This window comes from Polypterus senegalus, chromosome 2, assembly GCF_016835505.1.
Source record: "Polypterus senegalus isolate Bchr_013 chromosome 2, ASM1683550v1, whole genome shotgun sequence".
NCBI lineage: Eukaryota > Metazoa > Chordata > Cladistia > Polypteriformes > Polypteridae > Polypterus > Polypterus senegalus.
Genome location: NC_053155.1, coordinates 281,834,419 through 281,978,597, shown reverse-complemented (window position 1 = coordinate 281,978,597; position 144,179 = coordinate 281,834,419). Strand labels below are relative to the sequence as shown.

The following is a 144,179-nucleotide window of genomic DNA, read 5'->3' as shown; positions in this document are numbered from 1 at the left end:
AGGAGTTGCCAGCAAATACAACCCAAGGTAAACAAAGTCCCAGTACAAGAATCCAAATAGTGGTCAAAAGAGAGAGCAAACAGGTCAGAATTTTAATAAATCACAGTAAGCACAATAGCAATCCAATATCTCACCAGAAACTCCCAAATACATTTGAAATGAACCACCAGGAACTGTGAGAGACCCTCTGGATTTTTAGGATGGATGGCAGTTCTTGGCAGTGACTGGCAGGTGGACCACCCACAAAACACATGGAATAAAACATAGGCTTAGCTACAGATCCATAAAGCATACAGAATACCGCAAATCATGAACAAATAGATACAAAATGTACAGTACAACAAAGACACAAACCAAGCATCTGAACCTCAGATCATGGCACAGGACGGTGCTCCTGCGTGAGCAGCAGAGCTCCAAGAATAAGAAACCTGAAGTGCGATTTGGCTACTTTTGTTTGCATTAACTTTCACTGCCTTCACGCCTTTGAGTGCTTGTAGTTTTGCATTTAATTTTGACTGAAGTAAACAGGGACGACTAGGTTTGCGCCCCAACATTTACCGATTGGAACTTGTGATTCCACACTCAACCACACTTGATATGCAATTTACCTGTTTGCAAGGAATTTTCAGCTCCCTGCCATAGCCCAAAGACATGCTGTATATATGACTAGCTTCCATGGCAACTCCATTTTGACGTTACAGGTCTGAGTATGTCTGCTGGTTTCCTTTCATCGTTTACTAGTTGCTGCCTTGATGCCTTTACCACTGAAGCTGTAACTTGCCATAACTCCGGCAGCAAAATACAAATGGCTGTCCTCTCACTGGGACAACTGAGCCTGGTGATGACAGTGTCACAGTAAAAGGGCTCACAGTGAGGGACAAGAGAGACGCAGACAGCCTTGACATATAACTCCTGACCCCAGTGACCGGGATAAGACCTGAGGGACAGCCAGACTTCTGTGCAATGTCAAGTGTCATTGTGAAGATATTTTGTAAAATAAAAATATATAGCATTTAAATAATTAATTTTTGGCAGTGTTTCCAATCATATAAATTCAATAACAAATTTCCAAGCACATACGAAGGAGACACTATTTATTATTTACAGTTCTTGGCTACATTAAAAGAGACTTTGAAATGCTACTGGCAATAAAGCAAATTAGCCGTTGTGAGTAATTTACTTGGTGAGCCATCTGCAGAAACATAATTTGTTGTTCAAATGTCAGTTTTTACATAGTTGCTAAAGTCACAATAGCAAAGCAGCTTTAAATGTGACATCTTGTCTATGACCCATATTGCACCTTGGGAAGGTCCCCATGTGTTTAACTCCCATGACCTACATAGAGGCCGTCTGTTACACTCCATGCAAAACAAGTGGGACATTTCCACCATAAGGGCGCTGATTTCTTTGAATAAAACTCCCAAATAACACATAGTGAAAAATCATAAAAAAAAAATCTCAATTATGTTTTGACAGAACCTTTTACAGGAAAATGGTAATTAAAAAGGCACCTTTACCCAGTACAATGGTCAAGACCAGGACTCATTTTCTCCAAAAGGTTTTTACAGTTCAGCCACAGGTGGGTTGAAGAAATTGCAGGTTCTGAGCTGACATCTTTTTAATTTAAAGTCAATTGTCTTAACTTATACATTATGCTGCCTTCCAGGATTTTAAAAATAAACTTACTTTTTTCATTATTATTAACATAAAAATAATAAATGGGGGGACCTTGCAGAAAAAGTGTGGTTATTTCTACATGGTGTGATCAAAATGTATGCAAACACCCATAAATGAAAGTCTGCAAAGTGCACCTTAATCGTGTATTAATTGTTTGATTTGTATAAGTGGGATGCACGGTATTGCAGTGATAGTGCTGCTGCCTCGCCGTAAGGAGACCTGAGTCTGTGTCCCGGGTCCTCCCTGTGTGGTGTCTGCATGGGTTTCCTCCCACTGTCCAAAGTCATGAAGGTTAGGTAGACTGGCGATGTTATACTGGCCCTTGTGTGTTTTTTGTGTGTGTGTGTTTGTGTTTGCCCTGTGATAGATTGCTGCCAAGTCCAGGGTCTGTTCCTGCCTCATGCCATATGCTGGCTGGGATAGGCTTTGGCATCCCCCATAATACTGGTATGAGGGTTACAAAATGACAGTATGGTTTTTCCATTTACTGTATGTTTCAACATTTTGTTTTGTGTTTATGTTCATTTTTTGCTATTCATGGCATAATTGTTTTACTGTAAAGCATACTAGATTTAAGTATAAATAGAATGCTTAGTATTTCCTTTTCTTTCAAGTTCCACATATTTTATAGATGTCTTTTTAAATTGAACCATGCTGAGTTTCGGCATGGGTAGGCTTTGGGTCTCTGTCATCCTTAGTAATGTATGTAATGAAACACATAACTAGAAAAACAAATCCAAGGACCTTTTTCGTTTTCCTTCCTTTCTGCCTCTCTGTCTTCTACTCCACACTTCCCGTCCCCTCTAGCACCTTCCCATCTTTAACACAAACAAAACACTTGGCTAGATAAACAGGTCAAAAATGGATGAAAGGATCTATATTCTTGTTTTTTCCTATTGTTTAAAATTGCAATTTTATTCTTAAATGCTGTAGTAATTTCAGCAGAATATACTTTATATATTTAAATAATTTAAATAAGCTAACTAATTTATCTTAGAATGACTACTAAGATATTGCATCCTAAATAACAGTTGCCTTTAGTTCAGTTTCTTAGTGGGTTTCCTGCTAGACGTATTAACCAGTGCTTCAATCACCAGGTGGAGCGAGCCTATCCTAGAGGCATTGGGTATAAAGCAGGGACCAACCACACCCTGGTTGCAGTGCCAGTCCATCGTGGCACAGTCATATACATCATCACTCACTCACTGGGACAACTCAGAATCTCCATTAGAACATTAGACAAGAACAGACCATTCAGCCCAACAAAGCTCGCCAGTCCTATCAAATTAATTCCTCCAGAATAACATCAAGTCTAGCTTTCAAGGTGCCTAAAGTCCAATGGTTGATTACACTACGTGATGACTTATTCCATGAGTTTATGGTTCTCTGGATGTAGAAAAACTTCCTAATGTTTCTGCAAAATTTACCCTTAACAAGTTTCCAACTGTGTCCCCGTGTTCTTGATGAACTCATTTTAAAGTAACTGTCTCAATCCTCTGTACTAATTTCCTGCCCTATGAATGGGATTAGTACAGTGTAGCACATCTCCTACCAACCTAAGACATATTCTTTAGTATGGTAGAGTGAAACGACAATACATATACAGACATTTTTTTGAGAAATTGTGTACTCCACATAGCACTGCCCAGGACAACATGCATCATGCAGTCTCCTGGAGTGGCAAGGCAGCGCTATCTACAACACATCTGTACAGCACAGTCCAAAATAAAACACTCAATTGTATAACTGGATAGATACTGCAACCATATCTAACCTACGATCAGATAGCTATATAAATTGTTAAGATAACTAAAATGTCATGCTGGCAGTACCGGCAATATTTTAAACTCCTCTCAGCACTTTCATATGCTTCCCATTTTTTGTAAGTGAACCAGAACCCCAGTGTCAGACTATCATGTGATTCATCTTTGGCCCTTAGGCCACTGCAGAATGCCTACAGAGGGAGTGGGCAACTAAGTCTGCCTGACTTTGACCACAACGTTTCCCAAAGGTTTTTTTTTTTTCAGTGTTGAAATCTAAAAGACTTTTGTGTTTTCTTTTCCTTCATTACCAGCTGGCTTTATGAGTCTGAATAATTTAAATCACTTTGAAATGTATAAATATTTGTGATATAGTTATGGCACAGTGGGTAGTGCTGCTGCCTCTCAAGTTAGGGGACCCGGGTTTACTTCCGGGGTCCTCCCTGCCTGGAGTTTGTATGTTCTCCCCGTGTCTGCGTGGTTTTCCTCTGGGTACTCTGGTTTCCTCCCACAGTCCAAACACATGCAGGTTAGGTACATTGGCGATTTGAAATTGTCCCTAGTGTGTGCTTGGTGTGTGGGTGTGTGTGTGTGCGCCCTGCGGTGGGCTGGCACACTACCCGGGGTTTGTTTCCTGCCTTGTGCCCTGTGTTGACTGGTATTGGCCCCAGCCCCCATGACCCTGTAGTTAGTATATAGCAGGTTGGATAATGGATGGATGGATAGTTATGCTGTATATGTGTATACATACTGTATATGTACTGTAACGTTCTGGGAAGGGGGGATAGGAGACAAGCACTGGCAGACAAAAGGTTGGGGTACCCGCTGAGTCACACCATTTAATTACAACAAAACATACAGCTAACTTCACAACCCTGGACATGGTGGCAGTCTGTTTTAGGTTTAGGTTTCCAACTCACCCACACGTAAGGTCATCAGGCCAATTTGAAGTTCCCAATTAAGCCAACCCATACACTTCTGCTTCCCATGGGCTCACCACCTATGGGAGGGGCCAAGGAGGTCAGGTGCAGTGCGAGTTGGGTGGTGGCCGGAGGCGGGGACCTTGGCGGTCTGATCCTCGGCTACAGAAACTGGCTCTTGGGACGTGGAATGTCACCTCTCTGAAGGGGAAGGAGCCTGAGCTAGTGCGCGAGGTGAGAGGTTCGGCTAGATATAGTCGGACTCACCTCGACGCACAGCTTGGACTCTGGAACCAATCTCCTTGAGAGGGGCTGGACTCTCTACCACTCTGGAGTTGCCCCCGGTGAGAGGCCGAGCAGGTGTGGGCATACTTATTGCCCCCCGACTTGGAGCATGTGCATTGGGGTTTACCCCGGTGGACAAGAGGGTGACCTCCCTCCCTTCGGGTGGGGAAGGGTCCTGACTGTTGTTTGTGCGTATCGCCAACAGCAGTTTGGAGTATCCACCCTTTTGGAGTCTCTGGAGGGGTGCTAGAGGGCATACCTTCTGGGATTCCCTCGTTTTGCTGGGAGACTTCAATGCTCACGTGGGCAATGACAGTGAGACCTGGAAGGGCGTGATTGGGAGGAATGGCCCCGATCTGAACCCGAGCGGTGTTTTGTTCTTGAACTTCTGTGCTCGCCACGGATTGTCCATAACGAACACCATGTTCAAGCATAAGGGTGTTCATATGTGCACTTGGCACCAGGACACCCTAGGCCTCAGGTCGATGATCGACTTTGTGGTGTGTCGCCGGACTTGCGCCATATGTCTTGGACACTTGGGTGAAGAGAGGGGCGGAGCTGGCAACTGATCACCACCTGGTGGTGAGTTGGCTTCGATGGTGGGGAAGATGCGGTCAGACCTGGTAGGCCCAAACGTGTTGTGAGGGTCTGCTGGGAACGGCTGGCAGAGTCCCCTGTCAGAAGTAGCTTCAACTCCCACCTCCGCAGAACTTCAACCACGCCCCGAGGGAGGTGGGGACATTGAGTCCGAATGGGCCATGTTCCGTGCCTCTATTGTTGAGGCGGCTGACCGGAGCTGTGGCCGCAAGGTGGTCGGTGCCTGTCGGCGGCAATCCCCAACCCGTTGGTGGACACCGGCGGTGAGGGATGCCGTCAAGCTGAAGAAGGAGTCCTATAGGACTTTTTGTCCTGTGGGTCTCTGGAGGCAGCTGATAGGTACCGCAGGCCAAGCGGAATGCGGCTTGTTGCTGAGGCAAAAACTCGGGCATGGGAGGAGTTTGGAGAGGCCATGGAGAACGACTTCGGACGGCTTGAGGAGATTCTGGTCCACCGTCCGCGCCTCAGGAGGGGAAGCAGTGCAGTGTCAACACCGTATATGGTGGGGATGGTGCGCTGCTGACCTCGACTCAGGACGTTGTGGGTCGGTGGGGGGAGTACTTCGAAGACCTCCTCAATCCCACTAACATGCCTTCCAATGAGGAAGCAGAGCCTGGGGACTCTGAGGTGGGCTCTCCCATCTCTGGGACTGAAGTCACCGAGGTGGTCAAAAAACTCCTTGGTGGCAGGGCCCCGGGGTGGATGAGATACCGAGTTCCTTAAGGCTCTGGATGTTGTAGGACTGTCTTGGTTGACACGCCTCTGCAACATCGCATGGACATCGGGACAGTGCCTCTGGATTGGCAGACGGGGTGGTGGTCCCCTCTTTAAAAGGGGACCGGAGGGTGTGTTCCAACTATAGAGGGATCACACTCCTCAGCCTCCCTGGAAAAGTCTATTCGGGGGTTCTGGAGAGGAGGGTCCCGGATAGTCGAACCTCGGATTCAGGAGGAACAGTGTGGTTTTCGCCCTGGTCGGAACAGTGGACCAGCTCTTCACCCTTAGCAGATCCTGGAGGGTGCATGGGAGTTTGCCCAACCGGTCTACATGTGTTTTGTGGACTTGGAAAAGGCATTCGACCGTGTCCCTCGGGAATCCTGTGGGGTGCTCGGGAGTATGGGGTACCGGACCCCTGATAAGAGCTGTTCGGTCCTGTACAACCGTGTCAGAGCTTGGTCCGCATTGCCGCAGTAAGTCGAGCCCGCTTCCAGTGAGAGTTGGACTCCGCCAGGGCTGCCCTTTGTCACCGATTCTGTTCATAACTTATATGGACAGAATTTCTAGGCGCAGCCAGGGTGTTGAAGGGGTCCGGTTTGGTGGACTCAGGATTGGGTCACTGCTTTTGCAGATGATGTTGTCCTGTTTGCTTCATCAGGCCCTGATCTTCAGCTCTCTCTGGAGCGGTTCGCAGCTGAGTGTGAAGCGGCTGGGATGAGAATCAGCACCTCCAAATCCGAGACCATGGTCCTCAGCCGAAAAGGGTGGAGTGCCCTCTCAGGGTTGGGGAGAGATCCTGCCCCAAGTGGAGGAGTTCAAGTATCTCGGGTCTTGTTCACGAGTGAGGGAAGAATGGAGCGTGAGATGACAGGCGGATCGGTGCGGCATCCGCAGTGATGCGGCTCTGCATCGGTCTGTCGTGGTGAAAAGGAGCTGAGCCGTAAGGCAAAGCTCTCAATTTACCAGTCGATCTACGCTCCTACCCTCACCTAGGGTCATGAGCTATGGGTAGTGACTGAAAGAACGAGATCGCGAATACAAGTGGCAGAAATGAGTTTCCTCCACTTGGGTGTCTGGGCTTTCCCTTAAAGATAGGGTGAGAAGCTCAGTCATCCGGGAGGGGCTCAGAGTAGAGCCGCTGCTCCTCCGCATCGAGAGGAGTCAGATGAGGTGGCTTGGGCATCTGATCAGGATGCCTCCTGGACGCCTCCCTGGTGAGGTGTTCCGGGCACGTCCAACAGGGAGGAGGCCCCGGGGAAGACCCAGGACACGCTGGTGGGACTATGTCTCCCGGAAGAGATGGAAGAAGTGGCCGGGAAGAGGGAAGTCTGGGCTTCTCTGCTTAAGCTGCTACCCCCGCGACCCGACCTCGGATAAGCGGAAGAGGATGGATGGATGGCATACATTTCTGTATATATATATATATATATATATATACTGTATACTAATAAAAGGCAAAGCCCTCACTGACTCACTCACTCACTCATCACTAATTCTCCAACGTCCCGTGTAGGTAGAAGGCTGAAATTTGGCAGGCTCATTCCTTACAGCTTACTTACAAAAGTTGAATGAAAGCAGGTTTCATTTCGAAATTCTACACGTAACGGTCATAACGGTCAACAACGTCCGCCACGTTAAACTTTCTTATTAATGGCCCCATCTTCACGAAATTTGGTAGGCAGCTTCCCTGCGCTAACCGAAACCGATGTACGTACTTATTTCGGTGGTAAGACGCCACTGTTGGCCGCCATATTGAACTTTCCAACGTCACTAATTCTCCAACTTCCCGTGTGGGTAGAAGGCTGACCCCATCTTCACGAAATTTGGTAGGTAGCTTCCCTGCGCTAACCGAAACCGATGTACGTACTTATTTCGGTGGTAAGATGCCACTGTCGGCTGCCATATTGAACTTTCCAAAGTCACTAATTCGCCACCTTCCCGTGTAGGTAGAAGGCTGAAATTTGGCAGGTTCATTCCTTACAGCTTACTTACAACAGTTAAGCATGGTTTCATTTCGAAATTCTACTCGTAACGGTCGACAACGTCCGCCATGTTGAACTTTCTTATTTATGGCCTCATCTTCACGAAATTTGGTAGGCGGGTTCCCTGCACTAACCGAAACCAATGTACATACTTATTTCGGTGGTATGATGCCACTGTCGGCCACCATATTGAACTTTCCAACGTCACTAATTCTCCAACTTCCCGTGTAGGTAGAAGGCTCATTCCTTACAGCATTCCTTTTGGCAGGCTCATTCCTTACAGCTTACTTACAAAAGTTAAGCAGGTTTCATTTCGAAATTCTACGCGTAATGGTCATAATGGTTGACAACGTCCACCATGTTGAACTTTCTTATTTATGGCCCCATCTTCACGAAATTTGGTAGGCGGCTTCCCTGCGCTAACCAAAACCAATTTACGTACTTATTTCGGTGGTAAGATGCCACTGTCGGCCGCCATATTGAACATTTCAACGGTCTTTGTTACTTATGGGCCCATCTTCAAGAAATTGGGTACGCGGGTTCCCAACGCTAACTGAATCCTACTTACCTACATATATATGTCCATAGCCTGCAGCTCGGTCACCATGTGAGGCGGCGTTGGATCCCCCATCCCAATGCCTCCCACGTTGTTGGCTGTCTGCCTATATAAGGCCGTCAATCGCTCTGGTCTCTACATTGCCTTCCTTGCTTCGCCACGGGATTCACATCTCCCTGCTGATAACCACAGCCTATTTATTTAATCCACGGCTTCTCCGCTGTTTTATTGTTCGTTTATTATGATTATAGTTATTGTGTAGGTATTTTAGACTTACTTTACATTGTTCAGGTACCCATTTCCTTTATCATTCCAACCGTACCCAACATTAACATGTCTATCGAGGTGATCACCATCGATCAAAGAACTGTCACTTACCGAGTGGTTTCCATGCCCGGAGATGGCACCTGCCTTTTCCATTCTCTTTGTTACATATGGCACAGCCATATCAGGCTCACTATTGATATCCTGAGGAACATTGTGTCTTATGTATTGAATGACTGGGACAGGTTCAAGGTGTGGACTGATGACAGTACAGGAGATAATTATACTACACAGGAGCACTAGAAGAGTGAAATGCTTCAGCCCTTCACCTATGGTTCTGCATGTGAGTCGATGGCTGTTGCTGAATTGTTCGGTTGTCGCTTTCAAGTGTAATGAAATGGCCAAATATTTTACACCTTTCGACAACCGCCAATGCCTCTTAAAACATCTTAGATTGACAGGTGATGATTTCAGTAGTGGACACTTTGATGTTTCTGAATGTTTAAATTCTCAAAAGCGGGATGTGAAGTTATCGATGAAACCGGTTGTATGCTTACAACGCTTGACAGATGCCGAATGTCACTTCAACACAAGTCCTGCAAATACTGTCGTAACTGAAACAAACCATGAAACTCAAACTGATTATGACAGCAGCAATCCAAGCTGTGAGATTTGAAACAAGATTACTTTTCACATGGCCAACTGTACGTTGCATGCTCAAGAGTAAGCTCAGCGCACAGCTTGGTCATATTACAACCGGATGGCCGAACTGACAATGTGGTATACAAAGAGATCCTTAACAAATAATTATTGGTATATTTTCCCTCAGTTTAAAACGGTTTAATTTTCTTCTTAATAAAAATTTTAAGGCAGTACTTCGCCGCTGCGAAGCGCGGGTATTTTGCTAGCGTATGTATATATGTATGTATATGTGTGTGTGTGTATATATATATATATATATATATGTATATATATATATATATATATATATATATATATATATATATATATATATATATATATATATATATATATATGACAACAACACTCATAACAGTGAAAATCATTTTACGTTATTTTTAAAATGTTTCCTTTTCTTTTTCATAACTTCTTTAACACACTACTTCTCTGCTGCAAAGTGCGGGTGTTTTGCTAGTATATGTATATATATATACTAGCAAAATACCTGCTCATGAGAGAAGTAGTTTTAAAGAAGTTATGATAAAGAAAAGGAAACATTTTAAAAATAACGTAACATGATTGTCAATGTAATTGTTTTGTCACTGTTATGAGTGTTGCTGTCATCAAGGATTTGATTATCCTTATTTCTTTCAATGAGGTTCGTATTTGGAGGATGTGTTGTGTTCAAGTTATATTCCGTGTTTGTCAACTGTTGTAAAGATAACAGGTTTCATTCATCGAAGTGTTCACTACCCAAATCGGTACTCGTGAATCTTAGATGTTTAACAGGCATTCCCGGTATTAAGTTGTGGATTTGCCTGTGAATATTTAGCGGCAGCATGTCTATGAACTTAATTTAAACTTAAGCTTTACACCTTGCTTTCCTATTGATATGTCTACAAAGGCTTGGTCATATTCAGTGGGTTGTTCCTTTCTTACTGCATCAATAAACAGCTCGTCTCCCTCTTTATGGGAGACATCACACACTGCATGCATGGGTTTACCTTTCCCAGTCCTGCACAGCGAATATCGTATTCGTTGTAGGCATGACAAACGCCAGCGGCATCATGTCTATGAACTTAATTTAAACTTGAGGTTTACACTGTGCTTTGTTTCCGCAGTAGCTGCACTTATGAATATGCTTGTATGCGTCACTTGCTTCATATTCTTTTGCTGCCTTCTCAATTGCGTAATGCTGACGGACAGCCTTATATGGACAGGCACTCAATTACGTGGGAGGTGTGACGATGAGGGATGCAATTCTGCCTCACACAGCGACCGAGCTGCAGGCATGCATGGCGTAACGCTTTATTTAATGTTAGCTCAGACCAGGCGCTTAAAAGTTTCTCTCGCACTTTTGCTGAGTTTGAGCCAAACACTATTCTATCCTTGACCATCTCATCTTCATTTGCATAAGCACAGCCCTTCACCATCAATTTAACTCCGTTACAAAGTGATCAAAAGTCTTGTTTATACCCTGCGTCCTCTTATTAAACTTGTATCTCGCGAATATCATATTCGTCTTAGGCATGTCAAACGCCAGCGGCAGCGTGTCTATGAACTTAATTTAAACTTAAGCTTTACACCTTGCTTTCCTACTCGTTTGCATAAGCACAGTCCTTCACCAGCAATTTTAACTACGATACAGCAATTTTAACTCTGTTACAAAGTTATCAAAAGTCTCGTTTATGCCCTGCGTCTTCTCATTAAACTTGTATCTCGCAAATATCGTATTCGTCGTAAGCATGACAAACGCCAACCTAAGGTTTACACCGTGCTTTGTTTCCGCAGTAGCTGCACTTATGAATATGCTTGTATGCGTCACTCGCTTCATATTCTTTTGCTGCCTTCTCAGTTGTGTAATGCTGACATATGGCCTTATATGGGCAGGCACTCAATTAAGTGGGAGGCGTGACGATGAGGGACGTAACTCCGCCTCACACGGCGACCGAGCTGCAGGCTATGGCCGTATATATGTATGTAAGTAGGTTCCAGTTATGACCGTTACACGTAGAATTTCGAAATGAAACCTGCCTAACTTTTGTAAGTAAGAAGTAAGGAATGAGCCTGCCAAATTTCTGCCTTCTGCCTACACGGGAAGTTGGAGAATTAGTGATGAGTCAGTGAAGACTTTGCCTTTTATTAGTATAGATATAGATATATATATATATATATATATATATATATATATATATATATATATATATATATATATATATATATAGATATATATATATTTATTTTGTGACGTATGAGTCGCTGTCTTGCACCCCAAAAATGAGGCTGGATCTCAGTCCTTTAGCAAAACCAGCTTTATTCAACTTGAAACATGAACAGCATGGTTATTTATTGCAGCAGGATGTACCACTCTGCTATACACTGACACAGCAAACAGGCAGGGTCGTGGCAAGGTCAGTGGCTAAGAGTTACTGTTCCCTGCATTTATAATGTTCCTTGCATCACCCATTGACAACAGGCCCTTATAACGTGATCTCGATCAGCTTGAAGCCGTTTCCGCGGCGTTATGGTGTGGCCCTGCAAACCTGCAGTTGCCTTGGCGATGGACAAGCAGCCCTCCACAATGGGGCAATAGAGTTCAGAAATCTCACAATATGTATAGTATATATGAAGCCATATCCGAATGAATTACTAAACATAAGAAAAAGGACTGAATGTAACTCAAGAGATAACTAATTGTAACTTAACACTCGAATTACCAGAGCCTACGAAAAAAACTTGTAGATCTGGCCCACCTTAAATCCCATTGCACCTCTCTGCCAGCGTCTTTTGCCCTGTAAATGTGCCGATTAAGACAAGCAGCAAGCAGCCTGCTATTCCATCCCCCAACACATGTACTTACACATTATTATTATTGTAGAAACAGAACACACATGAAATGCATGTGTTCCAAATAACGATCTATTATTTCTACTCTAAAACTCTAGCACTTCACTCCCAGATAATCAAGGCATGAGCTCGGAGAACTTCGTGCATGTTCTGTGGCAATGGGGGGGACGGAATAGTAGGCTGCTTGCTGCTTACCTTTATTGGCACATTTACAGGACAAAAGACGCGGGTGGAGAGGTGCAAACGGATTTAAGGTAGGCTTCGGTAATTCTAGTGTTAAAGCTGAACATGAGGTCTCTACCTCATCTTAGAGGAGCTACCAACGTAATTTTCAAAGATTAGAATGAAGTAAATGAAAAAAAACGTAAAAATGTAAAAGAAAACCCTGCAGAAAGCTGGGATAAACTCGCAGCAAAGTTCAAACACCCCTCACATAACACGGTGCTATGATCAATAAGACAATGGACAAAATTCCCCTCTTAATAAAGCAGTTTTCAGAATAATGGGAGGAGCGACATGAGTCAGAAATTACTAGTGGAGTTGTTGATTAGAGGAGGTAATAAAGTTCTGTATATTATGAGTTGGATGATGTGATGCATTAGATAAGGTGATGCTTTAGAAAAAGTATAAAAACGGATTAATTTTTTGAATTGTTTGCTCACTCCATGAACTGAAACATTTGTGCATTCTCATCTGGGCTCTGTGACTGACTTCTATGAAAATTGAGGAAAGTTTTTTTCCATGACAAATGGAACCCTCGAGAACATGAATTTCTGCGGCTCATTCAAAGTTGGACAATTGCATGCGCATTGCTTGATTCTTGTCATGTCATAGAATAGTAGCACTTACTAGTAAATGACCAACAAATGACAGCACGCTGCAAGACACAGATTACACCATGATAAAGTTGGACAAAACGCCTCACTTAATTTTGGCAAATTGTGACATAGTCTTCTTCTTTGTCGCACCACCTGAAATGCTATCTAGTATGGGCAGGCCTGCTTGGGAACCCCTGATATAAAGAATAGACCACTGGCATACCAGGGAGAACATGGCAATTCCACACACATAGCGCATGAGCTAGGATTCAAACCAAGGAGTCTAATACCGTGATGTAAAAGCAACCACCACTGCAACAACATACCACCCACCTTCTGTAACCACTACCCCTTAATTTGGGACACTCCAATCATTCTCTGACACTAACTTTACAATTATGTGTTGTTCATTGCCTTGCACTGTGTGATACAAGCTGTGTTGATGTTATTTGCTTTATAAAAATTTTCAGATGCTGATCATTAAGAAAGGCATTACATAAAATAATGACAGGTTCACTTTGAATGTCTGAGACTTCTGATAGAGATCATCATGGAAATTGTATTTGTCTCCTAATGCCCAGTGTGGGCACATATTAGGAATCTCTGAATCATTTGCCCAGTACCTACAATCTTTACACTGCCATTCAATAGACACAAGCAAATAGGTATCTCATTAGTATTTGAAAAAGGTTGATTTTAGTAGAGAACCACAATAAAGCATTTATTATACAAAGCTTCCATTGTGATGTCTGCGTGCAGTATGGTGAATGACGTAAAACGGCTTCTGTTGAACAATAGGATTCAAAGTACTGAATCATAACTCATCTCTGTTAAACAGGATGAATAAAAGAAGTGGATGTACTGGCTGGTTTGAAGGGGGTTCAGCCTGAAGATTGATAGTTTGAGGACGTTTCATAAATCTGAAGCAGGTGAACGAGCTCTCTATGTATTTTCTACATGTGTTATCAGAGGATGGAATAACAAAAAAGGAATATTCATAAGACTGGTTAGCATTCTTTTTTCAGACTTATTATAAAACAAGAATGTGATGCCTGTAATTAATATTCTAAAAGGGTAATTTTTGCCAGCACATCTTCACTCAGGAGTAAGGACATAGAAAAAAAAAACAGCCTTTCTATTCTCTGAGAAAACACAAGGGAGGAATGGATGAAGGGAGAACACAAAGTAAATCCCTGCTTTGCTTGTTCCGCTGTCTTTCCAGTATGGTGGCCACCATACTTTTACGTCTCCTAAAAAAGAGTGTACCTGCCTTCATAGCCAGTAAGCTATCACCCAAAGCACTCTCTAGTCATCGACTCACTTTAACACTACCAGAGAGAGACTATTAATCCTGATGTTACCTTCAGGCATCAATTCTTCATGCAGGAGCAGCTTTGGCATCTTTGTATTGCTGAGGTCTAAGCAGCTTTTAATTGGGAAGGCCAGAAGGACAACTTCCAAGGTCTGCTCCTTTTCAACTGAGCAGCAGGATGACTGATTTCAGATGAGAGCTGTCTGAAACCATCTGTCAGGATGGAGGAATTTTATTTGCTTTCTATAATCTCTGTTTGACGTCGCTCTCTCCATGAGAATGCCAAACACCTTGATTTCCTAACCCATTACAGTAACATGCTTCCCATTAAAACCAAGAATATCTCTCTCTCTCATTCTGGTGCCATTGGAGGATTCATCTTCAGGTCACTATCCTTAGTGGCAGAGCATTGGTTGCCCATGCTAAACGCATTGCCTACCTGTGTAGATTTCTCATTTTCTCTGACATCTGTAAGACCTCAGTTCTGTTTTGTGCTCTTACTGCTCAGGCAATGTAACACTAAAATCATTAGATAACTTCAATCACGTTTTACTACATACAGTATAAAATCAGCTAATCTACACACATCATTACGAAGTATTTTACAGAAGAAGCAAAATTACAAAATGAGCAGTACAGGAATAAGTACCAGATCAGTTTTAAACATCAAGTAAGATAGGAAACACAGAACATACAGTGTCCTCCATAATGTTTGATAAAAAGACATTTTTTTCTTGATGTGCCCCTCTATCCACAATTTAAAATTACAAAGTCAAACAATGCAAATGTGATTAAAGTGCACATTGCAGACGTTCAGTTAAAGGTACATGCATACACTACATGGTTTCCACATTTCAGGGCACTGTAATGTTTGGGACACAGCAATGGCAGGTTGATTAAAGCACTCATATTTAAGACTTTGTCACATATCCCTTGGATGCAGTGACTGCTTGAAGTCTGTGATTCATGATCATCACCAGCTGCTGAGCATTTTCTCTGGTGATGCTCTGTCAAGCCCCTAATGCAGCCCTCTTTAGCTTCTCCTTGTTTTATGAGCTTGTACCCTTGAGTTTTCTATTCAGCATATGAAAGGCAAGTTAAATTGGATTTAAATTGGGTGACTTGCTTGGCCATTCAAGAATTTTCCACTTTGCATGCAAGAGATATGTGATAAAGTCCTAAATATGGCTGTTTTAACACTAGAATTACCAAAGCCTACAAAAAAACTCGTAACCCAGCCCACCTTAAATCCGTTTGCACCTCTCCATCAATCTCTTTTGTCTTGTAAATGTGTTGATAAGTACAAACAGCAAGCAGCCTGCTATCCCATCATCCCACCACCACAGAAATGTTAAAAACCTCTCTTAGCTCAAGCCATGTTTACCAGGGAGTCAGGTACCTAGAGCTGTTGCTTTGGTAGTACAGCAGTAAGAGCTGCTGACTCCTATGCAAAAGGTCACGGGTTCGAGCCTTCCTGTGTCCCAAAAAAAAACATTTAGAGTAGTGAGCAGCTCTTATTGTTACTATTACACAATAAAAACATACATTTGATTTAAGTCTGTAATAGCCGGGGTAAACATAGATAGATAGATAGATAGATAGATAGATAGATAGATAGATAGATAGATAGATAGATAGATAGATAGATAGATAGATAGATAGATAGATAGATAGATAGATAGATAGATAGATAGATAGATAGATAGATAGATAGATAGATAAAAATGCATGTAAAAAATGACAATAAATTTGAATAATGTTAGCATTTACTCCCCCGGGTGGAATTGAAGAGTCGCATAGTGTGGGGGAGGAGCGATCTCCTCAGTCTGTCAGTAGAGCAAGACAGTGACAAAAGTCTGTCACTGAAGCTACTCCTCTGCCTGGAGATGACACTGTTCAGTGGATGCAGTGGATTCTTCATGATTGACAGGAGTTTGCTTAGTGCCCATCGCTCTGCTACAGATGTTAAACTGTCCAGCTTTATTCCTACAATAGAGCCTGCCTTCTTAACAAGTTTTTCCAGGCATGAGACGTCTTTCTTCTTTATGCTGCCTCCCCAGCACATCACCGCGTAGAAGAGGGCACTCGCCACAACCGTCTGGTAGAACATCTGCAGCATCTTATTGCAGATGTTGAAGGACGCCAACCTGCTAAGAAAGTATAGTCGGCTCTGACCTTTCTTACACAGAGCATCAGTATTGGAAGTACAGTCCAATCTGTCATCCAGCTGCACTCCCAGGTATTTATAGGTCTGTACCCTATATGTATAGGTATAGTATGTACCCTGTATGGTACTTGTAAAGGTTAGCGTTTTTATTTTTTATTCAGTTTTATTCTCTTAGTCGTGTTCACACCCCGATCTGACACTGCTGTTTTCTAATAAAGATGTGCTATAACAGAGGTAAACTCAGATGAGGGTTCTACATCGGAGAAACAGAACAGAAGCCCTCCCTGCAAGAAATGTCCATTCACACATAAAAACAATGTTGCTTACAAGGCATAAAGGAGAAAGATGGCATTGTTTGGATGCAGGACGAGGTCCAGCATCATCCTGCCAGTCAGTCTGCCCCACACCTTTCCTTCAACGAAACAGCATGGCTTACAGAGCTCGCCAAGATATCAGGCAAAGTCCTGTTTGTGATTATGTTTTGTGATGGTCTTTACATAAGAGTCATTTATATGTTACTTATGTAAAAGTCAGATAGAATTGTATTTACCTTGATTTATTTACTTATCTTCCTACAGCATAAAGTCACAAGTAGACTGCAGAGCTTCTTGTGTTTGATCGACAAGGGCATACTCATAAATTACACGTGTAATGCCACACAAAGTGCCTGCTAACACTTCAGTATGCGAGCAGCTGTATGAGAATGCAGTTAGACTTCTTTTTTGGGCACATACATCGTCCAGACCTAAACAGTAGCACAGAGAGTCACTCGCGTACTGAAGAGTCTACAGCTGCAGGTGGAAGCTCCACACAACTGTTGTTATGGTTCTGCCTTTATTTAGAAATGGTTTCATAAACTTTGTGACCTTAGTCTTGGAAAGTTTTTCTCCTGAGGGGTGACTGGAATCTTTTCCTGGATAAGATCAAACACAATAGCGTAGGGTGCGACAGGAGCTTCCACCTGCAGCTAAAGTTACTTCAGTACGCATGTACTTTGTCAGCGTGCCCGTGTCGATTAAACACAGGAAGCTCTGCAGTCTACTTGTGACTTTACGCTGTAGGGAGATAAATGAATACATCAAGGTAAATAACATTTGATCTGACTTTTATATACAAAGTACAGTGACGGCAGCTTCTACCTGCAGCTATAGACTCTTCAGTACGTGAGCGACTCTTCATGCTAGTGTTTTGATCTGGACGTTGTATGTGCCCAAAAAAGGAATCTAACTGCATTCTCGTACCATTGTTCGCATACTGATGTGTCAGCAGGCATTTTCCATGGCATTACACATGTAATTTGTGAGCATGCCCTTGTCGATCAAACACAGGAAGCTTTGCAGTTTACTTGTGACTCTGCACTGTAGGAAGATACATAAATAAATCAAAGTAAATAACATTGGATCTGGCTTTTATACAAGTAACATATAAATGTTTCTTATGTAAAGATCATCACAAAACATAATCACAAACAGGACTTTGCACAATACCTTGGCGAGCTCTATAAACTGTGGTGTTTCGTTGAAGGACAGGTGTGGGGCAGACTGACTGGCAGGATGACACTGGACCTCATACTGCATCCAAACAGTGCCATCTTTCACCTTTACATCTGGTGCAGCAGCAATCTTCTTATATGTGAGTGGATGTTTCTTGTGGGGAGGGCTTCTGTTCTCTTTCTCCGATGTAGAACCCTCGTCCCCACCTCTGTTATAGCCCATCTTTATTTGAAAACAGCAGTGCCACATTGGGGCGAGTATGAACGCGACTGACAGAATAAAACTGAAAAAAAACGCTAACCTTTACAAGCACCATACATTTACACCCGCTGTTACAGACTCAAATCAAATGTATGTTTTTATTGTATAATAGTAACAATAAGAGCAGCTCAGTACCCAAAACGTTTATTTTGGTACATGGGAAGGCTCAAACCCACGAAGTTTTGAATAGGAGTCAGCAGTTCTTACCGTTGTACTACCAAAGCAGTCGCTAAAATAACTTACACTAACCCGATTTCTTTTTCTCTGGTTATAGTCATGAATAAAAGTGCAGTTGCTCTGTTATATTTGTACCTTTTGTGAAAATGCTTATTTGATATTTAGACTTCAGTCTTCAACCATTGTACATTTCATGTCAAAATTTTGTCTTTAGTACTAAAACGGGAAAAAAAGTTTGTCTTTCAGGTATGTGTTCAACATTTCTTGCATTTCCAGTCATCCTACACTTACATAGATCTTTGTAGATACAGAACACACATGAAATGCACGTGTTCCAAATAACGATATATTTTTTAGCCTATACAGCTCTAGGTACTACCTCACTCCCTGATAAACAAGGCTTGAGCTGGGAGAGGTTTTTGCCGTTTCTGTGGCGGTGGGAGGATGGGATACCAGGGTGCTTACTGCTTTTGCATATCGACACATTTATAAGACAAAAGAGTCTGGCGGAGAGGTGCAAACGGATTTAAGGTGGGCCGGGTTTATGAGTTTTTTTGTAGGCTTTGGTAATTCTAATGTTAATATACCAGCCATTGCGATGTCCCAAACATTATGGTCCCCAGAAAAGGGGAATGGTAGGCATGTAGAAAAAGTGTTATAATTTCTACATGGTGAGATAGAAGTGTATGTAGATTAAATGGTAGGTTTTGACTGCAGTGAGGATGTAGAATGCAAAGTGCAGGCTACTGTCAATTATGACTCTAAGGCTAGTCAGAGAGAAAGCTGGAATCTTTTTTGTGAGAACTGAGGTTTAGACAGAAGGAGACAAGCTTGTTGAGTCATTGGGATGATTACACAAGACAAATGTCTGCGTTGCGTGTTGTTCTTTTTGTCTAATTTGTTTTCTTTTTACACCTGGTCCACTGTACTTTTATTGTATTTCTCCTATTATTTATGTGCAGCTCCATGACGTCTGGATACATACTGCTATGCACAATTGTAAATAATCTGTGTCTTTCAACATACTGTAAATAAGGTTTCAACTTTCAGATTTACGTATACTGTGACCAGGTAATGGAATAAGTGGGTGTGTGGAAAACAGGTGTATAATTAGAGTTTTATCATTTAAATTTCATTTGCTACTAGAAGATGTACGACCTGTTCTCCTTACTGATGTGTATATAGTGTGAACTGTTTACCCTTCTCATATATTACGGTTTTAGTATATTTTAAATATACTTATTAGGTTAATCATCTATGCACCTGTTATCCAAACCAGGTTGTCCACATCATGGTTGTGGGCAAACTGAAGCCTATCTAAGCAAGAAAAGGGCACAAGGCTAGAACAGTCCCTGGGTAGGGAGTCAGCCATTCATACACACACACACACACACACACACACACACACATCGGGGCCAACATTGCATCACAAATACACCTAATCTCTTTGAATTTGCAAAAGAAAACTGGCGCACTCAGAGAAAACACATATGGACACAAGGAGAACGTGCACCCTGAACTTGAACACCAGTCTCTTTGTTGCATGACCACAACACTATTGTTGCACCACCATGCTGATCTTAGGTTAATAAAAGAATCTAAAAGGACTCAGCATGAATAAAATGTGGGTGAGTGCCTACATTCAATGACGGGTTGGTCCTGACTCTTTGGGACTGTGCTAAGTGGATTATGTGAGTTCAGGAAGTCAGTGAATGAATAAATAATAACTACAGTATAATTTCCCTTGCTTGCTTTGAAGACAAAAAAAGAATATTGGGACAAGTGACAGTCTAACATGAGTCAGGATGCATATTGCATTCGTGATTTTTAAACTATACTAATAAAAGGCAAAGCCCTCACTGACTGACTGACTGACTCATCACTAATTCTCCAACTTCCCGTGTAGGTAGAAGGCTGAAATTTGGCAGACTCATTCCTACAGCCTACTTACAAAAGTTAAGCAGGTTTCATTTTGAAATTCTACGCATAACGGTCATAACTGAATTCTACTTACGTACATATATATGGCCATAGCCTGCAGCTCGGTGAGGCGAAGTTGCGTCACCCATCACCACGCCTCCCACGTAGTTGGCTGCCTGCCTATATTGTGTCCCCCTTACCCACGCCTCCCACGTAATTGAGTGCCTGCCCATATAAGGCCGTCCGTCACCAGCAATCCAATAGACACGCTGCCGCTACGAGCCGTTTGTCATGCCTAAGACGAATACGATTTTTGCGAGATACAAGTTTAGTGAGAAGATGCAAGGTATAAACAAGACTTTTGATCACTTTGTAACAGAGTTAAAATTGCTGGTGAAGGACTGTGCTTATGCAAACGAAGATGAGATGGTCAGGGATAGAATAGTGTTTGTCACAAACTCAGTAAAAGTGCGAGAGAAACTTTTAAGTGCTGGGTCTGAGCTAACATTAAATAAAGCCGTGGACATCGCAAGATCGTACAAGATAGCAAACTTTCGATGCATGTACTCTGAGAGGCTCATGTGAACTGACTGTGAATGCAGTATGCAGACAACAAGCAAAAGCTCCAAAGAGCGCTGAACAAAAAAACGCATTACACAATTGAGAAGGCAGCAAAAGAATATGAAGTGAGTGACGCATACAAGCATATTCATAAATGCAGCTACTGCGGAAACAAAGCACACGGTGGAAAAAGTCAATGTCCAGCTAAAGGAAGACAGTGCAAACGAAGATGAGGTTGTCAGGGATAGAATAGTGTTTGGCACAAACTCAGCAAAAGTGCGAGAGAAACTTTTAAATGCTGGGTCTCAGCTAACATTAAATAAAGCCGTGGACATCGCAAGATCGCACAAGATATTCATGAGATACAAGTTTAATGAAAAGACGCAGGGCATAAATGAGACTTTTGATCACTTTGTAACGGAGGTAAAATTGCTGGTGAAGGACTGTGCTTATACAAACAAAGATGAGATGGTCAGGGATAGAATAGTGTTTGGCACAAACTCACCGAAAGTGCGAAAGAAACTTTTAAGTGCCGGGTCTGAGCTAACATTAAATAATGCCGTGGACATTGCAAGATCGCACGAGACAGCTGAGAACCTTCAATGCATGTACTCAGAGCGGCTCACATGAACTGACTGTGAATGCAGTACGCACACAAAAAGCAAGAGCTCCAAAGAGCGCTGAGCAAAAAACGCATTACACAATTCAGAAGGCAGCAAAAGAATATGAAGCGTGTGACACATACAAGCATATTCATAAGTGCAGGTACTGTGGAAAAAAAACGCACACGGTGGAAAAAGTCAATGTCCAGCTAAAGGAAGACAGTGTAAAAAAATGTGGTAAATTGAACCACTTCGCTAAAGTTTGCAGGACAGGGAAAGGTAAACCCGTGCATGCAGTGTGTGACGTCTCAGATAAAGAGGAAGATGAGCTGTTTATTGATGCAGTAAGAAAGGAACAACCCTCTGAATCTGAACAAGCCTTTGTAGACATATCAATAGGAAAGCAAGGTGTAAAGCTTAAGTTTAAATTAAGTTCATAGACACGCTGCTGCTAAATATTCGCAAGCAAATCCACAACTTAATCCTGGGAATGCCTGTTAAACATCTTAGATTCACCAGTACCAATTTGGGTCGTGAACTTGAACACAACACATCATCCAAATACGAACCTGATTGAAAGAATTAATGATAATCAAATCCTTGATGACAGCAACACTCATAACAGTCACAAAACAATTACATTGACAATCATGTTACGTTATTTTTAAAATGTTTCCTTTTCTTTTTTATAACTTCTTTAACACACTACTTCTCCGCTGCGAAACGTGGGTATTTTGCTAGTATATTATATTTTTGAGGTTAATCTGACATAGGTTTAAGGTAATTGATCATTAAGCTATTTGAAATTCCACGTCTTGTTGGTACATGTTGCTCAGTTTATTTTAAATATTTACTAGGGGGCTTTGCTCAACATACACCCCCCCACCCAGCCTGCGATACACATCAGCCACTTCACATCTCTGCCACTCATGTTGTGAAGACAGGGGGTTGAACGCACCCCAAGGAGATGCGGTCACTCCTCCGTAACCCCCTCTTAAATGGTGATACAATGGGAAACAAATACAGTTTTTTTTACCTCCTCTTTGCTCACATTTAAAAGCCTGTACAGCAGCTGTCCTTTTGTCTCACTACCCTGTCTCTTTTCTCCCCCAGCAATCCTCAGCTCCTGTTGGGGGTCCCGCTCCCGAGGCATGCCCCTATGAAGATTTTCTATTCTTTTAATTGAGAGACAAACTGTCCCCTCCGACTACACACAGGGCTCGGTTCAACCCTGAAAGAGAATTATGTTTGTTTGAAGTGTATGAATAACATTTCTGTCTCTAAAATCACCTGTGTATCTGTGCAACTCTGTAACCCAAGCGTGACAGCGTATGTGGATTTCACTTTCACCAAACAAAAAATCTTTTAATTCTCGCGGATACGCCTCTTCATTGGGAAGAAACACTACTTTTCCTTGATAGCAACATGAATTAGACCATATACAAGTCTCCGACTTAAAGTTAAAATCCGAACAATATATTCGATCTCTTTTCGTTATTCCGTTATTTCACTGAGTAATAATTTCCATTTGTTTTCGCTAATGCAATCTTTACTATAATTTTTTGGAAACTTTAGAATTTTCGTACTTCCATTGTATCTAATCTGCTCTGCATGTGTATCGCGGCAACGTTTTTGAATTCTTTACGACATTCTACTTTGTCATCTACTCTTTGTCTCACAAGACGTGAAAGTGTCTCTCTGAGAAAGTCACGTCTCCACTTTCTGAAAAAGTCTTGTCTTGTCCCAAGGTTTTTTATATAATAAGATATATGTATATACTAGCCAACCCGCGGCGTACCATACGCCGCATAATCAGGCTGGTTTTAAATAATTTTTAAGCACAGGGAGAAAATTAACATTTGAAAAATCAGCAATGTAATAAATCAGCAAGAAAAGCAACATTGTAACAATGCACGGAACGAACCAACACACAATCGTCCGTGCGGCGCTCAGGGTGGAACGGGAGGAGAGGAGAAGGACGTCCACTCGCTCCCTCCGTCATGCTAGTCTGCTGATTTCTCATCTAGTATGCACTGCCTGCTCATGTGCCCAGCTCCAACTCGTTACTTGAGTCGTTGTCGTCTTTGCACAGTCCAGATGCACCTGTGACTCACGTAGACTTTTCATTGCTCTGTGCGGTTTTGGCTGTCTTTCTATATATAATACACCAAGACACACGACCACAATGGTAGCAAGGAGGGGGGTGTGTACAAAGTGCAGGAGCATCTAAGAAGACGCATGTTTGTCGCGGATGCGAATTGCTGTATGTAGCGTGTAAAGCAGTTTGCTATGGTGCACGCGGTCGTGCGTCGTAACCGAAAACTCGTTTTTTAAAGACTGCTCACTTCATTGTGTTTTAACCTCAGTTGTAAAGGAATGTTTTAAGGATCCCATGGGATACCCCTCGCAAACAGTTTTACACGCTGCATATGGTGATTCACCTCCGCGAGAAACATGCCTCTATGAACAGTCAACGTGGGTCGGAGCTGCATGTGACCTCTACGACAGACGAATATAAATGACGCCGGTTTTTCTGTGTCGTCGCGTCCGAGTTGGTGGGGTTGGCTTTGTGAGTTGTCATCGTATCCAATGGTCTTGGAGTTGGTGGGCGTGGCTCCTTCCTACGTGGGCCATAGGTGTCTCACTTGTCGGTGGCTTAGTGAATCCACGCCCCTTCCGGCGTGCTTTCCATGGTTGTCTTGCCTTAGTGAATTATATATATACTAGCAGAATACCCGCGCTTCGCAGCGGAGAAGTAGTGTGTTAAAGAAGTTATGAAAAAGAAAAGCAAACATTTTAAAAATAACGTAAGATGATTGTTAATGTAATTGTTTTGTTATTGATATGAGTGTTGTTGTCATATCTATCTATTTATATATATTTATATATATCTATATATATATATATATATATATATATAGCAAAATACCTGCGATTGGCAGCAGAGAAGTAAAAAGAAAAGGAAACATTTTAATAATAACGTAACATGATTGACAATGTAATTGTTTTGTCATTGTCATTAGTGTTGCTGGCATATATATACACACATCTATACACATATATATACAGTTATATATATATACATATATACACATACTGTATATACACACACACACACACATATATATATACATACTGTATATACACATATACATATCTACATATATACTGTATATACATATATATATATAAATCTACATATATATATCCACATATATATATATTAGGGGTGGGACTCGATTAAAAAAATTAATCCAATTAATTAGAGGCTGTGTAAGAATTAATCTTGATTAATCGTATGTAATCGACACGTAAATTTGCCCCAAATCGCAAATGTTTTTTTTTTTTTATTTAAAAGTGTTTTAGTGGGCGACAGAATCAAATAATAGACATGGACATGAATATTGTAAACTGAAGCTGTTTTAATTTCTGAAAAAAAAGCCTTTAAACTGCATTTGAATTCAAAACAGAAACAAAAATATCATCCCTGGTTAAAATTGGGCAGACTTAAAAATAAAGTGGTAGTTTAAGTACTTTAAGTAGATTTTCAGAATAGTATTGTCTTTAAATAATAATAACCAAAATTTCAACATAAAGTGCAGTTTTTCTTCTTAAAAAAAAAGTCAGAAACATAAAAGGTAATTTGACCAACTTAATCTTTAAACTCTGAGTAACATTAGCCAAAATTATTTTGTACATTAGGCTAAAACAGTGTGATCATTGAACATTTTGTAATTAGATGTAATTAGAATTACTAACGGTCACGGAAGTCCAATGATCCCCAGTAAGAGCCACAAAGTCCGCTTTCTGTAATGCATCTAATTTTGCTTGCTTTTCAGTGTGCACAAAACCATGCTTTTATCAAGGCTTCGCTCGGGAAGTCGAAATGATCAGTCGTAGAACGCGCTTTATTCCGACTCTAACATTTTTGTAGCTGTGATGTGTGCATCAGTGTAATGGATGTACCAGGAAATCATGCATTGACAAAAGTTCCCGTTTGCTTGGAATTGAAAGTGTGATTAAATGCGTTATTTTTTTAACGCGTTATGGAGTACATGCATCGAAGCTTCTCAGCTGTGCTTGTGCTAATAAAGGGAAACATTTTAAAAATAACGTAACATGATTCTGCGTTAACCTAATATTTTTTCATACGTCCCAAACCAAGGAGATGCGAAGGTAAAATGAATCGGTAGCGTACATACTCAGTGACATCCCTCTCGGGAATCAACCTCGAATGTCGGCATTAGAGGCTTAAGACTCTATAATTGCGCCACAGCGTGTGGCTTGTCTATGCTAAGAGTATGTATTGTAGATCGGGTATATATATACATTTATATATATACCGCGTATCGCAGTGGAGAAGTAGAAGTTATGAAAAAGGGAACATTTTAAAAATAACGTAACATGATTGTCAATATACAGTAATTGTTTTGTGAGTGTTATTGAATGTTGCTGTCATCAAGGATTTGATTATCATTATTTGTTTCAATCAGGTCGTATTTGTATGATGTGTTGTGTTCAAGTTACATTCCGTGTTTGTCAATCGTTGTAAAGATAAGAGGTTTCATTCATCGATTAGTTTCTTACTGCATCAATAAACAGCTCGTCTTCCTCTTTATCTGAGATGTGACAAACTGCATGCACGGGTTTTTTTACACTGTCTTCCTTTAGCGGGACATTCACTTTTTCCACCGTGTGCTTTGTTTCCGCAGTAGCTGCACTTATGAATATGATTCTATGTATCAGACGCTTCATATTTTTTTGCTGCCTTCTCAATTGTGTAATTCGGTTTTTGTTCAGCACTCTTTGGAACTGTTGCTTTTTGTCTGTGCACTGCGTCAGTTCACGTGAGCCGCTTGGTGTTCTTGCATCGAAGGTTCCCAGCTGTGCTGGTGCCATCTCGTGTAATGTCAGCTAAGACCCGCACTTAAAAGTTTCTCTCGCAGTTTCAATGAGTTTGTGCCAAACACCACCCTGACCATCTCATCTTCCTCTGCATAAGCACAGTCCTTCACACGTGAATATTTACCGGCAGTGTTTGTATTGGATTGCCGCTGATGGACGGCCTTATATGGGCAGGCACTAAATTACAAACGCTAGTGGCAGCCTGTCTATGAACTTAATTTAATATAAACTTACGGTTCACGCGTGCTTTGTTTCCGCAGTAGCTGTACTTATGAATATGCTTGTATGCATCATTTGCTTCATAATGTTTTTCTGCCTTCTCAATTGTGAAATGGCGTTTTGTGCTCATCGCTGTTTGGAGTTCTTCCTTGTTGTCTACGTACTTACGTAGGAGGCGTGATTGTCACACGAAACTCCCCCCACGCCATCTCCAACTCAACTCCATTACATTATATGGAGAAAAATAGGTTCCAGTTATGACCCTTACGCGTAGAATTTCGAAATGAAACCTGCCCAACTTTTGTAAGTAAGCTGTAAGGAATAAGCCTGCCAAATTTCAGCCTTCTACCTACACGGGAAGTTGGAGAATTAGTGATGAGTCAGTGAGTGAGTGAGTGAGTGAGGGCTTTGCCTTTTATTAGTATAGATAGATATTATATATATATATATATATATATATATATATATATATATATATATATATATATTTCTCTTCTGGTTCATCCTTCTTCCACTTCAAAACCAGTCCCGCCCACACGCAGCGAACACGGTATTTCTCAATTCATATTCGTCGTCTTCCATGTCATGCACTATACTGGCCCGCTGAGCGCAATACATCCAACAAGTATTCGAGGTGCTGCCATGACGGTAAAGTAGCTTTACCACCTTTGCGGGAGCCACCTGTGTCTTTACAACAGCTTCTTACACAGCAAATATCAGAAGCTAAAAATTATTGTGTACACATTCGAGAATACAGCCCTTCTTTAGCGTTTGCTTCCATGGGTTCACAGATAACTCAACCTCCTGGCCATGGACCATACTATTTTAAAATACACAGGTAAATTTTTCACCAAATCTCTCCACTATACGCTAACACTTCTACCTCTCCAGGAAATGGACAGTTGTGTGTTTTTGACACAGCGCAAGCTACTAAAGTACGCTTATAAAATAAAGCAAATTCTGCATGCAGCGAAAATGTACTTCTCCAGCTAGATTCCATGCTCAGAACCATCAACTCCTTCGCTAAATCATACAAACACATGCATGAAATCACTCAGTCCAATCCAACAGCATCTGTACGAATGGTTTTCAAGGAAACCCCTAGGCAGGATTTACGACGATACAATGCTCCGACATGTCACACCAATGTTGCAGCAATTTTCGTCGGAGAAGATGGCGAAACGCCTGCTGAAAGGGACATTTGCATCTATCTCAGTGGCAACTCCTGTAAACAGATTTCCACGCTCAATATGAATTGCGATCCTATGGTTTACCCACTTTTATTCCCTTATGGAGACATTAGCTTGCACAAAGATTTACAACATGTTCCCGATCAAAGAACCGCCAAGTGAATAAGGCTTACTCAATGCCAATTTTACACGTACGGATTAACAATGAGGAATACATTTAGTATTTTGCACTCCAGCGGCAAACTATTCCAACAGTACGTCGTAGATGCGTATGTTAAAACAGAGGGCACGCATCTCATCTATCTCAGATTACATCAACAAGATCTGTGCGTGGAACAATACAAAGGACTTTCAGATGCACTGCAAGCAAACACTGAAAATAACAATGTTCATGTAGGCAAAATGATCATATTACCATCCACATTTCCAGGAAGTCCAAGATACATGCAACAAAACTATCAGGATGCCATGGCCATAGTACATAAATTCAGAAAGCCTGATTTATTTATCACTTTCACATGTAATCGTGCTTGGCCGGAAATTCTATATGCACACTCCGTCTTTCAAAAAGTATTTATTTCTTCTTGATTTCTGAATTCCGTTCTCACCGTTTTCCGTTCCAATTCTTACACAGCCGTATGCTATATATATATATATATATACAGTGAGTGCCATGGAAGATGGGCATCTTGGCTGCACAACGGCATAAACCTTTTCCAAGATGGAAGATGCCAGGGAATGAATGATCAAAAGCTGGAGGCCAGGAGGAGTTTGAGGTTGTATGAGCACCATGGCAATCCTCCTCCGACAGTGCCCATTTGTGGCACACAGGGCCAATGAAACCATTAACTTTTGTACAACGAGCACATTTCCAGGGTGTAGGTGCCCCTGGGTACAGCAGGTATCACTGAGTCAGGGGAACAGTCTCTGCTTTTGTCTGTATGACAATCAGGTTCTGAGTTTCTGAGCTTTTTTACTCTTAGTGTTTTAAAGGAATTACCATGAGGAATAAACACAATATACTAAGGTGATTGTCCAATGCATGGCATGACTAGACAGAGATCTTTAATAAACTTGAAATACTTCTCTGCCCAGGGCATGTTGTTAGCTGTTTGTAATGTATAATCTGTTGAAAATCTGAAAAAATTCTAACCACTTTATGGATAAAATGCAGTAGCAATGCAAACTTCGCTTTCAAGCTAATTTTGTCTTTCTGTGAAGGCATAGTGAATATGAAGTTCTAACTGTAACATTATCTGAAACAAGGAGACTCAAATGAATTTTTGCAAAGGCAAGGGTAGTAGATCAAGTGTATCACTATAAAAACTGTGAGGCTTCTAATCTTCCAAAGCTCTTGTGATTTTTTTCACTTCCTGTCCATGGTGAGATCAATGGTCTCTAATGTATTCTCTCTCTCTGTTTTCTGTGTTTCTAACTTCTTGCTTGTATTTTTTTTTATATAGCAAACTGGCTCAAAGTAAATTATCAGCAATCTAGAGCAATACCCACCCCTCACATCAGGTCTTAACTGCATTACTGTTAATCCCTTCATCAGGTCATTATACACACTCTATATCTGTCTCTATGGCCTGGCATGGTTCCAATTGCCCTCCAGCTTGTGACTGCTGTCTCTCAAGACCCATCTGTTTTGTCTCATTCCCACTTTAGCATTCATCAATGTTCTTGTCTAAATCACTTGAGAGCTAACCTGTCATGTGAATGTAAGTTATCTGTTTAAGCCTGTTTTTCAGCCTCATCATAGGGCTGGGAAGGCCCTCTATTTAAAGGGGCCAAAAAGCATCGAGTGTAAAAAGAAGTCACATCAGGCTATACAAAACTCGTCACCAAATTAGAATTGACATACTTCTGTTTTACTTCTGCTTGTCAACCATGCCCATTTTCTGATGACACTTCAAAAACTAAACTGACTTGCTGTAGTTACCACACTATCGCTGTTGCTAAGCACCACTCCTTTTCTGACATCATTTCCATTGCAGTACAACCAGTGGTAATTGGCAACTGAAATGGAATGTTGAACTTAACATGAGGATTATTCTGAATGATAAAGAATACCAGTGTTGTGACGATCCATCTCTTCACACCTAAGTCCATAAAAAAGAATTAATTGTGCTGGATGAAGTGGATTCTGAAAGTAGACGAGATAGATGCATGATTATAACAAATAACTGACTGATTAGGCACACCTTTAACCTTAATTAAAAAACAGTAGTGAGAGTGAGCATAGAAGATATTGAGCTGTCTTCAGTCAAACTACTGAAAATCCGCACAGTAATATGGGGATACAGAAACCGTACACCAAAAACAATTTCATATTGTTGCTTCTGTTAAACTGAGTACTACACAAGAAGTTATTTAGGGTCTACTCCTGCACTGCATATAAACATGAGGTAAGATGTAATTTTTGTATGAGCATGATCACTCTTCTGATTAGTATCACTACTGTTTAAGTATATGAGGCATGTGATAGGTGAAAGGTTTTGTTTACAGGACATAGATGTGTGATGCATTGACTTTGAAATGTTTAAACAGTACATCCTGACATTTATCCTAATGCTTAACAAGTTCCGGCTCCTCAGCTTCTAAAGATAACTTGTTAAACATTTTCGTAATTCCTGGTACCTCCCTCAAAGCTGTAGACTTAAACCACCAGATAAAAGGTCCCTGAGTAGTATGTCTTCCCAAGAATATTTCAATGAATGGAGTTCTACCATGGTGAGAGTGAAATCACAGCCTATCAGAGGACACAAATGTTGCTCTACTAGAGTTTAAAGTCACCTCCTGAACCTAACCTGCATGTCTTTGAGCAGAGAAAGAAAATCAAGTCCTTGAAGAAAAGCCAAAAGAAAGCCTGGTAGAAAATGCAAATGGAACATAGACAGAGACTGGGCAGGGGATTGAACACGCTTTTCTGAATATATGAGGACACAGCATCAGCCACTATGAAGCTATGCCACCTATACAGAAATCAGAACTCCCCCTCAAAAAAAATCCATAAAAAGGTTATAGCCTGTTGTGCTTTAGTATCATTCCTGGTGTTACCATGTTAAAACTTTAATACATGATCAATTTCTCAAAGATCTTTGTTAGAAAAATGCATGATGCAGTATGTTGGTTAACAGGTATAACATAGGATTACATCCTGAATGGAATACCCTAGTGAAATTGGCTTTCCCTTACTAAATTAAACATTTAAATTGCTTAACTTAAAATTACATGAGGAAACAAAATGGAAACTGACATTGTACATAAGCAAAGTATAAACCAACACGAAAGAGATTAGTTGTCTTAAAATCAAATTCAAGACTACAAAGTTAAGAAAGAGAAGAACTGCACCATTTCACTAAATATGATGTCAATTTGAGGATGGGATTTATATTTTTTAGGGATAGTAAGTTATTTTAAAGATTCAATACATTAACAAAAAGAGCATTACAAATAAACAATCTATATATCCAGTCATGTTTCTAATACAAAATCATATTTAAACATATTAGCATATTGCTTATGAACAGCCCTATTTAGTTGAACTTTAAAATTTATAAAGAACTCAGCTGCAAAAATTAACATTCACTGTATACAGAGTCTCTCGGCTGAGTATGGACACTTAAATGGAGCTTTGCTGCTTAGCTGCTGGACACTTGCAAAGCAGCTCTCTCTTCAGCAAGAAATCATTCTTTTCATTCTTCAATTAAGGATGCAAAATCTGTAATTATGGAAAAGGACCATCTGGACTGAATAAATACTACAGGTTGTATAATTCTTTGATTACTTATATTTGCTTATATCAGTTATTATGCAAATAAATATTTTAAATAAAAGCTTAAATCAGTGTCTCTGTCAGATTATTAGCAGCAAGCTGATTGCTGCATTGCCATTTCTTGTCTAGCCACAGCCCCCTAAGGGCTCAAAAGGAAGCTTTTGGGAAGCCCTTTATTGGTGGTAAACATTCTTAAAGGACTGAAAGTAAAGACAATGCTAGTCAGCGAAGCAGCCTGTGAATGGAGGCCCCAAGGGTTGAATATGCAGGGTACAATATAGACAGTGACATTAGTAAGAGGTTACAGGTAACAGTTTTATAGCTGGTTTTGACATTTCTTCCTACCCTCCCATTAGGTAAAGCACCTAAGAAGTTGTTGATACTTTCTGTGTTAGGAGAATATCACCAGTGATCTCATAAACATCTAGACAATGCCTAATATATGAACACTGAGCTCTGGAATTGATTTTGTTGCTCTTAGAAATTAAAATTAAATCTTCCTTGCAGGAATGAATTTAAATTTTCTTAAAAAGATAATGTAAGAGTGGCTATTAAGAGTCCGCTACTCTCCTTACCAGAATTCGGCGTTGGTTCTTCTTGTCTTGCGGGCGACCTCGGTAGCGTAGCCGACTGAGTCTTCGATGTGTGGGAAGGCACAAAGAGATGATCACCCCAGTTTTGTGGACTATTTGCCAGTTATATTTATTTCTTTAAGAACACAACTGTGGAGATACCGCACTGAGCTACACAAAACGCTTCTCTTTTTATTTCTCTCTATCTCCCAACTCCACCCACCAAACTTCTCCTCCCTTAAACAATCTCTCAATTAACTTTATTGGAATTTCCTGATATGAACTCCTGCTTACAATAATATATGTAGTTATCCAAGACCTCAAACGGATAGCTCCATTTAGAATTTCACATTAGTTATTGAAGCAGCCTATACGATTATTATGACTAATGTTATTAGGACAAATCAGTTCAGTCTAATACAGAGCAAGGGAAGATAGTGTAAACAGAACTAACGTGTCACATTTAGCTCTCTTTAACTTACTTTTAAAGAAAGGTGCTGCTACTGATAATATGATAAAGTCCAAGTCCCCTCAGTGCCATCTTAACTTTTTACATATTTTTTATTGCTTCTTCTTCAATTCCCCATACCTTGAAAAAATATCACTATGGTACACATGGGTGGCCATATTTTCTTTTATTATGTCTGTCCGTTTTCTGTCTATGTCCATTTCCTCTGAGCAATCGGATTGGTCTGTTTGGCTTTGGTAACGCAATGAAAAAGGAAGTGTGAACATGAGATGCATGAGGAGGAGAAATGTCATGGGAGGCATACAGAGAGTCACTTTCAGAGATGGCAAGTATAAAAGCAGACAGGAATACAAGAAAGCTTCATTGGAAATAATAACAGAGTATGAGAAGCAAGCTTTGTGAGAAAGTATTTGAGAGAGGGTGCCCCAGTAAGGAAACATTCACACACAAACAGATACCCTCGGGGATTAATACAGAATACCAGGTAGTGTGACTAGTTGAGTTAAAAGTGCTTACTCGCAAGGTTTATCATTGCTGCATACGTTTTATTCTATAAACAGTGAATGTGGATATTATAACTCTATATTTAATACAAATGGCCTTGGTTGATTCTGATACTTCATTATAAAAAGCATACCACCACCTGAAAGTTAATTTGGCCTGCTTTTTTAACAGAAAGGAAACAGACATCAAATTATATAGCACCTCTCTATACTGATCACAATCTTAAGTCACTATACAAGCAAAGAGCTAAAAAACAGTTCTAAGCATAGACCTTAGGTTTAGGAAATATGCTACAGTATGCAAATAAGGCATTGTTTTTATTATTATTTGGTTATTACTAAATCTTGTTAATCCAGTTTATGGTTGCATGGGGCTAGTTTGCTACTGGGAGGTACGGTCATTGTTTGGTCTGCAGAGAGACAAAGGAGAGAGTATTAGAAGGCAGCACCAACACCAGGTCTAGCTGAGAAATTACACGATTTGGGCATATAAACCATCTCCCATGCACACATGTGTGACTGTATACACATATATAACTTTTTAAATATAAATGAAAGTCATTATGTTAAATTAGTGCAATGGTATGCATTATAATAAAATTATACAATTTATGATAAATAATAACTAAATAACTAAGATAACTAAATGTGCAAGACTTAAAATTAGGACATCTTGTATTCATAGACACCTCATTCAAGGTGTGGGTGGATGGACTATGGACAGGCGCTCCTCTGTACTGGTCTTCTATTAGTGGTAAAAGTTTCTTGAATGCAGCACAGAGATGTCTGGTATCAATGATAAATTTTCTTTACTCCAGTCTGACATTGCTTGCTGTAGATGTCCAGGAGGTTAGCGCATGCACACCCAATACTGTGTTCAGCTGACCGCACCACTTTCTGCAGGGTTTTGTGGTCCTGATGTGTGCTGCTCCCAAACCAGGCAGTAATTCTTCGTTTCAGGACATTTTCAATGGTGAATATGTAGATGTTTTTATAGTAATTGGGGTGATAGCCTGAAATCCCGAAAGGGCATCTGAGCTGGTAAAAATGTTGGCCTGCTTTCTTCACCAAAGATGTGCCTGGATCAGGTCAGGACCTCTCTGATTTGGTCGCTGTGGTATCTGAAACTGTATACCCCATGTTGTTAATACTGGGAAGATGGTAGTGCCTCTGCTGTTTTCCCCAAAGTCCACAATATCTCCTTTGTCTTGATGACACTCAGTTGAAGAATGCGGTAATGACACCTGTGTGATAGACGCTATACTTCATCCTGGTATGCCTGCTCAGTGTTGTTAGGTGTCAGGACAACCACAGATGTGTCATCAGCAGTCTTGACAATGATGTTAGAGTCATGTGCAGCCATGCAGTCATATTTGCAGATGACTTAGAACACAGCCCTGTGGACAGCCAGTGTTGAAAGTGAGAGGTGATGAACTGTGGTCATCCACTAGAACAAACTGGGGTCTGGCATCCACACATAATTCCCTGTCTTTTTGTCCAGGTGGGATAGTTTTATTTTGCTATAATATGGAATATAAATGACTTTAATACTTTTTAACTAATTTCACATTCAAACAGCTTTACATAAACTTTCTTGTCTTGTTACCATCCTAAGGAATCAGGGACAAGTCATTAAAAGCTTTATGTATTTGGACAATGTAGTCTTGGCATTTTTTTCACAAAAGTGCTTAAGTTCCATTACCTAAAATGAACACCATTGCTTACCAATAAGTTAACACCTGACACATATGCTCACTTGAGTTAAGTTTGACCAAACCTACACACAAAAGTCTAATTTTTCACTCTACAAATGTTTTATCTTCACATCTTTCCCAAACACTGACTCATAAAAGCATTTCCATGGCCTTATGCTTTCACTAACATACTTAATGGTAGGAATACGCTATTTCTTACACCAAATACAGTTCTAAGCACTGAGTCTAATACTTAACCTTTGTCCCACAAAATCACTGGACATTCTATTTTATTTCAGAATCTTTACATTGCTTTTTGTAAAGATAAGTTGATGTTTGATTGTTGTTTTTTCAACAATGGCTTTACTGTAGCCTTCTCTTAAAAGCTCAGATTTGTTAAGCACTTGTGCAATTGTTTACCCAGACACAGTGTCTCCCATCTCAGACATGTAATTCCTGAGTTTTATTTAGAATATCCATTGAATGGAAGTACAAGTTTTTAAAATAAGGTTCTTAAACTGGTTTGCTGAGCTTACTCCCCATGACAGGGTGAAGAGCTCAACAATACAGGAGGACCTTGGAATAGAGTTGAAGCTTCATCACATTGTGATGATACCATTGATGTGTTTTGGGCATGTAGTTTGAATGCTCCCCTAGCCCCAGTCTTGGAAGATACACAACAACACATTGGCCACCGAGAGGTGATGAAGTGACAAATCCTGAACTGCTTGAGGGATTATATCTCTAAATTGAATGGAGAGCATCTAGCAATTTCTCAGAAGGTGTTGGAAGATACTGCTGATGGTAGGGTGATCTGCTCAGCCCAGTTCCTGTGTGTTGTTACCACAGCCGGTATAAAATAATGGACGGACCAGTGGAAGCTGGAAGTCAGGAGATGTTCCATCCCCCATACACCAGGTGGCAGTGGTCCTTGTACGGTAGCCCAGTTGGGACACTTGCAGGGGTGCTTTATAACTGGAGTCCAGAAGTGCTGTCATGTCTGGGCCCCTGGGTGCTGATACAGTGCACTGTTGGTGGAGGACCTCCCTACTTTCGTTATGGCCTGGAAGTGCTTCCAGGGAGACACAGCATAGCACCGGAAGCATTCATGGGTCCAGCATGAAAGGGTGCCTGTTGCCTTACATCAATGAGTCAGAGTAGGGAGGCAGTGGGCAACACTCAACAGGAGGAAGAATTGCTTATTCTGTATATTTGGGAAACTGATCTTTGGAAGAGTGCTATAGATTTGTGCTGAGGTTTAATAAACACTCTTTATTGAGACCTACGAGTGTGTCAGGTATTACTGTGTCTTGAGTTTGGGGCTCGGTGGTGCCTGCACAGGATAAGCAGTATGAAAATGATGTTGCTCCTTTACATTCCCTGCAGTGGATTGGCATTCCATCCAGGGTTGCTTCCTTGATTCAGTTCAGTCCAGCCAGGACAGGCTCTGCCAAATGTATTCCTCCACTCCAAAACCTCAATGGGAGTAACCGGTTCTAAAAAGGCAAATGACTTAATGTATTTATCTTTTCCTCTTCTTGGTGTTGTTTTTGTTAAAGGCTTTACCAATTAGTGGACATCCTAGATACTAACAGATTTTAGCATAACTCACATAAATGAGGCAGACACTGTAATTAATCATGTGATTTTGATATATTTTAGGTGCCAAATTTTCACAGAACTCCTTTTTTAGCTGTCAATTATAGTTTTTTTGCTTCTGTGCTATAAATAATTAAATATCAGTATTTTAATCTAATGATAATTTGTTTGAATGTAATATTTTCTAATATTAAAATCTATGTTTAAAGCTTAAAAAATCGTTTTGAGAAAATTAAGTACAATGAGCACTGTTGGTTCTAATGAGGAGACCTGAAAATTCTGTGTATCCTACAGGGTGAGCAGTCAGAACACACACCATTCCCATGTTTTCTTTGTGAGTGGGAGGGCAAAGCCAAGAATTGACTTTGGGTTCAGAAGGAATAGTCAGTTAGAAAAAACCATTACAGCTTGGTGCCAAAAACATCATCAGACCTAGTTTGGTGGATCTAGATAAAGGGCTGCTGCCACTGCTTCATATTAGATTTGGTTTAAATTAACAGTTTACCAAAGTCCTATTGAAAGTGAAAAGTTTTATGTATTTGTGCCAAAAGTCTGCTAAATGCAAAGAGGCATTAGTTATTAGAAAGCTAATTTCTGATGATGAATTTGATGGTGCATTAAATGACCTGGAATGAAAGGCTTAGGTGTCATTCAAAACGTTAATTTCTATGTTTTTAGGTAACAATAAAGATCCAAATTATAAAGAAACTGGAAAAATGTGTTATTTAAGTTTAACAAGGGATGAAACATGAGTTTAAGAGTTCACTTTTTGGATTCACATTTGTGTGGTAAAAGATTCCATCAAAATATCAAGGACATGGAAAGAAGGTACTATGTACATTGGGGTGTCACTGTGATGGTGACTGCTGCTGGATGATTCACTTGGTGACCCACACCCTAAGAAGTTTTGGATCAAAAAACTAAAAAGTGACAAAAACTAGAGAGATTATATGCAAGTTAAAGAATACGTTTGTGGCTTTCTTTACATACTGTATACAATATGCTTAAAAATATTAAGATTGACAAAATATTCTTATGTTAAATTGATTTAGAACAACATTGTATACATGCATAAACTGTGCAATTTGTTAGATTTTAATTAAAATGTATTTTTAATATGGTAATTAAAAGTGGTGTGATGGCATTCTAATTACATTTTATTGTGTTCATCAATGCAAATAAAAATAACTTCACAATTAAGGTTTTCATGAGTTTAATTTTAATTACCTGTATAATGTGATCTCAGATTCTGTTATTTTCTAAATAACTTAGAATTGAAACGTCTCTTTATCACCAACAGAGTCTTTAAAGATTACATATGGGAACAAACTCAAATATCAAAGTCGGTGTGTACTGTACTTTATATATTCACTGCCATGCAATACAGAAAACTATTGGCAATGAAAGGGTCGATTTACTTGAAGTTTATATTAAGTCATATTTTATCGAAAATGCCATTTAAAAGCGAATATCCCACACTTATTTGTTAATAGTCAAACTGACTTAAACTAATCGGAGCAGTAAGGCGATTCAAGCTACTTTCATGCACACGTCTCCCGTTTAGACTCGGGCACAGCACGCGTGTGCGCGCACGCGCGCGCCATCCCAGTAGGTGTTTCCAGCTGCCAGCCTCCTTCCTTCAATCCCAGCCGTTTCGCTCTGCCTCCCAGCTACAACCTCAGCTTGCTCGCATCAGACGCTCGCTGCAACGGTCGAAGACGGCCGCACCAACAACGATCGCGAGGGTCTCATCACCACCGGGAGAGGAACTCGGAGCGAGAAGTGCTTTTCTGACTTTATTAGGCTTGATGAACATCCCGGAACCTGCATTTCTGCTTGCTTAAATACAACTCCCGGTTATCTGCTTATCATCCTCAAGGCACTTGGTGGAAGACGAAGAGGGTACTGAAAAGACCTAGTGACGCAAGCGTCTAAATAAGCGGATACGGACCACTATCTTCCGTTCGTTGCCTCGTGCGCTGAGCAGGGCGCGCGCTCGCGTCCTGTTGGCGACCCCGTCCCGTTTAACAGGTGCGCTGGCTGAGGTGGGCCGCCTTTGGTAAACGAGACGCATTCGCTCTGCTGCTTCTGGAAGCTTTACACCTGGAAGTTTTTTTTTCTCTCCCACTCTAGACAAGTTAATCATAACGTAAACAAAAGAAGCAGACGTTTTATAGTTCATTTCAAATATGTCTAGAGACAGCGTTCAAATCCCGGACGACCTGGCATTCGCTAATTTTAGAAATGAATGCAATTCGGAAGAAGGCTGGAGTTTGACTTACAACAAATCCGGAATAACCGTGTGGATCCAGATTCTGGAGGTAGAGAGGTCGCTGCATAAAATTAAGGTAATACTGAGAGTTTTTTTTTTTTCTTGCAATACACAAAAGGCTTATAAACATTATGCATACAGACCAAGAAGCTTTCTTCCGCGGCGAGGAACAGCTGCCTTGTGCAACCGAGTCGTGACGTGGTCATTGCACTCATTTGTTTCTTTAAGACCGGTTAGACGTGACTTCGTGTCGGGCAAACAGGTGTTGGAAGAGAACGCGTCTGAATTGCAGAGCCCGCCTCGCACATCGCACTCGTGTGCGCGCATATCCGCGCCCCCGAGCGCGAGCGAACGGGGATATGCGCACTGTGCTTAGCTAACACAAGGGACTTGAGGCTGCTGTCGTCAGGTTTGTGAGCAAACATTTGCACGTCTCCGGCCCGACCCGGATATCGGAGGCCACCTGGAATTTAGGGGCCAAAAAAATCACTCGACTTGTGCGATCACTTTAGGAGACGAGTGTTTGCTCACACAATGCCATTTAGAGTATTCAGGTTGTCTTCATTATTACCGTAATCACATATTTAATAGGCATCTGATTTCTTGGATAGTTTAAACCACAATTGTTTTTGCTCCTTTATCATTGTAGTGTAGTGCACAGGGCCTTCATCAGATTACACATTGTCGACAGAGTTAATCGATGCCGTCCAATAGTATTTGAAGACGCGTGCAGTTTGTTATAGCAATGAAGTTGGAGGAACATTTAAGTCTGTAGGCACCGGACTTGAGAGCTTGGTCTGCTAGTTGCTTAGTTTTCAATTGTCACTTTTGATTAATGGTGAAAACATTTCTTTTCTTAAATCAAATAGTTACTCTAAACAGGTTTACTGCTTACGCTTAAAAAAAAAAAAAAGTTCTTTAGTCGCACTTTATTCTACCGGTAGTTCTTTGCTAAGTTATGCCACTGCTTGACAAAACCCCATTTCATTCTGAGAAGGGTTCTTTGCATATGAAGTTGATTCTCTGTGCTTTGATAGGCTTCCTGATATGTAAAACAAACCTGTAGGGTAGGCTGCCTAGCACCTAGCAAGACACTAACAGATTAAGAAAACCTGGACGTAGCAAGAGTCCTTTTAAAATCAGGAGCCACTGATATTTCACAAATCGTTTGCCTACTATTCATGGTAATTTACTGTATGGAGCCTGTTATGGATGTAAATACATAAAGGTTCTTTCTGGAACCTTCATGTGGATGGAATCTTTTTGGAAACAAAAAGTGTCCCCCTGTGCCATCACTCTGAAGTAGCACTCTGGCACCTTTTTATTTTTAAGAGTGTATGGATTTCTTTTGATACAGTACATTGATCTTGTTCAGCTGCAGCTAGCTCAGAACTTCTCCACACACAACGCTTGTTCTGCCTTCATGGACTCACTCTGTCTTGTATGATTAAATATACAATTCTGTTACCTCCTGCAGCACTACTGTCCTTTCTGCCCATTAAGGTCCACTGATGCTGGCAATCTTGTTGTGTCCCAAAATGACCCGTGTGCTCTGTGGGTGGCAGAGTCTGGAATGCATGCTTGAGATAATTGGATTGGCTGACTCAATTCATTCTTTTAAAAGGCAACTCAAGAAGCTGTTTGTTCAGGAAGGCATTTAACTAACAGACATTCTTATACCTTTTCTCTCAGGTCACCCTCTCTGTCCAGGTTACTATGTAGATGCTATATGTTATGTTATAGTCGGCAGCCGTACCACCTGCACTTATGAACAGATCACCTACTTGATGCTAAGTTAAGCGTGTTTGAGCCCAGCCAGTACTTGGAGGGGAGTCTATCTAGAAGAAGTATGGTTTGCTATGGGAAGCAATGTTGGTGATGCCATTGGGGATGAATACCCTGTAGTCAGTGTGTGAGTCCCAGTGCCACAATGCCGGATTGGGGACACTGCTGTAAAAATTGCCACTCCTCTCTGAATGAGATGTAACACCAAGGTCCTGACCATCTGTGGTCATAAAAAATCCTGGGCATCTTTTGAAAAGAGTAGGGTGTTTCCTGATGTCCTGGCTAATTTGCCCACCATTGCCTTGTCCATTCTGACTGCTCATCATCCCATGTCACTTAATTGCAAACTATTTCTCTCGCCCCTTCTTTGCCTAATAGCTAATGTGTGGTAAGCATACTGGTGCAAAAATGTCTGCCGTTGCATCATCTATGCGCCTGCCACACATTAGTGGTGTTTGAAGTGGCTCCCCAACTATTTATGTAAAGTGCTTTGAGTAGGCTAGAAAAGTGCTATATAAATGCAATTAATTATTATGTGTTAATGACATTCTTTTAGTGTATTGTGTTTTGCTTATTTTGTTTTAGAACTTTGTGTTTTCTGTGTTTATCTTTTAATTAATGTTTAATAATGACATTAATTTGTATCCAATACTGTTTCTTTGAACTTTCCTACTTTGCCCTTTTGAAAATTTGTGAAATGGTATGAGCACACTAGGCAAAAACTAAACATGGGAAAAGGTGCTGTATAAATAAGCAATTATTATTCATAGCTACTGTTTGCAGTCCAAAAGCAATAAAAGGTTAAAACTGCAGGTTATCATCCATTTATCCATCCATACTTTTAGTATCAGTGGGACACACTGTGCCTTTTTTCAACTTTAAAGTGATAGATTGATAAGAATTTACAGTTATGAGACTACTGTTATAATAATAATCTGATCACAGCACAGTAAATTTTCCATCTGGTGTTATAGAAACAAGTACTATTAGAGGACTAGAGTTTACGACAATCACTGTAAGTGTGTTTGTCGAGGGTTTCCAAGTAGTTCAAATGCAACTTCCAAAAAGGTCTTTCAGCACTAGTACTGTATGACTCCCAAGTGTCTTCATCTAAAAGATTTTATTGAAATTCAAAGCAAATAGCTCACACAAAGTTAGGAAAAATGTTGATAAGACATGTAAAGTAAAGAAAAAAGGGAAATTTCTTGTCTACGGTATTCTGCTTGAAGCATGTAGGTTACATTTCTTAAGGTTCCTTTATGTTATCCCATTAACCACACATATGTACATACAGTCAGAAAGCTTAAATGCTCTTATTGTCTATCTGACTAGTAGTTTATTTCTCTTCAGCTGTCTAACTTCAAACTACGAGCAAAACCATTGTCTTGCCACGCTGACATTAAGAACATTCCATTAGCTTGAACTTTAATGATTTTTGAATCGAAATCTTCCATTATCAGTGTTAAAGAACCACATTATATCTTAAGTTCAAGCAAGACAGAAACTATGGTAAATTTACCATTAATATTAACTTAAAGTGTTTGGCTGTCACAGAGGCCATTCAATTAAGTATTAGTGCTTAGAGTTTACTTTTTTTGTTGAGAGTATTGTTAAGAAAGGTTTGTCCATTCCTTTACACATAGTAGGCATGTAAAGTGTTATTGTGATTTGATACTACAAAACATTATTATTGCACTTATTATAGGAAGAGTCGCTTTAAAATTAGAATCCTAATGAACAGCTATTGCTATTTTTTCACGTCAGATTTTAATATATTCTAATTTAACACTAAAATTATTCCCTGTGTTCTTTTTTTCCCCCCAAGGCACCCCTAGCATTTATCTAAAATGTATTTTAAAGATATAAAAAAGCAGTTCTGTTGTTCAGTCTACCAGCAGAGAATGGCAGCAAAGCTGTATATTATAATTTGTTCAACCATGATATATACAGTATGCTTGTTCCGACACCCTGTGGCTTTATTGTCTAATATGTTAAAACAATGGCTGTCTAGTGAGTTTCATTTTCTGTCAAATTTGGAACTGCTTTAGGGATCTTGATGTAGTGGTCATCTGTGAAAACTGGAAACCTCTGCATTCTGTTCTTATTTGGCAATATTAAACTTTCTCATCTTCTTTTTTCGGCTGGTCCCGTTAGGGGTTGCCACAGTGAATCATCTTTTTTCCGTATCTTCCCGTCTCTGCATCTTGTTCTGTTACACCCATCACCTGCATGTCATCTCCTTTGTGCATATCCAAACCAATGCAATCTCACTTTTCTGACTTTGTCTCCAAACCATCCAACCTGAGCTGACCCTCTAATGTACTCATTTGCAATCCTGTCCATCCTCGTTACACCCAATGCAAATCTTAGCATCTTTAACTCTGTTACCTCCAGCTCTGTCTCCTGGTCAGTGCCTGCGTCGCACTACCAGTCTATAGACCTTCCTTTTCACTCTTCCTGGCTGTCATAAATCACTCCTGACACTCCATCCTGTCTGCACTCTCTTTTTCACCTCTCTTCCACAATCCCCATTACTCTGTACTGTTGGTCCCAAGTATTTAAACTCGTCTACCTTCTCCAGCACTACTCCCTGCTTCCTCAACCGTTCCACTGACCTCCCTCTCATTTACACACGTGGTTTCCAATTAAACATGTTTAATTTTAATTATACATTACAGCAGTCCAGGACACTGCTTTCTTAATTGTTACTTATGGCAGATAAAGTCATAACCCTTATATCTGCAAACCCATTGGCTCACTCTCAAATGGAATTCAGCTTGCCAAAAACTAAGCTGTTCAGTATTGTATAATATAGAATGAAGGAGAGGTTGGGAGCATGCGCTAAGTAGGCTCTACCTGTATATTCTGACAAAAGAGAACAATAAACTGGTGATGTGGGTTTAATATTAAGTTTTGATTAAATTATACTTTAATAAATTCTGCATACAGTAATGGTATAAAGGAATGTTTGGCTTGAGTAATAATTTTTAAGTAAATATGTAAAGCACTATGTAATAGATAGATAGATGTATAAGGTACATTTTGTAAAATTCATCAGTGGGTGGTTATTGTATACTTTGTGAATAAAAATGCAGTAAAAGAAACCCAAGATGAAGTTGTACGCAGATGATTAGGTAACATTTGTATTGTGCTCATGTCTGGCACTGGAGGATTGTATGGCGGCCGCTCCAATTCACAAGATTGAATCATGGGCACCTCAAGACTAGATGTTATAAACTTATTTCTCCTTTTATGTTTTATATCAAGCTTCTCTTGCTTTTATACATTAGTGACACAAAAGTGTTGACATTTTAACACTGAAAAATAAGTCAGTCTTAACTGTAGTCAGTAATATTAAGGTGTTTATCATTGCTGATAAGTATGATGGCAAAACTGTGGTGGTTGTGTTATTTAAGTTTATTTGTGAAATCAGATCTTGGAGAACTGGCAGAAAGTTCTTCATAATAGAAAGCTCTTCAAAGTTGAAATGCCAGTGCATACCACCCCCAAAGAATGAGCTTAAAGCAAGAAAGCAAAACAAGTTTCAGTGTTAACATCTGATAAGAGTTACGCCATTGTGACAAAGATATGCCTACTTAATAGCAAGCTGGTCTAATGTGACAAAGCTTTGGGTCAGATTTAAGGTTTATAAAACGCCATAAATTACCATAATACACTATTTGGTCACTGACGCACATTTCTATAATTGAACCTTATTTTATAATCCTGTTAAACTACTTTTATGTTTCTTCGCAATTATACCTTCATAACTATTCTGTGCATTTATTAATAATGTATTTTTTTTTTTTTAATTTCTTCAGAGTACTTTATAGTGGGTTAATTTTAAAAGGTCCCTCATCATAAACTGAATGATTTTCCTAGGTAAGTGATGTCTGTGATGCATAAAATAAAAATAAACCAAGTATATCTGAATGACACAGTGGCTAGTGTTGTTGTTCAAATTTCATGCCAGGCTGTCCATGTGGAGTTTTCATGTTCTGTTGAGGTCTGCATGGTGGTTTCCTCTGATGTACACAAACCTTTTAGTAGGCAGCAGATCATAAGGGACAAAAGGGGCATTTAACCCGACAGGATTTGTTACATTTTAATCAGGGAGACAAATTAGCGTCCACTTTTATTTCTCTGTTTTAATTTTCACTGGGTATTTGGGTAACACTTCATGAGCATCATAATTTGCTCAGCCTTTGGGAGCACCTGATAACCGTAAGAAACAAACACTGACATTATAATATTATATAAAATAATACAATCAGGACACAAATATTTACTAAGCCATTTTTTGGTGAAATTAATGACAATAATTATCATAAACCATATTTTATTTCCACATGGGATAGTAAAAAAGTAGCCTACCTAGCTTTAACAAGGCACAGTTCTTATCGCTGTTTTCTCCTCTGTTTCTTACAATGAAAAGAAGGTGTGCACATGAACCAATAAGGGGAAGGGGCCGGTGGCGTGAGCCGCTGTAGCTACCTACCCCTTTGTGCATGTCCCCGCTGGGTACTGTCGTTTTCTGCCTAATAGTCACATGATGTGCTTGTAGGTGTGAGAGAGGCCTACAATGGACCAGAACCCAGTCCAGGGTTGTTTCCTGTATTTTTCCCAATGTTCCTGAAATAGGCAGCAGCCCCTGTGTCCATGAAATGGATTAAACAGGATTGAGTATGAAAATGAAAATTTCATTGGCCCTGCACAACCAGATTTTAGTTGAAGTATTAACCAGTTGCATGTCTTTTCAGGCCTTCTTGAAGTAATTATAATGTTTAGTTATACTGAAACAAGGATAAGGTTGTTAGTATAACCAACGATTAAAGAAATAATATGAGCCATGTTGATTGGTCTGACTTGTCTGTTGTTCAGGTGGAGGTTTTTACATTTTGCTCCTTGTGGAAGGGAGCAGTGTTTACATAAGGCAGTTTGACTTTGTTTTTTATAAATGCATATGGACACACAGAACAAGTTAAAAGATATTTTCTGTACCGCCTGTGTAGCAGCACACCTGCAGAAGCTGCATAAGTGTATGAAGGCTTTTTAAATGCAGATTCTTTTTTCTAAAAGAATGTAACTGCAGACTGTAAAATCCTTGAATTCTGTCTACTGCCTAGGAAACTGAAGCATACAGCTGTGTGCAGTTTAGCCTCTCTTGCACTTTGAAAGGCCACTCATTTTTGTGGACTGAATTTGTTGCTGCCTCTTTATCAGCTACCTAAACCTTATTTTGCAGAATCTATTCAGTGGTGGGGTTGAACATGATGTAACATATTAATCCAAGACAATTAAGGTTGCTGTTATCATTGTGTGAGTGTTTGCCATTGTTGCTCGTTATGGTGCACTGAGTGGCATCTGCATTAGGTTCACCTACATATTAACAAATTGACCTTCTGTTTCCTAAGAACAACCTGAAATCACGAGGAATAGGTCTAAAATGCAATCTAGAAGGTGCTGTCCCAAATTGACTCTAGTGCAGTGTTTTTCAAATCAATGTGCTGCAGCATAGTACTGTGCTGTGAGAGCTACCCAGGTGCACCATGGAAATAATGGTGGGTCTGAACCTGAGAGGGACAAGCTTCACAGGTGGTTGAGACCTGTCTGATAGAAGATAGGACTACTGGGACAAGTTGGCGTAAAAGCATCTCCGCGATTGCTATGTTGCAGACACACCAGCACTTTGGATGCGTCTCCTTGCTGCTAGAGTCCATTTGCCTGGGTGAGTGGTCACCAGTGTGCCTTATAGAGCTGGTAGAAGGTGGGCATATGAGTTGCCCGTGAGAGGGCCAGGAAAAGGAGCAAAGCAGCTGAGAGATGCCACCAAAATGCTCACTAAGTGCCATGTCTGCGAATGCTGATCTCGGATCTGCTTTTTTACCTGCTTCCAATTTATCCCACCCCTTCAGACAGTAAGATTATAAGATAATGGTGTCCCTTGGGTTGTGTTTTAGGTTACAAAAAGTGTGTCACCACAGAAAAAAGGTTTGGAAACACTGCTCTATTGTTACAAGTTAGCTGGTGAGAAATCTCAGCTTTCATTTTCTACTTTTGACAACGTTGTTCCTTCTTACCCCACGTATATTTGATTACACTAAAATCAGGTGACAGGGAAGGCTAGTGCTTTGGTTGAATTGATATCCATTGATATTCTTAGAATCATTCCAAGAGTTTTCTAGACTTGTGGCATTTTTCCATGCTGAAAAGGATCATTGGAAAATGGGCTGCCCAAACTAGTAAAGGTGTTTTTTTTTTTTTTTTCGTGGAAAATTCCTTATATTTCTTAACTTTCAAATTTGCTTTGCCTCTCAGTTTTGGTGCCTTAATTTCTGAAAATTTTCAGGTTTATGATCTTGTGCCAGTCTACTGGTAATGATTTTACCTTTCCCTTAGATGCCTACTATTGTGTGGTATCACTATTATTTCCAGTTTGTATTTATTTTCTTTTACTAATCATATTGCCTCTGGGCAATCCTGACAGCACAATGACATCACAAAGTACAATGATAAAAATAAAAAGCAACCAAAATAAAGTTCAAAAATTGAAACAAGAAGAATCTGATCTACATGACTTGTTTACTGATTTATGCATGTTGTGCTGAAGTTTATTTAATAATAATAATAATAATAATACATTTTATTTATATAGCACCTTTCCCATGCTCAAGGCACGTATTTGACAATTTCCTTGTATTGTTTTACATCAGCAGGAGCTTTGACACTTGATGGTTCCTCTAATTCTCTGCTGTTTTCTTAGCCCACTGTCATGTCACCGTTATCTGTTCCTTAATTGAAGTAGAACTTTGTGGAGTCATTGGCTGCTGAACCCAGCTGTCTTTTGCTGAATGTTCTGTAGGTGTTGGTCCATTCTCCACACATTTAATGACTCCATCCTGCTTGAAAACTCCAACAGGGTTGCTGCTCCTGATACACTAATGCCTGTGGGTCTGGTGGGTCTAATTTGGCACATTTAAAGCTTCTCACACTTTTAGCCCTGGGCATTCTTCAGTGGCATCTAAATAATGCACAATATGCAATCATAATCACTTTTTACTTTATATATTTTAATTTTTAATTTTTTTTTTATTTTTTATTTTTTAAGTGCCCCGATAGAGCAGTCACCTCTGGACAAAGGGAAGATGCCCTTAATATAGTGTCTTTGCTGGTGTTGGAATATATTATTATGTTAATTGTAAGCTACTAAGCTTCATTGTGTCGGCATGTGCTGTTTACCTCAGTTGATGCCCATTGTGTGAAATAACAAAAATTTAGCCTGTGATCTGTAAATATTTTTGTATATAGACTGGTTTCTGTGTAACTGAGTATCCGTAATGTAGTGCGTGTGAAATGTATCAGTTTATCAAAATTGATCTCTTTTTATTCTTTGAGTAATTGCTTATATTATGATAGATTTAAGTTTTTAAATCTTTGTGTTCATTCTCTGCCCATCTTTTTAGTAAAGTGGTTCTTAACCTGGGTCCTGCCATACTTTTGTCCTAATGAGTTTCTTAATCGGAAGGCAATTCCAGCAAGTCATGTTTAGTTGTTTTGTCGTCATCATCATCATCATTCATCATCACCAGTTTAGCTTTATTTTTTGGTTCTGCTCTGGTTGACAATCAACCCCCAACCCATATTTATTTTCCCTGCACTCTCCATGGTCCTAGTCATCCTTTGAGGTGAAACCCATTCTACTGTTGTTATCTGTTACCACCTCTTAATGTCTGCTTTGGCTTCCATCTGGGCTTCATTCCCGCCACCTGCAACTTGATAACTTTTCACCCAATCACCCTTCACCTTTGGCTCCACATGCGTGAACCACCTTGGTGTATTTTTGATCAGCACAACATCTATCACCTTCACATCAAATGTTTTTCTCAGTTCATTTGTTCTCCTCTTTCTCAGTGAACACTTCATGTATCCACCTAAGTATTCTTATTTCTGTTCTTTACAACTTTGTTTCATGTTCTGCTTTCATTGGTCACATCTGTCTCACACGCAATACGCAACTCAACTTTTTGGACAGCTTTCATAATCACTTATCTTCAGAGGGTTGTTTAGAAGTCAGAATGGGGTACAACTCCTGGAATATCTTACATGTACCTCTTAGCCTGGCTATCACTGTTGTGCCGGCACCTCCCTCTGCAACATGTTACCTAAGCAGAAGAACTTACCTACTTTGTCCAAAATAACTTCACTTCTGCTATCTGAATTTAACATTACTACAGTCAGCATTGTTCACCCCCTCGCATTCGTTCTGCCAACTTAGGTCACACTTGCTTCTATCAAACAACCCTTCACACAGCAGCATCTTTTATGCACTCACTTCTGACAACCCATACACTGAATTGAGTTTCAGCGAACACCTCTACTGCATTTATCTGGAGGCCTTTTCCTTCAAACTAGCTTTCTATTTCAGTATGCAATCAAAAAAAGTTCTTTGCGCTACAAGATCGTGCCATCACAATCCTTCAGAATGGATCCATAGTGCCATAATGTTGAATGTTGAAATATTATTCTGTCATTACTCGCCCTATAATAAGCAGGTTTTGAAAATGGATTGGTTAGGGGTGGGGATCGATCTGTCCTTAACTCAATTTTTCTTTTTGTAAAAACTTGATTGATGTGTATGGATTGAAATAAAATTAATAAAGAAAGAAAAAAAAACAAAGAAAATGGATTGATTAAATCGGTGCATTTTTAGTACAGAGAGGGACTATCTTTATGCTCTCCACACTTACAAAGTTCACATTCTTTTTAATTGTTTTAAACTGATGGGGTGCCCACCTGCTTTGCCCCATGTACTCTGATACCTGAACTGGGTTAAGCCGTTTTGATGATGGATGGATAAGGGCATTTTTGCTGTCATGTTTTTCAAATTAATTGCTTGTTAATAGCTAACTATAACACAACAATTAACAAACAGCAAGATCCAGGGCAAAAGGAAAGTAGAATAAGGTCTGATAGTGAGTTTCTTTTACAACAGATTAATTGTAGAAACCATCAAATTGTATTCATATACTGTGTAATAGAAGGATATGACAATGATAAAGAGTTGGGGTACCAGCCTATTGACCCCATATAATAGAATGTTTCCACAAAAAAAAAGGCATGAAATAAGTTGCAGAAACATCTTTTCAGACTCGAGTTCAAAACAGAATAACAAAAAAGGCAGAGCTTCTCATTTTAAGGTCTTCCAGCAGGAAGAGGCAGGTCCGGGTGAATGGACAACGGAAGTGGCATCAGAGCTGTAATAGCTGTCATTCATTCGGTCTGCAGCGGGAGGAAGGCATTAGGGTACAGCACCAACCCCTGGAGTGGCAGTAGAATTACAGTCACTAGAACCCTTCAGCTGGTCCCCTATGCACACTCACATGACATCTGTCAGAAATGAAAACCTTTGGCCACAGTGCAACTCCAAGAACTGGGAACTCTGTCATAGTTTAAAGACCAACCACATCACTAAGTTTATTACAAGTACATCAGTATATCACTGATATTTATAATTTAGTGATGTAGAACACCTCCTTGTGTGTGCTTACCTGGAATTAAACATCAGGACAATGTTCTTTATCCAAAATAAAAGGTTTTATTACATAAATGATTGCAGTTGAGGGTTAAAAAGTAGGAGAATTCAGAATAACATATTACTAACTAGAAATGAAAGTATATTTGCTATGCTAGCCCCAATGACAAAGGACTAGACCCTGAATGGCAGGTGGTATGTTACTTGCCCTCAGTCACACTGTCCAAAACACGTTACATCATATCATAACGAAAGGTTCTCACCCATTCAACTCAAAATTCAACTATTTGTCTACACTACCTTTTTCCCCAGTTTGAGCCCTTACCCTATCCTGTACCTGGATCTAAAGCCCTTTGGCTAATGGGCAGTTACTGTATATGCTTCAGCTTGGAACTCCTTCTGGGTCAATCCCTGAAGTCCTCTGGCACAATCCCACTCTTAGAAAAAGTCAATGTTGCTCCTAATTGCAAGAAATGTTCCCATAGGCCTAAGGAAATTACATGTTCTGTTACCTTTCATATTCAAAAAGCCTGGATGCCAAAACACAGTTGTCAAAGAAGCCTTCAGGATTATATTATACGTAAGCCAGAAAAAAGATTAAAAAAACATTTTATACATGAATAGCAAGAGCAATTTGATTCAGAATTTTAACAGGTTGAATGTAGCCTCTATAGACCTACAGTCAGACAGCACAGCTCAGCTCATCCACATATACTGTATGATAGTTTTAACAGTGTGTTTGACAATTACTTTGAAACAAAAGTAATGCATGCCACTGAATGCATAAATGTCCCCAAGGTCACACAAGAGAAAATATTACTCATGGGCTGAAAGAGGTTTTAGCAAATGTGGAAGCCGCAAGTGTATGGAAATAATAACCTACCTAACATGGCAAAAGCAGTCGGTCTGAATGATTTGACCGCTCTCCAGTGCTTTATGACACTTGTTATTTTAGGTGGACAGTATACCAGTGATCCCTCGCTATATCGCGCTTCGACTTTCGCTGCTTCACTCCATTGCGGATTTTAAATGTAAGCATATCTAAATATATATCACGGATTTTTCGCTGGTTCGCGGATTTCTGTGGTCTTTTAATTTATGGTACATGCTTCCTCAGTTTGTTTGCCCAGTTGATTTCATACAAGGGACGCTATTGGCGGATGGCTTAGAAGCTACCCAATCAGAGCATGTATTACATATTAAATAAAACTCCTCAATGATATACGATATGCTTCCCGCGCGGTGCTTGATTGTTTGCTTTTCTCTGTCTCTCTCACTCTCTCAGCCTGACGGAGGGGGTGTGAGCAGAGGGGCTGTTTGCACAGAGGCTGTTTGCCTAGAGGATACGGAGGCTCCTGTACAAAATGCCGTTTTATCGCGGTGCTTCGGCATACTTTAAAGCCTAAAAGCACATATTGATTTTTTGATTGTTTGCTTTTCTCTCGCTCTCTCTATCTGACATTCTCTGCTCCTGACACGCATTCTTTGAAGAGGAAGATATGTTTGCATTTTTTTAATTGTGAGAAAGAACTGTCATCTCTGTCTTGTCGTGGAGCACAGTTTAAACCTTTGACTAAAGGGTGTTATTTTCATGTCTAGAGGGCTCTAATAATGTTAACAGTGTGGGAGAGTTTATAAGGGCTTAAAATATATTAAAATAGCCATACAAACATATGGTTTCTACTTCGCGGATTTTCATATATGGTATGTTCTGGAACACATCCCCCGCGATCGAGGAGGGATTACTGTATGTTCAATCCAGTAATTCAACAATTCTTTAAGCTGATGGTAGATATGTGTATCATTAAGAATTTTTTTTGTTGTTTGTACTGTATGTATTAATGTTGGTAATGTTTTTAGAAGCAGGCCTACCACATTTGCTGTAACAGTTTTCTTCAAACAGGTTCAAGATCTATGATATTATATGACTTTTTTTTTTTAGCTATAGCCTTTATTTACACCATCATAGCCAGACAGAGGCAGTCGACCGCATCCTCTTGTAAAACCAATTCCCTAATGTGACATACCCAACAAATGAGAGTAACTAGTTAGCGATTGGCTTGGATATAGTCAACAGATCTGATTCTCTCTTTGATCGGAGGGGCAGGTCCTTTGTGTGCGAGAGTTGAGAACCAGTGAGAACTCCGCTGTAAGCGATGAGGAGTAAGGAACTCTTGTGATTTAAAAACTTAACAAGTAGAAGAGATGCTCATCTGTCTGATGTCTTGCATTTTATGTACTGAAACAGTACAGAAAAAAAATCCTTTCTGCGGTGCCTTTATACTGCTGTTAGAAACTGTCAAATGGCACACTATTGGCCATCAGAAAAAGGAGAGAGCACAAATGTGCCGACGCTTGGTGGTGTAATCTGACATATTGCAGAGACAAGATTGGCTACAGTGATAAGCAAATCTAACCTACTACATGATATAAAGTCCTGTAATGTGACGTCAGCTTTACGTGGACATATTGAATGGTCACAGTTGCTTTGTGCTTTATCTTTTATCCCCAACCCACCTCAACCCACCCCCTCCCCTTATAATATAGTAACGTGCTAACTCGTATGATTTTGTCTGACTCATTTGCCAAATATTAAAATTAGGCCTGGGAAAGTTAACGTGTTAATTTTTGCAATTAATCAGGCCAGTTTAACGTGTTCAAAAATATTTTTGCAAATGCCTCAGGCAGTGCTTTAGTCAGCGTGTCATTTTCATGTACTTTTTTTAACGCACTAGTGCCAAGTTTAAATACTCCCTTTAAATGTATTATGAAATAAAATTTTCAAGTAAAGGTTTAAAATTTCATATTATGTAGTTCACAGTGATGCACTACATTTCGATACGTAGCAGTGGTGTTCATTTTCTTGATTTGTACATTTTAATATGCAGTGGTGTGAAAAACTATTTGCCCCCTTCCTGATTTCTTATTCTTTTGCATGCACAAAATGTTTCTGATCATCAAACATATTTAACCATTAGTCAAATATAACACAAGTAAACACAAAATGCAGTTTTTAAATGATGGTTTTTATTATTTAGGGAGAAAAAATCCAAACCTACATGGCCCTGTGTGAAAAAGTAATTGCCCCCTGAACCTAATAACTGGTTGGGCCACCCTTAGCAGCAATAACTGCAATCAAGCGTTTGCGATAACTTGCAATGAGTCTTTTACAGCGCTCTGGAGGAATTTTGGCCCACTCATCTTTGCAGAATTGTTGTAATTCAGCTTTATTTGAGGGTTTTCTAGCATGAACCGCCTTTTTAAGGTCATGCCATAGCATCTCAATTGGATTCAGGTCAGGACTTTGACTAGGCCACTCCAAAGTCTTCATTTTGTTTTTCTTCAGCCATTCAGAGGTGAATTTGCTGGTGTGTTTTGGGTCATTGTCCTGTTGCAGCACCCAAGATCGCTTCAGCTTGAGTTGACGAACAGATGGCCGGACATTCTCCTTCAGGATTTTTTGGTAGACAGTAGAATTCATGGTTCCATCTATCACAGCAAGCCTTCCAGGTCCTGAAGCAGCAAAACAACCCCAGACCATCACACTACCACCACCATATTTTACTGTTGGTATGATGTTCTTTTTCTGAAATGCTGTGTTCCTTTTACGCCAGATGTAACGGGACATTTGCCTTCCAAAAAGTTCAACTTTTGTCTCATCAGTCCACAAGGTATTTTCCCAAAAGTCTTGGCAATCATTGAGATGTTTCTTAGCAAAATTGAGACGAGCCCTAATGTTCTTTTTGCTTAACAGTGGTTTGCGTCTTGGAAATCTGCCATGCAGGCCGTTTTTGCCCAGTCTCTTTCTTATGGTGGAGTCGTGAACACTGACCTTAATTGAGGCAAGTGAGGCCTGCAGTCCTTTAGACGTTGTCCTGGGGTCTCTTGTGACCTCTTGGATGAGTCGTCTCTGCGCTCTTGGGGTAATTTTGGTCGGCCGGCCACTCCTGGGAAGGTTCACCACTGTTCCATGTTTTGCCATTTGTGGATAATGGCTCTCACTGTGGTTCGCTGGAGTCCCAAAGCTTTAGAAATGGATTTATAACCTTTACCAGACTGATAGATCTCAATTACTTCTGTTCTCATTTGTTCCTGAATTTCTTTGGATCTTGGCATGATGTCTAGCTTTTGAGGTGCTTTTGGTCTACTTCTCTGTGTCAGGCAGCTCCTATTTAAGTGATTTGTTGATTGAAACAGGTGTGGCAGTAATCAGGCCTGGGGGTGGCTACGGAAATTGAACTCAGGTGTGATACACCACAGTTAGGTTATTTTTTAACAAGGGGGCAATTACTTTTTCACACAAGGCCATGTAGGTTTGGATTTTTTTTCCCCTAAATAATAAAAACCATCATTTAAAAACTGCATTTTATGTTTACTTGTGTTATATTTGACTAATGGTTAAATGTGTTTGATGATCAGAAACATTTTGTGTGACAAACATGCAAAAGAATAAGAAATCAGGAAGGGGGCAAATAGTTTTTCACACCACTGTAGATGCAGAGGAGCAAGGTCTATGACAGTTCTGGTGCAATGCTAGAGAAAAGTTGTTAAGGTAAAAACTATGCTCTCTTTTTTGTCCCTATTTCATGTTCCTGTAAGAAGATCAAATTAATCTCATATCAAATAAGTGCTAAATAAGTCATCTTTGAGGGGCACTAAAACCAAATGCAGTCTCTGGTACCTGTGTATTTAACTCGCCGGTCTGCCAGGTAGCTTACAGTGCTGACTGCCCTAACATAATGCCAAAATTCTACAAAACAGAAGTGTAAAGATTCTCCGTACCCATTATTCAAGTTTGCAGTATCTTCGCTAATTTAAGCAAAAAACACAACATAACCACCCAAGTAATGCATAATGTCAGTTTTTTAGTAAGACAGCGGCTTGGCTTATATGCCAAGAGCAAAGTGTAGGTAGAGCAGTGTTTTCCAACCATTCTTCTGTGGTAGAATGTTTTTTGTAACCCAAAAATGCCAAGGCACACCACGATTCTACCAACCACAAAAGCATTAAATCTCCTAAACGTGCTAAACTGCCTGTAGGAGAAGGACGGGGGTAGCAAAAAAGCAGCTTGCAGATTGCTGTTCGCAGACACAGCACTTGTGTAGAATATAATCAGTTTTAATGTATGCCCATTTAAGAGATGAGTATTATTTCAATTAAATCAGTCTTTAGCATTGGCCTTCTTTTCTTATTGCCTTCTTTTTAACTTACCTTTTAAAAAGGCATTCAAATTCAGGTTGTACTTGCTCAAGAACTATTTTGTTAAAAATACACAACTGTTTTAAGTTTAAACTATGCCATTAATGTTTTTTTAAATTACTTTGTACTGAAGGTTGGGCATGCAGTGGGTGTCAAAAAGAAGGGGATCAATACAATACAATACACAGAACAGAATAAATCCTCAATACAGTATAAAAATAAAAATTTTTGAAGTACGGAGTAGAATTTAACAGTAGATGATATCACATGATATGATTTGGATTTGTTTAGAGTCCTGGAGACCTCATCCATCAAGCTGGCTCCCCCATCTGGCCATTCCACAGCTGAATTAGCGCTAATCCGATGAAAGCACCCCTCTTTCCCACGATCCTCCATCAGGGATGACTTTACCGTAGGCAGGCAAAACAACTTGGCAGGTGGGCCGTGGCACCAAGTGCCAAATTTGAGTACCGAGAAGAGAAACAGAATAGGTGAGGGTTAGTATTACTAATGTTTTAGTGCTAATGACTAACAACAGAGATGCAGTCTGTACAGTTAATCAGCAGCTCTATTCAGGATATGCTAAACTGAAGTAGTGAGTCTTCATCCGAGATTTAAAAGCTGAGACCGAAAGGGCATCTCTTATAGTAGCAGGCAGTTCATTCCACAGTTTAGGGGGCCTGTAACTAAAAGCTCATCCTCCCACTGTTATTTTATTAATCCTTGGAATCCTAAGCAGACCGGCATCTTGAGATCTTAATGTTTGCTCTGATTTGTAACTCATGATAAGTTCAGACAAGTAAGCTGGACCTTGGCCATTTAATGCTTTATATGTTAAAAGGATGATTTTGAAATCTGCCTTAAACTTAACCGGGAGCCAGTGTAAGGATTTAAGAACTGGAGTGATGTGTTTGTATTTTCATTTTCTTATAATAATTAGATAAAAATAATAAAAAAAACAAAAAAAACTGCTTTAACATCCAGTGAACACCGCATTGCAGTAGTCAATCCTAGTAGAAATAAATGCATGAATTAATTTCTCAGAATCCTGTTTTTTAGAAAGAGTCTTAATTTCCCAACATTTTTAAGATGGAAGAAACATGATTTGGACAACTTTGTAATATGCGCTTTAAATGACATGCTAGAGTCAAAGATAACTCCTAGATTGTGGGCTGATTCAGTAAAATTAATTGGGATTCCAACTGAGTTAAATGATGACAAAATATTGTTGTGATCAGCGTCATTCCCTCAACAATTAACATTTCTGGTTCATCTGTGTTTAAAGACAAGTAGTTCTCATCCATTCAGTCCTTTTAATTCACTAACACATCTAATTAAAGACAACATTGAAGAAACTTCATTTGATCTAAATGAAAGGTATAACTGGGTGTCATCTACATATAAGTGAAAATTAACATTATGTTTCCTAATGAGAGATCCCAGTGGAAGCATGTAAAGTGAGAATAGTAAAGGTCCCAGTACTGAGCCCTGCGGGACACCATATCTCACTTCTGTGTATAATGATGGAGTGCTGTCAGCATATTTCTGTACATATTGGAATTGATTTGATAAATAAGAACTAAACCAAGCGAGCACGGGGCCTGTAAACCCAACATCATTTTCTAGCCTGTGCAGTAAAATAGAATGGTCAGTGGTGTCAAATGCTGCACGTAAGTCTAACAACATAATTACAGTGGAGTTTCCTTCATCAGAGGATATCAGAATGTCATTTACAACCCACGTTAGTGCCGTTTCTGTACTATGACCAGTGCGGAAACCAGACTGGAATTTTTCAAATAAATTGTAATGCGTAAGGTGTGACTGAAGCTGATTGGCGACTACTTTTTCTAGTATTTTAGAGAGAAAGGGTAAATTTGAAATAGGCCTATAATTATTTAGTATGTGTGGGTCTAGGTCTGACTTTTTAAGTAATGGTTTAATGACTGACACTTTTAGTGCATCAGGTACTGTGCCATGCAGTAATGAACTATTGATAACGGTTAGAATAGACGCTGCAAGAACATCCATTGCACTTTTTACTAGTTTTGTTGGCACTGGATCTAGGGAACAAGTAGTGGGCTTCATTTTAGAAATTAGGTGGTCTGATGACGGTACAGGAGATAATTATACTACACAGGTGCAATGCTTAAGCCCTTCTCCTATAGTTCTGCATGTCAGTTGATGGCTGCCGCTGAATTGTTCGGTTGTCGCTTTCAAGTGTACCGAAGTGGCCAAATATTTTACACCTTTGGAGAACCGCCAATGCCTCTTAAACATCTTAGATTTACAGGTGACGATTTCAGTAGTGGACACTTTGATGTTTATGAATGTTTAAACTCTCAAAAGCTGGATGCAAAGTTATCGATGAAACCGGTTGTGTGCTTACAACGCTTGACAGATGCCGAATGTCACTTCAACACAAGTCCTACAAATACTGTCGTAATTGAAACAAACCATGAAACTCAAACCGATTATGACAGCAGCAATCCAAGCTGTGAGATTTCAGACAAGATTACTGTTCACATGGCCAGCTGTACGTTGCATGCTCAAGAGTAAGCTCAGTGCACAGCTTGGTCATATTACAACCGGAGGGCCGAACTGACAATGTGGTATACAAAGAGATCCTTAACCAATAATTATTGGTATATTTTCCCTCACTTTAAAAAGGTTTAATTTTCTTCTTAATAAAAATTTTAAGGCAGTACTTCGCCGCTGCGAAGCGTGGGTATTTTGCTAGTTTTATCTAATAGGAAGGAAGAAAAAAATAATTTCCTTGTATCTTTGAAAAGAAAATCAGATCAACAAATAATCTTTTGATTATGAAAGATTCATATTCAGTAGTGGCCCCTGACTAAATGCATTATAAACCCTGTTGCAAATGTTACTATCCATGACTGAATCTGCCCTGATGTTGTAGTGGTAGCGCTGCTGCTTTGCTGTAAGGAGATTGTGGGTTCGCTTCCTGGGTCCTTCTTGTGTGGAGAGCAATTTGAGTAGTGAGAAAAGTGCTGTATAAATGTAAAGAATTATTATTTTTAAGAGAATATCTTTCTAATGTTCACTGGCTAATTAATAAAATTTTGACTAATTTACATTTAGTAATACTAAAAAGTGTGATTTATGACAGTTTTATCCTTTAGAGTTCTGTTTCAGTTTAAAAGGCAATTAAACAACAGTAGGAACTGTGTGGTAATTTATGAATTGCATCAAGAGGGATATATAAAGTAATCCATTTTTATTTGTATTTATTATACATGGATCATTATCAGGGGTTTAATACAGTGAAGGGGGGCATAGTGGCGCAGAGCAGCACTGCTCTCTTGCAGTGAGGAGATCAGGTTTCACATTCTGGGTCATCACCACGTTGAGTTTGCATGTTCTCTCCATGTCTGCATGGGTTCCCACGGGTGCTGCAGTTTCCTCCCACAGTCCAGTGACAAGTGGATTAGGTGCATTGGCAACTCTCAACTGTACCTAGTGTGTGTGAGTGGGTTCACCCTGCGATTTAACTGGTGCTCTGTCCAGGGAGTGTTCCTGCCTTGCCCCATAAGTTTGCTGAGATAGGCTCCAGACTTCCCATGACCTTGCTCTGGATTCACTGGGTTAGAAAATGTCATGTCATAGATCATTTTCAGGGTTTTATCACAGTGAAATGTGGCATGGCACCATCACTGCCTTGCAGTAAGAAGTCCACAATTTGCATGTTCTCCTCATGTCTGTGGGGGTTTCCTCCCTTTATCCAAATGCGTGCAGGTTAGTTGGACTGGGGATGTGTCCGTATGTGTGACTTTGTTCACCTTGTGATGGACAGGCACCCCATCCAGGGGATTGTTTCTAGCTTGCCACTGGGGCTTGCAGGGTTAGGCTCCAGCCTTCTGTGACCCTTCTTGGGATTAAGCAGGTTTAGAAGATGGTGTGGTACTACAGTGAAACATTACTGCCTGCTATTGATTTATAGTTCAATCTGCCAACCATCTTTAACTCTCTGCCTTCCTCAGGCCTTCAACTATTATAATGCTATTTGTCTCCCCTGCCTGCTATGTTTGACCATTGAAGGCTTTTTGGATGTGTTCATTGTTACTTAAATTCTACTTTGTTACTTTTTTGCCTGGTGCTTTAATGTGAGATACAATTTGTCTTATTTAGAACCAAAGATTAAATATAACTATCAAGCTTTGTAAATTTTCATTTGTTATAAATTAAGGACTTTTTAATGAGTTTGATCATATGAACATTCTGTACCCATATGACACTAATGTATTGTTCATATAAGGGCTTTCTTCCTCTACACACACCTGTTCACAGAAAAACTGAAGTAAGAAATTTACATTCTGTTTATTTTTTTACAAAATATCAAACTAAAGCTGTGTTGCATTTTTACATTTTAAAACCAAGTACAACATTTAATAGATATTTAAATTTTACAATATCTCGCTGTGTATTTTGTGTTCTCAAGGTTGTGCCATGTGATGCTCCATCTACCTTTTCAGTTCCAAGGTAGCAGGGAGCTGCGTCATATCACAGCAGAATGAGACATGCAGTGTACTTTATTTCAGACTTGATACTTGTTCAGTAGCAGGTCACAAACTTATATACACACACTGTCTGCCATCTGGAAGCATTTTTGATTCCCCAATGAGTCTGATTTCTTTGTTCTTGAGATGTGAGATGAAAGCACTCATTAACCTTGTGGGAAAAAGTTCAGAATCTGCTGTGACTATGGGGGAAGAACTTGTGGTTAAGTCATTTCATAGAATTTTTTGTGTTAATTCATAAAGGAAGAACAAAAGCAAAAAAAATATAAAAACTATTAATAAGGGCTTTAGTAGTCCCTCTATAAACTTTACAACTCCTCACAGTTCATTGGTAAGGCTCTTGAGCTGTACAGAGCCTAGACCAAGTCAGTCAGCCAGTTTGCAGGCTTATGTAGCCATATACTGTACAGTAGTGGCCAAAAGTTTTGGCAGTGACACAAATGTTTTGCAACATTTGCGGCTTCAGATTTTGTGGCAATTCATTTTTTTTTATTGATTTTATTGTAATCACACAACATTCCATACAAATAGATCAATTTTTACAAAAATAGGATTGAAAACAAATCAATCCCCACCCCTGTCACTGAGTTTATATTATTGTGCATAGTGATCAGATGCATATTAATTCGTTGCAAAGAGCTTTATTAGCATAAAAGTTAACTTTATCACAAAAACCCATTTTCACTTATTTTGCAAGCAAGCGCCAGGACCATCTCCTCATGAGGATTCAGCTACAGAATCGTGTTGGCACCAGTGCAGAGCTTGCTCAGTATTGGCAATACATGGTTATGAGTTCATCTGCATGCACAATGAGGCAAAGACTTTTGGACAACGGCCTTATGTCCAGAAGGGCAGCAAGATGCCACTTCTTTCCAAGAAGAGCATTAAGGACAGACTGAAATTCTACATGAAGTACAAGTATTGGACAGCAGAAGACTGGTGGAAAGTTATTTTTTTCAGATGAATCCTCCTCCTTCCAACTGTTTGGGACATCTGGAAAATCGATTGTCTGGAGAAGTAAAAGGTGAACGCTACCATGAATCCTGTGTCATGCCAACGTGGCAACATCTTGAGACAATCCATGTGTGGGGCTGCTTCTCATCCAGGGCAGCAGACCCACTCAAAATTTTGCATAAGAACACTGCCATAAATAAAGAATGGTATCAAAACGTCCTTCAAAAGCAACTTCTCCCAACAAAGAGTGCACTTTGGTGATGATCTGTGTATTTTCCAGCATGATGGAGCACCATGTTGCAAGGCAAAAGTGATAACAAAATGGCTTGAATTAATCCCATTAAGAACCTGTGCTCAATTCACATAAAGCAGTTGGACAAGTAGAAGCCCACAAATTGATCAACTCCAGGCACTAAAAAGGCAAGAATGGATCACGATCAGTCAGGATTTGTCCCTGAAGCTGATATCCAGCATGCCAGAGTTTATTGCAAAAGTTATGAAGGAGAGGGTCAACACTGTAAATATTTACTCTTTACATATTTGATGTATTTGCCAGTAAAAGCTATTGAAACTTATGACATGTTTATAATTGTTCTTTAGTTTACCATGGAAACATAAAAAAAAAAAATCTGAAAATACTGAAGTAGCAAAGTTTGCAAAACATATTTGTGTCACTGCCAAAATTTTTGGCCACTACATGATGTCCTCCTCTTCCTTGAAGTGAATTAGGTGAGGAGCTTCCACTCGCCCTATTTCTAAGATGGTTTTGGATCACCTGATAGGAGGCCAGGCTGTCCTCCCATGTTGTCCTCACTAAATGGTCTAATGCTGCATTTCATTTACCTTGGAAGTTGGATGTCGGAGCTGGGAATGATGTCATACCTGAGTTCTAGTAAAACATTCAGCAAACAAATATGGACATGTCCAGGAAAACCTTTGCAGTTGATAATATCAAAACTATGTAGGATTTTGCATATCCAAACAACGTAGCAACATGTCTACAGATAGAATTTGGACCGTGCTGTGTGTACGACTGATGTAATGATGCACAAATAGAAGTGCTAACAAACAATTTAGCAGCGTATGCTGCCATTTTGGATTGACGACATGATCAGAAGCTTGAAAGATCAGCCCCCAGAGTCTCCGATTTGGATATCTGATTTAAAGGGTTCTTCATATTGATGCCGGTAAGGAACTTGTATATTCTGACTTCCTACTTCAAATGGAATGTAGCAGCAATATCCTGGGCTTCTGATGTGTGTTTCTGGAGTCAGTTCAGGTTCTTCCTGGGATAAGAAAACTCTGAGTTAACAGATCTCCCAGTTTTTTTCCTGAGCTCACAGCTCAGACATCACGACAGAAATGAGCAAAGTGTGACACCGCATAGATGGTGAGCTAGTCTGAAGGTGGATTTAGGTCTATAAACAACTCCCTTTATATGTATGTGATAGTGGATATTGTTTGTTATAGATTACACTGCACAAAAGAAAAAAAAATTAAACATATTTCAAAATGAAGAATCCTCATCCAGATACCAAATTATGCTCCAATTGAAGCCAACTTGACTGACACTTCGTAGCAACATGCAGCCTGTAAATCAGAATAGTTTTGTATGAAGGTCTTTTTAATTCTTTGGGAGCAGAAAGGTGATGATAACCCACTCTCTGTTCATGTGCGTTGACCCCAGATGTAGATCCTGCCCGGGAATTCATTCATAAGAGACTGTACATAATAAACACAGATACTGGATGACCCTTACAAACAAAGGTAACTGTATCAATTTCTTGAGTTCCTGTTGGAAAAGTGTGGGTTTAATAATCATGTATTTAATTATGTAGGTTCTTTTTTGGGTATTTTATGTAGCTATTGGCAGTTTAATAGTGATTTATAATTAAACATTGTTAAAGGCTACTGCTTTTACTAATGTGACACAAGCAAAGCCCATTAAAGCAGCTGTGCAGGAATTGGTGTGTTGCTGTGTGTTTATCTACGATGCTTAGCTCTTTTGAAGCCGTCATTTAATCATTATGTATCACAGTAGATTGTGAGGACCGTCTTAAATCATTTAAGGGGATATTTTCTTTAATGTTACATCTTTCATGTCCATTGCTTGCAAGATGACTCTTACTAAACGCATATAAGCTTTTCAATCTTATTAACAGTCAAAAGTAGTATTTGCCTCCTAATAGAAGTGTAGTAGTAAAAGATAAAATTAGGTCAGTATGATGTCAGTTTTGCAATTTATTTGACAAAAAGGAAAACTTGTGATCATTTTTCTATATAATAACCATTTTAGATGGTTAAAATACCTATGCAAACATTTCAGCTTAAACAATAAATTAACTGATCTGAAAACATTTTAAACCAGGCGACACTATAGCCTTGTCAGATACAATTGAATGTGACAAGCCATAGCACTCATTCCCAGACCCCTAAGGGGATGTAACCCTTAATGGGCTAAGGATCTCTCATTGTGTACCATAAAGCCCACGGTTCATGTCATAAAGCATGCTGAAAAGCGATGAAAATGTTGATCTTTATTTACAGTAGTGACAGCATGTGTAGATACAAACATTGGACCAATTAGGCAGAATTCAATTATTTATAAAGTTTGCAGCATAAAGTGATGAGTCAGGTTTGGAATAGTACAATGCTTTCTGTTGTGGTTTCATATGTGTATTACTTTGTGTTTATCTTAATTATATTAATTTGAATATGACTATTTTTATGTTAATCTAAATTCCCATATAACATAACAGTACAGTGACTGTAAGATTTAAATAAGTTTTTTTTTCTTTGTGTATAGAAAACATAACTTCTGGATAAGTGAATGCCCAAAAGGTCCACAGAAAAACCCTGAACTATACACATGCTGCTAATGTGGTTGTTTTGGTTTACACTCCCAAAGTGTGATACACTGTGGCAGTAGAACAAATACATAGGATATCAAGCACTGGACCACTGTAAGCATCATCAAATGCACATCACCAGATCTTTTAAAAAGTTGCATTTTATAGTGAAAAGAACATTAAATATGATATTGTTATTAAAGCATGTATCTGTACTATAATCAGATGGAATATGGTGGCCACATTTATTTTGCCCCATTTTTGTATTTTTTTCTTAATTTTGGCTTTGTTCTAAGCAAACAAAGGTTCTAGTCATTAGATCTTATTAGTATGTGTCTTTTCAAATTAAACTCCACTTCATTCTGAAATGATGCATGATTATTAAAGAGAACATCATCTATTGTAACCTATGGTAAGGCGACACATAAATCTTTCATACAATCGCACCAATAAATCAAAAATATCAATAAATTGAAAAAGGCATTTCTCACTTAATCTACATTCTTAAAAATGCCCCTTTCTATTTACCCAATGACATAATTAATTTAAATCATCTATAGAAACTATGGAGCTTAAAACCACTTTACAGACAAGTCTGCCTGACTGAATTTTTATAAATGGCAGTGTTTGATTCCTGCTGTCCTGACAGTAATTGGCCCACGTAGTTTCACTGACAGTTGTAAAGCTTTGTGCTTTTTTTTTCCTTCCAGTAGATGTCGACTGCTATTTTATTATGTAACTAAATGCACATGATTTTCACATTCTCGTGACTTTCTGTTTTGCAAATAACATGGTACTAGATTGGTCATCCATCCATCCATTTTCTAACCCGCTGAATCCGAACACAGGGTCACGGGGGTCTGCTGGAGCCAATCCCAGCCAACACAGGGCACAAGGCAGGAACCAATCCTGGGCAGGGTGCCAACCCACCGCAGGACACACACAAACACACCCACACCAAGCACACACTAGGGCCAATTTAGAATCACCAATCCACCTAACCTGCATGTCTTTGGATTGTGGGAGGAAACCGAGCCGGAGGAAACCCACGCAGACACGGGGAGAACATGCAAACTCCACGCAGGGAGGACCCAGGAAGCGAACCCAGGTCTCCTAACTGCGAGGCAGCTAGATTGGTCATAGTCAAGAATTTTATATATGCAATTATTAATAAATACATTGTAGAGCTAGGAACATTGCCGAATTATGTATAATTAAAATACATAATTAATGAACTACTGTAAGCCAGTATTCAAATTAAAATTGTTAGCACCAGAAAAAGCAAACACAGAGGGTATCTTATAGCAGGGGTCCCCAACCCCCGATCCGTGGCCTACTAGCGGGCCGAGAGAATTGCCGACAACAGAGACTCACTCAGTGAAGGGCTACAGCAAAAAGGCTGCCCCCTTCACTGAGGACACTGTTCAGAACGCTAGGCGGGCAGGGCTTTGCAGCAGCGCAGAGAGAGAAGAGAGACAGAGGTGAGAGAGTATTACAACAAAGTATTTTTATGGTCCCGACAGTTTCCCCATATGACACGAGTCTATAGAAATCTCGTTACTATGAAGTACATTCAGCAGATGTTTTCATTACAATGAAGTGACCTTGAAATGCTTGAATGAATCATCCACAGAGCAGTTAGTTCTGTTGTCACAGCTCAGTTGTGTGTGTGTGTGTATGTATATATATATATATATTAATTAATATATATATTAATTATATAGTGGAAAGCATACCCCTGAACACCAGAATGTCCAAAACACACTTTTTATTTTTCTTTCTGCACCACAATGTCTTGAATGTGTGACCTACTCTCCCTCCTCACAAACTCGTCTGCTTTATGAGCCAGATGAGCCCCAGGTGCTCTCCCTGATGTCACTTCCTGGTGTGGTGGAAGTGTCAGAAGAACACCTGGAAGCACTCCGGGTGCCCTTAAGATTACTTCCGGCAGCTCTTCCTGGTGTGGCGGAAGTGCTGCCAACCAGGATTCCCTAACTGTCTGGGCGCCCCCTGGCGGGGTCACATCCTGTCATGATGAGGGTCCCAGCTCCGTTCCTGTGGCCCCCAAATAGACTCGGGCGGCTGCCCTCTTGTGGCCGAGAAGAAGTATCGTCCAACTCGGGGACTATCCAGGCGTCCCGGCCGGGCAGTGTCCCTACTCATCTGTGACTATGTATATGTTCTATGCAAAAAATAGAAAATCTCTCTTAATGCGGCACTCATTCAAGAAAATGTGAGCTTTTTAAATTCTCTTGGGACTTCGGTCAATGGGACAGCACGCTGTTGAGCCTGCTGTTGCCCTGCCCCGGAAACGGACAAACAATCTTACACAGACGTGGCAATCACGCTTCAGGACGCACTTCAGTGTGACGTTACTGTTGGGTGGGGGGATCCCAAAAGAGTTCAGAAACCTCACAATATGAAGAAGAAAAGGATGATTCGGCTTCTGATTGATAACTGTGTTGCCCACAATGTGCTTCCACATTTAGATTCTTTCCTCCCACCCGACCTACTCTCGCACCCTGAAATTGTATTATTGCCCTCCTCACAAACTCTGGCTCGTCTGCTGGAGATTACAGAGTAGATTGAACACAAACAACACACTTTGCATGTCACTGTCTTCCATCGTCCCAGATGGGATCATCTGGTTGCAGGAAAACAAGTTCAGGGATCCCACTGAATGGTAAGCCCCAGGTGCTCTCCATGGAAAAATTGGCCTAGTGCCATGATTTGGGACCATTGTCCTATAGTGCAGGTGCTATAATATCAGTTAATGTATATATATCCATATACCTTTTCTAATGTGTTTTATTATATATATATCTATATATATATATATCACATATATATGAACAAAGAATATATATATATATATATATATATATCTATATATATATATCTATATATATGTTCAAGTGGAAAATGTTTAATGAGTAATATATCATTGAGAGCAAAATTATATCTATCACCAACCCATTATATCTATATATCACAGGCCTATCTTATATCTATATATCAGTTGTGTGTATCTTATATATATCTGAAGAGACAGCAGAGGGTGTATATATCATATTCTATATCTATACAGTGGTGTGAAAAACTATTTGCCCCTTCCTGATTTCTTATTCTTTTGCATGTTTGTCACACAAAATGTTTCTGATCATCAAACACATTTAACCATTAGTCAAATATAACACAAGTAAACACAAAATGCAGTTTTTAAATGATGGTTTTATTATTTAGGAAAAAAAATCCAAACCTACATGGCCCTGTGTGAAAAAGTAATTGCCCCCTGAACCTAATAACTGGTTGGGCCACCCTTATCAGCAATAACTGCAATCAAGCGTTTGCGATAACTTGCAATGAGTCTTTCACAGCGATCTGGAGGAATTTTGACCCACTCATCTTTGCAGAATTATTGTAATTCAGCTTTATTTGAGGGTTTTCTAGCATGAACCGCCTTTTTAAGGTCATGCCATAGCATCTCAATTGGATTCAGGTCAGGACTTTGACTAGGCCACTCCAAAGTCTTCATTTTGTTTTTCTTCAGCCATTCAGAGGTGGATTTGCTGGTGTGTTTTGGGTCATTGTCCTGTTGCAGCACCCAAGATCGCTTCAGCTTGAGTTGATGAACAGATGGCCGGACATTCTCCTTCAGGATTTTTTGGTAGACAGTAGAATTCATGGTTCCATCTATCACAGCAAGTCTTCCAGGTCCTGAAGCAGCAAAACAACCCCAGACCATCACACTACCACCACCATATTTTACTGTTGGTATGATGTTCTTTTTCTGAAATGCTGTGTCCCTTTAACGCCAGATGTAACGGGACATTTACCTTCCAAAAAGTTCAACTTTTGTCTCATCAGTCCACAAGGTATTTTCCCAAAAGTCTTGGCAATCATTGAGATGTTTCTTAGCAAAATTGAGACGAGCCTTAATGTTCTTTTTGTTTAACAGTGGTTTGCGTCTGGGAAATCTGCCATGCAGGCCATTTTTGCCCAGTCTCTTTCTTATGGTGGAGTCATGAACACTGACCTTAATTGAGGCAAGTGAGGCCTGCAGTTCTTTAGACGTTGTCCTGGGGTCTTTTGTGACCTCTCGGATGAGTCGTCTCTGCGCTCTTGGGGTAATTTTGGTCGGCCGGCCACTCCTGGGAAGGTTCACGACTGTTCCATGTTTTTGCCATTTGTGGATAATGGCTCTCACTGTGGTTCGCTGGAGTCCCAAAGCTTTAGAAATGGCTTTATAACCTTTACCAGACTGATAGATCTCAATTACTTCTGTTCTCATTTGTTCCTGAATTTCTTTGGATCTTGGCATGATGTCTAGCTTTTGAGGTGCTTTTGGTCTACTTCTCTGTGTCAGGCAGCTCCTATTTAAGTGATTTCTTGATTGAAACAGATGTGGCAGTAATCAGGCCTGGGGGTGGCTACGGAAATTGAACTCAGGTGTGATACACCACAGTTAGGTTATTTTTAACAAGGGGCAATTACTTTTTCACACAGGGCCATGTAGGTTTGGATTTTTTCTTCCTAAATAATAAAACCATCATTTAAAAACTGCATTTTGTGTTTACTTGTGTTATATTTGACTAATGGTTAAATGTGTTTGATGATCAGAAACATTTTGTGTGACAAACATGCAAAAGAATAAGAAATCAAGAAGGGGGCAAATAGTTTTTCACACCACTGTATATATATATCTATATATCTATATATATATATATATCTATATATCTATATATATATATCTATATATATATATATATATATCTATATCTATATATATATATATATATATATATAGATATAGATATATATATATATATATAGATATATATATATATATATATATATATATATATCATCTTGTATAATATGCTACCATGGCTTTACATTTGTCTGTCCAGGATTTTAAATCACCTGTAGCTTGCAAACTGTTTGAACTATTTACGTGAAAATTTGTACACATATACTACATGACGTCTGCTATCCACTTTTGGCCATCTGTGATAACCCCCCAAGGGGAAAACAAGAAAATGATACAGTTCGTCTGGTGTCAGGTCAGACTATGGAACACGGCGAGCTGAAAAGTGTAGCAAGGATACTTAAAGAACAGTGTAAAGACTTTGTGCAGGGGATTTTTTGTTTTAATCCTACACTGGAGTAAATACATCCATCCATCCATCCATCCAGTAAATACAATAAAAAATAATATATCAATTTCTGACCGTTTTATGTGATACTTTTGGTACAGAGACTGAAAGGAAAGTACTTCTATCGGTCTTAGTACTGTTCTTTTTTTTTTTCCCCTAGAAAATGTGTTGTTACAGTAACACGCTTGGTTCTACCTTCATTTGCTGACATTATCTATCACTACAAGGTAACCGCTCCCATGTAAACTGAATTCACTAATTGTCTTATCCATAAAAATCAAATATTGCCCTGGCAGCAGAGCCTAGCCTAACTCTTTTGTTGGATAACCTTCTGCTCTTCCCTCTGTTTTTCTCACCTTTAATTTGCCTCGATGAAATCAGGCTTTTGTTCTGCCCTCCACACTTGTTTTCTCACTTGATTGTGCATGAGCTGTTGCACGTCTTGACTATGTTTGTAGTCTTTGCTAGGCTGCCCACTGGCCCCTCTACAGATATTTAGTAGTCTGTTCCTTTCATTTCTCTTTTTATATCCTCATATAGCCTACGAGTCAATTGACGATGGAGTCAGAGGCAGTGTTATTTGCTGTTAGTGTGGCAATGTTGAAGCATTTCAAAATAAAAAAAAAATCTTTATTAAGGGCTTTGTGTCCTGTAGCTTACATTTAAGTAATATTTAAATGCAATTAGCATTGCCAATAATTCACAGACTGAAATTAATGCAACTTTGGTAATGCAACATTCAACCCAGAAGCCACCCAGTAGTCCCCAATGACCCATTCATACACTGATGCTTCTTGTAAACAAGCAACATTTAAATCTTGCTACACTGTGGTTACAATTCATTAGTTTTTTTGTTTTTGCAAAAACACAAATGGCTATCATACATACTAATAAAACAGAAAATGCAATAATGTGAATTTAAACTTTCTTATTGTATTCCACATTTTACAGCAAGCTATTGTATAACAAAAGATATTGGAGAACATTTTTTCTCATTTCTCGTTTAGTCATTTTACTCAAAATATTATATTTTAAGAGAATATGTTAAGAAAAAACTTGCTTATGATTTGTTAGAATATCCTTGAAAGCATAATTAAATTATTGCACATTACTTTTAATAAATTATCCTGTAAGTGAACCGTAAATGCGAGGTAGTCCAGTCCATTGTTATTGCCAAAGTTTCTGCATAAATCATTTAACATACGCCATCCTCTGGCAGCATCGTTCTGTTTTTTTTTTTGTGTTTTTTGTTTGTTGCCCTTTGCTGAAGGTTCAATTGACTGTACTGGCATAGACATGTACTGTATATATTAATATTCTTGCAAACTCCTGTATTTGAATTTGCTATTTACTCTATTGGGAGCTTATTTGGTTTCATTGGTCTAATTTTTTTCTGGGTCCTACCTCTGCTTATATGTAGTGTCTAATTTCTTTAACAATCCAATTATATTCTTTTCTTCCTTCTTTAGCTGTAAAAGAGCTAAGAGTAAGAGGATAGATAATATTGCAGCAAAGACATATGAAGCACAGTGAAATGTGTAGTATGTCGCCTTGTTTTAGCCAAGAGTTGTCTCATCTTCTAGGCATGGTGTTTTGCTGGAGTCCGGTAGCTGTGCATTAGCTACCAACAGAATTCATCCCCTAACACATTTTTTTATATTTTGCTATCTCATATTTTGAGTTTTGAAATAGCGGAAATGAGATTCTTTGTGTAAGGTCAATAAAAAAAATTTTTAATTGTTAGAAGCCTGTGACAAATTACACAAAATGAAAACTGAAATGATCAGTTTAGCAAAGTGTTTCTGTAATTTCAAATTTAAATTTGGTCAAATACAATATATTATCTGAATGAGCTGGGTTTTTTTTTTTTTAATTCTGCATTGACCGTGATGGAAGTTAATAGCAGGTGCTCAACTAACCCTTTGAAGGTAAATACATTTCCTTGTCTTTCTTGGCTGAAACTTTCAAAAGAAACCTTTGAAATAAAAGTCTGCTAAGTCTGAGCTCCAAGTCTATGCAGGAATGGGACATCATTTTAAAACCGCAAACAACCATCAGAGAAGTGAAGAAACAAGTACAAAACTTCCACCACAGTGCTTACATACTTCTTAGGGAAACTGCTATAATGGCAGTTTGTGTCCGTCATTGAGTTACACAAGTTATAGTGACTGTGTTTTAAACTATAATTCTACCGTGACCCTGCTTAAGGTAAGTGGGATTGGAAATGAATGGATGTATCTCCTCAACAAATCATGGCCTTATTGTACTTCAACTTGAAGTTAACTACCATATGTACATAGTTCATGGTGTCCGTAGTTCAATGAAGTTCTTGCTTACATGTATTCTCAGAAGAGTGAAAGTATATTCGAAATAAGGTAATTCTTTATAATTATGACACTGGAGAGTGGTGACGTGTCACACCATCCCCTCCATAAAATGTGGCATCATGATATGGAAATGACTTTTAGCAGAAGTGTTCAATTTGGGGAAAATGCTGGTTTTAAATCTGTTTCAGTAGGACAGTGGTCCAAAGCACAATACCAGAGCAATGCTGCCATGTTTGAAAATTTTAAAAAGATTAATTTAGGATTTAGGATAATTTAGGATATAATTCATTGATCCAATCAGAGTCCCTGCTCATTGGAAATCCATAGCAAGACCTCACAACTCTGTTCCCCAACTAATCTAACAGCTCCACAGCGAGGAATAGACAGGTGTTGGTCCATTTCTTTGTGTGAAGTTAATAAAGATTTGCCAGAAAGATTACTGACTGTTACAGGTAGTAGTTTTAAGTAGTTTGCTCTTTTGACCAAGAGCAGTTTTAACTTAACTACCTGCCCAGGGGAGAAATGCTTAAAAAAATAAAAACATTTCAGTTAGTTAAATTGCTTTATTTTATTTTTTTTACATTATTTTAGCCACCTTCAGATTATTTTATTACAAATACATATACAGATTACCATAATTAGAATAATTTTGTGCAGCTCTGACATTGAACATATATTATTACATTCCACCTTGACAGAAAACAATGATACTAGAGCTGAGATGCACAAGCAGTAATGAGGAGAATTTTTGATGCATTTTGTTGGACAATATGTGATTGGTTAATTGGTTTTCTCTCATGCAAGGTGTTTTCATTTGTAAAAGTATCTGGAAGTGCACACTGGACTCTCTGAATGTTTTGAATTGATCTCTGTATAGGTTATCCCTTGGAAAATGTCATCAGCAAATCTATAGAGTATTGAGTCACCAGGTGTCACTTTTATTATTTTAAATCAAAGGAGTATTGAATTTAAATGTAATGATTTTCAGTAAAGTTTCACAAAAAGAAAAATCCTTAGATGTGGTATAAATACATTTTCAATCTATAAAATGCCTCCAGTTTTTCATGTTAGAAGGCTCTTAACCTGATAAGCTGCACTGACCCTTTGAAAACATTTTTCTTTAATAAGATGCACAAATCTATATAAAGTTTTCCAAGTACAGTATAAATATACTCCAAACTCTGCATTTTCCAGTGCTGCTGCATCACATTTGTATGCTGTGAATACCACAGTTCTGTGTGCCCGCTCTGGTAGTTTTAAGAATGTGCAGAGGAAAGATGCCAGCCTAGTTACTGTCGCTGAAGTAACTCTGTCACGTTACTTTACTGATGCCATTTGAAAGCTTGCACAACCTTTCAGGAAGCAGTTCTGAAGTGAAAAGATCTCCGAGAACCTTTGCGCTATGCAGTTCCTGCATTCAATGCCATTAGAATATTCCTATTAAATTTCTTAGACTTTTTTCTGGAGGCTTATATACATGAAAAAGCAAGTGTGGCCTAAAATACAAGTGTTATTATGTGATTAAGCCTGATTCTTACCAACAAACCATATTTTCAGAATTATGTAACTTTCAAGTTGCAAAAGCAATACTAAAATCAGAGCAATATATGTCTATTCAAGTGTTTCTATACATTGTACAGTATTTGTTAAATATACTACTTGCACACACCTAGATCAAACTTTATTTTCCCCAGGTAGAATTTGACTTTTTACAAAAGCTAATTAAAATACATTAATGAATAAAGAGATCCATAAATTATATACACATTCCCACACACACCAGAATGTCTCAAAAAAAAAACTTCCGACTTTCATATATTAGAGAGAGAGAGAGAGAACCCTATTGAAATTGGAAACTAACTCATGTGAAATGTTATTCTCAGTAGAAAGATTCTAATTTCAACTGCTGAACTCTTTTTCCTGAGTACATCTGCCCTAACAAATGTACTCATTTATATCCAATAAGCTCCCCTGAGTCCTGGAATTACACTAATTTGATTTTTAAATTTTTTTTCCCCTGCTGGCGTAGTGTGAGAATCCTCGGTTAAAACCATTCAGTGCATAATTACATAGCAAAGATCTCTATAGAGGTGAATAGTAGAGGTGTGCTTTGATATCCATTTTGTTTCTGATGGTATATACTGTATATTCCAAATTTATACCCACAAAAAATTCTAATTGTGTTGTGAATTTACTGAAAGACTTGCACTTAGTTCTGTAATTTTTTAATCTGATTTTACTTTTTAAAGGTACTGATGCTTCTGCTTTCATTATCAGATTTTGGTCTTCAAAATTAACATTTGTAAGTTTGTGTAAAATAATGACTCGCTATTTTTGTTTCAATAGATGCCAAATATCTAACTGGTACATGTGTTTCATAGTACTCTATTCTAGAAAAAAGGGAAGACTTTCAGAGAGACATTCATCAGGGGCTTCTATATCATCTGCTGTGGACCTTCATCAGTTTTAGACTAAATGTAACAATAAATTTGATTTGCTCTATTTACAGATTACACCAAAAGATAACTTGGAGCTAATAGGAGTTTGGTGAAACTAAATCTTGAGGAGTAATAATTTCACTCATTTAAAATAAAAAGGAAAAATTTAGCAGCAAGCACTAATGACTACCGGTAGTTTGTGAATCATCATGGTTTTGAGAAGAGTTGTTTTTTTTTTTTTTTTTTTTCTTCTACCTATCGCCGCCGTTGTGCTTGTGCCCCTGAATAAGCAAACAGTATTTCGGTAAAGGGTTGAATTATTTTTTTGCTAAAGGAAACGTACTCAAACCGATTTGAATCCAATACAGAGGCTCAGGGGAGCCGATACCACCAGCACTGAGAGCAAGGCATGAAGCAACCGTGGACAGCATTTAGCAAAAGGCACACTCGTTTTCACACCCATGGACTCCTGCTAGGCCAGTTTGAAATCTATTAACTAGTGTCTTTGAAGATTTTGGGTAAAAACTGAAATATCTAAAAAAAAAAAAAGCCCCACACAAACATTTTGAAGACATGCAAATTCCACACAACCAATGACTGGGCACAGATTCGATCCCAGAAAGTTGGATCCATAAGGCAGTGCTAACTGCCCCTCCATGTTGCCCTTCTGGTGAAGTATCTTGTGCACAGAATGGCACAATAATTTGATGTGAACTTTGACACTGTTAATATATACTAGCGCCACAATGGTCACTGTTTCTAGATTCAGTGTACAAGGCTTGAATCCAGTTTCTTGTTGCTGACTGTAGTGTTTATATGTTCTCCCAGTATCTGTGTGAATTTTTCTTGTTTAGTTTGCTTTGTCCCACCCACATCCCAGTTGTGACTGTTTGGTTAATTAGAAGTTTTGAGCTGGCCCATTGTAGTTTTGCAAATGAGTGATCAGTGTAATAGACTGGTGCCCAAAACATTTTGCAGCTCACTATAAGTATTTCAAGTATTTAAAATTAACAGGAAATTACACCTTCTTGTTCTTTTCTTTTTAAGTTGCTATTGCTAAAAGTATGCCAAACATACTTTTATTTTGCAAGTCTGCAATACAGGTGACTTGAGAGGCATCACCAGGCTTTGCTATTTGAGCATCTGTTCATGTTGTGAGTGTGATTTGGAGCTGTTGCATAGTATAGCCGCAAAGCTTCCATGGTTGGTGTGCGTCATCTACTGTAAGTATTGTTGTTTGTGTTCTGTTTAGAATATATTTTAGCTAGAATATTATTTTTATCTTTTGCACTACTTCAGGGAATTTTGGTCAGTGTTGCACAGTATAAAGTCAATCTTTTGTAATTGCTTTCCCATTTTTTTTTTAACAGTTCTCTGCAGAGGCTTTTGCCATGACTGTCTGCCTTTTAACAGGCAGTGGTAAACCATAACGTAGAATACTTAATGAGTTGTTCTTGCTAGTGAGAACATGTGAACTTGTCAAATTCACAGTATACTGAGTTATATGTATGAAAGAGGATAACAATTCAATGATGAGCTCATAACACTAAGGCATGATACATGTACTCAGCTTGCTAACAAGGCCACTGTACGTCTGCCCTCACTTGGACCCTCCACTTGTCTTTTTTTTGTAAACCCTCCAAAGAAATCTCCTTCTTTAGACATTCTGTCTTAAGTTGTGCTTAGTGGAGGGTTTGGTGTTGAAAGTAACGTAACTTTAAATAAATATATAAAACAGACTGAAGAGATGATTTATTTCCAGTTGTATTGCACTTTATAACTAGTTCAGCATTATGACTAACCCTTTATGTCATTTCCATTATACAAAAAATGTACAGTATATATTGTTTAAATTAATTTTAAGCTTCAGAACAATCTCTACGGTAGGACTTGAAATATCCACGTGTGGTTTTTAATTCACATTAATCACTACATCTACATTTAACTCTGGCCGAGTCTTTTTTTGAGATAAACTGTACAGCTATCAAAAAATAATACAGGTGGAATCCCATTGTAATGAAATTCATGGGACCATAAAAATATTTTGTTATAATGGAAATTTTGTTATTATGAATATGTGGAAAATATGTATATTATTGTGAATGGGGTTGCCGGTGGTTCGTCTTCTCTAGTGGCAGGGGCTGCTCTGGGCTGTCTAGTAAACAGTAAACCAAGGGCATACTAATTGGTTGTCCTCTGCAGGATCAGGCTTACTGCGTAAACATGCTTGTTGCACGATGTTTAGAACATTTAACAACAAGTGTTTCACCTGCTCTTCCTTCCACTGTCCTGGTCTGCCACAACGGTGATTCCGAACCTCTGGTGTTCTTCTAATCTGAAGATGGAAGCTAAAGCTGAACGACTGCCTGTGTTGTGGCTCCTGTCTATTGTGCCTGAGTGCTGAAGTATCAGATTCTGTTTTGGATGAAGTCTTGAGACTGTATCTGCCTTCTCTATTGAAGTAATAAAGTGTCTATATTTTCTTTGAAAGCCTGGACTCGTCTTCATGTCTCTCGTGCAACTCTGTGACCCAAGCTTGACAATACCTTTATATAAAAAATAAAGCAAAAAAAAAAAAAAAACAGCACTTCTTAGACTGCAAAAAATGTTTTATTTGAAAATGAGTCATTACATGTAGCTTTTTTATATATAAGAATACAGGTATGAATTCAGTATGAAAATGATACATTAAATGTAAGTTTATTTTCCAGTGTAAACTGATGGTGTTTCTTACTTTTTTTCTTCATCGCAAAGAAAACTTTGAGAAGTGCTATGAAACTCAAACAGTACAGTATCCACACATGACACAACTACCCACTCGGATGCTCAGTGGAGCACTGACACAGAATTCAGCTTTACCTGTATGATGTTGCGCCTACACTCTTGTCAAGACTGCCTGAGACCAGAAATTTCATAACAGACTATCCCTTTCTTTCATTATGAAATAAATCAATTTTGACATGATATTCTAATTTTATGACAAGCACCTGTAGATATTGTGAGGTAAAGCAGGAGTTCTAAAGCAAGAGTTAAGAATATATGTAGCATTACATGTAAAGCAGCAGTCAAGAGAAAATGAGACTTGGAGAGTGAAAACTAAAATGCAGTTTATTCCAAAAGTGTAATTCACAACTCCACACTTCATGCTACAGTAGGAGGTGGTCATAATTTCAGTGCTGTTGAATATTGAATGTAAATAGGGTTAATTGTCCTGTAGATTCAAAATACTAAGGTCTTGGGCTCACTTTCATTAGTCATTTCAATAGCAGCAGTCTCCACCAACCTCATTAAAGTACTAAAGATTACTACAAAAAAGACCATTCTAAAATACTTAGTTCAAGATTCCAAGATTAGTCTTTGGAATAGTCAGCAGGCTGGATGGAGTAGAAGGTGGACAAACACGTTACCTTCCAAACCTTGCTGAATTTAGGCTGACCCCAGATAATGTAGAGATCTGTTCTTCTAAACACATGTTAGATGGCTTTTATCACCTATAGGAGCAAAAAGGCACATTTTGAGACCTCCATTAGAAAGATCTAGACAAGAGCAGGCCATTCAACCCAACAAAGCTTGCCACTCCTATCCACTTCATTCCTCCAAAATAATATCAAGCCAACTTTTGAAAGTCCTTAAAGTTTGACTGACCACAACAGTACTTTGTAACTTATTCCACGTGTCTGTGGTTCACTTTGTAAAGGAAAAACTTTGAAATGTTAGTTGGAAACTAATTAAGGGTACATTTCACACAGTATCCTCATCTTCTGGTTAAACTCATTTTTAAATGATATAAAAAATGCCTCCTGGATTTAGTGCCAGCAGGGGTTGAAGCAGCTCCATATGCCACACCTAAGGAGGTGGGATTAGTATTCCTAGATTACTGGAAGGTCTAAGCAGAATCAGAGTTTTTCATACAATGGTTAGGCGTGCTGTAAATCTAGATTTTATAAAAAAAATCTTTTGAGTTTTTTTTTTGTTCTCAAAAATTTAAATCAACAAGCAATGTTTGATTTTTTTCATCAAACCAAAAGAAAACGACTGAATTTCATAGGACAACACTGAAGTCAAAGCAACTCTTCTGTCACACATTTTGATTTAATTGAAACTGAAATCAACATAGCCGTCACTTAACAACAGAAAATGGACACCATAGTATGATAGTGTCATATTAATGTAGTCAAACTGATAAATTGTGTGACATTTATCTGGTCACTGATGTATAATTAAAGTTAATTTAACAATATACTGCACTTGTAGCTTCTGTTAATATGGCTGTTGGGGATTGTGACAGGATTGCAACATGAGACATAAAGTATACAGTGCATTGCAAAAGTGCTCATCCTCCTTGGTGTTTGATCTGTTTTGTCACATTACAACCTGGAATTAAAATGGATTCTTTTGGGGTTAGCACCATTTCATTTACCAAAGGTGCAAAATTATTTTTATTGTGACACACACAATAATTAAGACACAAAAACGGACATCATGAGTGTGCATAGGTATTCCCTCCCCAGTGTCAGTATTTTGTAGAGCCACCTTTTTCTGCAGTTACAGTTGCAAGACTCCATTATCTTAGCACATCTAGCCACTGGCTGCTGGGATTTTTTCCCAGTTCTCAAGGCAAAACTGCCCCTGTTCCTTCAAGTTAGATTGCATTGGTATACAGCAATCTTCAAGTCATGCCATATTCCAGGTCTGGATTTTGATTGGGCCATTCCTAGACATTTAAATGTATTTCTTTAAACCACTCCAGTGTGGCTTTAGTAGTATGTTTAGGGTCATTGTCCTGCTGGAAGGTGAACCTTCATCCCAGTCTCAAATCTCTGGCAGACTGAAACATGCTTTCCTGTTGAGTGGCATCCATCTTTTCTTCAGTCCTGTTGATGAAAAATATCCCCACAGCATGATGCTGCCATTACTGTGCTTCATTTTGGGGATGGTGTTTTTAGGGGTAATCCAAAAAGTTAAGTTTCAGTCTCATCTTACCAGACAACCTTCTTCCATGCGTTTGGAGAGTCTACCACATGCTGCTGGGCAAGCTCCAAACAGAATTTCTTATTTCTTCTTTAATAAATGGCTCTTTTCTGGCTGCTCTTCCATAAAGCCCTGCACAGTGGGGTGTATGGCTTAAAGTAGTCCTGTGGACAGATACTCCCGTCTCTGCAATGGATCTTTCTAGCTCCTTCAGTGTTATCCTTAGTGACTTTGTTGTATCTCCGATTAATGCCTTCATTGCCCAGTGTTTGAGTTTTGGTGGGCAGCCTTTTCTTGTCAGGTTTGTAGTCATACCATATTCTTTCAATTTTGTTATAATAGATTTAATGGTTCTCTGTGGGATATTCAAAGTTTGATTTTTTTTATAACCCAACCTATTTCTTCACACATTTGCCACTGACCTGTTTGGAGTGCTCCGTGGTCTTCATGTTGCTTTCCTAGTGGTGTTGCAAAGTCAAAAGACCTTGCAGAACAGGTCTGTTTATATACACATCATGTGACACTTTGACTGCCCACAGGTGGACCTTAATCATTTATGTGACTTCTGAAGTTAAGTGGTTGGAACAGATCTTATTTTGGGGTTTCATAGTAAAGGGGATAAATACATATACACTTTCAATGTTTCAGTTTTTACTTTTATACACACACAAAAGGTATTTTATTTTCATTCCATTTCAACAATTTGGACTATATCTTTAAATCCGTTACATAGCATTTCATAAAATGAAATTCCATTTTAATTCCAAATTGTATGGCGAACAAACAAGAGAGATGAATACTTTACGAAGATCATTAATGTGGGTTATTGGGTCTAAAATGTTGAATGCAACATCTAACCATATCACCCAGACCAACTGATTAAGGACATCACTGTATAGGGCATCCTCACCAGACTGAAGTCAAGATTGTCCCAGTGATACTTTAGGTGCAACTAGGGCTCATCTTGTCTGCATGCACCCTGAAATCCTTTTGGTGCCATGACCAAATGCGTTTGTTATTTTCTTATTCTCCTAGTTTGGGTTTTGCTAAGCTATTATTATGCACTGCACCCTCAGAGATCACATCAAACAGCCAAATGTTATGGTGCAATTAGATTAGGTTTTTCTAATTGCTTTTCTATCATGCTTTGCAATTAATTTGCCAAGGTGGTAATAAGCATTTTTAATTATGCTTAGTAGTAAATTATGTAGACTATTTTGGAGTTGCCCTGAACTTACAGTGAGGATGTATACAATAATATGATTACACAGATTTAAAAAGCATGGATGGAATATGAATTAACATAATGAATATCTTTAAATAAGAATGCTAATATCAGGCTGTCTAAAATATTTGAAGCCTCCACATTGTATGTCATCATTATTTACTCATTCCAGGAATAAAATATTTAATGACTCCTTTCATAGTTGAATAAAGTAGTTCCACAGTTTCTGTTTACTCCTTAAAAAAGAGAAAACAAATAACTGCAGTTTTAATGTCGGTCTAGATTTCTTCCTAGTTGAGACATTTAATGAAAGTAAATAAAAGATCAAGGTGCAGGCTTTTGTGGGTATTACCCAATATTTTCTTGGGATTTGTGTGCCTTGGATGTTTCTTTTTTTTTTTAGAATTATTTGTTATTTTAATGGTTTGTCTATCCGAGTAATTTCTGGAGCTGTTAGTGCAGTGACCACTTTGTTTCCAAAATCAAAAATCTGATGTTTTTCAGGGACAGGACCCTAATAAACATCACTTTCTAAATGAGTGGGTCAACTTTGCATGGAATCTGATATTCTGAAACTGTGGAGATAATGTTACAATTCTGCGTGTCATTGCTCGAGTCACTTACGGGTGGTTTACTTGCATCTACTCTGCCACCTCTTATATGAGAATGTAGTGATCCTTTGCATGCCCAACCCAGCAATTACAGAACTTTCTTTACACATCATCAGAATTGGTAAATCCCAAGGAATTATACTGTGTCTCAACATGGTAACTCGCCAGAGCCAGTTTCCCAGGATGTCAATTGTGGCTTTGCTCACACATGCTCACAACACTGCATTTTACCAGAACATTCTTGGAAAATGTTGCTGCTGTCTGACCTTGGTAATATGTTTGAAGTATATAATTAAAATAATAATTATTATCATTACATTAGTAAAGCATTTTTCTTTCTACTCAAAGCACTTTACACAGACCAAGGGGAACCACTTAGCATACTTGTGTTTGAGGTGATGGCAGTCACTCGCCACACATTAGCTATTAGATGGTGAAGGCATGAGAGAGACAGTTAGAGACACGGGATGCTTAGGGGACCAGAATGACCAGGCTGTGTTGGAAAATTTAGCCAGGACATGCCGATAAACCCTAATTTTTATGAAAGAGACCCAGGGATCTGTATTGACCATGGAGAGTTTTGGACCTTGGTTTTACTTTGTGCTGTAAATAGGGCACTGTCCTTCAGATATAGTGTCCTGTGTCCCCATCGTAGCCCTGGGAAATTGAGATGCGCCCACAGACCAAAGGGTTAAAAGCCCCCTGATGGGTTCACTAACACCTCTTCCAGTCGCAACCCAAGCTTTTTCCTAGTTGGTCTCCCATCCAAGTACTGTCCAGGCCCGAACATGCTTAGCCTCAGGTGGATGATCTGTTCTGAATGGCAGGTGCAGTGGCTACTTACAAATTAAAGCAATTATTACCTTGTACTGTGTATGTCACAATTTTGTATTATTGTTCTATAGTTTTCAAGTTTCTTGGTATGGTGTTCATTTTAGAAAGATGCTATATAAAAGTTTTTCTGTTGGGGCTCATTAATTGTAGAACACAATTTGCTTTAGTGCGGTTTCACTTTTTTATTTGGCTATGTATCTTTTTATTTTTCTTTTATTCTCTCTAAAAAAGTAGACTGTTGAAATGGCTAAACATGTCACCTTGAAACAAAATTCCTCCTCTGTCTTGCAGCATTAAACTTCACACAGTCTGGGAATCCCTTGTTATTAAATGACAGTAATGGCTATTTTTAATTTATCTTCTTTAGTTCCACTGTGAACCAATAGATGCTGCTATATAAACTCCGATGCTGCTAAATTCATGCAAGCATTGATTGTTTTATCGACAGTGCTAGAGATCTGCGTTGCAGAGTGAAATATTGCTCTACCAATTACTGTTCTTGTCCTGCTACTCCTGTGTGTGTAGAGCAAAGCTTGTTACACTACTCTGTTGGCGCTGTTCAGGATTCTTCACAATAGCAGTGCATTCTTATCTTTGCCTTTAACTTCAATTTGTGAAACTGTCACTTTTTCAATAAACAGACTAAAACAGATCACAGGTTAAAACATTTAACTGAACACATGCCAGTACTGCATTACATGGTATGGACGGTGACCATCTCTTCAGGCAGCCTCTCCATCACTAAATGTTCTTTTTATTAAAGATATTATTAAGTTAAATTTGGTGAAGTAATGTTTCAGTCTGAAATGTGGCAGCAAACGCTGCATCCCATGCCAAACTCTGGACTCGGATGGTATCATATGCTGAAACCGTGTTCATTGCATGGACACTACAGAACTAATCAAATATACATTTAAAAGGAGAATATGTCCGAAGGGTTTATTTTTTTTTCCTCCTTTTCTTATCAACTTTATCTATATTAGGTATTTTCCTATATTATTTTTTAAAACATCCGATACAGACTTGTATTCATTTTTTTTTTTTGGAAATTGTATTAATTTTATTGCAATCATTCCATACAAATCAATCAATTTTTACAAAAAGTAAAATTAAGAACAAGTCGACCCCCACCCCTAAGACTTGTATTCATTTCCATCTGTCCCTACAGTATCTTGTGCATCCTTCAAAACGTTAAACACAAAATAAACTTGAATTCAGTTGCATCATCCATCTATCCATTATCCAACCCGCTATATCCTAACTACTGGGTCACGGGGGTCTGCTGCAGTCAATCCCAGCCAACACAGGGCGCAAGGCAGGAAATGAACCCCAGGCAGGGCGCCAGCCCACTGCAGGGTGCACACACACTAGGGACAATTTAGGTAGCCAATGCACCTAACCTGCATGTCTTTGGACTGTGGGAGGAAACCGGAGTACCCGGAGGAATCCCACGCAGACACAGGGAGAACATGCAAACTCCACACAGGGAGGACCTGGGAAGCAAACCTGGGTCTCTTAACTGCGAGGCAGCAGCACTACCCACTGCGCCACCATGCCACTCCCAGTTGCATCATATTACATTATAATAATATATTCCTTAGAGTTAAACACATATCTCTGATATTAATAGGTTTTATAAACTTTTTTTTAATTCATATCTAAATAATTAAGAAATGCTGGAAAATTCCAGGTTTGTTCAATTATTTAAACATAGTTTTTCACACTACATAACACTGCAGTTTTTATTTTTTGTCTGAATGCCAATTGGAAAAAATGTAATAAACCTAACATAACCCTCGTGAACCTGCTTAATCCAATTCAAGGCACCTGGGAATCACAATGCTAGTAATACAAAAATAAACCATAATATATTAAAAGGAAAGGGAGCAGTGGCATTAATGCTCACCTTGGTTAGGGCTTGATGTTCCTCAGATGCTGGCATATCCAACAAATGAAGACATGTAAGCGAAATGCCCTTTCGTTTGAGGAGATCTTTGTGATGCACCAGTTGCCATTGCTGCCTTTTATATTTTGATAAGGGTGTCTTTTGTGTTGAGCAAACATGCTGTCCACATATTTACAAAGACTTCCTCCATGTAAAATAAGACCAAAAGTGTAATATAGTTAGAGTCTTTGTTTTTTGTTTCTTTTCTAGAAAATTATCTATAAGAGCCACTAAATTGGATAAAGTCCAGTACAGGAATTACACCAATGATTACGCACCTTAGCTGGGTGGCTCTTTGTAAACACCGTATAATATGTTAAAGAAAAATGTAATAAATAAATATGTAAGCACTGGTAATATAGTTGCTTTTTTAGATTTTTTTTTAAACGTAAGGGTGGATAAGGGGGTGAGGTGGGTTGTTTTATTTCTCAGCCCTTTTTTGTTCCTAAATAAACAGTTTACCACACGGCTGTAACTAATTTTGCATTGCTTATGTAATGAGCTTTCCTTTCACATTGGGCAGAATAACAGCATCCTCACGATTGGGTTTTGTTTAATCCCTACCATAGACTAATTATTTTCTATAGTTATGATATACAGAATTAGGTTAGGGCCCTAGAAAGTGTTGGTGTCTGCTGATTTAAATGTATTTTTTTGGCCTTGATACTGTGCTTCTGAGAGTTCTTTTTTTTTTAATCTCCTTTGTGACTGAGTTTTATTTATTTGTATTCAGAAGATCTTTTACATTTTATTTATTTATTTATTTATTTTCCTGTTTCCGGGAGAAAACGATCAGCTTGTTCATTTTCCTCTTGGTTCACAAAACCTGTAAAAAGATAAAATCTAAATTAGTAAAAACAAAATAACATCCTGTAGAAAGATGAAAAGAACATAAAAGAATATCTGTAGGTGTTCTCTTTTTAAATTTATATTTGCTGCCAAAAGTGTATCTGTATGTTACAGTCAATGAGTTTTGATCGCTTAATTCTGTGCCAGATGTGTTTACAGGATGAAATTCTATCATCTCAATTTTAGTAAAATTTACTTAAATGAGCATTCGTTGCAAGTGAGCCACCCAAGTTGACTACCACAGCTTGAACTGGATAAATGCAACAATTATATTTAAAACCATTTAATGTTTGCTTCATGCACCGTTTTATTCTGTTTATTGTTTGTACTCAACCAAATAACGAATGGCACCTCTGGTTTTGCTATAACACATCAGATCAAAATTGATAAAGTGTGTGAACCATCTGTCCTTCGGGCTTTGTTTGCCTGAAGGTGGTGGGGGTGTGAGAGCCTTTCCTAGCTCCATTTGAAAAAGGCCAGGAGCAGCCCAGTACAGGGTGACAGTCCACAGCAGGGCACACTCTTGTACCCATTCACACCCATTCCTATCTGCCCAAGTTAAAGGTGCCATTTGAGATGCTGGAGGTTGTGCGCAGTGCAGGCAGTATAGGCTCCTGACACCCACCAACTGGAAAGGGTTTAAGTGGAACTGAGAATGTTATGTTTGCCTTTTTATAATCATCCTCCCTTCTCTTATAATACATTTATTTGTTCTGACCATACACATCTTTCAAGATGTAATTTATTATCATGCTAATTGTTTACTGAACGTTCTATACTTTTTGTGCTTTTGTTTTATAATCTTGAGATGGTACATATTTTGAATTGCACTTTATGCAAAATGCCAAATTATTATTATTTTGTAAAAATATTTGAAAATACAAAAGAAGGGATTTCTAGTAAGCAAGCTTTGTGATTGAGGAAAGAGATTCATAGATGCTTCCACAGAATAAGACCCAAGCTTTTCCAGTGTAATCAAGTGTATGAGTCAGTTTTTATGCTCAACAAACACACATTTCTGTATTCAATGAAAATTGTGGCGTTTTATCAAATCATGTATTGTAAATGTCATTTTTAACATCATTGAAAAGGTGCATATCATTTTTTTTTTGTTTGTTTCTTTTTCAGTGCCGTATGGTGAGTAAAGATATTTCAGCAGAGACTATGTATGATGTTCTTCATGATATTGAGTACAGAAAAAAATGGGACGCTAATGTGATTGAAACCTTTGACATTGGCAAGCTCACAGTGAATGCAGATGTTGGATACTATGCATGTAAGTGAAAGATGGGGGAGGATGAATATTCTCTCATCTTAGACAAAGCTTCTAAAGTTTTAACTCTTTACATAAAGAAATTAATTGCAGACCACTGCTTTTGACTAAATTAAAGCTTATTTGCTACTAATATTTATTACTATGTGTATGAATGTAATGTATCAAGTTATTAAAAGCTTTTTATACTGTACATACAAATATAAAACATAACAGAAAAATGTAAAAAAAATCTAATGTATATTCACATTTATTTATACAGTAATAAAATAATACTGTAAATGCACTAATTTACAAAACAAAGTATATTTTTCTCCCATTGGACAAATTCTGATGCAGTAAGTGTGTAAACAAGCAACATGTGACTTTTAGGAGAAAAAGTGCAACTGTCTGGGCATTTTGAAGTAGCCAAGAATATATTTGAAAATCACTGACATAAAAATTATAAACAGGCATTTCCTTAATGTGATTATGTAAAGTCCAGGCCACACGTTTCCTCGCATTCTGAGGTTGCTGAGTTATCTCTATGAGGGTTGTACATATTGTCTGTTTATTCGTGCTTTTTCTGAACCTGTCGACAGAACTTAACACTCTACAAGAGTAAAGCAGGGCAAGAACCAACCGAAAAGAAAGCCCCTGTGCACTGCGGAGTACATTTGATGTGTCGCTCAGGTTTGAATGGGCAAGATGAAATAGTTTTGAAACGTATCCCTAAATGACATCAAAGCTCCAACAGGTTTAATACCATCAATATGTTTTCTGTAGCAGTATATAATTTTATTCTTATCATTTACTGTGGTAATTTGTGGTAATTCCTTCATTTGTGAATTTGTTGCTTGCTGAGGTAAAGGTTTAAATGTGAGAAACTCCTAAAGTCTGTCTCAGCCAATCCAGATTGGACGTATGTGGTTCCCTTACTTCTCTGCTAACATTAATTATCTTATGCTGCACTAAACCCTATTTAGTATCTAAAAACAAATTTCCAAGAGAATGGGATATTCTCATTTTGTACACTGCTAAAAAGAATTCCTCTCCTGAGAACATTTAACTATAAGTGTAATCCTGTCATTAAAGTATCTGCTTAGATCTCCATTCCATGTTCCTGCCAGAACTACATTTTTTTTTTTGCACAAATTTTCCTCGGGCACTAATGTTTTCCTGATCTCCTTTATGGTTTAGTAATTGCTAAATCGTATGTCGCTGTATATTGGTCTGTAGGACGCTTATCTACCTTAACTGTAGGATATTTTCCTTTATGGAATTTCTTTGTTTGTATTACGATAAACTTATAGTAACTCAGACAAAAAATGTACTTGTTTGGTTTATTTGACCTCACAGTTCCACAGATTTGTCCATAATAAATAGCTAAGGGAGAGTGGGAAATATGGAGTCCATTTCCAAAAAGGTTTTGGTTATTGTCTTTATATACTGTGAATCTTAATTTGGATATGCTATTCTGTACCTATGCTGAGCTAAATCAATTTAATTCTAATGTTAATGCAATTGTTTTCTTTCATTTTATGCTTAGGGAAATGCCCCAAGCCTCTGAAGAACAGAGATGTCATTACATTGCGCTCATGGTTGCCCATGGGAAACGATTACATCATTATGAACTATTCTGTGAAACACTCTGTGAGTAGTAGTTTTCCTCCACAAAATATTTTTTACAACTGAATGGCTTCGTCTTACCCATCCAACACACGAACACATAGTGGGACTAGCACCTGACCCCATGTGCCATCTTTGCTTTCTCTTTTTAAAACTTCCTCCACATTTTCTGAGACTTACTGTCTCCAATTCTTTCCATATCCCACTGCCCGCTCAAGTGTTGGTGTTGCCGGACCTTTCCCCTTTGTACAGCCATGGCCAAACATTTTGAGAATGACACACACATTAATTTTCACAAAGTTTTCTGCCTCAGTTTTTATGATGGCAATTTGCATATACTCCAGAATGTTATGAAGAGTGATTAGATGAATTATTTTCAAAATCCCTCGTTGCCATGAAAATGAACTTAATCCCAAAAAACCCATTTCCATTGCATATCAGCCCTGCCACAAAAGGACCTGCTGACATAACTTCAGTGATCCTCTCGTCAATACAGGTGAGCGTGTTGACGAGGACAAAGCTGGAGATCACTCTGTCTTGCTGATTGATTTAGAATAGATCGGTTCAATTGTTGTGAAAAAGTCTTAAGGGTGCCAAAGAAAGTCCAGCAGATGCCATTCTCCTAAAGTTGATTCAGCTGCGGGATCAAGGCACCATCAATGCAGAACTTTCTCCGGAATAGCAGCAGGCAGGTGTGAGTGCAATTGCATGCACAGTGAGGTGTAGACTTTTGGAGGATGGCCTGTTGTCAAGAAGGGCAGCAAAGAAGCCACTTCTCTCCAAGAAAAACATCAGGGACAGACTGAAATTCTGCAAAAAGTACAGGGATTGGACTGCTGAGGACTTGGGGTAAAGTCATTTTCTCTGATGAATCCTCTTTCTGATTGTTTTCCTCCAGAGAAGAAAAAGTGAGCACACCATCAGTCCTGTGTCATACCAACAGTCTGGCATCCTGATACCATTCATTTGTGGGGTTGCTTCTCAGCCAAGGGAGTGGGCTCACTCACAATTTTGCCTAAGAACACAGCCATGAATAAAGAATGATACCAAAACATCCTCTGAGACCAACTTCTCCCAACCATCCAAGAACAGTTTGATGTCGAACAATGCCTTTTTCCGCATGATGGAGCACCATGCCATAAGGCAAAAGTGATAACTAAGTAGCTTGGGTGACAAAACATGGAAATTTTGAGTCCATGACCAGGAAACTCCATAGACCTTAATCCCATTGAGAACTTATGGTCAATCCTCAAAAGGTGGGTGGACAAACAAAAACCCACAAATTCTGACAAACTCCAAGCATTGATTATGCAAGAATGGGCTGCTATCAGTCAGGATTTGGCCCAGAAGTTGAATGACAGCAAGACAGGGTGAATTGCAGAGGGCCAACACTGCAAATATTGACTCTTTGCATAAATGTAATATAATTGTCAATAAAAGCCTTTGAAACTTATGGAATGCTTGTAATTATACTTCAGTATACCATAGAAACATCCCACAAAAGATCTAAAAACACAGAAGCAGAAAACCAATACTTGTGTCATTCTCTAAACATTTGACCACGACTATAGCTGTCTTCTCTAGTGGAGTCTTACTGTGTAATCATTTGAATGTTATTGTTTTAAACATTTCATATGACATGTTTATATTTTCTTACTAAAATTCAGGACTGTGGCAATCACTGGGCAAAAGGCAGAAACCTCCAGTCCATTTTAGGGTCTCTTCATGTAGACACCCATGTTCCCAACCATTTTAGAATCGCTAATCAACCTAACACTCACAGATTTTTTTTTTGGCTGCTATATACAGTATATCCATTTATTTTAGTTGTAAATATTTATAGAAAGTATCTATAGATATCTATGGAAATGGGTAGAGTCTTGGCTCTGAGGCTTGGGATCTGTTTGAATCCGACAGAAGTGACTCTACTCCATTGGATCCTTGAGCAAGGCCTTTAACCTGCAATTGCTTGGTCCTGGTCTGCATATATCCCTGCAAGCAGGTCCTCCATTTTATAGGGAAAACGCGGGGGTTGGTAGCAGGATTGGCAAACCAGCCACCCTAAAAAACCGAACATTTTTCCAGTTTGATGCTGAGATGTCACCCCCACACTCGGGTCCCAATCCAGGCAGTTCTTTGTGTGGTAGGTGTGGCAAAGTGCTATCCACACATGCTTACAACCTCTCCTCTCTCTATCGATAGAAACATCTTGTGAAATGCTTATGGGGCTTTATTTTGTGATGTTATAATTTCAGAACTAAATTTATTTTTTTTAATACATTTTTGCATTTTCAGAAATATCCACCAAAGAAAGATATGGTACGTGCAGTGTCTATACAGACTGGGTATTTGATTCAGAGTCATGGACCTAGAAGTTGTACACTTACTTACCTAGCACAAGTGGACCCCAAAGGTAAAACAAATCTACAGTTGAATATCTAGTGTGTGTGTGTTGCTCTTGTCAGTGTTTAGTATGTCTCTTCTGTGTTTAATTTGTTGATAGCTTTTTACCACAACCTTTAATAATACATTATAGAATGGCCATATACAGACTGAGTACAGAAGTGCCTATTTGTTGCTTTCCTGGGTCAGATTCCCCTCCTTCAAAAATCATTTGCATTCCCTGTCTCTTGTGAAACCATTTATTATTGTAGAAAATGTTTTACTTTTTTAGGTATTCAATATGTACTTACTGTTCTAGGCCAAGTGTGGGGTTGTTTAATGGGGCAGTACTGTACTGTTGCATAAACTCCGGTAATAAAAAGGCGATACTACTCTTCAGTTTGGGAAAATATACCTCTCCTGTTTAGCGAACCAGTAAGAGATTAGTCTCCAAGGGCACGTCTCGGACAACTGCTGATTTCTAGAGATTGTGTCCACTACTTACTATCAAGAGTTTTTGCATGTAAGCTATAAGGCATTCTTACTAGTTGTGATTTTCAATGGTTCAGTACATACCGTATGTTTAAATATGTTTTGAAATTTCAAAGGTCTTTAGTTGCAGAATAATAGTATTTTAATTTAAATTTTGTTGCAAAATGTTGCCTTCTGCTTCAAGTCTCCATCCCCATAAGAATTTTTAAAAAAAGAGATAAAGTGTTTCTGCAAAACCACAAAGTAGTTTTTTCCCTTTTAAAGGGGCATTGAGTAGCTGAATAATCCAGTGAAATTAATAAAACATTTAAAAACCTCTGCCAGGCATGTGCAACAACTACTGTATATGACTAACGGTAATGACAGTCTGTCAGTAGTATTCAGGGCCGTAAAAATGTATTTGTCCCTTTCTGATTTCCTGTATTATTACAACTGTTGGACACTGAATGTTTTTAGGTCTTCAACCAAAATATAATATCAGATAAAGGGCAAATGAGTGGAAAAATAAATTTTTGTAATTTACTGAATGAACAAAGTTACACAGCACCATTTGCCCTGTGTGGTAACTGAGTAAAAGCTTACAAATTATAACTACTGCAGACACTTCCTATAATTCAGTATCAATCTTACACATTAATTCTAGTGCACTCTGCCTGGCAGAGCTGCTGTAATTTAGAAACAATTGAAGATTTCCCATTATGAACTATTTCTTTCGACTCTGCTTTTGGTTTTAGGTTTGAACTTTGACTAGGCCAGTCAAAAACTTTAGTATTAATTCTTTTCAGAGTTTATGATGTGGACTGGTTCGTGTTTTGTCTTGCTGTATGACCATTCTTCAGCTTCTTTGTACACTCAGTTGAATAGACAATGTCGGTGGCAATTTTCCGAATACAGAGGATAATGCATGGTCTTGAGGCAGCAAAGGCAATACACCATCAAACTACCACCACCATTTTAATTGTTGGTATGATATCCTTGCTGTGAAATGCGTTGTCTGTTTTATGACATAGTGGGACCTCTGTCGTTCAAAAAGATTCACTTTTGTCTCATCTGTCTATAGAATGATCTCCCAAAATGTTTGGGATCATTCAGGTGCTTCATGGCAAAATGGTGTATTTTATTACATGTTAAAACCAAAGGTTGTTTCTTTAAAATGTCAGGCTTTTTGTCTTTTAATAAAGATAGCAAAATACCCGCGCTTCGCAGAGGAGAAGTAGTGTGTTAAAGAAGTAATGTAAAAGAAAAGGAAACATATTAATAATAACGTAACATGATTGACATACATCCACATATATGCATACATATGTATAAATATATATGTGTGTGTATGTATAAATATATATGTGTGTATGTGTGTGTATGTATATATATATATATATATATAAACTGCTCAAAAAAATTAAAGGAACACTTTGAAAACACATCAGATCTCAATGGGAAAAAAAATCCTCCTGGATATCTATACTGATATAGACTGGGTAATGTGTTAAGAACGAAAGGATGCCACATCGTTTGATGGAAATGATCAACCTACAGAGCCCTGAATTCAAAGATGCCCCAAAAATCAGAGTGAAAAAATTATGTGGCAGGCTAGTCCATTTTGCCAAAATTTAATTGCAGCAACTCAAAATTGTACGCAGCACTTTGTATGGCCCCTGTGTTCTTGTATACATGCCTGACAACATCGGTGCATGCTTCTAATGAGATGACAGATGGTGTTGTGGGGGATCTCCTCTCAGATCTGGACCAGGGCATCACTGAGCTCCTGGACAGTCTGAGGTGCAACCTGGTGGCATTGGATGGACCAAAACATAATGTCCCAGAGGTGTTCTATTGGATTTAGGTCAGGAAAGTGTGGTGGCCAGTCAATGGTATCAATTCCTTCATCCTCCAGGAACTGCCTGCATACTCTCACCACATGAGGCCAGGAATTGTCGTGCACCAGGAGCCACTGTACCAGCATAGGGTCTGACAATGGGTCCAAGGATTTCATCCTGATACCTAATGGCAGCCAAGGTGCCTTTGTCAAGCCTGTAGCGGTCTGTGTGACCCTCCATGGATATGCCTCCCCAGACAATCATTAACCCACCACCAAACTGCTCATGCTGAATGATGTTACAGGCAGCATAATGTTCTCCATGGCTTCTCCAGACCCTTTCACTTCTGTCACGTGCTCAGGGTGAACCTGCTCTCATCTGTAAAAAGCACAAGGCACCAGTGGCGCATCTGCCAATTCTGGTATTCTATGGCAATGCCAATCGAGCTGCATGCTGCTGGGCAGTGAGCTCAGGGCCCATTAGAGGACATGGGGCCCTTGGGTCACCCTCATGAAGTCTTTCTGGTTGTTTGGTCAGAGACATTCACACCAGTGGCCTGCTGGAGGTCATTTTGTAGGGCTCTGGCAGTGCTCATCCTGTTCCTCCTTGCCCAAAGGAGCAGATACTGGTCCTGCTGATGGGTTATGGACCTTCTATGGCCCTCTCCAGCTCTCCTAGAGTAACTGCTTGTCTCCTAGAATCTCCTCCATGCCCTTGAGACTGTGCAGGGAGACACAGCAAACCTTCTGGCAATGACACGTATTGATGTGCCATCCTGGAGAAGTTGGACTACCTGTGCAACCTCTGTAGGGTCCAGGTATCGCCTCATGCTACCAGTAGTGACACTGACTGTAGCCAAATGCAAAACTAGTGAAGAAACAGTCAGAAAAGATGAGGAGGGAAAAATGTCAGTGGCCTCCACCTGTTAAACCATTCCTGTTTTGGGGTCATCTCATTGTTGCCCTCTAGTGCATCTGTTGTTAATTTCATTAACACCACAGCAGCTGAAACTGATTAACAACCCCTCTGCTACTTAACTGACCAGATTAATATCCCATAAGTTTCATTGACTTTATGCTATACTCTGATTAAAAAGTGTTCCTTTAATTCTTTTGAGCAGTATATGTGTGTGTGTATGTATATATATATATATATATATATATATATATATATATATATATATATATATATATATATATATATATATATATATATATATATGTGTGTGTGTGTGTGTATGTAAACCGATTATGACAGCAGCAATCCAAGCTGTGAGAAAACAGTAAAAAGGAGTCATGTCAGACGTCGTGGTACATTTTCTGTTGCAGCTAGACAAAAACAACTTCGTGACACTGCCGCCAAATACACAAAACAATTACTTTGAAAATCATGTTACGTTATTTTTAAAATGTTTCCTTTTCTTTTTCATAACTTCTTTAACACACTACTTCTCCGCTGCGAAGCGCGGGTATTTTGCTAGTGTTATAATATTTGTAATAGAGCATATGTTGCATTGTCCATTAGTAAGTTAATGGGAAAGTTCCAAAAATGTTAACAATCTGCATTTTTCAGAAGTGTGCATGGTTTATTTGAAAATTGTACCTTACTGAAATGTAAATTCATTTTCTGAGAAAGTTCATATCTATTACCTAATCATGTAATATCATCAATAACATTTATGCACTTTCAATTCTGTTTTATGTCTGATTTTAAACATTTCACAGTAATAAAAAAAGTACAGTGGAACCTCTAGATACGATCACCTCTGTATACGAGAAATTCAAGATAAGAGGAAAGTATGAGCGAAAAATTTGGATCTAAATACGAACATTGGCTCGCGTAACGAGCCACGAGCCAGGCTGTGGTTATGCGTGACGCGTTTCAGCTCACTCAGTGTTCCTTGTTCTCCCATAGCGTGAGGATCTACGCGTTTGTACGCTTGTGATTTTCATTGTTTCGCTGTAGCAGTTCGCTGTATAAGCTTATCCAAAAATATCGCGGACATGCAGACAGAGAATAGGAGACAATCGCCAGAGAGAGACGTGTGCGTGAACGAGAGAGATAAGGAGAGAGAGAGAGAGAGAGACGTGTGCACGAGTGAGAGAGATAAGGAGAGAGACAGAGAGAGAGATAAGGAGAGATGCTCACGAGAGAGAACCACCATCAGCTCAGTTATGCTCACATGACGCTCAGCAGACAAAGTGTATCCATACTACTTGTATTGCAAGACATTGCTCGTTTTATCAAGTCAAAATTAATTAAAAAATTTAGCTCGTCTTGCAAAACACTCGTAAACCAAGTTACTTGCAAACCGAGGTTCCACTTGTATATATTATTTGTTAGGAAAATTGATTTTTATGTTGATATTTTTGAGGGTGCGGAACGGATTAACTGGATTTCCATTATTTTCAATGGGGAAGTTTGTTCTAGATACGAGAAATTCGCTATACAAGCTCAGTGCTGGAACGAATTAAACTCGTATCTCGAAGTTCCACTGTACTGTTCTGTCATAATCTGTCTAAATGACTGAAAGAAAAAGCTTTTCTCTGTGATCTTTCATACTATTAGTTGATTTATTGTTGCATTAAGATGAATTGCTTTATTGATTGTTAATCTATGATTGTACATTTATTAGTTACTACATCTTTTTCACTTGTGGCACCAACTTTTTTTAGCTGTCCTACTACACTTGCTGAACAAACAGGCCCTAACCTAATGTTACTCAATTATTTTTTACCTTTTTGTAAGTCGCTTTGGAAAAAAGCATCTGCCAATCAAATAAATGTAAATGTACAGTCTTATTAAAGTGTCTCTCCCCTTTCAGATTTTTCCCAGTGAGTGTACCAGATCTTTACTCAAAACCTAATATTAAAAACCATGTGTGAGAAAGTAATACATTTCCAATACTTCAACATACAATGCCCCTGTATGAAAAAATGAAGTGGTATTCCTCCTCTGTTTGAAATAACTGCATATAGACATTTCCTATAGTTACTGATCAATTGATGTGATCAAGTGATGGGGCAGAATTCACGGAACTACTTCAAGTCTATGGCGTTTGTGGATTTTCAAGCATGCAATTGTATTACAAACACCACTTCCACTTAGTGTATAAACTCTGCACAGTGCTCTATGAATAGAAAATAATGCACAAAAATTATGGAGAAAGAAAAAGAAAACACCAGGAAATGTATAGAAATAAGTATAGAGCTTTTTAGACAGAGTCCACTGTCCAAGGCCTTGTTTTAGGTCATACTATTAAGTGAAGTGCATGTCCTGCTTTGACAGGCTCAGGGAGTTAAGCCTCTTTATTCTTGAACAAAGAAGATAATATTTGGACTTAATCCAGGTCTTCAAAGTTCTCAGAGGCAATGATAAAACCGATCCAGCGGAATACTTTCAATAAAACTGCAAATTACAGGTTTGATACCAGTAGAAATGAAAGTTTTACAAAGACATTTCTATTTTATTTTTATATATATTAGTTTGAGCAATTATGGTACATTTAAACAGCTACTATGGAGTTTAGTTTTTGTGTCATGATGAGACAGAACTGTACACCTAATGGTTTTGGATATAATATGAGTTTAATGTTAGTGGAAGCTTACTACACTACATGACACAGTTTACTATTTGTTTTTTTTTTTGTCTGATTTAAAAACAAGCATAATCAAAACCAGGTACTGAATATGAAAAATTTTACACAATTTTATCATTTTTAAAATATTTTCTAAGTCATTTGTGCTGAACAAATCTGCACTGACTGTTGGCACTTTTTTCTTTTTATTGCCCAGAATGGGACAATTTGTAATGAAAACTACTCTAAATGTCTTCAGCACACAACATATCCCACTCCAGCAACAATGTGCTTATAATGAATGCCTTCAACATTGCATTAAAAAATCTCAAATACTGAGCTTTGTTATTTTCTACCAGCCATATTAATCTCTGATTCCATCTCAAGACACAAACAATTTATAGACAGAATTTTGCCATCTGCAGGCCTGGAAAGATATAAAAACTTACAAAACAGAGGTGTGACCATGAAAATCACAGGGGCTAAGGAAGAACAAATATCTTAAGCTTGAATTAGGGTGAAGACCCCACCTAGCTGCATTGAGGGAAACAAAGAAAAACAAGCATGTAGTGTCAAGGTTAGGGGCAGTGAGACTTAAATAGCCCATGTATAACAATGGTAAACCCTTAGTGAACAGAGTAAGAGCAAGTAATAAAAGTATGGACAGACACAAAACAACAGAGACAGCATCTGATATTAAGAACAATGTATACATTATCTAAACCTGTTTATCCAGAGCAGGATGGCAGGAAACCTGGAGCCTACCCCAGCTGGTTTGGATGCAAGGCAGGAAAAATCCCTGGTATGCAATATGTATGATATGGCTGTTAAGAACAAAAAGAATATGATATTTCAACTATCTATTTTGAGAGAAAAAGAAACATTGAAAAAATGGGGACAGATATTTTATAAACATTCTGCTACTGGATTATTTTCACAATATTAGGTATTTTGAGCTGTGAATTTTAACTAAAAAAAATAAAATAATAGATATAGCATAAATACAAAAACACATTAGTATGTTTAGCCTTTCATCACTTGGCAGACTCTCTTTGCCTATCTACCTGTAGTTCACTAGAGACATTGCCAACTCAGGAATTTTACAAGGTTTGTATCGCTTCTTTACTAAATGACATTTTTAAAGCAAAAGTGATTGGTCAGCAACAATATGCTGATCTTGTATGATGACCTTGTCAGTCTCTTGATCAGTTTCATTTCATTTTCAAATTAAAAAATAATAAAAAAAATAAAAAAAAAATCGAGTATGTGTTCAGGTAAAGTACCACTTCCGGTTGATGGATTTGGCCCAAAAGTTAATTGGTGTAACATATGTCAAACACATTTTATTTCCAAATTTAATCCATCTATCTAGTTGTGTCTTTGAGTTATCTTGTTTACACCCACACACATACATAATTCCAAAAAACAGTATTTTCGGAATATGGTGGTTCTAAAACGTCAAAATCTCGAGGTTGAATTTTTTTCATGATTACTATACTATCTCTGTACTTAGTGTGTGAAGTGACAGGTGAATTACTGTTACTATTACAAAAAGCAGGCACCTGAAAAATAAACTGAAACATTACTATGATTTTTATGTCTATACGTTACAAGTTTTTGTTGACCAACACATTCTGATTTCAGACGTTTGAATTACATCTTGATATACAACAAGTGCAAAGAAAGGTGGCTGGTAAATTACTTTCTGTTTTGCATACTTTACGCGTATATGCAGCTTGCTCTGTCACTGCAAATGCTGTAACACCCAGCCTCCTTCACCAGCCGCCGTTCACTGGATGAATATGTGCAGGCGGCTCGTGGTGGATGGCTTTCAGTTTTAGAGGTAAAAATTATAAGGGTTAAAAACTAACAGCAAGAATACTAATTCAAACCTCTTAGTTATATTGTAATTTCAGGCCAGCTTGTTTAAAACACAAGTCTTTTATTATCTGGACTTTTCATGATGTTCACTGAACATGGCAGTGCTGTCCTTGATTTTGCGCCATACATAATACCTGGCAGGGCTTGGACAGATTATGCGCACATTTTTTTTTTTTTTTGAAATCGCACATTTCATTAAAACAGAAGCTGACAAGTAGGAAGTGAGTTGCCTTCAAGCTGAATGGTTTACAAGCAGACATTTGTAAGATGAAAATCATAATGTTCTAGACCCTGATCAGTACGTTGGAGTACTTTTTCATAGTATTATTCATTCGATGGATTGCTCATTTAGGGAATGTACAACACATCTGTGCGTGGACAACAGAAATGCTGAGTCAGCCATTGAACTGATTGAAGTTTATAATGATACTGCTGTGGCATTTCTTTTGCTTTAACCAGCCCATGTGATGTTCTCCCACATTTTTCAAGCAACAGCTCAGAATTAAAAAGGATTCAAGACACCATCAGTGAGTCATACTAACCTATAAAACAGAACGTTGAAACCATTCATTATGTTGTTTTTTGGCAGGTAATTTTCTTATAATGACAGTGCCGTCGTCCATGCCTTTTTATTCTTTTTGTTTTGTAATAATGCTCTTAATTTTAAAGTGCTTTGTAATAATGCTTTCTGCCTTGTGTTTGGCACAAATGTGGTTTGATGCTTTGCCTTCTTTTGCGACAAATAGAATGCTCTATTGCCTGTGTTAATGTAACACAGCTGCTTACATCTAGGCAAAGATGTGCATCAAATTAAATAAAAAGTTTAAAAAAAAATTAGAAAACAAGAATTACATTACACATTACATCAGCTATATATTGTGTTTTTGGACAAGACATATTATTATTAATGTTATTATTCTTGTATGTTTGGCTAAAGTAGGTTAAGAGACTTGGTTACAAAAGAAGTCGAGGTGGTCACTAAAACCAATAAGATTGACACAGCCACTGGGATATTGGAGATGTTAAGGACATGTTTTGTGGTTTTAACTATGGGAAATTTCAGTAAAAGAATACCATCTAATTGAAATGTTCCATAAACTCAAGTATTTTGAAGATTTTATGAAAACATATTTCTTTCATGTTTATAAATAGTGTATCGTGCATTGTCAAATTATTCTTTAAAACCCATAGCTGAATCTGATACCCTCATAAAATCTAATAGACAAACTCACAAATTAAAAAGGAAATATTACTAACGTGCCTTACCCAGGAATACTATTATAATGAAATTTGAAAGTACAGAAACACAGAGTGTACAGATTTACTGTCTGTAGAAAATTTAAACCGCCTCATTTACAGCATATACTACGGTGTGGTACTGTGAAAGGTAAGGAAGGCTGCTTATTTCAGTTTATCAGTCATTAATTCACAGTTTTCACTTTATTGGCTTTTTGTGGTCCTATTGACTTTACTGACTGGACTCTGCCTTTTGCAGGTTCCTTACCAAAGTGGGTTGTGAACAAATCATCGCAGCTACTTGCCCCTAAAGTAAGCAGACATTTTTTATGCTTTTATCTTTTGCTTTCTATCTGTTGCTTCTGTCACTCATTGCCGTTTCTCTTTGTATACTCATTTGGTTTACTATACCTGCGAGTGTTGTGTTTAAGAAGTGGTATTGTCTATTGCCACGTCCAGTAAATATTTAATTGTTAAAATTTAACAGCTAAAAAAATCTGTTTTTGAACAGAGAAACACAGAGAATATATAAATGTATGCCTATCAGCAGATATGTATTCATGGGAGATTTTCAAAGCTGATTGCAATCCCAGAAGGGTTTTTTTAACAGAAAGAGTTGCTGATCTTAATCTACTTTGCAATTTTAAAGTAAGATTTCTTCCTCAAATATGCTTTTATTAATACCAAAAAAATCACCCCATTGCTGCTTATGGCTCTTACAATAATAAAATGCCTGTATATCAGGATGATGTATTGCCTTTCTCTCAGTTATACTCGCTCTGATTTCTCCTTGCATTCTTAGTTTGTTAAATTATTTCAAGACCCTGTCTGGCTCTGAAATTAACTAATGTTAATCTGCTCTCCTTCCATTAAACTACCTGTGTCATCAGTCTTTTTCTGCTGTGCATGTCATTGGATGGCCCTTTTGAATACTCACCTTTTTTACAGAGCACTCTAATATCCAATTACTGTAATGTCTGTAAGAGTTTGGAGGAAAGTCTTTCATCATGGTTTTTTTTCTCACTGTCGTTCAGCTCCAGATTAAAATTGCCTTGAAATTCAGATCACGTCCCCCTAATTTAACTTCTTTGGTTTCTTATGCTGTCTATATTTGCTGAAAAGTTGAGACACATTTCAGTTCTTCTCAGCACATACACACCCCCATCATGTGATTGCAGCATTTGGTCATTTCAGGCTCAAAGTGTTCCAGCCACTGAAGCCCAGGTTTTCTGTTTCTTTTTCTGTATTTAACAGAAATTGTATCCCTAAATCCTCTCTCTTCTCTTTCTACCTCTTTTTTGCTTTGCACCCCACTCCACCATAACGTATCGTCTATGGGAGGGTTGGGGCGAAAGCTTTAGATTCTTCAAAATTTTCGATCACCGGTTTTTGACAGATCTCGAATTTTTTGGGTCCCCTGATACCGAAAGCATTGATATCTCTGATGGGTGTGTGTCTGTCTGTCTGTCTTGGGGACTGTCTAAAGCTTAAACAGCTTAATCGAAAAATACCAAATTTAAAACAGTTATGAGATGGAGTTGTGCTGATTAGTTTTTGAGGCAAACCATGCAAGAGTAAGAGGCACTCTAGAGGAACCCTTAAATACTATAATTCTGCAATTAATTATGAATTCTTCTCATCAGTTGCTATTGTAATTACCTATTTTATTATCTGAAAGTTCAGCATCGGAACAGTAAATAATTACTGAAATGTTATAGAATAGTTTAGAAAACTTGGTTCCTAGGGCACAAAGCCGGCTGATGCTCACGTCCAAATTTTTTAATATTTTGTTTTTGCTATCTGTGCAAGGCATTGGCTAGATTTCTACATTGGCTTTCATTCTAGCAATGCAATCCCCCTTCTCCTCTTCCTCCTCCTCCCATCTGTTTAGTATCTCCTTTCAAAAACCAAATTATCAGCATGTCCAGTTTACATTTGGACATCATGTGTGCATCCAGCCATTCCTATTAAGGGGTAAACTCCAAGATATGCAGGTGGATGAGCTTAATGGTGTCCTGGTTAGTGGACCGTCTGTTCGGCAGACCACAGTTTGTCAGAGTCAAGGACTGTGGGAGCAACACTGGAGCGCTATAAGGATCAGTCTTGTCTCTTTTTCTCTTCACTCTGTACACCTCAGACTATTAATATAACACCAAGTCATGTCACTGGCAGAAATTCTCAGGTGATTCTGCACTAATGGAGAATATTGATAAAAGTGGTGAGACAGAAGAGAGGAGTTGGGTGGAGAAGCTTATTTCTTGATGTAGAGAGAAATGTCTGCATCTTAACATCAGCAAAACCAATTAACTGGTTATTGACTATCACTGTACCCAAGAGCCTCTATACCTGGCCACTATTCAGGGAATATATGTAGAGGTAGTGCATTTTGACAGGGGGTCCACATCCGTAACAGGTTGTACTGGTCTTGGAAGACAGAGGAAGTACAGTGGGAATAGAAAAGAATAACCCCCTTCAAAATATTCCCATTTTTTTGCTTTACAGCCTCATAAGTAACATAGTTTTACATCCAGTAGCTTAGCTCTTACATGATGCTGCCCACCGGTGAATTGTTTGAACCTGGCTTTACTGAATTTGTGCTTTGAAAGACTTTTCCTTATACTCCTCTCTTTGCCTTGTGTGTAAAACCTTGCAATGTCTTTGTTAGGGTGGTTATCTGCTGCAATTCATGAGCTACAATATTCACATATGATGTTGATCAAGCAAGTGTGTATAAACTTTTGATATCCACTGTATGAGTTTATATCTATGAGCAATTTCAACAAAAAACACATTTAACAGAAGAGAAACTGATAATTGCAGTACAAAGCAAATGAAGAAAAGACAAAACATTATTGAATATTGGACCTGCAAATGCATGTCCAACAACAACATTTATTTGTATGCATACTTTTATGTGTAGAATGTGGACAGAGTGGTTTACAATGCAATACAATTTATTTTTGTATAGCCCAAAATCACGCAAGAAGTGCCACAGTGGGTTTTAACAAGCCCTGCCTTTTGACAGCGTTTGAAATGGAAATTACGTTTGACCACGCGAAACGGAAATTACATATGGCCACAGAACATATTATAATACAGGAACTAATTACTTCGTTTGTGGATGCCATTTTTATATCGTCTTTATGAATTGTTATTATTTGTGTGAGAGTTACTTTACTGATATTGAAAAAAAAGTAAACACAAACACGCCGATCTATCCCATAGAAATGGGCCCCGCGTCACCCTCTCCCAGCCCTCCTCTCTGGACTCCAGCGCTGAGCTTTTAGCCGCCAGGCGCGTTCTGACAGAGAAGTTTTATTTATTCGTCCATGTGACTGTCGCGGAAACTGCCACATTATAGCTTTTTTTAATTGGCAGTACTTGATAGTAGAAGAGATGAGGAAAATAGCTTTGCGTCTTTCTACTTGTTAACCTTCAGTGGCGAGGGGTTGTGAGCACAAAGTGGATGGTTAGAGACGCGGAATGTTGGGCTGCTCTGCCGGGTCAAGAGCTTCGCAGTTTCGGGTGGCGTCCTCTCTTCTTGCACTGTTTGTGACACTTCGAGAGCCCCGTCGGCTCTTGCGGGAGTGGAAATCATTGCGAATGAGTGTGATCGGCGACATCGAAGCAAAACTATCTTTGTAAATTGTGCTTCACGACTACTTACTGTCCCTTAAGTTGAGTTCAGGTCACTAAAACCCCGCAATATTCAAGGTTGCTTTTGTGATGAATTCTTTTAAGAAGATGTAGGGTTTACATCTAAGAAGATGTACAGATCTCTTCATGTGAAGTACAGGACTTGGGAATTGTTTGGACCTTCTGCCCGTTAAGCATGGAAGGGCAGTGTCCACATTTCTCAGAATAATTTTTCTCTTAAATCACAGGCACGTAGTGCAAGGTTGTCAGTCAGAAATTTGCAGGATCGCATAGAAAATGTAATTTCTATACCACAGCAGTCGTGTAGCGCCTTTCACAAGGGATCTGCTACCGAGAGATGATCCAAATACATTTAAGCTGCTGTTAGCGCTACTTACCTGTTGTGTTATAGCGCCTTTAAAATATACTTTACCCGAAAGCACTCCAGTACTGCTCAGTGCATCATTACTTCTTACATGTTAATGTTTCACTGTTTAATAATTTATATACAGTGGACCCTTGACTTACGAACTCAATTCGTTCACGAGGGCTGGTTGTAACTCAAGTTGGTTGTAAGTTAAAACTATTTTTCCCATAAGAAATAATGGAAATACCCATAATTCACTCCGAACCTCCCACAGCAACACTTACTTAACCTTTTCATAATAAAAAAGGATTGTATAATGTACATAATTTACCAAAGCACCAATAATTTTTCTAATGTACTAACCAAAAAGTTATAAAAAGTACCTAGCCTACCAAAAACAACAATTTCATACTGTACTCGCCATTTAGTTTGACATCTTTGGGCTGTAGGAAGGGAGGAGGAGGAGGAGAATGAAACAGAAGGTGGTTATTGTTTAGAAGGAGCCTCCGTATGCACTTCTCTTCTTTGTAAAATTGTCGAGATGGTGGATTTCGGCATGCTGTACATATTAGCGAGATCGGTCACACGAACACCACTCTCATATTTCCGCACAAAATCTTTCTTTGTTTTGATTGTGATCGCTGTTTCTCAAGTTAATAATGACAGTAGTCGAGCATTCAGTTCAAAGCTGGACGTGTTGTGAACTGCTGTAATAATACACTCCAAAGCAAGCTGGTGCTGACTCAGCCTGATGACATCATCATGTGCTGTGCCAGCCCACTAGCTAACATCCCTTAACAATCGCTTTCTTTACCTTCGTTACCTTCTTTTCCTTCCTTAGCAGTCATGCATCTTGCTTGCCATGGTCGTAGTGAATTATGTATATCGATAAATCACTGCACTGACCAAAATTACGTCCACAAACACATGTACCTGGGCTCCGACTGACGCTTACGAACGCTCTCGGCTGTTTGTTTACAATCGCACAAGCGGATACACGTGACCGCATTCGGGTCGTAACGTAAGATGTTGGTCGTAAGTCAAAACAAAAATTTTGATCGTAAATCAAGTTGTTCGCATGTCAGGCCGGTCGTATATCAAGGGTCGACTGTACTACATTTTATTTTTTTCCCTTGCACTCAGTGAGTGAAACCACTGAGTAATCGGCAAGTATAATATTAAAAATAGAAATATTTCAAGTACAAAGCAGAATTTAACAGTAGATGATATCACATAATACGATTTGGATTTGTTCAGATTCCTGGAGACATCAGCCATCAAGCTGCCTCCCCCTATTGGCCATTCCACAGCCGAGCTAGCACTGGGCCAGCCAATCTGATGTAAGGATCCCTCTACCCGACAATTCCTGCGATCCTCCATCAGAGATGACTTTACCTTAAGCAGGCAAAACAACTTGGCAGGTGGGCAGTGGCACCAAGTGCCACATTGAACTACCGAGAAGAGAAACGGAATAGGTGATGGTTAGTAACAAATTATAACTATCATATTACTTTTGTTTTAGTGCTAATAACTGACAACAGAGATGCAGTCTGTACAGTTAATCAGCAGCTCTAGTCAGGGTATACTAAACTGAAATCGTGAGTCTTCAGCCGGGATTTGAAAGCTGAGACCAAAGGGGCATCTCTTATAGTAGCAGGCGGACCATTCCACAGTTCAGAGGCCCTGCAACTAAATGATCGACCTCCCACTGTTATTTTATTATTCCTTGGAATCATAAACAGGCCAGCATCTTGAGATCTTAACTTTGCGCACTAGTGTGTAGGTCATGATAAGTTCAGATAAGTAAGCTGGACCTTGGCCATTTAAAGCTTTATAAGATGTTAAAGTTGCAAGAAAAACCAAAACTAATGAAAAATAGATAAGAATAAGAATAAATGACATTGAAAACAGTAGGTAAGAACTAATCAACATGCACTTACTGTACATAACTCACATATACAAGTAATAGAATAAGTAGGGTTCTCATACAGTGCAGAGGTTTGTTTTAAGTCTCTAATGATAGGTCTGATGCCATGATCAGATGGCCCAGGATGATAGAGGAAAAAAAACTGCAGGGGAGTGACGCTGGAGAGGAAAACAAAACCTAAGCAGAGGTTCCAAGGCCGAAAGACCACTCCAAATTCATTCCAGCATCATAGTACCTTGATAAGGTGATGATGGTGGCTTTATAAAAAAAAAAGTAAATAAAAAAGCCGGGAAGTATGATATTTCTCTGCATGTAAAATATTAGAAGTAAAACTAAAATGTAGCTATGAAAATCATAAACTAAAAAAGTGGGTTTTTAGGCATTTTTAAAATGTTCCACAGCATTAGCCTGGCATATCTCTGTCAGTGCAGTATTAAATAGTTTACTCTGAGAGTGATGGCCATTGATTAATATTAATCCATCAGTATTACCCTACTTACAGCTTACTTTCCAGTTAACCTTTAACTGTTTTTGGCATCAAACTCCAACAAGTGCATATAACACCATCCATCCATCCATCCATTTTCTAACCCGCTGAATTTGAATACAGGGTCACGGGGTTCTGCCGGAGCCAATCCCAGCCAACACAGGGCACAAGGCAGGAACCAATCCTGGGCAGGGTGCCAACCCACCGCAGTGCATATAACACATAAATAATAACTGCATCTAAGTACATCTTTCCTAGTTCAGGAGATCTTAAGTTTTTAATATGACTCTTACAGATGACAATGCAGTTGTGACCCGCTGGGCTGGCTACTTTGAGCAGTTGTTCAAAGCTGACCCTCCGACTAGGACGTTGGATATCTCTGGGTCCAAGGTTCTTGAGGATAATCCTCCAATTAGCTGTGAACCACCCAGTCACTGAGATTGCACAGGTGGTGAACCAGCTAAGGGGGGGAAAGGCTGCAGGGATTTGTGGTATCCAGGGTGAACTTCTCCAGGCTGGTGGTAAGGCTGTCCTCCTGGCATTGCAAGCAATCTTTGCTTCCATTTGGGAGACTCGCATCATCCCAACTGACTGGAAAACGGGACTTGTCATCCCTGTCTGCAAAGGAAAGGGTGATCGGCTGGATTGCAGCAACTGCAGGGGGATAACACTGCTCTCTGTGCCGGGTAAGGTCCTTGCTAGGGACGTCCTCAATAGGATCCGTGATCACTTGCTCACCTACCAGCGACCGGAACAGTCTGGTTTTTACGCCTAAGAAGTCTACCATCGACCGCATCCTGGCACTGCGGGTTCTCAATGGAACTCAAATGTGAATATCAGCATAGTTTCTTTGCAGCCTTTGGCGATTTTCGCAAAGTGTTTTGATGCAGTTGATCGAGCTGCCCTGTGGGACATCCTGAGGGTTCGCGGGATCCCCTCGAGGTTTCTGGATATCATGGCCGGCCTGTACACTGGTACTGTGCATACTGTGCAGAGTGGAGGCAGGACCTCTGCATTTTTCCCAGTTGATTCTGGGGTTCGTCAGGGGTGTGTTCTTGCTCCTACTCTGTTCAATACTTGTTTGGACTGGGTGTTGGCCAAGGTCGTGGGTTCCAGTGGCTGTGTGGCATCTGTTGGTGAAGAAAGATTCACAGATCATGACTTTGCTGCCGATGCTGTGATCTTCGCGGAGTCAATGGAGGCTCTAATGGGAACACTTGAGCGACTGAGTGAGAAGTCTGAGTGTCTGGACTTGTGAGTGTCCTGGATAAAAACCAAGATCCAGGCCTTTAATGACCTCTTGGGCACAGCCATCAGCAGTGGTCTCTTTGCAGAGAGAGTGTTGACTTTGTTGAGAGGTTTACTTATCTTGCAGTGACATTCATGGTGACTCTTCCTGTGAAGTCAGTAGACAGATTGGGAGAGCATGGGTGGTCATGAGGACGCTGGAAAGGGGTGTGTGGCGCTCACGATATCTATGTAAAAAGACAAATGTCCAAGTCTTTAGAGTCCTGGTGCTTCCTGTCTTGCTATATGGTTGTGAGACATGGACACTATCCATTGACTTGAGACGAAGACTGGACTCCTTTGGTACTGTGTCTCTCCGGAAAATCCTTGGGTACCATTGGTTTGACTTTGTGTCAAATGAGCAGTTGCTCATGGAGTCCTAAATGAGGCACATTACCTGCATTGTGAGGGAGTGTCATTTACGGCACTACGGCCATGTGGCACATTTCCCTGAGGTTGATCCGGCTCGTAAGATCCTCATGGTTGGGGACCCGAGTGGCTGGACCAGGCCAAGGGGTCACCCACATAACACATGGCTGCGGCTGATAGAGGGTCATTTCCGGAGGGCGGGACTGGACTGTGTGTCTGCCTGGGGGGTTGCAAACCGGGATCCCATGTTGTTTCACCGTGTAGTGGGAGCGGCAACGCACTGTACTAGTGCATGCTCCCCAACTTGACGACTTAATAATTCACTTTTCTTCTTCTGATAAACCTGTCCAAACATATTCTGAAAATTATAGAGAATTTAATAGTTTGCCCATATACAGCAACTAAACACTACTGCTGCCTGTTAAATGATTCTAGAAAATGTAATTAATCAATATGAAATTCACTCCGCAGACTGACCAGACTTATTCACCATTTGCATAACGTAAACACTGATGTAGACAAACAAAAATTACATTGAAGTACCACTGCAGAATAGACGTAGCCTTCAGAGCTCTAACACAATTAGGGACATTTCTAGTAACTTTCTTTAGTGGGTTGACAGTATCATTCTACTGCACACAGGTTCACACTTTTAACTGTTATTATTTATTTAACAGATACATTTATCCATGATTACTTACAAAAACAAATTATTACATATTGACTATGATTATAAAATACCAAGTTACAAGCATGGGTGGAAAAGTTACAATAGAACACAAGATGCAAAGTACCAAATTTACTCCCATGTTTTGAGAAAAACTACAATTTATGCAAAACTGAATTTGCTTTAACACTTGATTGGGTCAGAACAACTGGAGATATCCTGGAGAAAAGCAGAAGGTCATCAGACAGATATAAAACTTTGTGTTCTTGATTAAGAGTGTATGAAGGATTTCACTTATTGATGTGCTAGTCTGAGGACATTTGTGCATGGCTTTTAATAATGATTGGAATGAATGTTGGGAAAGGCCTAGATTTTATAAAATAAATGTGCTGTACTCTAATCACAGAAGATCTGTTTCAACTACTGATATGATAAAATGCCACTCTGGATGAGTTCAGTCTTTCACTAGGTGTGTTTCCATTTCAGTTTGCTTTATTTTTCATTTCTGCCAGTCCAATTGCAATTTCTAATAAAAACAAAGCTCTGTTCCGATTCCCACAACTATCAAGTACGTGATTTCAATGGATAGATGGATATTTTTGTAAATTAAGAGAGAAACTCCAATTATGATAGGCAAGACAAAAAAGAATCCACTCTTGTGGGGGAAAAAAAGTGTATAAGAATAAGCAAATAAAATAAAGCTAATATGAAGGCTATTGCATGTCTAGTATCCATCTAATGATTGAACCCTGGATGAGGACGCAAGTTGTGCATCCTCTGTCATGGAAACACTTATTCACTCGTACTGAGAACCAAAAGCAGGCATTTTATTAGAATCTGTGTGTGGGCTCTCTGGGTATGAAATATGCAGCTAAATAATCCTCTTTAGCCTTTTTCTACCTTTTATTGTATAGACCATAAAACTACTGAATTTCATTCCCAGTGTAAATACATTATAAACATAAATACACTAAATGTCTCTCTCAATTCCCATTGCTTAACCTGCCTAATAGTTAGTTAATGTGCAGCAAGTATACAAGCACAAGAATGGCTGCCGTTGCATCTTCCACATAGGTGCTATTCATTGGTGGTGGATAATGTGGTTCACCTCTGTCTATGAAAAGTGAGATGTAATTAATTATTTTTACCTTTAAACATCAAAACAACTATTTGCTAGTAAGGTAAGTTGCTTTATGTTGAGTTTTTAGGTTGCATTTTTCACAAAGATGAGCCACAGCCCTCGGCAACTCCTTTCATTTCAAATATAAGATATGCATATACTCCATGGCCATTAAGGTACACCTGCTCCTTGAAACTGTTTTTCTTGTTGCTGCAATTCTCTCTAAACAGTATAGTATATGACAGTATATATAGTATGTAGAAATAATCAAGAGTTGTTGTTTGAGCAATTATTACAGTGGACAGGACTTGTGATCTAAGTGACTTTGTCCAAGATATGATTGTTGGTGTTAGACATGACGATTCCAGCACCACAGACATTGATTCCCTCCTTGGTTTTTTTTTTTTTATTATTTAAACACCCTAGTCTTTTCAGTTTACAGAGTATGCAGTGATCCATAAGAAACATCCTCAATAGTGAGAGAGGTAAGAGGAGGATAGCCAGACTGGTTCAAGCTAGCAAAAAAGCCACCAGTGCTCAGGTAACAGATCTTTACATCAGGAGTGTCTAGAGAGTCATTTCTGAATGCACAACATGTCACAGTGTGAAGTGGGTGCACAGTGACAGGAGAGGACTGTAGACCGTGTTTGCTAAAAGTAGGAAGGTGAGGCTACAGTGACCATGTGATAAAGAAACCTAGTATATGGAATAACATCACTTGGACTGACAAATATCGATTTCTGCTGCTATGTGCCCGTGTGAAACTAGTGTATTGTAAGCATGGATCCATCCTACCTTGTATCTAAGGTAATAGGCTTACGGTACTACTATAGTGGTCCAGTGAGTAGATTCTTGGCACACATTAGGCCTCTTAATGCTAGTTGATTATCATTTGAAGGCCACAATGCACCTAAGCATTGTTGTTGACCATGTGTATCCCTTTATGGTCCCATTCAAACAAAACACATCATCTGAAGCTAATGCAATGAACAAGACAATGAGATTGTCTCTATGTGGTAGAGATCTGGTAACCATGGTCAACACCGCATAAATGTGTGGCTTAAAAAAAAAACATAGGAGCTACCAAATGCTGTTGAGCAGGCATGGACCAAATTCCTTAAGAAGTGCTACCAGAACATTCTGGAATGCATGCATTGAGGACTTCATTGTGTTCTAACGATGAAAACGGGGTCTTACCCAACACTAGATAGGTGCACCTAATAAAGTGTCCTGTTTATTTAGTATCAATGTTCTTAAGGATGTTTGAAGATAATAGTCGTGAACAATATCACAATACTTTGGATAAATTATCCAGTTAAGGTGCGAGGAAGTGTGCTGAGATCAGGCATCTCACCTTGTGTTTGATAAAATGAACTCATTAACTTGACTCAACAATGTCAGGAGCTGTCTAAGAAGTTACTTGTTTACATCCTAATGTATTTGTTCTATAAATCCTAAGCATATTTCCAAGATGTTGGAACTGTTACTCCAAACTCCACATTTTCAATTTCAATACAAACATAAACCAAGTATTTTAATAGAACTTTGTTTTATTATCTGCTGCTAAAATGTTATGACAGAAACAACATGTTGTGTCATATTGCTTTTATCTCTAGTCTGAAAAATCTTACTCCTCTATGGGTCATTTACTTTCACCACACTTTTTTTGACAATTAATTTAAATGAACTATTACGGGAATGGTTTTATGAAGTCTTCATAACTACAGGTTTGTGCTGCTCTGTGCTTTTTAAACCATTGTGATATTTGTGTATGTCATAATAAGCTCCAAAGTTTGTACCTCAGAGTGAGTTTTGGTAGCTGTGCTCACACCCCTCCTGAGAAGGGTATGGTGGCTGCTGTTTCTTAGGGATAAGAGATAATGTGAGTTTAATGTGCTGTTACTTATGGTAATGACTGCACCACCGCTCGGCTAGATGCGCAGTGTATAATGTTTTGATAATTATTAAGGTTGCACACTGAACTCCGAAGATCCCCTGCACAGAATCCCTAATGTGCATGTTTTTTGAAAGTGCAGGCATTCCATTTTTTAAGTCTGTTTTTGAAGTGGCACTCCTATGAATAATTTATCTATTATTGCTTTCTTTATGTAAAAGCAATTTTCTCAGACTTGGGTTACTTTAGAGATGCATGAGCATTAGCAGCGGGAAACTGTGAAGCATACGGATCAAAGAAATCTGAATGTTTTTTAATGTTATTACTCATATTTTTTGTATGATTGGACTTGCTGTGTGTTCCTAGTGTATGTGGATGGTGAGACTACTGGAGAGGAGCGATTTTTATTTATCCAGAAAGAGTTGCACAGGTGTATGATGACAATCTGTCCTCAAGTTCCAGATGTCATGGTTCTTTAACCTGCTTTTGATTTCGGCATGTTTATTAACAATAGAAATACTGCACTGCGTTCCTCCACAGTTTTCAGAGCTGCTTCCGTGTCATTTGTTTCCTGATGTTTGCCCTTCTTGTGGTACTAACAGGGTAGAAGTGTTGTTGTGAGGGGATAATGAATCCGTGTGGGAATTCTCTGTTGCATTTATCTCTTTACACAGCGCCTTTTTAAGAAGGTTAAGATATGAAGAGCTTTGCTAATATTTTGGCAGTGATAAAATTATCACTAGTGTGACGCTGATAATTTCTAATTTACTAAAAATGTTTTATTGCCACAAAAAGTTAATAATTATATATTCATTTATTAAACCTACTTTTTCCATTTCAGTATTACATAGAGATAATCCCATAGTGGTTGGCGTAGAAACCAGCTCTGAAAAGAATACCCATCTATCACTGGGCGCACACACACATTCTGTCATGTCAGACTACTTTAGAATCTCCAAATGGCAGAACATGTGTGCATCAGAATCAAAGGCTGATCTGGAACATACCAAGAAGTGGCCCTCATCTGGAAGCCAGTCTGATGCATGGCACATTTACACACACTCCTACACACTCACACACACTCACACACACACACATATAAACTCGCACACACACACAAGCCCCTATTCTGTCATGCTAAGCGCACGCACTTGGTTGACCTTGACCAGCCCAGAAATCAAAGCCAAATCCTGGCAGCTGAAAAGTTAAGGTGTTAATTAAAATGATAGTGTGTCCTATCAAACTTTCAATTCACTTAAGTAAGACCGTTATTTGTTATGACACTATATGTTTAAGAAAATGTTCTGTTCAGTTGAACAGTTTATTTCTTTATATCCCTACACATAGTTTATGTGCTTTTATTATTATTTGCCCAGCTTGCTCTGTACTCCATTACATATTGGTTAAAATGAAACACACATGACCATACAATTAGTCTTATTTTAATTATATACAAATTGTGCACCATATGAATACTGTATAGTAAATTAAAGCCAATTCACAAGGCAGAATAAAGACAAAATTCCAGTCTAAAATTAATGATAGAATGATAAATCTGAAATGCTTTTTGAAAGCCATTAAGTAAAAAGAAAAAACCTAAATTAATTCACTAGGCTCAGCTTCTCCTTGGAAATCCTGCCATGTACTAAAGTACAGATAGGGGTCTATAAAATTTTAGAGATATATTACAAGGCCTGATGGTAGATATATTATTTCCAAGATCCTCTTCAGCTCAGAAGATTGATTTGAACAATTGCACATTGGGACAAAGTGATACATTTTGGATACAACATCAAATTCATAATATTCACAATACTCTGAATTAAATTCCAAAGAGTTTTTGTAATGTCAACAAGAGTCAAGGAATGACTGGTGAGTGATAGGACTCATCTGGACCACAGTGCTCTCCATAATGTTTGAGACAAAAACGCGTTTTCCTTGATATACCGTATATACTCTTATATAAGTTCTCCCGCAGATAATTCGGGGCTTGATTTTACCGTACATGGCAAAGGCACACGGCCATTTTTTTCCTGTGTATTGTGCCTATATGACCACTTGGTAATACCCAAACTATTCTGAAGTGACGTTTGCACTGTTTTGTGGGTTTTTTTTTTATCTCGCACCCTCTTACACCTTTATTGTAAGAGCATGCCTTATCTATGATGGAGCATTCGATCAGAAGAAAATATGAAGCTGGTTTTAAATTAAAAGTCGTTGAAGTGGCGAAATAAATTGGTAACTACTCTGCTGCAACAAAACTCAATGTGTCTGAGAAACTGGTGCAAAATTGGAGGAAGCAAGAAAAAAAAAAAATAAATGAATAAAATTAAGTGTCGTATTTTTGAACGGGCATATAAGTTGGGGTCTGATGTTATGATCGATTTTTCGGGTTTCAAGACCCGACTTATACGTGAGTATATACAGTACCTCTCTGCTCCACAATTTAAAAGTACAACTCCAATAATTCAAATGTAAATAAGTGAACGTCCGCAAAATGCTCTTTAAGGGTATTTGTATACATTTTGGTCACACCACTTGGACATTAAGCTTGTTTAAAAAAAGAAATTAAAGTAAGATAAATCTATGAATTTCTAAATTGTATCTGCTAATTTAGATTTACTTCAGAAGATAGTCTCTGGCCAACAAAACCTTAAGCCTTTAAAAAATAATTTTAAAAAAATTTGTCCTGTTTTACACTCTTTTTAAAATAATGCAAATATCCTCATAGCAACCATTTTATCTCACAATAAACTGTTCTATATTATGAAACACTTTTCTTGTTGGTCTGAGAATGTTATGTTATAATGAACACCATCCTTAGGTGCTTTACATGAACAATACAGGGATTAATAGTTAGATGGTAAATCGAAGAAAGGGATTTAACCAACAGCCTTTTGATTTGCAGTCACATTCTCCAGGAGACAGACACTTCTTCAAGATGTTAATTTTAAAATATCTGAAAACCAAGAGCATTTTCACATGTCATTAATTTCCATGTTGACAAGGAATATTCATTTACCTACACGCATGTCTTTTTGATTTATTGAGTAAATGGTCTTACTAAGTATGGCCCAGTCAGGCTTAATCTATAGCAGAGGGGCTTAACTGGTCATCATACCAGTCTAAGTTCTCATACGCTTAAGAGATTGCCATGTTCTTAGCTTTCTTTTCTTGGTCTTCTCACTCTTATTTACTTTGGATCTCAGTTGCTAGTTCCAGTTAATGTGCTACATTTCTGCTTACTTCTGTTTTCTATGACTTAATGGCCGCTTCTGTTTTACTGTAAAAGGCCTGCACCCATGTGGCTCCAGCATCAGTTGGCAGACGAGGCATACATTTGAGCCAACTTTCAGCTCTTTTGATAACACTCCAGACACTGCTTCCTCTTTCTAGTTACTCCCTGTGTATATTTCTAGGCCTGTTTCACTAATACAGTAGTTTTATTTTATTTACAATTTATTCCTAACTTGGACAGTCACCTCTCAGACCATTTACTGATGCATCATTCACCAGTTTACTGACCAAAAATGTCATGTTTAACCTTTTCTCAAGTGTGCAGTGGAGTACTCCTGATCTCCTGTGTAATTTTAAAGCATTCTGTGGCAAGTGTACCCAGAGATGATGCACAGACTCCGCATAGGCAGTGCCTGACTTGGAACCTTTGAGTTTTGAGGTTGAACAGTACATCAGTTGGTAACCCCCAGGCAGACATATAGTCCAGTCCCACTCCTTGGAAATGACCAACCTTCTGCCACAGCCTGGTGTTATGTGGGTGTTACCTTGGCCTGGTCTAGCTGCTCGGGTCCTCAACATTACATGGCCATAGTGCCGTAAGTGACACGCCCTCACAATGCAGATAATGTGCCTCATTCAGGATTCCATGACCAACCGCTCATTCGACACAAAGTCAAACCAGTGGTACCCAAAGATTCTCAGAAGAGACACAGTACAGAAGGAGTCCAGTCTTTGTCTCGGGTCACTGGATAGTGCCCACGTCTCATAACCATATAGCAAAGCAGGAGTGCCAGCACCCCCAATCCATCTACTTATTTCATAGGAAGAGTCACCAGATACATGAATGTCACTGCCAGGGTAAGTAAGCCTCTTGATGAGATTGACACACTATCCACAAACAGATACACTACTGATGGCTCTGCCCAAAAGGTCATTTAAGGCCTGGATTGTGGTTTTTATCCAGGACACTCACAAGCCCAAGTAATCAGACTCCTCGCTAAGTCTCTAGAGAGCCCAGATGAGAGACTCCATTGACCCATTAAAGATCACAGCATCTTTAATAATGTCAAGCTCCCTGAATCTATCTTCAGCAACAGATGACCCACAGCTACTGCACGCCATGACCCAGCCCAATACCTAGTCCATACAAACATTGAACAGAGTAGGAGCAGAACACACCCCTGACAAACCCCAGAATCAACTGGGAAAAACACAGAAATTCTGCCTCCACTCTGCACAGCACTCGCTGTACCAGTGCACAGGCTGACCATGATATCCAGCAGCCTCAAGGGGATCCCGCAAAGTCTCGGGATTTCTCAAAGGACAGCTCGAACAACTGAGTGGAATGTTTAACAAAAATCAGCAAAGAAACTCCGCTGATATTTATGTTTACACATCATGAAAACCCTCTGTGCCAGGTTAGGCATAAAACCAAACTGCTCCAGTCACTGATAGGTGAGCAAGTGATTACAGATCCTATTGAGGATGACCCTAACAAGGACCTTACCTGGACCCACGAACAGTGTTATCCCCTGTAGTTGCCACAATCCAGGCAATCACCCTTCCTTTTCCAGATAGGGGCAACAAGTCCTATTTTCCAGCCAGTTGGGGGATAGGGGCAACAAGTCCTATTTTCCAGTCAGTTGGGATGACGCCCATCTCCCAAATGGAAAGAGATTGCTTGCAATGCCAGGAGGACAGACTTCCCAACAGCCTAGAGAAGTTCATTCCAGATGACAAGATCCCTGAAGCCTTCTCTACCCTCAGCTGGTTCATCACCTGTGCAATCTTAGTGAGGCTGAGTGGTTCACAGCTAATTGGAAGATCAGCCTCAAAAACCGTAGATCCAGAGATATCCAACATCCTACTCTGTGGATCAGCTTTAAACAGCTGTTCAAAACAGCCACCCCAGTGGCTCACAATTGCAGCATCATCTGTAGCGACCGTTCCATCAGTCACCCTGACTGCAACTCTCCAAGGAACCGATTCGGATTTGCATAATGCTTCAGTTCCTCTGTAAGAACGATATGGGTCGCTAGACCATAGAGTTTGTCACTTGCTCTAACAAACGCCTCCTTATCTGCCCTCAGAGCCCTAGCAGCATCCTTCTCAGTTCCTGGTACAGACTGGAGTTGCCATCAAGCCGTACTCTGCAACTCCTCTTAATTCTATCCAGGGTCCTCTGCGAAATGAAACACCTCATTCTGGGAACACCAGCAACACCAACACAACTCTCAGCAACCTTCAGGGCCTTGTTACGGAAGGTATCCCACATTGCATTAGATCAGCAGTTGCACCAGTCTGCCTGTTGCAGCAGTCTTCAAGTTACACAAACTTTGTGTAAACTCATTAGAAACAGCCTGATCTTGGAGTCTGGCCAGCTCCAGCCTCACTCTCCTAGAAGCTGGTAGCCTACTAGTCCTAAGCTGGATCTTCAGAGTAGCAGCAACAAGTGTGTGGTCAGAATTCACAAACTGGGAACTTCTGTAGGCCCTGCAGATCTGTAGGTGCTTCCAGCATCTGCCCACGAGGCTGTAATTGATCTCCTTCACCATACCACAAGTTTTGGAGTGCCAAGTCCAATGAATGTGGGTGAAAGCGCTGGAAACAAGCTCCTGTGATCCGCAGCCCCTGACTTTTTGCAAAGTCAAGGAACAGGGAGCCATTTTCACCATGGTCGCCAGACCCATGGGAACCGACACAACCCTCATAGCCAGCCCACCTGTCCATGCCAGTGGTCGCATTGAAGGCACCCATGACCAGAGGAGTGTCACCTTGCGGGCAAATATTAACTATGGAGTGAAGTAGTGAATAAAATGTCTCGCATAATTCACCGTGGTTGAAGCATACACTGAGACAACAGACAAGGCACCCAGAGAGTGCCTTAATCTGAGTCTCATAATACTGTAATTGAAAGGAGTGACATTGGACACCATCAGATGGAGCCGATCTGCCACAGCAACAGCTACTCCCTGAGAATGACAGCCAATCAGAGCGAAAAGACCAATAAAAGGTGTGTACCCACCTAACGAGATCTGGCCAGTCCCAGGTCTGAACACCTCAGAGAGAGGTCCACCACTGAAATGTGGAGTTTATGGAGCTCCTCTAACAGCAGAGGAAGATGATCATCATGCTGGAGAGATAAGATATTCCACGCGCCTACCTGGATGGGCTTCCTCAAATTGGGACCCGAGTGCAGCTGTGCAGCAGGCGATGCCTCAGCACCACACCCATTCCGATCCCCAACAGGCCTGATCCCATGGGCTCGCTGATGGTTTTGAGAGTCAGAAGAGTCCAAATCTCCACTTGGCTAGGTGTTAATTCTCTCATCTGTAAAACATCTCTGGTGGCCTCATTTAACTACCTAATGAAGCCTTGCCCCAGTTACAAATAATTACCACTGAAACTTGTTTGAGGCAGTTTTTATGATAATTAGCACAATGGTGAAAACTAGATATCATTTGCTGTAGCAAATTGCTCATCCTCATTGGAAGAAAACTTCACAAATCTACCAAAACTAACAGAGTTTATTACTTGTAGCCCCATTGCTTCTGGCTCTATGGCTGCTGATCTGAAACTCTGTCTGATGTGAAGCTTCTAACAAAATGGCCATTGGCATGTAGCATTCAGCCAATCTGTAAATCTCTGCAAGAACCTGAAAAAGCCACTGGCATAAGCAAATAAAATAATAAGGAGGCCTTTTGGCAGGAGGTCTTGGTTTTATGTGGTTTACTTAACTCTTTTTTTTCCTTCGCCATGATAAGTGCTATGTCTGAGCTGCTTACACAGTACTTTGTATACTGCTACAGTCCCAGGTGTCCCCTGTGTGGGAAGTGTGGGCATTCTGACCTTTTCAAAACATCATCTTATGGCACTGTTTTCCTGCTCTTCGTTTTAGCAGAAAATACTCAATTTCCAAGGCTATTGCTGTCTCATATTTAATTACACAGTTACAATTTGGAACGCAGCTCGATTTAGAAGTGCCTACTAAAGGGGATACAGAATTGTTTTTGGCAAATATGCATAGAGGAGGAAATCAGTATAAGGTGAAATTTTGTATGTTTATTTTTAGAATGAAAATTCTGCTTGTGTCCTTAGGCCTGTGTGGTTTCTATCTCAGTGTTGTAACTGGGAGTGTTCCTGAACTCTCCCCAAAGTCTCAATAAGGTCGGACCAGCAAGGATTTAATTAAAAAGGTGTCCTATTCTTAAAACACACATGGAGTTTAGCTGATTATTAGGACAACACCAAGAAATGGTAGCGTCCCCATATAGGCCCTGATTATCTGGTTGGCTGACTTCTCCTCTTACCTGTCTCCCGAGGTGTTCATTTGTACACTCGCCCTTCTCATCGCCCAGTCTTTATCTGTACAAATCCTGGCCTCTTCTCTAGTCCCACCAGTGAGCCTTTGTCTGACTTGCCTGCTGGCTTTCTTTGTGCTATTCACGTGTGGGCCAAGACTTGAGAGTTAACTCCAGGAGTATGGGTTATCCCCTAAAGCCATTGGGGGCCATAAGGTCAGCAGACCTTCTTCTTAACCTTAGGGTAGCTGCACCCCTGAGCCATGAGCAATTGTTAACATAAGTCTTGCATCCCATGTGTGGTTGAGTGGTCCCACCTGTGTAATTGTATGGGGTGTCATGCAGTGTACTAACAGTAGTGTCACATGTACAAGGTACAGTGAAAGTCTGTTTTGAATGTCTAAGAACACACATCACATCCCCCCTCTCCAGTAAAGATGGAGTATGTCTCCCCATGTGGGTGCCTGTGTTGTGTCATTGTCAGTTGCCATTGTAGGTTTCCCTCCCAGGTCTGTTCTACACCATTCTCATGTTCAATGTTACCCTCAATAAAACTTGCAATCCTCAGCTGAAACTAAAAACATTACCTCACAGCAACTGAATAGAACTTCCAATTAATTGTTTTGAACCATCTTCAGTTGCAAGAAAGCCTGTTAGTACATTTGGACTCTTAAGACTTTGATGTGGAAAGGCACCTTATAACATTTTAAAAATAAAGTGGTGTCAAGTAACTTTTCATAGCTGGTCATAGTTGTCCCAATAGATGTTTTCGTTTCAGATGTTCTGTGGGATGATTCAGAAGAAGCTGACTAATTACAGCTCCTTCTTTGCATGCTTGATGAAGCTGGCACCATAATAGAAGTTGACTTTTTTTTTCTTCCCTCCTGAGGTTCTCTACTGTTTTATATTATGTGGTAGAACATGTTGTGTGACCCTACTGACTTTTTTTCCCTCTTCCTAGGCAATGAAGAAGATCGGCAAAGCTTGCTTGAAGTACCCAGAATGGAAACAGAAACATAATCCTCATTACAAGCCTTGGCTGTTCCCTGAACAGAGTCGTCTTCCAAGTATTCCACTTTCGGAGCTAAGCATCCAGCATGCAGATTCGCTGGAAAATATCGATGAGAGTGGCCTCAGTGAGGCTAAAGATGAACGTGCAGAGGGTAGTGATGAAGAGAGCACTAATTAAGAATCAAGGCCCACGTTTGGTTATCCATATTATCACACACATACTTAAGGTTTCTGAATTCTCACGTTTCCACTGGTTATTGGCTATGCACACTTGTCTATATCAATTCAAGACACGCTCCACAGAATTTTGCTCTTCTCCTCCTTTTATTTTTCACTTAGTTGAGCTTGCATGCACACATTCCAGGTGCACATTTGCACAGCAGGGTGGCTGCCATCTTACCTGGATAATAGAAGATAGTTTGTATGCCGTAGGCCATTACATAATTCGTAACACTGCCAAGTTAAAGCCTCTGTACTAGTCCTGACATCATTTATTTGAGATTTGTTTCAAAGAAGGCCTCAAGCCGTAATTCTAGACATGGGTTTTGAACACATTCCTGCCTTTTGGTAAGTTGGGAGAAATTCTAGCATTTTGTAAAATAACTGCAGTGTAACCCTATCACTCCATCACAACCAAACATTTTGGGTTAATTGGCCCAGGTTAGTGTTTTTTAATGTATTCATTTTTTTACTTACCATATCAAGAATCGCTTGTCATATTTTTAACTGAGAAGCGTCGCCAGTAATACTCTTTTCCTCGTTGTTTGATATGTAAAGGCCCCTCTTGCTCAGACAAATCACAAGTGGGTCGTGGGTTATACAGCAGGTGAGATCACTATCAGTCAGGCATTGCCATTGTATTTATTTTAAGAACAAGAAGCAAGAATGAAAGGTCCCACCTTGGACTGCTTTTCATGTTTCACCTGTATTTGATATTCAAGGCTTTGCTGGGCAAACCAATCACTGGTGTTCCCTTTTGGCAGAGTATCCTGATTTTCCTGCCCCTCACTTTTTGATTATTTGCCTGGCTGTGTGCAGTGTGTGCTGATTTGTTCTTTTGAGAAGATGTTCAGAAGATGTTTACACATTTTGGTTTCTGGGAAGCTCTTAACGATTGTGCTTGTTCCTTGATTGGAGTTTTGTTTCAGGCCTATCTTAATTAAATGGCCTTTGAGTCTCCTTGCTCTGGGTTCTCGTGTTGATTTTGAATTGCTTCTTTATATTCTGTTCTTGTAAAACCTGTCCAAGTGGGCTGAATTTTGATAAGTGTGGGGGGTGACTGGTCAAAAAGTTTTAGGTGGAGTGTATGATAGAGCGCCTTCAAAGAAAAATGTCTTTTTATGACTTGTGCAATGGGGACCTTCCTAAAGTGAAGTCTGAGCTGCTAAATAGCAATTACCTCCAAATGTTTTGATTGCCTTCCAGACACCGGCACAGATGACATTCATTTGCTGTTTTGGGATAGAGGATTCTCATCTTAGAATTATTTCATTTGACCTCATTGTTCAGTGTAGACAAGCCAGTGGAGTCAATGACGAATTCCATGATAAGTCATCTGTTGAGATGAAGCCTTCAGACTCAATGGCTAAACATGGCAGCAATAGAACATTAGATGTAAACACACAATTTTAAGGATTCTGTGATGTAACAGTATTTTTACTTTTCACCTCCTGTTTTTTAGAGGCTGAATCAATTATTCCTAAACAGCAGTCGGTGTCTGATTTTACTGTGAACTGGTGGAGTTGTTGAGATCTCTGCCATTTGTGTGATGTACGGTACGAGGAGTGCTCCATTGTCACAGTGGATTGCTCCTCGTTTCATCCTTGAATTAAAGCCCACTGTTCTCTTCAGTTTGTGTTGTCCAGCATTACATTTTCAGTTGCAGAATGAAGGATACAGAAACAACACCAAATGGGTTCTTGTCATTTGTGTAAACAAATCTGCTGAATTGTGCCTTTCAGGCTGACACTTTTCTCTCCATTTATACCTAATCAAGTCTCAGGAAGTCAAGGGTAGAGGGTCTGCCTCCCTACTGAGCACAGCATGAAAAGAAGGAAATGGAAAAGGTTAAGAACCCGCTGCTTCAGTCGCTTCCTCACACGTGGAACGTGGGGTGTCCCATAGAGTTGTCATGTTTGCTTGCTTGCGTGTCCTGTCCTGGTTTTCAAAGAAACGCTGGCCTTAATTTCAAGGGGATTTATTACCCAGATGTGGATTCTCACTTTATGCAAACTGAAAAACATTTTGGGGTGGGTGAAAGGAGGTGGTTTTGAATGAAATTTGTATGAGTGGGAGGCATCGAGTTCAAGAAAAATGTTTAGTTTCTGTTAATGATGATTTTAACTCCTATATGATCAGCAGTAAAACTCCTAAAGAGATTTTGACAAAAATACTTAAAGAAATGTGTGAACTCCAATCATATTGTTCTTAATGTTAGCAGCATAAAAAATGATGAATAAAAAACAAATGGTGTTAAGCCAAAGCAACATCTGACTGTGAATTCCTTATTAATGGAGGCCTTGTGTGTATAAAGGGGCCGCATAGCACTGTGGTTAACCAGCGGCCCACACAGCCCAGTTAGAGAGGGCAACGGCACACAACAAAGAGACCCCCATCTGCCACTGGATAATGAAGGTCTTCTTTAATTAGCTGGCCATTGACCTGTTTTTGCATCTCACTGAGGATAACTCAGAAGATGGTGAGCAGTTCCTTGCCAGCTGCACCCTGTCTGTCCAGGTGATTCAGCTTACTGCCGTGTGGTGTTGTAGCTGAGGCTTTGGACTTCAGTCCCTGGGGCTGTGGGCTCAAATCCTCCTACTGACACTGGGTGACTCACTTGACCTCCATGTTCTCCAATTGGAGGAGCTAAAGAAATGTAACCATTTGTATCTGAAATTTTGTAAGTCACCTCGGATAAAGGCCTTCTCCAAATAAGTAAATGCCCCCAGTTAGGCTAACTGGCATTTCTAAATTGGCCTCATTGGGATGTGTATGTGTGTAAGCACGACTTGCAATGGAGGCTGTTGGGATCGACTCTGATGATTCCTTGCTTTATGAATGTTATATTGTGCGTGATGTTTGTTTAGAATTTAAACAGTTTCATTTTTTGACATTCAATTTACCCTGGCATCTTAGACACAGCCCCACTGTGTGATTTGTACTCTGTTCCGCTCCAAAATGAATGGGTCATAAAAAAAAATTAAAATCTCTCCTCCTGGTTTAACTGTCATTTTCCTGGTTCACCCAGGGGGGGCTGGTCACCCCCATTATCTTGGAGGTATTGGAATAGAAATGTTTACAGCTGGATGCTATCCTGCTTACACACAAGAGGGACAAGGTGGTCTTGCTGTGCAAAATAAAACTGACAGTAAAATGTGCTTCTGTGCTAAACGCCGTTTCTTTGTGTTTAATGTCTCAGACTGAGCCAAAGCCAATTTGGCCTTCACAATAGAAAATGGAGGCTACAACTGGCATCCATCCCAAGGGTGTTTAAAATAATGAGCCACCTGACAGATGAGCTGCAAGTGCCAAGCTGGCTGCCTTACTGTTAGGAGAGCTGCTTAGTGATCCTTGTAACGGCACCCACTTCTCAACAGCTTATAATAATCTACTGAGTGGCAGTGGTTGAAATATTGAGGGTGTGGGAAGTTTAGAAAATGATCAGTAAAGTTTCTGTGCATTTAATAACTGTCATGGGTAAAGTTTAAATCTTCAGGAACATTAGGACCATCTAATGCACAAAAGCTCTTTTTGTTGTTTCATTTTTACTGGCAGCATGAAGGTGCAGTGGTTAGCTCTGCTTGCTCACAGCCACATGTGTGTTCAGAGCCTGGGCCCCTTCACCGTCTGGGTGGTGCTTCCGTGATCTTCTGGTATCCAAGTGGAGTTTTTGTTGTGATACTATGGCTTTCCTCTAATGCCTAAGACATATGCAATTTTGGTTAAGGACTCAGCATTGTTAACACGTGAGGGAGAGTCAACATAGCATGAAACTGAATGTACATGTGTGTAAAGAAACTGATTTAAAAAATAGATTAGAAAATAGAGAGGATAAATGAATACATTGAGGAGCAAAAGAAGAAGTACAACAAAAAAAGGATAACACGTGAAATAAAAATAAGGAAATTGATAAGGGCGTGATGGAGGCCAGAGAGATGTTCAACAGGAAAAGTAGAGACCTGCTGGATATGTCTTGGAGAAAACCTCTTCAGAAAAAAACATGCATAGTCTCTAAACTTCAGAATAATCTGGACGAAAACTAGGGTATTTTCCGAACATAGATTACACGTTTAGCCAGATGTAATTGTTGATGATCTAGCATGATCCTGGATCTGTCAGTTTTTCTAAACTCTGGCTGGATGTGTTATCATAGCGGCACATCCAAATCCTTAAATCTGCTCGGAGCAGTTTTGTTCTATGTAAACAAGGATTACCTCTCACACTTAATCAGTGTTTGTGCGTGGAATTCATTCAGTCTTGGCTTCACTGTTCATGAATGAGCAACCAATTGATATTGATGCGCAAATTATAAGAAGAGAATTTCATATAGAGAGGGTTTTGCGTGATCGGCAAGATCCTTTATTGCTCCCGGAGGAAATTATTTTCAAAAGATACCGCTTTAGCCGAGGGGGAATATTGTACCTCAAAGATTTATTAGCACCTTATATTCGAAGTCAAACTAGTCGAAGTCGGGCTCTCACAACCACACAGACCGTATGCATTGCTTTGAGGTTTTTTGCAAGCAGCACTTTTTTATATACTATAGGCGATGCAGAAAATCTATCTAAAAGTGCAGTTTGCCAGGCAATTCGTAAAGTCTGTTTGGCTCTGAAATATTTCCTTCGGGGTTTCATAGTGTTTCCTGGATACCTGCATGGGCAGACAATAAAAGAGGCGTTTCATGCCATTGCAGGTACACAGGCAAAAACACCCACAGTTCCATAAAGAATCTCACAATCAGCCTAACATTCTCATTACCAGGATTTCCAAATGGGACTGGGGCACATGGGACTGATCAGAGTGGAGTTTGATCAAACATTATTTGGAAAATCTACCTCTCCTCAGACACAGTGTCTTCATCGAATATTTGACCTTCGTCAATATCTTGTTGGTTGGACACGGGTTCTAGAGATACAGTATGACATTCCCTGCACCAGACCCAACAAAAAAAAAAGGGTGCTATATGGAACATGCCTGTGCACACATTGAGGACAAATATATGCAATGTCTATCCTTTACCTGAAATGAAGTGACCACTACATCCTGCCACTGGTTCTGAGGAGGAGCATCCCCCAGGAATGCCCTCAGAAACAGGGCGATGGGCATTTTGCTGGAGAGCCAACTCTGCTGCAGGTGTTAGGTCTGAACCGCGTGGACCTCCACCAGTTTTTTGCTTTTCTGCCTTCTTATTAGCTTTAAAATTAATGTTTTTTTTTATATATGATTCTTTGTCAACAATTCTTTAAATAGTTATGTACCAATATTTACCAGTTTTAAGTCTATTCTTGTACTTCACTTTAACCTGTTCCCATGTTCTCCTTGTGCTCACGTTTGATCTGGAATTATGACATATCAAATAATAATTAATCTGACACATAGCAAATGAAACGCTGCATTCAGTAAGTACAATGCACACTACTTAGCGTTTAATTTGTCGGCCACTTTTTGCCAGCTGTCTTTTCTGGTTTGGGCAGCTTTTGCAGTGTTACCCCTTGTGCATATTAAATCTTGAAATTCTTCATATCCTTTGAATAAAAGGTCCCGCTCCATTTGTGTGAAAAAAAAATGCACCAGTTTTTTCATCATTTTTGTTACAGCCTATCAAAGACTTGCTGATCATGTCTAGACTCGATATATATGGGCTTTTCAATCAGCGCGGGCAGATGCATTCATCTCGGATGATTAGATCCAGCTAGACTAATCTACTACACAGCTGCGTTTGAAAAACCGACTTATCCCGGATGAGTTTCACCGGCATTAACTCATCCATGATCAGGCATCTGATCTCGGATGATTTAAGCAATGTACGGAAAATACCCCCCAGGCCATTCAGCCCAACAAAACTCGCTAGTCCTATCCACTTATTATATCCACTCTGGATCAGCAGACTTTATTGCAAAGCATATGAAACCATAGCAGAGCATATAAATAAAGTGGTCTCAGTTCAGTGAAGTGAGCCCCTTACTTTGGGCAAGCCTCATATTTGACTGTAAATACTCCCAGGCGTGATGGAAACCCAAAGTAGGGCTCTGCAGCTCCTCCTGGTGGCCCTCACTGAAACTCAAAAGGGCTGTGCCAAACTCCAACTCCCAGCATGTCCTGTGGGAATCTGTGGTGCCACAGCCGCCTAAGAGGGCTTCCCTCTAGCATCTTGGGAGAAGGTAGTGCCTTGTGGATTCTCTCTCCCCAGGTCCTTTCATCCAGCTGGCATCCCATTCAGGTAATGGCCGTGGCCACCCGTCACACCAGATAAGGTGCTGCTTCTTCCTGATCAAGGCGCCAGGGAGTGGTGAGGTATTTCATCACAAATTAAGAGTTTCACTGCGCACTATATAAGTGACAGTAAAGACCCCATACACTTAGTTAAAAGATGTTAACGAAGAGTATTCCGCATTTTTATTGATTTAATAGCTTTACAAGAAAACCTCCATTTAATTTTGAGTTATTTTAGTGAATGCATTCAGCACTCTGAGCTTGTCATCTAAAAAGTAAAGGAACTAGACTGAGCCTGTGCTGCTGGCGATTAATTCGGTTAGATGACTTTTATTCAATAAGTGTTCTTTTTATTTCTTTTTTTATTTATTGTATTTTTGTCAGTTCTGAGGAAACAAACAGATATGAATTTCATTGTAGTGCATAGCAATGCAGCTGCACATATTGCAGATATTCATTGCTGTAGATTGGAAATGTCAAAAGCATTTTTAATAACAAGTGTAAAAACTTTTTAAAATGTCTATAAATAGAATGCAGTCAGGACGTAACATGGCATGCCCTTTTCCAAAGCATTGCAATTGAGCTAGCAGCTGTAAGATTTCATTTTAAGTGCATTTCAATGCACACACTTAAAAAAAAAAAAAGTAAATGTAACAAAAAGAAGTTGGGAAGCAACCCAGTGCCACCTTTAGGTCATTGTTGCTTGCCAAGCTCGTGATGCGGTGGCCTGCACTGGAATACGGCGAGCAGCTCCTGCAGCTCCCCTTTTCTACTGTACATGTGAACTTCACTCTCCACTCACACACTCGTAGCAGTAAAGCCGCTCTGACATGCAAACTTGAGATGGTGACTGCACTGGAGTGGAGCCCAGGGCTGCGAGGCTGCACTGGTTACTGACATACTGGGCATCAGAGAGGAAACGGGACACTGCAGGGGACAGAAAGCTCACTGGCTGGTAATGTCACACAGATGTCGACAGCTTATGGGGCCACTGAGGGGACATCACATTGTGTAAAGGGGAGTGCAGTGGTGGCATTTTATGGTTCTTTACTGGGTTGTGTGGTTCCTTGTTGAACCTTCACTTGGCCAAGCAGCAGCACTTCATTTTAGGAAGGGTTATTTGAATATGAAGTTAATTATTTGTGCTTTGACAGACTTCCTAATGTGTAAAATAAATACTGAAATCTTTAATGTATGGTAGGCTACTTGGCTGGACACTGACAGGTGAAGAAAACCTAAACTCGGCATGTGGTATGCAGCAAGAGTCCTCTTACAATCGGCAGCCATTGGTATTTCACACATCGGTCGCCATCTCTTCATGGGTGTTTACGGTACTCGGGGCCGGTGTGTTCGTGTATCCTGGATGGGTTGGTACTCCACCACACAGGTTGGCACACTAATAAGCTTGGCATGCAGTGCAAAATAATCCAGCACTGGTGCTGACCGAGTGGAGGCTGGCACAAATCTAAATAAATAAATGGCTCTTTCCACAACCTTTTCACAGTGGTCCTTTGGAATCCAAAAACGGTTCCCTTAAGACATCACTCTGAAGAAACAGTCTAGCACCTTAATTCTTAGGAGTGTTCAGTCTGTATGATGTTCTGTTAGAGCACAGTGAGTAAGCGCTTAATTTAGATTAAGATAACTAAAAATTAAGATATTAAGCTCCGTGGTAAATATTAGCAAAACAAAGCCATGTATTTGGACACATCAACTAAACGTCAGTGAGGCCTTTTTTAACATTTAGGTGTACCTCTAAATTTTGTACGTATTGTCCCTGTTTTCATTTAATAAACACACCAGTTTTTGTATACTTTGGAATGTTTAGCATGAGGGCCCCAACATGAAAACAAATCAGCGCAATGCTGACACCACCTGCATGCCATGGTCCAAGGAAGACAGAAGTGGTGGGACATGAGCCTCGTGGTACTGGTAAAAAGTAAGACCACACAAATAAAGCAGTAACATGGGCGACAGGTTTGATTTTATATTTCCACGTATTAAAGGAGAGCTGAGATCACAACGGCCAGTGCCACAGCATTTGGGATAGCTCAGTTTGGCTTGGCCGTGGAAGTGAGTTTGTTCCAAACGTATTCCATTTAAGAGTCACGGAGGCCACTGATTGTGCTGTTGGAGACCTTTGGCTGTGCAGATGTCACTTGTAGCCTGGACACGGCCCCCTCACGATGCTCTGCAGGCCGGACCTCCCAGCTTGATGTTTGCTCTGATGCTCATCACCAGCAGAGGGTCCTTCTGAGGACAGGTGTGTGTCTTTCCTAATCCTCTCCAATCACGTGAATTGTCCCAGCAGTGACTCCAAACAAGGTGCTGAAACATCTTGATGGTGGTCAAGGGAGTAGGATAAGCCTAAGGCAAAACCTTATAGGTCACAGCAAAGGACCTGAATTGAGGATTTCAGGTTTTTATTTTAAGACATTTGCAAAATGATCTAAAATCTTGTTTTCACCTTTGCCATTCTGGGGTACTGAGTGTCACTTAATAAGGGGGGAAAAATTGACCTGAAATGATTGTACCCTAAGGCTGCAACGCAGCAAAACGTGAAGAAAGTAATAAGGTGTGAAGGTGCCGTATGTTAAAGTCCATGCAGGGTCACTTTGAGGTACCTTGAAAAGTCCTGCAGAAATCCTAAAATGTAATGGAAACGGACAAGCGTCAGCCGTCTTAAAAGGTGAACTGCCTTGTACTATTTCTGAATGTCTCTTTAGCGTTCCATAATTAAAGCGTACAGTAAATCCCAGTGATGTACTAAGTATTAGTTGTATTTGTTGCACACTGGGGGGGTCTTTCCAGCCAGTACAAGTTTGAACAGACAAAGCACACAGCCTGGTGAAATTGACCCTTCAGACAATATGGGGGCACAATAATTATAAAATGAGGATCTTGCAGCACAGCATGGACTTGGGAGCCTGTGCTCGTTCAATGTGGCCGGGGCCATCTTTTACAATTCAAAATCTCCATTATGCGCTGCACCAGTAACATCTCTTCAAAAGATCGAATCGAGCAGGTAATGAGGTGTGAGGCACACTTTTGGACCCCCAGAGGTAGTAGCAGTGCAGGAGAGCATTATGAACAGTGCTGCAGTTCCCAACTCCGACGCGCTAAGACGGTTGTGAAGAAACACAAAGAAGAAATGCTGTGGAGACTCGTTCATGCCTACAGCGATACACTGGGCCTGCTGTCTTATCAGCCAAATCAGAAGCTTTTCTTCTTTTTTGTAATCCTTTTGTGTTTATTTGAGGAGGTTGGTTTTTTTATGATCATAATTTCATGAGCTGAATCAAACAATTCAGATGTTATTAAAGTGCACATTGCAGACTTTTATTTAAGGGTATCTGCCTACCTTTCGGGCACACCATGTACAAATGACAACACTTCTTCTATGTGATCACCTCCCATAATGTTTGGGACACTGCAATGGCAGGTCTCTTAAAGTCGTCATATTTAGGACTTTGTCGCATTTCTCTTACATGGAATGACTGCTTGAAGTCTGTGATTCATGGACATCACCAAGTGCTGAGGGTCTTCACTGCTGATGCTCTGCCAAGATTCTAATGCAGCCATCCTTGTTTTGGGAGCTTGTCCCCTTCAGTTTTCTCTTCAGCATATGGATGGCGTGCTAAATTGGATTTAAATTGGAAGACTGGCTGGGCCATTCAAAAATGTTCTATTTTTTATTTTTGAAAATCTCAGTAGTACGTTTGGGTTCATTTGAGGAATAAGTATGGAGGCATTTACTTGAACCTGAGCAGATAAGATGTTTCTCTACACCTAAGAATTTATTGTGTGACTGCCGTCAGCAGTTCCATCATCAATGAAGAGAAGTGTGCCAGTACTTGTGGCAGCCATACAGTGGTGTGAAAAACTATTTGCCCCCTTCCTGATTTCTTATTCTTTTGCATGTTTGTCACACAAAATGTTTCTGATCATCAAACACATTTAACCATTAGTCAAATATAACACAAGTAAACACAAAATGCAGTTTTTAAATGATGGTTTTATTATTTAGGGAGAAAAAATCCAAACCTACATGGCCCTGTGTGAAAAAGTAATTGCCCCCTTGTTAAAAATAACCTAACTGTGGTGTATCACACCTGAGTTCAATTTCCGTAGCCACCCCCAGGCCTGATTACTGCCACACCTGTTTCAATCAAGAAATCCCTTAAATAGGAGCTGCCTGACACAGAGAAGTAGACCAAAAGCACCTCAAAAGCTAGACATCATGCCAAGATCCAAAGAAATTCAGGAACAAATGAGAACAGAAGTAATTGAGATCTATCAGTCTGGTAAAGGTTATAAAGCCATTTCTAAAGCTTTGGGACTCCAGCGAACCACAGTGAGAGCCATTATCCACAAATGGCAAAAACATGGAACAGTGGTGAACCTTCCCAGGAGTGGCCGGCCAACAAAAATTACCCCAATAGCACAGAGACGACTCATGCGAGAGGTCACAAAAGACCCCAGGACAACGTCTAAAGAACTGCAGGCCTCACTTGCCTCAATTAAGGTCAGTGTTCACAACTCCACCATAAGATAGAGACTGGGCAAAAACGGCCTGCATGGCAGATTTCCAAGACGCAAACCACTGTTAAGCAAAAGAACATTAGGGCTCGTCTCAATTTTGCTAAGAAACATCTCAATGATTGCCAAGACTTTTGGGAAAATACCTTGTGGACTGATGAGACAAAAGTTGAACTTTTGGAAGGCAAATGTCCCGTTACATCTGGCGAAAAGGAACACAGCATTTCAGAAAAAGAACATCATACCAACAGTAAAATATGGTGGTGGTAGTGTGATGGTCTGGGGTTGTTTTGCTGCTTCAGGACCTGGAAGGCTTGCTGTGATAGATGGAACCATGAATTCTACTGTCTACCAAAAATCCTGAAGGAGAATGTCCGGCCATCTGTTTGTCAACTCAAGCTGAAGCGATCTTGGGTGCTGCAACAGGACAATGACCCAAAACACACCAGCAAATCCACCTTTGAATGGCTGAAGAAAACAAAATGAAGACTTTGGAGTGGCCTAGTCAAAGTCCTGACCTGAATCCAATTGAGATGCTATGGCATGACCTTAAAAAGGCGGTTCATGCTAGAAAACCCTCAAATAAAGCTGAATTACAACAATTCAAAGATGAGTGGGCCAAAATTCCTCCAGAGCGCGGTAAAAGACTCATTGCAAGTTATCGCAAACACTTGATTGCAGTTATTGCTGCTAAGGGTGGCCCAACCAGTTATTAGGTTCAGGGGGCAATTACTTTTTCACACAAGGCCATGTAGGTTTGGATTTTTTTCTCCCTAAATAATAAAAACCATCATTTAAAAACTGCATTTTGTGTTATATTTGACTAATGGTTAAATGTGTTTGATGATCTGAAACATTTTGTGTGACAAACATGCAAAAGAATAAGAAATCAGGAAGGGGGCAAATAGTTTTTCACACCACTGTATATGCCCAATCCATAACACCCCCACGACCATGTGGAACAGATGAGGGGGTCTGCTTTGGATCTGGGGCAGTTCCTTTCGTCTCCACACTGTACTCTTCACTCTGATGAAGGTTCATCTTCACCTCGTCCGTTCACATGACGTTCTTCCAGTATTCTGCAGTCACATTTAAGAACTTCTTCACAAACTAATCTGTCCATCCTGTTTTTATGGCTCATTAGTGGATTGCATCTTGCACTGTGGCCTCTGGGCTTCTGTTCATGAAGTCTACTGCTGATAGTCGTCTCTGACACGTCCACATTGGCCTTGTGATGTCCGTTTCTGATCTGTTGGGCAGGCTTTTTATTTTTTATCAGAGTGGAGGTCTTCCTTGGCCTACCAGTGCCTTTGTGATTACTGAGCTCACCATCGTGTTCTTTCTCCTTGATGACACTCCAGATAGTTGATTTAGATAATCCTAAGGTTTTTCTGATGTCTCAAATGGTTCAATTCTTGTTTTTCAGCCTCATAATGGCCTCTTTGACTTTGATTAGAACAGCTCTTGTCCTCACTTTGAACAATGGCAACTTCAGACCCAAAAGGTAGAAGCAGGCCAAGGTGTCTTATGAAGCCATGAAACACAACTGAGGCATCAGAAACACCTGTGATGCCAATTGTCACAAACATTAAAATGTAAATGGTCGATAAAATTAAACATACAGTATATTTATTGTATCGGTACTTCCAACAAAATCAGTATTTAACCATTAAAAATCATGCTGTACAGCAAAGATGAATCAACACAAATGTTTGAACAACATGAGCCTTGAAAAACACACACATTTTAACAGATAAGGGATACTCAATTGGTAAACCATACAGACAGAGATGGCACAGTTTGAAATTACTAGAAATTATTTATTATTAATTAAGGATTCAACACAAACATTTGTGAAATTTCTTTGCAGAGAATTGAGTTGAAGTGACGTGATACACTTTTACGTTACGTAGAGCGTGAGATCTGAACACGTACAACAGGCACGTGAGGTGGCAGAGGTGACCGTGATACTAAATCCAATGTCCACTTGTAACACAATAACAAATATGTATAGTTTAGTATTTATTTATGTCTTGACAGCACGTTACAACATACATACAGTAGATTAGCATGGAGACCCCCGGGCAACTGCCCAGCGTGCCCCTGTGTTAAGACGGCCCTGGTTCTGGTCAGACGGTACAGTGTGCTATTTGCAACCACACATCGGAGCAGCACTAGAGGGTCTGTGGAGCCGGACCACTAAGTGCGTCCTGGGACTCATCTCTGAGATTGTAACACACCCGTTAGAAGTCTTTCTGTTAAACCAGTGAGTCCCGTGCTTGAGGACACTGGTGGGAAGTAAGGTGGAGAGCACTTTGGGACACAAAGGCTTGGGAGGAAACTGCTGAGTCATGTCATAGTAAGCGAGCCCCTGGCGGTGGGCTGAAACAGTGAGACCAGCTAAACTCTTAGCTAAGCATATGAGTGACTGGGTTCCCACCGTTTCTCCCCCGTCTTGGTCTCTTACTGTTGCCGCTGTTCAGCTTCACCCCATGACCAGTGACATGTACAGATGGCATTCAAAAGTGAAGGTGACGAACCTACTCCTGAACGCCATTGTGTCACCGAGCAGCCCAAGCCCGTTACTGTCAGGATGGCCATTTGGATGTGTGGTGGGTCTCCGTGAGAAGAAGGGTGGGCTCATCCCCAATGCAGATACCAGATCACTGCTGGGGGTTTCTCGGCAAGCTGGAATCTTGTTTGCCTGTGATGGTTACCATAGCAACAGAAAGCCGCAAGCGCTGCGCTATTCTTCCTGGCTGGAGAGAGGTAGTCGGCTGAGTCGCTGACGTGTTACCCACAAGACGCTGGGCAGTGTGGAGCAGGCTGGGTATCACACAAGTGAAGTCCGTGGACAGACAAGTCTGCCGTTACTCTTTATTACTGCACTAGAGCCGTGTTTAGTAAATCTGGGGAAACTCAGCAGGCACAAACGCCCTTATTTTGCAATCTCGTGGCACTCACTGAACTTGAAACTCGCTTTTTCTGCACCAGTAGGTTTCAATGTAAAGCAATACAACTTAAGAATAAACTAGAGCATGAAACAGGACAATAATGTGACATGCAGGGTAATTTATTCTGCCACAGATGTCATATCCAATGGAAATAATTCAGCTTTGTTTTTCAAATTCATTCAGCAGGAAAGAGCAGCAGGTTAATCTCAGGGCTGACTCGCGCTAATGGGTGACGCTGTCTGCTGGCCTCTCCGTGGCCCTTCTGTGCGGCTTCTGGCAGCCCGCTTGCCCCATTAACCCCATCAAGAGTTGAGCTGCTATCGGTCCAAAGGCCTTAAGAAGGGCTGTATATAATCGAGGCAGAAAACTTTGAAACGCCGAATATCACACAGCAACCTTCTGCAATAAGAGAGGCTGGCGGCCTTAGGGGTTTGGGGGGAGCCTAGAGCTGACCATCCAACCCCACGTGGGGCCGGTTACGCCAAACGCTGTTACCAGTGTGTGTGGACTGTATAAACTTGAGCGCAAAATTAATAAAAATAATGTTAACATACACCGGATTTTCTCATTACAGTATTCAGGTAAATCTTTGCAAGATAACACGCAGACTTTATCAAAAAATAACGATATAATCAATTGAAAAAGTGCAATTCATAATTCATGATAATACTACGACATTGTGAAATGCGATGTGGTGTCACGCGGAAATTAGCAGGGCCTCTTCTAGAAAAGTACCCAAATCACAAATATACTGTGAGTCTCAATATGCAGGATGTCATAGTCATAACTCACGTTCACGTCATGTTAGCCAGTTTTTATGTATTGATATTCGAACAATGGAATGTTTTCAAAGATGTACATGTATGCAATTTGACCTTGAAGAGGGATTTTAAAAGGGTTCCTCTTAGAAGCGTCTCAGATATATATATATATATATATTTATACACTGTGTGCACAATTATTAGGCAAGTGAGTATTTTGACCATATCATCATTTTTAATGCGTATATTCCAACTCCAAGCTGTATTAACTTGAATGCTTATTGGATTTAAGCACGTCAGGTGATGTGTATTTGTGTAATGAGGGAGGGTGTGGCCTAAGGAGATCAACACCCTATATCAAGGTGTGCAGAATTATTAGGCAGCTAGTTTTCCTCAGGCAAAATGGGCCAAAAAAGAGATTTAACTGACTCTGAAAAGTCAAAAATTGTAAAAAGTCTTTCAGAGGGATGCAGCACTTTTGGAATTGCTAAGATATTGGTGTGTGATCACAGAACCATCAAACATTTTGTTGCAAATAGTCAACAGGGTCGCAAGAAACGTGTTGAGAACAAAAGACGCAAATTAGCTGCCAAAGATTTGAGAAGAATCAAACGTGAAGCTACCAGGAACCCATTATCCTCCAGTACTTTCATATTCCAGAGCTGCAACCTACCTGGAGTGCCCAGAAGTACAAGGTGTTCAGTGCTCAAAGACATGGCCAAGGTAAGGAGGGCTGAAACCCAACCACCACTGAACAAGAAACATAAGTTGAAACGTCAAAACTGGGCCAAGAAATATCTGAAGACAGATTTTTTTCAAAGGTTTTATGGACCGATGAGATGAGAGTGACTCTTGATGGACCAGATGGATGGACCTGTGGATCAGTAATGGGCACAGAGCTCCACTCCAACGTGGAGGTGGGGTACTGGTATGAGCTGGTATTTTTAAAGATGAGCTAGTTGGACCTTTTGCATTGAAGATGAACTCAAAATCAACTCCCAAACCTACTGCCAGTTTTTCAAGACACTTTCTTCAAACAGTGATACAGGAAAAGACCATGATTTTTATGCAGGCCAATGCTCCATCACTTGCATCGAAGTTCTCCACTGCGTGGCCAGCCAGTAAAGGCCTTAAAGATGAAGGAATAATGACATGGCCCCCTTCCTCATCTGACCTAAACCCTATCGAGAACTTGTGGGCACTTCTTAAACGCTAGATTTACGGGGGAGAAAAACAATACACCTCTCTGAAGAGTGTCTGGGAGGCTGTAGTCACTGCTCCACAAAAAGCTGATCGTCAACAGATCAAGAAACTGACAGACTCCATGAATGGAAAGGCTTATGACTGTTATTGGAAAGAAGGGTGGCTATATTGGTCATTGATTGATTGATTGATTTTTTTTGAAATGTCAGAGATGTTTATTTGTAAATTTTGAGGTGTTTGTTTATTATTCTCACTATAACAGATGAAAATAAACAAGTGAGATGGGAAAATTTTCATTTTTCCTTTAGTTGCATAATAAATCTGCACACTAATAGTTGCCTAATAATTGTGAGCACATATGTATTCCCCTGATGATGTTCACACTCACATTTCCGTTGTGAAACATTCAGGTTTCAGGTTTATTAACATTTTGGATTGACTGATAGCACTGTGTTTGTTCCATATTAAAATTAATCCTCAAAAATACAACTTGCCTAATAATTCTGCACACAGTGTATATATACTGGAGAATATGACTTGACAAATCCTTTCGAACGGGACATGCAGACCTCAAAAGCAGGGAACCCTTAGGCACGGGGGCCTGGGGCAGTCACCCCACTTGCCACCCCCAAATGCCGCTCTTGCTGACAGCACAGGAACGATCCATTGAGCCCAAAAGAGGCAGGCTACTTGGGGTTCAAATGGGGCCTTGTGACGTCCACTTTGTTAAACTAAACTGCAAGATTAAATTAACCACACGAAGGAGTAAGAATTACAAAACGTATTTCTTAACCCTGCGGTGGGTTGGCACCCTGCCCAGGATTGGTTCCTGCCTTGTGCCCTGTGTTGGCTGGGATTGGCTCCAGCAGACCCCCGTGACCCTGTATTCGGATTCAGCGGGTTAGAAAATGGATGGATGGATGGTATTTCTTAACCTTACATAATCTTTCATTCCTTTGGAAATGTAGTTTATTTTTCATTTTGGTCTGTTATTTCATCAGGTAATTAGTAAAGAAAGATCCTTTATACAGAAGATGAAGTTCACGAGGGTTTAAACCCACTATGACTGTGCCTCGTGTCGGACTGGTGCCCCCGCCATGACTGCCCAGTGATGCCCGGCAATCCCAAACTGAACAAGTGGGAATGCGCAATAAATTTTTCAATAGCAGAGGGTGATAAGTGTCCAGTGTCGTTCAAGCTTTTGGATATTGCGCTGTTTTTAACAATCCACATGTTTAACTATTGAGGGGAAAGTTTGTTAGGTTGTCCAGATTTTTGCTTTGCTTCTTCGACCTTCTCCTCTTGCTCTACTTATTGTGTTTTGATGCTCATAACTCTTTTGGTTTTCTGGTCCTGATCATTGCCTCTTTCTCCTTGCTGTCCTTCATTTTGCTTCATGTCCTTACTTTCTTTTGCCTTTTGGGATGTGAATTCTTTTGTTCACAACACCCGGACATTTTGGACCCAAAACGTTAATCGATTCTGGCTAAGGCACTATTAACAAAAATTGAAAGAGGTGAAAATCAAAAGCACAAGTTCACGTCATTCTGACTGCGACGCTTTGGACTGCCGGCTACACGTCTTGAGCAGCAAATGTGACTGACAAGCCACCTTATACTCAAGCGAGATCGGAGTTTATCAAGAAAGACTTTACAGTACTTCACGAGTTTGGAAAATGGCAGAGAGAATGAATGTTGGTCAATGCACCGCTGGCTTCCAGAAGGTACAGCAGTTGTGAAACGATCAGACCTCCATTAGAGAGAGACAGAGAGGGGGAGGTTGGGAAATGGGCACTGATTTCCGCATGTGGCCGCACCAAACCACACGACAGACCACCCGAATTGAGACCCAATGGGTGACACCTCAGCACCACACTGGAACACTGGGAGATTTTTAAAGGTGGCTGGAGTGCCAATCCTGCCACCAACCTCCAAGTTTTCCCTGCAAGCTGGGGGACCTGCTTGCAGGGCTGGGTTGCTCTGAAAAATCGGCGGAGTCCTCAGTGGAACAAATGCAAAGCAAACTAAGAACTTTACCTCCTTTCAACTTGTCTGACTCTACCGTAACTCTGACTGAATCTTTTCTACGTCATGCTCTGAAATTTGATATTTGATGCACTGTATTAATCCCTGAGGGGAAATTGTCTTTTCGCATGACCTTTAGGGGTCAGAGCGTGTGGTCAGCCATTGTAAAGTACCCCTGGAGCAAGGGTCAATTTAAGGGTCTTACTCAAGGGCCCAACGGAGTAGAATCCATTCTGGCAGTAATAGGATTTGACCCAGTAACCTTCCAGATGCCAGCGCAGAACCTTCACTTCAGGTCAGGTTGGGGAGCAGGCACTGGTACAGTGTGTTGCCACACCCACCACATGATGAAACAGCTTTGGCATCCCCCCAGGGTAGACACTCGGTCCAGTCCCACTCCAAGGAAATGACCATCTATCTGCCACAGCCAGGTGTTACGTGGGCATCCCCTTGGCCTGGTCCAGCCACTTGGGTCCTCAGCAGTGAGGGTCCTGTGAGTCGGATCACTCTCGGGGGAATCGGGCCACATGGCCGTAGTGTCAGTTACTGAGGCCGTAACTGACGCTCCCTCACAATACAGGTAATGTGCCTCATTCAGGACTCCATGAGCAACCACTCATTTGACACAAAGTCAAACCAACGGTACCCAAGGATTCTCTGAAGAGACACAGGACCAAAGGAGTCCAGTCTTCGCCTCAGGTCACTGGATAGCGTCCATGTCTCGCAACCATATAGCAAGACAGGAAACACCAGAACTCTAAAGACTTGGACTTTGGTCCTTTTGCAAAGATATCAGGAGCACCACACACACACCTCATAGAAAGAGTCACCAGAGACATGAATGTCACTGCCAAGGTAAGTAAACCTCTCAACAAGCTCAACACTCTCTCCGCAAACAGACACACTGCTGATGGCTGTGCCCAAGAGGTCATTAAAGGCCTGGATCTTGGTTTTTATTCAGGACACTCGCAAGCCCAGACACTCGGACTCTCACGAGCGCCCCGATCAGAGCCTCCATTGACTCCGTGAAGATCACAGCATTGTGTGTCTGATGTCACTCCTGATCCTTCACCTCCTCATTTACTAATGGCATGTAGTGGCACACCATATATATGGCGTGGGCTGTTTGATGCTATCGAGATGTCAGTTCTTTCATTCATTCTCAATTCTGTTAATCCAGTTCAGGCTCATGGGTAGCTACTGCCTATCCCAGCATTCCTAGTACAGGGCAGCATTGAATGAGGGGGCAGCAGTCCGTCACAGAACCCTTTTAAAATAGCAAATTAGGACAGAAAAAAGTTCACATGAACAGGCCATTGAGCCCAACAGCTTGCCAGTCTTACCCAAGTAATTCCTCTAAAATAGCATCAAGTCAAGTTTTGAAGGCCTACTGTCTACCACAATATTTGGTGTCTATGGTTCTCTGTGTGAAGACAAAAAAACAATCACACATCCTTGTCGACGTTAGTAAACATGTAAACTACACACAGACAGAGCCGGGCAGGTGATTTGAACCAGACGTGCTAATCATTTTGTCACCTTACGTCAAGATGCGATATTCTTAATATTATTCTTTGGGGGAAAAAAAGCTGTGATGAAAACTTCACTCTGAGCTTTTTATTAAACTCTGGACCTCTCATTATTGGAAAGAAGTGGCAGGGAACTAAAAAAGCTCAAGAAAGATGAACCGAAGCGTCCACCCCAATGTTTTTCTTGCGATGTGATGCTCAGTAGCTACTCATTCCCTTTTTTAATATCCAGCTTGTTGGCTCCTCAGTCAAAGCCACGTAATTAAATCACAATCAGAATCACTTTATTGTTAGCACGTGAAACATACCAGAATTTACATTTTTTAGGTGCAAAACATGAAATACAAGACATCATGAACTGAAGACAACACAATTTCAACCCACCTTTTACCTAACGCTGTGCAAACCACTATACAAATACAACAATTTCTTGAACAAACTTTAATAGTACCCAGAAATAAATAGGAAAGCTATACAAAATAATACAGATATGAAATAGTACCAGGGTGAGTCAAAAACGATCCATTATATTAAAACTTCTGTTGGCAGCACTGCCTTATCAGCGCTTTCCGTACGAGGTCCCTGCCTCCCCAGTCATTGCTGTGTTACGTCAGATCATTTGTAACTGCAGTGCGAGAAACAATGGCTGCCCCACTTGTGATTCATTTTATGTGGTCTGAGGGTGTGCCTGGTGCCGATATTTATCAAAGACTTTGTGCACAGTATGGAGAAAGTGTTTTGTTGCAAAGAAGTGTGTATGAATGGATAGAGAAGTTCAAGGAAGTTCGCACAAGTGTCAGCCATGAAGAAGGATCTGAACATTCGTCCACATCCACGACCGATGACAACATTGACCGTGAAATGATTCTTTTGAGCAGGCAAGTAACAGTAGATGATGTGGCAAATCATTTACAAATCAGCCATGGCTCTGCCTATGCAATAATCCACGACAGACTTGGGTTTCGAAAGACGCGTTATGAGGACGAAGATCCACGTCTGATGAAGAGGTGAAGACAGCGGTGCATTTGTGGCTCGCGGCTGAGCCTAAAACATTTTTAATGAAGGAATGCAAAAGCTTGTTGACAAGCAGGGTACTGAAAAGCAGGGAGATTATGATAAAAATGATGTATTTGTCTTTTCTGAAAGTTGATTAACATAAATTCTACAAATACATTTTTGACTCACCCTCGCACAAGTTGAGCAAGTATGAAGTACAGTATCTCAGAAAAGTGAGTAGACCCCTCACATTTTTGTAAATATATTATTATATCTTTTTATAGGACACTTTGATACAATGTAAAGTAGTCCGTGTACAGCTTGTATAACCGTGTAAATTTGCTGTCCCCTCAAAATAACTCAACACACAGCCATTAATACTCTGGCAACACTAGTGAGTACACCACTAAGTGAAAAATATCCAAATTGTGCCCAGTTAGCCATTTTCCCTCCCCGGTGCCATGTGACTCGTTAGTGTTACAAGGTCTCAGGTGTGTTAAATTTGGTGTTCACACTCTCTCATACTGGTCACTGGAAGTTCAACATGGCACCTCAACTCTCCGAGGATCTGAAAAAAAAGAATTGTTGCTCTACAGAAAGATGGCCGAGGCCATAAGAAGATTGCAAACACCCTGAAACTGACCTGCTGCACGGTGGCCAAGACCAAGTGTGCGTAAGTAATTTTAATAAACACAATAAGCAGCTTGTCTTGACTTACAAATAACAAGAGGCCACCAGGCTGAAATGGTCACCCAGGTCCAGAGAGCCATGGCATCTACTCTCGGTGACACACACTTCTGCCACACAAAGCCACACAGTCTGCTCCGTCCATTAAGGCTCCTCTTCTTTCATTTGCAACATGAAGTCAAGACATTTGTGCCAACGACAAAGCAGACCACCCAAAAAACATTAAGAGCAGACCTTATATAATCCATCCATTCATCCATTGTCCAACCCGCTATATCCTAACTACAAGGTCACGGTGCTGGTGCCAATCCCAGCCAGCACAGGGCGCAAGGCAGGAAACAAACCCCGGGCAGGGCACCAGCTCACCGCAGACCTTATATAATCAGATACCAAAAATAAAAAGTATTAGCAGTTCACGAAAGTACCTTAAGAATATCTTCTAATTGTACGCAGCTTTAATATAAAGTACAGCATATTCAATTCAGCCCCGACAGTACAATGAAGAGCATTTGTGCTCGTCCCACTGGTGCAGCGACTATCAAGGACTTAACACAAAGACGCTCGGAGATGTAAACATTCCAGATTAAAAATGAATGCATAAATAAATATCAGATATAAACCTTCAAAGATCAGAGCAAACAAATGACAGTTAGGTAGTAAGACCAAATCAGCTGTGCAAATATAAGGACGTCCAAACTCACAAATATCTTCAACTATTTCGTCTTATTTATTTTTTAAAAGCTGCTTAGAGCAAAATATATATGTTAATTACCGTAAACGGAATGTTTCTTTGACTCTTGATTGCCAGCATTCTCCACACATCCACTATTTTCCATTCCAACACTGGCAGCACTGGGCACAAAGTAGGTATGGCACAGCCCCCAAAACTAACGGATGGCAGGCTGACGCATGTTTTTGAAATGGCTGACGGGCCCAGAACTCCTACATGGATGCTGCACAGACAGTAAGCCAAACTCAAGAAGGCCTGAAATGTGTGTTTAGAAACGTTAGGATCCGATCCTGAGTGTAGTGAGTCAGAGAAAGTGGGAAATGGCAACACCCTGTGATCATGTGAGGAAAAGCAGCCAGACGAGCTAAATGACAACTCACCAGCACTGCATCATTAATAATTCATATAACTGAGCTGTTATTATAATGTGACAAACATATTAAGCCTGTGATGAAAATGTTCGGATTCAGCGGGTTGGAAAATGGATGGATGGATGAAAATGATGTATGAACTATATTTTAGTTCCCTTTTTAGAGGGCCAATGCTGCGTATATACACTGAAGAACAGTGTGCTTTTTTACTTTCTCGTATAGGGAAAGCATTGTAATCGTCCAAAGATTGGATGTCAAGATTTTGATGAATCTTGACATATTAGACCTCTCTGACTTTCTTGTATATGAATTATGGGGAAAGTGTTGGAATCCTCCAAAAATTCCATTTTGAGATTTTGATGAATCTCGACATTTTAGACCCTCTGATTCTGAAAATACCATTTTTGGAATTATGTCTGTGTGTGCGTGTGTGCAAACACAATAACTTGAGTGTGCTTTCACTGAAGTCAACCAGATTTTACATACAAGTATTAGGTATGAAACGTAGATTTCTGTCAACATTTGGGCTATTACCATTAACTGGAAGTGGTACTTTACCTTTTATTCATGCAGCTGCAGAGTCCGGTTTATTCAACTTTGCTTTTATAATAATTGTTCAATTTATTATTAATTTGATTTGATTTGTTATTGATGGATTGTTAAATATCCATAATATAAAACCATAATCGTTTTCTTGCAGTATACTCCTCAAATATCCATCCCCATATCTGAGTATACGAGAAAGTCGAGGGGAGACCACTCCCGATTTATTTTTTTTATATCGGCTATCTGTTGTCACGTCTCAGGATTAGAAACCACAGCACAATAAAAACACAGGTGTGATTCACCCCGACCCCGACATGCAGAATGCTGTCAATATCATTTAATCCCGTAGCCTATTTGCAGCTTAACGGTTTGACAATACACGGCTTTTTTGGCATTACTTGAAGACTATGCAAATGGTCATATATGAAGGGAACAAACTTTTAGGAACAGTCAGATATTTTTGCAAACAATGACGATTGGTTTATGAGCCTGTGATAAGAGGTCTGTGGGGTTGTGCAGGTTTTTAAATATGACACCTGTTCCATAAAAGTTGGGACGCTGTATAAAATGTAAATAAAAACAGAATGATTTGCAAATCTCACAAACCCATATTCTATTTACAATAGGACATAGAAAACTCATGAAATGTTTAAACTGAGAAAATGTGCCATTTTAAGAAAAGAATAAGGTAATTCTGAATTTGATGGCAGCAACACATCTCATAAAAGTGCCATATTTACCACTGTGTAGCATCCCCTCTTCTTTTAACAACAGTCCATAAATGTCTGAGAACTGAGGAGACCAGCCATTGGACTTTTGGGAGAGGAATGTTATCCCATTCTTGTCTGATATAGGATTCTAGCCGCTCAATAGTCCTAGGTCATATTTTTCGTTTCGTGATGTTGCAAATGTTTTCAATTGGTGAAAGGTCTGGACTGCAGACCGGCCAATGCAGCACCCGGACTCTTCTACTACGAAGCCATGTTGTTGTAATGTATGCAGTATGCAGTTTAGCATTGTCTTGCTGAAATGTGCAAGGCCTTCCCTGAAAAAGACGTAATCTGGATGGGAGCATATGTTGTTCTAAAGCCCGTATATATCTTTTACAATTGATGGTGCCTTTCCAGATGTTCAAGCTGCCCATTCCATAGGTACTAAATGCACCCCCAAACCATCAGAGATGCAGACTTTTGAACTGGGTGCTGATAACAAGCCAGGCAGTCTTGCTCCTCTTTAGTCTTGAAGACACAGCATCCATGTTTTGCTAAAGGAATTTCAAATTTGAATTGTCTGACCACAGAATAGTTTTCTACAGTACTTTGACTCAGTCCATTTTAAATGAGCTTTGCCCCAGAGAAGACGGCAGTGTTTCTGAATCATGTTCACATATGGCTTGAGTTGAAACCTGCATTTGTGGATGGCACTGTGAACTGTGTTCACAAAGAATGATTTCTGGAAGTGTTCTTTAGCCCATGCAATGATTTCCATAAGAGAATCGTGCCTGTTTTTAATACAGTGCCACCTGAGGGCTCGAAGATCATGAGCATCCAATATTGAGTTTTTGGCCTTGTGTCTTGCCCACATTGACTTCTCTAGATTCTCAGAATCTTTTGATGATGATATGTACTGTAGATGACGAGATATTCAAAGTCTTTGCAATTTTACGTTAACGTACATTACTCTGTTCCACAATTTGTAGACCGTTTTTTGCAGACTGGTGAACCTCTGTCCATCTTTAGTGCTGTGAGACTCTGCCTCTTGAAGATGCTCTTTTTATACCCAATCATGTAACTGACTTGTTGCCAATTAACTGAATTAGTTGTTAAATGTTTCTCCAGGTGTTTCTTATTAGTATCACTTACTTTTCCAGCCTTTTGTTGCTTGTCCCATCAATACAAAATGAGTTAATATTTTTCATGAAATAGTAAAATGTCTCATTTTCAACATTTGATGTGTTTTTTTTATGTTCTACTGTGAATTACATCTTTGTTTATGAGACTTGCAAATCATTGCATTCTGTTTTTATTCACACTTTACACTGCGTCCCAGCTTTTTTGGAATTGGCATAATAAATAATTGCGTCCTGCATGTGCCGGGGTTGAATGTGGTGCTTAACTTACTGTATCACACACTCACGTACAAATGAGAGTGGATCAGGCAGGTGCCTCATGGACACCTCACAGTGGACGGAGGGTCACATCTGCGCCCGTTCAGGACGTATAAAGGAGCCTGCATGGCAGACAAATCGAAAAGGAATGAAAGAAGGTTAACGTGAAAGAGAGAGCGAGAGGCAGGGTCGGGAGAGCCAATGCTAAAGAGGAATGGAGGCAGGTGGTTGGGCGTGAGTCTCGTGAGGGAGGAGCCTGGGACTGAAGGAGCACTCCAATTGGGCGATGCTGGGGAGCAGGAGCGGCCTGTTATGCCGTGTCTCCCTCAGACTCCAATGGGCTGGTGGCAGGAGACGTGTGTCCGGCTCAGCATGGTGCCTCATGGGACCTGAAGGATCGGCAATGGGGACCTGAGCCAGGTATTTATGGCTGACTGCACCTTTCGGCGGGTGGCTCCTCTGACTGCAGGGTCTGGATAGGATGAGAGGAGGTGATGCCAGGTTTTAGAAGGAAGCATTGGGACTCATAGTTTTAAAAGAGCTGTCTCTGGATTTTAACCTCGTTTTACTGGATTCATTTAATGACTTTTTAACCTCTGCATATTTATCACTGGTTTTATGGATGATTTATTTGTTTAGACAATTTGATGCACTACATTTTTGAACACTGTTTTTTTTTTTTTGGTTTTAATAAAAGCACTGGCACTTTTTGCACCAACCTCT

At 39.7% G+C, this 144,179-nt stretch overlaps 1 protein-coding gene across 1 annotated transcript; it reads left to right on the top strand.

Moving 5' to 3' along the window:
• The first annotated feature begins 38,076 nt into the window (after nt 1-38,076).
• On the top strand, nt 38,077-121,063 carry stard10 (StAR-related lipid transfer (START) domain containing 10). The gene is made up of 6 exons (XM_039745655.1): nt 38,077-38,874; nt 85,137-85,284; nt 86,810-86,913; nt 89,185-89,302; nt 98,534-98,586; nt 118,528-121,063. The coding sequence occupies exons 1-6, from the start codon at nt 38,716-38,718 to the stop codon at nt 118,753-118,755; spliced, it is 810 nt and encodes a 269-aa protein (XP_039601589.1). The 5' UTR covers nt 38,077-38,715; the 3' UTR covers nt 118,756-121,063.
• Nucleotides 121,064-144,179: the final 23,116 nt, after the last annotated feature.

What these genes read in the sequence shown, in the direction of transcription:
- stard10 (XM_039745655.1), top strand. Translation starts at nt 38,716, where the DNA reads ATGTCTAGAGACAGCGTTCAAATCCCGGACGACCTGGCATTCGCTAAT. An exon ending in AGATGTTGGATACTATGCAT is followed by an intron (nt 85,285 to 86,809) that starts GTAAGTGAAAGA and finishes TTTTATGCTTAG; the next exon opens with GGAAATGCCCCAAGCCTCTG. An exon ending in ACTATTCTGTGAAACACTCT is followed by an intron (nt 86,914 to 89,184) that starts GTGAGTAGTAGT and finishes TTGCATTTTCAG; the next exon opens with AAATATCCACCAAAGAAAGA.